General features: G+C 36.4%; 1 protein-coding gene across 1 annotated transcript; it reads right to left on the bottom strand.

Annotated features, from left to right (window-relative positions):
• Positions 1 to 43,384: 43,384 nt before the first annotated feature.
• VEGFC (vascular endothelial growth factor C) lies at positions 43,385 to 110,505 on the bottom strand. The gene is given in 10 exon segments (XM_072335759.1): positions 43,385 to 43,906; positions 45,565 to 45,895; positions 46,149 to 46,258; positions 49,838 to 49,989; positions 59,291 to 59,481; positions 60,567 to 60,780; positions 109,862 to 110,105; positions 110,107 to 110,218; positions 110,221 to 110,422; positions 110,425 to 110,505. Coding segments are annotated over 10 exon segments (1,752 nt in total). The 3' UTR covers positions 43,385 to 43,791.
• Between the last annotated feature and the right edge of the window lie 33,674 nt (positions 110,506 to 144,179).

Raw genomic sequence — 144,179 nt, 5'->3', positions numbered from 1 at the left:
ACTGGCATTCTGCTGCTGACCTGGGTGGATTCTCTGTCCCATTTCCTGTGGGCTGCACTGTGTGATAGGAAGCAACCTGAAGCCATTTATCAGGAAGATCTTGAATCTTAACGTTTTTGATACCTGTCATTTACATGAGCAGATTGTAGTAACTTGAGGACAATGGAAGGTTAAGAACAGTTAAAGCCTTTGTGTTGCACTGGGAAAAGAGTGCTTGCACCTCTGGCTTGGAGTTCTAATAGTTACAGCCCTGTATTGTTAGGAGCCTGAAGGGAAATCTTTGTAAACTTGTACCAATGTATGCTTCAGTAGTGAACTTTGCTGCTTAGGGTAAAATGTTAAAGCAGGTTTGTTGGATTGCCTGTAATTTTTCTTTCAAGATTATTTTTCTTCTCATGTCAATCAACTGGCCTCTAAAAGAGCTGGCAACTTTTTGAGGCCTGCATTGTGTTGTACTGCTTTTCAGATTTGTTGTTTTCTTTAACAGCTTTAAGCACATCCATTTTAACTAATTCAAAACCTTCTCATGGAGAACTACGGCAGGTAGGCAATCAGTAACAGCTATTTGTAATGCAGAGGACATGAGCAGCTGCAACCAATTTACTTTCAATAAGTTTTCTGTAAATGGGAGTTATATGGATAAATTAATTTTACATTTTCTTTAAGAAAATCTAGATTTCTCCTTTACTGATTGTGACGCAGCTATGCTATTCTTGCTTTTGCAAAGTCAAACTGTTTGCCCCCAAAATGTTTTTAACTCTAAGTGAATAGCAGTTCAGATCTTAATATAACGCCACCCCAGCATCAGGATTGTGGCTGGCTTCAGCTGGCTCAAGGGCCTGGAAACTTTAGCTCTATGCTGTGTTTCTGCCACAGGTGTTTGTTGCTTTCATTCTACATTTGGGAGCTGCTTTGGAGTGAAGGGGCACGAATAATAAATCGCCTCTGACATCTGCAGAATGCAGTAGCTGTAACTCATGGTAGAGGTCACTGATGGGACAGGAGGTTTGCATTGTCTCCCCTTTTCCTGCTGCCAGTCATTTACTTTTTATAGGCATTGACTATTAAAATAAAAATAATTGTATATTATAAGCACTTTCTTTGATGAAATATACAAATGCCATTTAAAACAAAGTGAACTAATTCTGTGACTGATTTAGACTCATTTGCATCTCAGCTGTGGCTGCTGCTCTGGCTGATTTATTATTTTAAGTTTTTATTTTCTACTAATAAAACTCAAATGATAGTGCCCAGACTAGCTAGTAGGAGAGTTCTGAGTTGATCTCATAGAGCTTGTTAGAGTTTGAAGGACTTTATTTCTTATCTGGCTATCAATAGAACCTGGTGTTGTAGGTATATCAATAGAGAGATGCTTCTTGATGGGAGTTGTGGCTTAACTTTGAACACTGTTGAGTCAAATACTGTCAATCTGTTTTCTAAGTTTGGATTTTGTTATTTTTTTCTTACAGTTAAAATACGTTTCACTCACACATTTGTCATGGGTGTGGTGAGATGGAGTCAATTTTCTTCTTAGCAGACTGTATGGTTCTCTGTTTAAGGTTTTTTACAAGAAAAGTGTTCATTAAGCCATTTTTTAGCTCTGGCTAAACACTGCTAGTACAGCCTGAAGGCCTCCCCTCCCAGGAATCCTGGGGTGGGCAAGGAGCTGGGAGAGGACACAGCTGAGACAGCTGGCCCTAGCTGACCAAAGGGTAGCCCATGCTATGTAGAGTCATGCCTGGCAATAAATGTTGTGGAAGTGGGCTTTTCAGAGGTAGCTGTTGCTTGGAGGTTGGCTGGGCATCGGTCTGCTAGTAGGAGGTGGTGAGTGATTGCCTCTGCATCACCTGTGTTTTGCTTTGTGTGGTGTTTGTGTTTGTTTTTGGTTATTTTTTTAAATGTTTTTCTTTCACTTCACTAATTAAACTGTCTTTGTATCGACTCATGAGTTAGTCTTACTTTCCTCCTGGGAAGGAGCAAGCTGGGAGCTTAGCTGCTGGCCAGGTCAGTCCTTTTTTAAGGTCACTTTAATTTTGATACTGCAACTTAACACTTAAATTTATGAGCTTTGTACAGATGGTGAGACAGCCCAAATATAGAAACTAATGCAAACCCTCTTTTCTTGTGCCAAATCTGAAATCTGTTGATATGAGAATTCTTTTAAAATGCATAGACAGAAATAGTGTCAAAAGCAATGAAGCTTTTCAACAAATTGGGGACCTCTCCCAGGAAACCTCTATAATTTTAGTGGAAAGCTGTTGCTTGTGATCTGAAATTCCCATAGGATATACTTTATTTCTTCATTAATGAATATACATGCATTCACCTAAGTCAAGATTAATGCCACTAGTCAGTTGGTTTGGATTTAGTGTAAAACAAAAATGGGCACAGAAACTACTCACAGAACCTGTGCTTTCAAACTGTATTAAGTCAGCCAAATATTTTCATACTTTAGATCAAAGTAATCATACATGAGAGGGGTTTGAAATACTAATCCAAATTAATTCTTTGTTCCTGATCTCTCTGCTTCAGAGCTTGGAGGAAAATGAAGCTTAATAGGAAAAAAGAACTGTTGTAGATGTTAGCAAAAATAGGAACTTTGGGGAATACTCCAGGGAATTAATGTTAGAGCAAAACCTTCTAAGTTGCAGCATGGGTATCCCTAGCTGAATGTAATCATCTTGAAGCAGGGTAGGGCAAGGCACAGAGCTGAGGGTGTTAACTTCTCATGTTGGAAGCTGTTGCAACTGTAGCTCTTGCTGCTAATACTGGATGAGTTTTGCCAACTCTTTGCTTGAAAAATGAATCTACAAAATGCCTTATGTAGAAGTTGCTTGACAAATTAAATGGCAGATTGGCCTGGGAGAATGAGAAGTTTTTCATTTGTTTTCAATACAAGAGCTGTCTTCAAAACCCAAAACTAGCACACGTGGCTTGGGCTACAGTTCCATAAATTACAGGGGCTCTTATAGAAAGAGAAGCTTGTAACAACGAAAGAAGAAGAATATCTGTGTAAACGTAATGTCCTAAAAAGCAGAGGCATAGGAGACTTTTTCCCAACCTTCTGCTGTGTACCAGGGGGAAGGTGTAATCTATGGAATAATTTAATCTGTGACAAATTTGCATTGGCTTCTCTTAGGCTTTTCAGATCCCCTTATTGGAGGTCCTTTGAGCAACACTTCATTATTGTGCAAACTCTGCAGGCAATCTCAGTTCAACTGAGATCAGATACCTGAATTACCCAATGAATAAGCTGTAAATTGACTTCTAGTTTTAGTGACTAGGAGGAGGATGTTTCCGGTTAATTATTTTCTCATTACCTTGAAATCTATAATGCTCTCTTAAAGCCTAAAGAGCTACAGGGCTTCTACTATATGTCACATATATTGGCTTATCTTCTTCTCTAACTCAATCTCAGGCTATGGAACTGAACTCCTTATGTGTTAGACATAGGGCTCTGTAGTTTGGAAAAATGTTAAGCATGGGGTTACAAAGTTTTGAGTTTCACTGTCTTAGTAAATATGTACATAGACTGCTTCTGTTCCTATACTTTCTGATTCTGATAATTTTTATGCTAATCTGAGCAGCATCAAGTTGTTTGAGGCTGTGTCTTGGCTTCTATTTCTTTCCAAAATTGTTTTGATCACTTGGTTAAAAAAGAAAAAAATATATATATTTACTTTTTATATTTTCTTACTAAGTATAATAAATATGAAAGAAAAATATTTGACTTCAAATGCTTATACCTTCCCCCAGAAGTGAATTTTCATGCATATTATGTTGCTTTTTTTTGTTTGTTTGTTTTTGTTTTTGTGACAACACAATGTTTGTAGTCCAAGCACTTAATAGATCTTTTCTCCTGTCTCAGTTTATGCTTCTTTCTCCATCCTGTACTGCTTACTTGTAGGTCTTTTAAACTAGATCAGTTAATGATTACATGTTAGAAAGCTGTTATTTAGTTTATGTGTGTGTGTGTATATATATATATTCAGTTTAGACAATGCATATAGCAGAATCAGGATGTGTTTTTTTGTCTTTGCATTTAGCAGATTAGAGACCTTTAGTCACAGTGAATTTAAGTTATCTAGGAAAAAAAAAATCTTTTTTGGTTTTCAGCAGAAAGAAAACTAAGTAACATAGGAGTGATACTCCTATATTTAAGTAATTCTTAAAGAACAAAAGAAAACTAAAATCTGAGTACAAACTAATCTGTTTGTTTGTACTCTTGCTTTGTATGATGATTTATTTTCTTGTTGATAGTTTTGTTCCTTTCATTGCATGCGAATTGTTTTTTTAACTGGATGTTGACTTGGCTTCTAGATATGATAGCTGATTTTTGTTTTTCCACTTACAGTTGGGGATTTTTATTTGCTTGTCTTTTCCCATGAAATCTGCTTATATGAAAGGCTAGAAATGAGCAAAAATCTCTACTGAGCAGAGGCAGAGACCCTAGGATGGTCCCTGTAAAGAGGTGTTGTACAGGGGGGCCATCCTGTACATGTGAGAGGGGGGGAGGGGGCTTTCTTGCATTTCACAGAATTAGCCAAGGGGAGGAAAACTTACTCCAAAGGTGGAGATTGAGGAGTGGTTTACTAGGAATGGGCAGGATTTTGGGAGGAGCCTGCTAGAAAAAAGCAAGGCTGTTGCTTATTTATGGCACACTGCGAGGTGGGAGATTCCTTGAATTCCAGATCTGAAGCTTTCAGATAAGAAACCGGACCTACCACTACAAAGGAAGTCATATTGAAAAGACCTACCTATAGACAGCGCATGTCCCAGGAGGAGGGGAGAGCAAGAAGACATTTGCAGAATTAGTTATTATAGGACAACCCATTGTTTAGAATGAGTTAGCATTTCTCACTTTGTGGCATTATGATTGTATGTTTTGTGTGATATAAATATATCGGCTTAAGAGCCACTAGTTGTGCAATTGGGGTGGTGCAAGCCCCCTGACACCTTAAAATTAATATACCTAACTTACATTCTGACTCTCTGGAGTCTGAGTGGTGTTCCACAGGTCAGTACCATGAAGGATATTTACAAGTGGCATGATACAAATTATTTCTACAAATTTAAGTACAAGGTTCTGTAGTAGTCTGTCTTTGTTATGGGTGATTTAGTGTCATGCAAAGCAGACACCAAGTAGAATAAGATTTATTCTAAGTAATCAAAAAGCTGACCATATAAAATTTGATTATGGTATGCCTGTGCATCTGCCTGTGTGTGATATAAACATTAATTCCCAAATTTCAGAAACATTCCTGTTTAACTGAATATATGGGAAGTGTAATGGGAAATTATCTGGTCCTAACCTGAAGGTTTCATTGTGATGTGGTGAAGATAGTAGGGCTTCAGTTTCTTTTGTGTTGTCACATTGACTGAATAGCCATCAAGCCAACCCTTGTCATGGGTTATGTGTGGAGTGATGTCTTTTGTATTGGATTCTAAAGAAAACAACAGGCTTTCAAATCAGTGAAGGTCTTAAGGGGGTTCGTTTTAGTTGTTAGAAATAATAGATGAATGACAAAGTCAGGCACATGGAAATGTACATGCTGCTGTTTTCATTGTAGTTTATATATTGGGTGGAATGTGCTTAATGTGATCTTTTGACTTCCATTAGAAAAACATTCTCTGAAGACATTAAAATTTCTACTGAAAATAAATCAATAGCACAACTGTGTTCTTCGTAGGTACTTGAGGTAGATCTGGAAGCTTATCTCTTTTTTTAGTGTTTTATTTTGTTTGATATTCAAGGAGGTAATGTTGCCTTCACAGCTTGTGTCAACAGTATGGGGACTATAATTTACATTTCCTCTAATGACAATTGCATTAAAGCATTGAGATAAATATTTTGAACTTGAATTCTTTATTTTGGTCACCATGAACTTGTCCCTGTTCTTGGGGGAAAATAAATAAATATATATATATAAACACAAATAAAGAGCTGGATAAAATGGCAGTATTGCTGGACTGTGGGAATGCTAAGGTTGCTAAGGTGTGAGTAGTGGGGAAAGGTCTAGTCTCACATGAATCCACAAAGTTCCTGGTTTCAGTGTATAACTGTTTCTGATAGTCAAGCAAGCTCACTTAAAGAAAATCTGTTTATTTATCTTACATGGAAACGTACTGTAATTTGTATGTTTAGGGGCAACTACCTAAATCAGTAGTCAGATTCTTCCAATTAAATAAAGTAAACAGGGCAAAACATTACAAAAAGTTGAAAATGAGAACTATTATGCCTAATGGTCTGGATGTTTTTGTAAATGTACATTTTATTTTTTTTTACTGTTGGTACCTCTCAAAATTTTAACAGCATTCTGTGGAAAAAACTATTTCCTTTAGTTTGTTTAAAAACAAGTTGAAGCTGCTGCCATTTGTAAATTAAACCAATATTATTTGGCAAGTTGCTTTCAGGAAATTAAATACTCTGACCTGGTTTTCGTAACACAGACTACAGAACAAGTTAGTGTAAGGAACATCTAAATATTAAGTACATTGTTTTTAAAAAAGACATATTTTCTGAGTGAACTTTTAAGACTGTTGACAGTTTATTGAGTTTATTCAAAAGTTAATATAAAATATTTTTGAATTATTGGATATTTTAATGTTCTCTGTCAGGAAGCTGTGTTCATTTAAAAAAAAAAATGTATTCGGATAAATCAGACCTTTTAATTCAGTGCTACGATTAACTTTCAGCATTAATCTGTCTCTCATAATTGAACTACATACAAAAATGGGATACTGTAGACAATTTAAGAAAGGAACTTGCTTGAAATATTTGATGGATGTGAACATGGTCCGATTTGGCAATCATAACTAAATATAGAAACAGCCTTGCAACTTTGTTCCCCCTTCTTCTCCACTAAACCTGACTAAGGAGGAGTGTTTTCTTCCTCACAATAAGAGGAAATTTCATTTGTTACATGGCAACTTCTTATGTTATCTCTGTATGCACTGCTTAAAGACAAATTACAATACCAAACAGATATAATGCAAAAAACATGTATTGAACACGGGGAAAAAATGTATAGTTTGTTCCTATGAAAATCACTGATTTTTATTTTTATTTTCTATGTAACATATTCTATACCAAAAAGAAAGAAAATGAGGAAACTGTTCTATCAGTCTAGTATCCCTAGGTTTTCAACAGACATTCCATGTTTTAACTTGTAAGCAGTAATCTAAAGCTGTTTGTGTTGCTGTAAGGACCAAAGAGAGTGACTAAAGAGAGGGGCTCCTCTCAGGAAATTGGATTGCTCTTTGAAGTTTCTGTGTTAGAAATGATGCACATAGGGACATGATATATGTAACTAGAAGAACAGCCTGTGAAATAGAAGAGTGAAGCCAAGAAACCATTACAGCAGCAGAATTCATTCATTCCTCTGGTTAACTGTATGCCTTATGTCTTTCTCTCTCTTGCAACTGAGTCAGAAGCACTTTTTATTATTTTGTTTTAGGAAAGTTATTCTGAATCAGAAATCATAGAAAGCTGTAGAAATTAAGTCTTCAGAGGAAGGGAAGAAGTTGTGAAGATTATTCTCTTGCTCCCAAAGGAGTAATGTTTGTATGTTTTTAGCTTCTAAAAAGCATTTATCTGTGCATTTATCTTTTGGATGATATCTTTTAAAAGCCTTGGCTGCGTTACTAAGAATTTGTTTTCCAAAGAAGGAAATGGTCAAAATTCATAGTTTGGATTGAACGCTAGTAATAAGGTACCTTTACTACAACAGATAGGTATATGAGAAGGTGTTCTGTGTGTCCTTCACAATAAGACTTCCTTTAACTTCATTTTGCACCTGTTCCATCAGGAAAGTTTTAGAAAACTATGCAGCTCGAATAGTTGTTTGGTGTGTTTCTTTTGGATCGCACCAAACATGATCTAAGTGTCACTGTAGTCTTCAGCACCTTGGCCTTAAAACAACATTTAGTTGATTAGCTCACCAAGATTATATCTAAACTAAACGTTTTTGTTCTGAAATAGGTTGTTTTTTTTATGGGCTTTTTTTATTCCCATAGTGCTAATTGGTTAACTGTGTTACAGTGTGGTAAAATGCAGTTGTTCTGTAACAATTTTTATTCTCTAAAATCAGTCTGAGGTACAGTTCTTTTTTTTTTTTTTTTTTTTTTTTTTTTAATAATAAAAATCCCAATGTGCTCAGAATTGGAGGTTTACGGAAGCTGATTTCTATAGTAATTGTATTTTCATTAGTGATTCAATGATTGAGGAGAAAATTCAAAAGGGAGAAAAAGAATTTTTGTGAATTTTCTATAAAGCACAAAATTACTGGCTAGATTTAATGAGTGATAATGATGGCATACTCTGTGCAGTAGTTACAACCCGCAACCCATTTTATCAAATTACATCAGTGTCTTTTGTTGAATGCTACCCCAGAACAAAGTTAAAGCAGATGTCTATTCCTCTTCACATTTATTTCATCTGAAACATAGGCAGCAAATTGTTTAAGTGAAGCCAGAAAGAAAATGAAGACCTTAAACAGCTACATTCCTCTATTGGAAAGGAGCTTAATTTCTCTGGTGAATTTATTTTAATCTTTGTAAATGTTTTATTCACCCTGTACAAGTGATTAGGCTGCAGTAGCAGTATTACATGCTTTGGCAGTGTTTTGATTAAATGAAAACTTAAAAACCAATAAAGATCAAAACACAGGAAATCTCTAATCAAGGTTTGATTGTTTCAAACCACAGAATTGCAGTGGTTGGGAGGGACCTCTGGAGATAGAGTCCACCCCTCCTGCTAAAGCAGGTTCCCTACAGTATGTCGCATAGATAAACCTCCAGGCAGGTGTTGTTCATCTCCAGAGATGAACTCTTCCACCTCCTTGGGCAACCTGTTTTGGTGCTTTGTCACCCTGACTGTAAAGAAATTCCTCCTCACTTTAGTACAGAACTTCCTGTGTTCTACTTTCTGTCCATTGTTCTACTGATGTTTGCCACTGATAAGAGTCTGCCCCCATGGACTTGATTCCCACACTTGAGATATTTATACATTGTCATGAGATTCTTCTCAGCCTTTTCTTGTCCAGGACACCTGATAATTTAAGAGGTTTTTTTGTTTGTTTGTTTTCATTTTGTTTTGGTTTGTTTTTTTTTTTTTTTTATAATGAACTTTGTCTCTTTGTCACACACTTCCATGCATGTGCTTTTAGTTGTGTCTGTTAGATAAGATGTCACTTGTGGATATTGCTGCACAGTTTATACAGAGCATTATTCTATATCTTTAAAACACTACTTAAATATCCAACAGTATTCTGACTACTGTAACGTTTTAGATCCTTGACACATTTTTCTAATGTCAAAATTTAAGTTGTTTTCCTTATAGTTTTTAAGGAAAAAAACAAAAACAAAACAAAGAAAAAAAATTTAAATGCCCAAAAATGTTTACTTGGTTTTTGAAAGGAAATAAGAAAACTAGTTACGGAGAGTAAATCATACAACGCTTTATTTGTTTAGATAGGCAGTGAAAGTTATGTGATAGGGTGAGGCAGGATTTCCTAGTCATCAAAGATTTTTCCCATATAATAATGAGCCCCTATCAGTATTTTGTGTGCACTTTTCTTTTCCCATGAGCAAACACCTGGCAAAGTTGATAGTACTCTTTCTGCAGTCTAAAATCCTGTAGTGGTTACTGCTAAATATGTGACCTTTGTATTTACTGCAAAGGAATAGTCTTGTGCCTGTATTTAGAAACACAATTGAGGATTGATCAGAGCAGAACAGAAAACTCCTCATGTGCAAAGATGGGCTAAGCCAGATAGAGGAGTTCTGGAAATGATAAACTTTTGGGAGGACAAAAGGGTAGCAGTTTGAAAACCTGTCCTCCGGTATAGAAGGAGCAGAGGGAAAATTAATTCTGGTGATGGTAGAATGAGTCAGTGCTAGTAATATAATTTGCCTACTTAGTCTCATGGCCTTTCAAAGCAAAAACACAAATTAGCTAATTAATTAAATTAGCTCTGCTAAATTCAGGGGAAGACTGAATAAGCCTCCAAATACTTATGGAGATAATTGGTCATTTATCTGATTCACAAATTCATTTCATTTCTGTTGAACAAATAAATAAGTTTGGTACATTTTGTTGTGTTTTGAAGCCTAACTTTCCTTAGTATTTTTTTATCCTGTAGGTTTTTGTAGGCTAGACAGTATGTAATAAATAGAAGTTAAGCACAGCAAGATAAACTCAATTCAGTTTCACTAGATGTTTTCTGTATTTCATTAGGATTTTTTTTATGTGAATTGCTTCAATATGCCAAAGTAGTTGATGATAAGGTTTGGTTTCCACAGTTACTTTAATTTTGCAAGTATAGAAAACAAGATGAATTTTCTATCAAAAACATCAAAATTCAGTGGATATATGTAGCTTAATTAACCACACATTTTCTATGCACATTACACAGTGTCTAATATATGTAATGTCATATTTAAGATTTCTGTACATTTTTTGTTCATTCTCAAATATAAACTTTACACTGCTCTTATGTTATTTTGTCTTATGTTCAGTATTCTTCTCATAATTGAAAAAAGACAGTATTTTAATAATCAGTATTGTTGTAGAATATTTTTGTATCATTGGAACCTGGCATATTTCACTGGCATGTGGCCTTTTCTCAGTTTAACTGAGTTTAACTGCTGTGCAAATCTATCTTTAACAGGTGTGCAGTGTCTTTCTTTTGCCTTTCTAGGATATCATATATAATTTATTGAAGGATAAAGATTTTTTTCTGGGTATTTTTTTGCAATCTTTGTCCCTCTGTATAATATTAAAGTTACTCTTCTCACTTTATGGCACTTGGAAGTGTTAAGATAGTATGGGATATATGGATTTTTTACTTTATTTATTTTAAGGCTTTATTTCTTAATGAGGCAGTTCACAATAATACTACACTGGTTAACTAAGATTACTGAACATAATCGCTAGGAAAAATAAGTTTTGACAACAAAATGGGCTGAGATCTGATTTCATTTCCCTTGTATTCAGGTAGACCTTTACCCTCTGGAGCTGAGCTGTGGGTTTTTACTTCTGAGAGCAGAAGGAAACAGGATGTTGTCTACACTTGTCCATTAGTGCTTGACGAGAGTTCATCTGCAAATTGTTCAGTCTAAAATTTTGAGTCCTATTGCAAGACATTTGAAGATGGAAAAAATGTTGTATAGAGCTAGTCTTCCTTTCATTGCTTCCGGAGTGCCTTCATTAGCAACCCTGTAAAATCCTGTGCTTTATCAGATTTCATTTATCACCATTAAGGATGACCCCATCATGTTTGCCCATTGTCCACTCACTCATATATTATCTCATAGCTGTCAAACAAGTAATAGGTGGAGGTCCATTGGGCTGGTACTTCCTGTTCATTTTCAGATGTACTGATAAAAGCGTTACTTGGATATCCCTCAGGGTGTGCAGGACTGTCAAGCTAGAGCTGAAGGGTTGGGCTTTCTCCCTCTCAGTATTTTAAACACACATACATGCATCCCAACATCAGCTGTGTGAAAGCAAAACTCCCAAATCTAGAAATAAAAGCTTGCGTTAATGTGTGGTTTCATTGTGAGTTTCTTGCTCATTGAATCTTAACAATAGAAAAGACTAGTGATTTCGTGTATTATGAAAAGATGCAATACAACAAAAGCAAGAAAAGCTGCTGACTTACTATATCTTATTTAAATTTTTCTACTTTTCTTATGCACACCCTCATGAGTGGGTAAGAAATGTAAATTGAGCACTACTTATTTAATATTACCAGATTTCTCCGTGATAATAATAGGAAAAATAAATTTACTTAATTCATCAACTTAAAAGCTTAATATTCAGAAAATTCGCTGCTGATTTTGATGTCAAAATTGGGTCTAGTTAGTAGTATACCTCTCCATTTAACTAGCTTGAACTGTAGTAGAAAATCATTTCAAAATGATGTTGGCTCTGGGATATTTTACTGAAACTTGGCAGCTCTCTCTGGCTATTGTGATGCTTGAATTGAGCAGCTCAGTCTCCACTAGGGTGTTAACTAACTTAATGCATAAATAAATTGAGAATTATAGGTAATAGTAAATGCTCACTCTTGGCTCTGTGTATCTGTAGAGCTTGTACATTGTTTGAAAGTCTTATTCCACTAATTAGAGGGTGGAGTGTTTAGTGTTTCAGTAAAAAAAATAAGAAAGGGAAAAGGGTGTATTTTCTTGCTTGATCAATTTCATGGCCTATTTGGTTAGCTGAGAGTTTTATGCACTTATTCAAATGGACCTTTATCATGGATCAACTGGCTGATTGTAGTAGGAGGAAATGCTAAATACTTAATGCTTATCTGGAAAATTTCCCCAAAGATATTGATCTTCCAAGGTGTAATCTGCCTCCCCCTCAAAAAGATGTCCACTGGTAGTAAGAACAACCAACACATTTGGAAGAGTCCCTGATAAATTCTATATGCAGCAATAAAAGAAAGAGGTGAACTGCAGTTAGCCTTTTTGATGTACACCTACAACTGGATATTTATGTTTTGGAAAAGTGAACAATCAAGAAACTTAAGTACTGCTTGGCGGACAGTGATACTTTCTATTTATGCTTAGAACAAGTCTGTACTAGAATGCCAAAGCTTTTGAGATCCGTATGTGAAGCAGACAGACTCAGATCGTTTTGCTGTTGAGACTGTCACTGAAAGTCATTTTGTGAGTAGACAGAAAGCAAATGACACAGGAGATAAATGAAGAAGGGTGGGGAAGGACAAGACAGATTGTTAGGATTATAATAGAAATACGATTACAATCTAATATGAGAAAAGCCGTCATGGTAAACAGTAGCAGAAGAAACGGGAAATGATGAACTAGATTAGAAAGAAATATAAGCTCATGTTTACTGAAAGAAATTAAAATTGGCACAAAATGCCAACAGGAAAAGTTACAGAGCCTGGTAATTCATGAGATGGTCATGAAAAAGCTTATGGCTTGTGATAGGGGATAAGTCTGTATTAGCAAGTTTAGTTCTAGCTCTTCATGTGCCAACAGGTGATTATGATTAGAAACTTATGGGGTCTTTCAATTTTTCACCAAGAGGATCCTAGCTCAAGAAGGTTGTATTATGAAGGCTGTACTTTAACTTTTTGAAAAGATAAAAATGATTATTTTCCTTTTTACATTATTATCTTTGTTATTTTAAATAATTATTTCCAGTGGTTACTGGTCAAATGTGTGAAGCTTGCATGTAAGTTCTAGCATACAGGCAGATCACTGAATATCATTCTTAAAGATGAGATGAGGACAGTATTTCTCATGTATATCCATAGCTCATTGGAGACCAGTTCTGTAGGCTTTTGGCATCCAAATACAACAAATAATTTCATAGCCATAAGGGAAATCACTAAAGACTGCTGTTATGTTATTAAAATGAATCAAACTTGTCAAAGTAATTCTGTGATGATATGGCCTATGTATATATTGAAAAAAATTTTAAACTTTGACCTTCTTAATTGGTTAAAGTTTGTTTAACTTCAGTAAATAATATTTTAGCTCATTAAGTGTAAAGATTTTGGCCTGTGGTTCAAAATAAATATCAAATGGATCTCATAATGAGATTATTTTCTTAGTAAACAAGATTTTGAAATTATCTATCTGATGGTGAGTGCTAAGGTAAATCTTTTCATATTCTTTTCTTATCCTGTGAAGACAAAAACCTCATTTATTTTTATTTTTTTTTTTAGTTTTGTTTCAAGTTATTTTAAAAATGTATATTGACTTATGAAAGTTTGTCTGAGGTTAACAGCCTGCCGTGCTGTTCACATTTGTTCTTCATTCTAGTTGAAGTGTCAGAAATACAGGTGACTGCAAGTCTGAGCTTGCAGAGTAGTAGCAGTCAGTAAAATGAAATTTTTGGACAATAACTGGTTCATTGATTTGTATGGGATTAGAAGTTATGAAAAGTGATCTATAAGAGTTTCAGAAGTATCTTTCCTACTTTTTCAGCAATGAGAGTTTGCAGCAAAAGCTCTTTTCTTCTTTTTCTTTTTTAGTAAGTAGTATGTCTTAGTCTACTTGACAGATAAGCATGTGGGTTTCTGAAAATAGAGTACAAGGAAACAGTTGAAAACCTCTTTAGATGTTGAACATTTGAGATGCTCTTTGTAAAAATTAGAAATTAGCCCCAACCCCTTTGTGTCTGATAACAAATGATGAAAAAATATCTGCTAGGCCTGCATTCCATCAAGGTATATATTGTTTTTTGAGGGAAGACTGAAAAGCAAAGCTCCTTTAAAGATATCTTCTGAATTGCTGATAACTATCAGATATTAGTGAATAACAGTACTTCATGAGAACTGTAATGGGGGAAAAAAAAAAAACAAACAACCAGATTTAGAACAGTCTTAAATGAATTAAAATCCATAATGGTATTTTCTTTTCAATGGCCAGGTTCATGTATTCTTATGGCATTTTCCAAAGTTATTACTCTTTTTCTTTGTCTCAACGATTTGCTTTTCATGATTATTATTTTTTTTCACTTAAAAATAAACATGTAAATGTTCAATTTGTTATTTGCATAAACTCTAATTCTCATTTTGAAATACTATTTCCACTTTAGATATCAGTGTAAATTAAAGGAGAGTTAAGCCAAATATTTCAGTCAGATTAAAACAAACCTTTTCTCCTTGCCCCTTATAAACACCATTTTGAAAACGGAAGCATGTTATTCACTGAATTTCAACCTTAGCTGGCAGGAGCTATTGTTGATTTTGAGTGTTTTGATACAGAAGGAAAGATTATGACGTAGTTCCATTCATTCTTATTTGAGGCATCACAGGACATGGTACAGAGGCAAATTTTCCGCCTAAAGTCACAGCCTCAGAAATACTCTGAACAACAGTTGTAGCGTCTTTTTTATTTTTCATTTACTACAGCAGATCTATGGGTGGATGTATGTCACCATTACCATGGGCTGTCATTAGTATTTCTGAAGTTTTGTTTTGTTTTATTTCCTTTTCAGCTAGAGCAGTTGCCTTCCTTTGCATTTGGCTGATTACAAACCCTGGACTAAGGCCATCTGGCTTGGTTGCAATCTAGATAAGGTTGGCAAGGAAGAATCTTCTGAGCAAATGTCAAAATCTGTAGCTGCTCCCTCAGTCAATAATGCCTGCCTGCAAGCTGTCAGACTGGCTTAAAATGTTTTAACATTTTTGCTATCACCGTGTTCCTCTTACTTGAGATTTTTCTTTTTAATACAGGTAGGGACTTTTCCCTCTCCATTAATATGTTGTTGAAAGGGAGATTTAAACCTTAGGTCAGTTCTCTGATGGCTTTCTGTGGGTAATATACCTCTAGAAAGAGACTAAACTGATCTTGCTTTTAGCAGAGTGAGGTGATACTGGAGAGAAACAGTAGTTGTCTTATTCATCAGCATAAAGACAATGACAGAGTTTGTGCTGGTTTATGAAGCTATTTTTTGCATAGAAGAGTTGCTGATAGAATCTTCAGAGCGTAAGATGCAAGTTCAGAATAGGTCAAAAGTGATTTTCTGGGGGAACTACGAGGTACCCAAATTAGTAGTGTGAAATACAATTGGAATCTTCAGTTGGTTTTACCTGTGGGAATAGAGCACTATAGCTATCCTGGACTTCAACATTCAGTGCAATAACTATGCATTTACTTCAAGGGCAGAAACATTTACTTTCCATTTATGTATGTGACACCAGCTTCTGCTTATCTAAGACAGCATGTTTGATCGCAGGTTTTCTGAAAGGGCTTGACACATTCTTGCTTGGAGTGGGAAGTGATGGATTAGCTCGATTTGGATGTAACGTTCTAACCTAATCTTGACTTTAAAAAGTGAAAAATTAGGGTAAAATCCCCATTCTTCTCACCTTTACTCACAGGTAGGATTACAGTATTCTCTATCGTCGGTGGCAAGGCTGTGAATGAGTTACAGCATGACTGTCCTCATGTTGACTGCACTGCTATATTAATCTGATGTTAATGTCTATTCTATTATTCAGTAATAATTGTCTCAAAGCTGGCTTCACTAACACATCCCTGTGGCAAGAAGTTAACTATAGACAAGATATTCACATGCTGCTGGTACAAATGCAAAACCCTGCAAAAGCTTCATCTCTTCTCTTCATTGCTCAATCTCAATTTGAGTGCCTAAGGATGAATTTCACTAATCAATTTTCTATTCCTTTTTGCATTTATACAAGTAAATTTTTCTCTACATCACAATGATGAGTTTTTTCTGTTGGTAAATCTTTATGAAAGGAATAGCTAGAAGGGACCTTCAAAAATCATCTTGTCTAACAAGATGACACCCTGACACCTTCAGGACTAGCCAAAAATTAAAGCATATTATTAAGATCATTATCCAAAGGCTTCTTGAACAAAAGATATCAGAACCTCATTACAAAACCTGTTCCAGTGTTTGACCATACTCATAATGAAGAAATTTTTTTCCTAATGTCCAGCCTGAGCATTTCCTGGTGCAACTCTTGAATTCTTTTACAATCTGAGAATATATTGACTTTACCAGAACCTTAACAGACCACAAGAGAGAACTCAGGGTGTTATAAAGGATAAATGAGTCATTCACTTAATAGCATCCTTTAGGGAATTAATTCAAGGGCTTGGGAAGAAGGTTGTGTCTGATGTACTTCTTAGGAATCAACCCAGTTTTCATTCATTTGCTGTAGCAGTGTTTTCCATTGATGGATTTTGTTGCTTCAGTTGGTGATGGTGCTCCTTCTTGGTTAATTTTAGACTTAGTATGCTTGATTTAATTGTTATCTATGTAGTATGTGACTGTCATATTGCTTCTTATATTGGATTTTATTTATTTTATTTTTTTTTAAATCTTGTTTTTCTATGAAACTCTGATCAGCCCTAGGGAAACTTTTAATAACAGAATGTCAAATACACATTTCACTGATACATTTTGTTTTGTTCCCAAATGCATACTTAGCTTCTCTACATGATAATGATCATGATGAGAGTGTGAAAACATCTTTAAACAATACTTAACAAGAGATGATCCAGGCTTTAGCAATGCAGCCAACCTGTTTAACAAATCAATCTTCAGAGGAAAAAAAACGTCATATTGTAAGGGCAGAGAAGCAATAACATCTTTGATTGCCAGTGTGTGTTTATACTTAGTGAGCTTTTGGCACAGAAAGTTCTGAACTCTTTTATTTTTCCTGTAATTTCCCTGTAGCAATTTATATTTTAGTTGATGGTGCAGCTTACCTGTCTCTAAGGCAACTAGGCTCAATATTTAACTTCTAAGAAGGAAAATCCTAAGACATGCATTTCAATATGCTAGAACAAGAGACATCTGTAAGGAATTTAGATACTACCCACATGTTTTTCATTCCTGTCCTACTGTCTTGTTCTCCTTGTTTGTACATAGGTACAGTCTTGTCTAGTTGATCTCACACAGATGAATATACATGTGAGTGAAAACTCAAATTTTATTAAATGTAGGCATCAGCAAGATCCTGGTTATAAAAAGGAAAAAGCTTAGGATTAAAAAACAAAGAAACAAAAAAACAAACAAAAAAAAAAATCCACGTGTGAAGTGTCATTTTAAGGCCTCTAGATGGAATGGTCAATTTGTTATTGTAAGGTAATGTATTACTATTATAAATTTACATCTACCTTTTACTTGTAGTTTTTCTTTTCTGGCTTTGCTTCATCTCACACATGAAAAGAAAATATGGCCTGGATCATTTATGATAGGTATTTACATCAGGCAACTTCCTCAGCATTTTGTGTTATGAGTGAGTTTTTTATTTATATCATCCTCAAAAAGTTTTCCTATCACCTCAGATAAGTTGAGGGCTAGTGAGCTTATAGGTGCATTTGTCTTGATGGAATTTTTGTGTAGAAGGAAAATATGTATGTTATTGCATCTATTAATTTTTTTCTGGGAGATTCATATGCTTAATTTCTTATAGGAAATGAGAAAATTATATTAATAAATAAAAGTAATGAACAGAAATTATTACTTTGTCCAGTAATTATTATGTTAAATAATTTATTATGTTAAATAATTACTGGACAAAGTAGTCTTTGAGTGAAAATTTCTGCAATGTGATAATTGTATTGTGGTGCAGAATAGCCTTATTCTCTTTTCACTTTAGAAGATGACCCTCAAAATTGTGAGGAACTGAAAAACATTTAAGGCAGAAAAGTTCATCTGTATTCACTTTTATTCAAATATATGCAATAATATACAAGAAAAGACAGTTCTTCTTTATTTGTTTTTCTTGGAATGTTAGGTTGAAATTCAAAGACCAGACGCATCTTTCAACAAAAGGAGGCTCACAAAAAGTTTTTACACTTCATGGTTAATTTGTCATTACTGAATACAACTGAAGAAAAATTGGGGCTTTAGCTGTTCTTAAAATATGCCACTGTAATATACTACCATTGAATATTGCCAAGTTTCTGAGCTGTCAGGCAGGCTTTGTACTCATGGATTCATGGGAAAAAAAAATAAATTGATTTCATGCCACATGAAGACATATAAATAGGAAGGTCTGTTTCCTTGGAGGGTATAATTTTATTTTATCTGGAGAGGATATTTCATCCTCACGATATCGCAGATTGCTCTAAATGTTATCTTGCACTTCATGTCTGTTTGCTTTTGTCTTGTGTCTTTTTGTTGATGGTTATGTTCTTCAGAGGTTATTGTGTGTGTGTATATCTCATTTACGCAAGATAAAAAATACTGCTAGTTTTAAATCTGATTGTAAAGCTTTTTTGCCTTTACTTTGGTTTCCTTTGGCTTATTCATTTCTCTGCTTAACTTGTTGCCTTGTCACAAGTCAGATGTTTCTGTAATCAGTATTAAAATTGTGCTAGTGTATGATATGGATAAGGTCTTGTTCCACTCCTTTATACCAGCACACGGTCTAAAGATACATTAATTGAAGATTTATGAGTTTAACTGTATTTTTTTCTTGTCCATTCACTCTCCCTACACCTCAACAACTTTTGCTTTACCTAATCCAAGAAAAGATATCTGTTGATTTCTAAGTTACTGACCATCAGCTTCTGAGCCTTCTTTAACTTTAGTATTCACATCAGACAATTCCTTGCTCTAAACCCTCAATCTAATTAGAATGCAGATAGAAATGGAAATGACATAAAATTTATGTTTTTATATTCTTAATAGTACTGATGTCTCTGGAGGTATTTTTTGAAAAGGCATTGCTGTATTTTATAACAACACAGGTATTTTGAACCCTTATATTTGTTAGTTTAAGGGTAAATTCTGGCCTTCCCCTGCCACCCCAATTTTATTTATTTATTTACTTAAGAAACAGTACGCTTTGGAAGTGCATTCTCTCATATTTAAACATATAAGTTCAAAATGATTTTGGAGACTAATATTCAATACAAACAGACTGTGATTGTTAATTGATTTCTTCACTTCTTCACTGAACACTTTAAAATCTGAATTATTTGAACTATTATAGAATAATGTAAAGCTTTGTGTTGAAAGACCATCCAGGTTCAACATTTCTCCCTCCCCCCCACAAGATGCCTCCTACTATATCAGGTTGCACAAACCCCCATTTAGCTTGACCTTAAGCACTTCCAGGAATGAGGTTCTCTTTCTGTATTCCTTTTGTTAAGAACATTCTGGTTTGTTCGATGTTGTTCGCATAGGTTTGCCAATGTATTAAAAAAAAAAAAGTGAAAAAAAGAGCTGGTGGAATAATCGTGCTGAACGACTTTAATGAAAAATTAAACATAAAGTTTGGTCATGAAAAATTGAAGAAAATGAACAAGCAGTGCAGATAAAGGTATTAGTAAGGTAGAACAAATTGTGATGAATGTAATTACAGTCAGGTCTGCAATTTTGCTCTTACATATTTGGACTATCCTTGGGTTTTATTTGTTTAAGGTTTAGTAAATGATGCATTTGTTCTTGAGAAAACTGTAGAACTTCAGCTTTGAAATTTTGTGATGAGGAAAATTCCAGTAGACAGAGGAAATGGAATCTTTGTTTCCTTCATAGGTTATCCCTGGAGAAATTTGTTTAGAGGTATTGAAGATAAGCACAGTAAACTGAAAGAAGACTGCATAGCTTCCCATGGGAAATGTCCACTTTGTTAGGCTACTCAATCAGGTTGTCTCACATGAGTTAAATATTTGAATCCTTTTATCATAGGGAACCATTTACCACTGAGGGAAAGCAGACTAGTCAATTACAGCCCACTCATAGCTTATCAGTTAGGAAAGATTGTTAATTCCTGGACTGGTTGATTGTGCTAAAATTGTAGAAAGGTAGGTAGCTGCTACCACTGCTAATTATTTTTGCCTTTCTCCATGGCTGAAATCATAATTGAGAAACCTGACTATTTTTATCTTCAGCATGGAGTTTGAACAACATACAGTAAAGCTATATCTAAAGAACATAAGAAGTAATTATTTCTGAGCAGAATTTATGTTCAGCAGTAAGTTTGCTGTATGAGAAAGGAATGCAATGAAAAGAAAATCATGTGCAATCATGTAAACTCCCCTTTTGCAGTGACAAGGCTTAGGCAATTTGAAACTAGAATTTACAAACTAGATTTCAATTGTTACAACTTGTACATTGTTAAATACATTTAAATAGTGCATCTATAAATATGTTGTGAAATGCTTTATAAGATTACAGTTTTCCAGCCCTTCTGATCATTCTTTCTTATGGAAAACAAAAAACACATGCCAGTGCATCCATTTCAGATCTCTAAATAGCTGACACAACTGAACTGTGACTTTACAAGTATAAACTCAGACTTGCTTAATTCATTTTTTCTTCTTCCTCTTAAATTTTAGTTCTGTTCTTCCTTATTGATTAGTAAATAAATAACCCAACTTACGTATTGGAACTAACCACTGTCCCCTCTTGTACATGCATTGCTATCAGAGGAAGAGATATAAAAGGGAATATATCAGATATCATTATCAAACTGTGCCTAGGATTATCTGGGATAAAACAAATACACACAAAAACAAAACAAACAAAACATATACCACATTGCTCCCATTGGGTAAGTCCTCTCTTAGCATCTCAGCACACAACAGCATAAAAATATATGCAACACTTCCTCTGGTGACATTCTTACATAGTCAAAACCCATGAAAATAATGAAATTCAAACTGTAATTGTGCAATACGAATCAAAAGAATTGTGGATAAAAGAAAAAAGAAATCCAAAAAAACTGGATTTCAATTCCTAAGGGGAAACACAAGTGAAAAAATATTCCTGTAGGAGCAGTACCAGAACACACTAGGTGGTGCTGTAATCCTAATAGCAATAGTTGAACATGCAGTTGTTGTCCTTTCCTACTGTTAAGTTAGAACTGGTTGCAGTTAGCTTTTTATAAGTTCAGAAATACTTCTGAAATTTTACATATTTCCTGAGCATTTTGAGATGCTGTTACTGATCTTTTATTTGTTAGGAACGTGCTTGTTTTCATTTGTTAAGTTTTAATTTTTTGGTCAAGTGAAATCAGGGTCAATAAATTTTGGTTCTCATTGTACTTGGGATCCAGATTTTGGATATGAGTTTGCCTTCTATGTTGCATTATGGATGTATATATTTCAATAATTGGTACTAATATCATGACATGACTCTATGCAGTGTGTACATCTTTCACCCTGCAATAAAATGTGAAGTAGAAGAACAGGGGCAGGAAATAGCAGTGGTAGTCTTAAAAATTATACCAGAGGCCCCAGTCCTATAAAGTGTTGCCCTGGTCACAACAGAAGTGGAAGCTGGGCAAGACCACTGTTAGGGATTGCAAAGAGAGCAACAGAGAGGTATCTGATATGTGAAAACATGCTATTTATATATAATAAATTGGTTGTAACATGGAGTTGTATACCAGTGATGAAATCACTCTTAGAAAGTCCATCAAAATGGTACAAAGATCTTAAAAAGGAGAAAGAGAACTTCACTATTATTCTTCTTCTCCTGGAGAAGATAACAAGCAGCAAACTGATTGTGAGCATAGGCTGTAATGTGGCTGTAACATCTCCAGAACTCAATCAGCTCTAAATAACGCTTCTCCCTCTTGGGGATCATTGCATGAGGAAGGGAAAGGGGACAAAACATTTGAAGGGGTAGAATGTGTAGGACTTCATAGGTACCATATGTGTTTTAAAATATAATGTTTAATAATACTTTCATAGTGCTTTCTTGCTGCTCTGTAAGTATGTCTGCCTGCCTGCAGAGAAAAAATTGTGATGCATAAGCTTTTCTTAATAGTGACTCAGACCAAGGGGCATCAAAAGCTGTAGTCCATTGGATAACCCTCTCAAGAATTATATTTTAGATATGGAAATTGTACAATTGTACACAATCCATGACATTTATTTTCCTTTTATTTTTTTGTAAAGTGGAATTTATTTAGAGTTTCATAATTAAAGAAGAAAAAAAGGATTTCTTGCTGTTTTCAGTATCAGGAATGGAAATGCCTTTCTTACTGTTAGGATTCTGAACAAAATACTATACAGTTCTCAGTAGTACTTAGTAACTATGAAGTTGACTTTTTTTTTTTTTTTTTTTAAATAAAAAGCCTCACATCTTCAGGCTAACGTCAGTAGATGAGAAAAATTGGATAACCTGTAGTAATTTGGATGAGCTCTATTGTTACATCCTGTAATATGACATGTCAGGGTAAGAAAATGCCATTTCCCTCAAGGAAATTGAAACAATGAACACTTATTTTGAGATGAGAAAGATGCTATCAATTTTAGACAAAAGACCATCATATCTTATACTTATTGTGTAATCATAAAATTATAATTAAAGCTGGAAAAGAATCTTGTAGAAAATAACTTACCACTAGTACACTGCTAGCAGCTTAAGTAATGTTCTAAGGAATCTTTGTAAGTGATTTTGTAAAGTTCATATTGCATCCTTCCTTGTTCCATAACAGTTCAATGCATATAATGATTTGTGTGACAAATGTGTCAGTTTGCTATCCTCTGTGTATTTTCCTTCTCAACTGATCTAAGACAAAAGCTCTTTCTGTTCCCTTACAGTAAGATTTGTCCATACTTATGTTGCTGGTAACTGCAAGATCAAAAGAGCATATTTGGCTTAAATTTAGAAATTAATTCTGTTGAGTCCTCAGAATTCTCCCCTTCCAGTGCATCTCTTGTTGATATCTCTCATGATACTAATAACCTATTGGAAAATTTTAGCTGTTAACAGTGGTGAGGGTTGGGAATATTTAACATTTACAGGAAATTGACAAAAATTACCAAACTCTTCCTGCCAAAGATGATGTTCAGTAGTTGCCAATCCACAGTAAAAGCTGATAAATGTGCTTCTTGATTAATTCCTTGGCATATACAGAGAACATCCTGCCAACTATGCAAATATATGAAAACCTAGAGAAAGCAGGTGTAGCCTGTTTTCTACCTGTCCTGTTGGCTTACCATCATGTCTTCTGCATCAAACTAGTACTAATAAGAACAAAAATTACTTCTGTGGTTTTTAGATATAAAATGTTTTGTAAATATTCGTGTATGTTTAGATTAGTTGTAACGTTTTTCTAATGTTGTTTTGTTATAGTAAGCATAAACCAAATGACCTTAGTTTTTTTTAATTCATAGATTAAAAAAATCAGTCATTAGCTGGACCAGTAGTAATCTAGATATCCATTTTATTGCTGTTTAAGAATAGTCAACAATGACCTTATCTATGAGTTTTTCCTATGTGATATCACATCCTTTGAATTTGCAGTCAATGTAAGATAATGTTAAGATAAAAATGAATTATAGGTTGAACTCGGAGAAATAAATCTGTAGTTCTGTAAAAATCTTTTGAATTTAGGTTTGTAGAACTGTTTTTAGTATTCATGCCATAACAAAATTCCTAACATTTTTTGCATGTTAATCACAGATATCAAGGTGCCCTAAATAGGTTAACCAGTCTTACCCTCATGCTCAGAGGTATTTGAAGGTTCTTGCCTCCTCCTTTTAGCTTCACACTTCACTGAAGTTTCTAAGAAATTTGCACTAGTAGTAGGATTGTGTTATGCTTAAGCTTTTCTGTTTAGACCTCTTCAATTTTCTTTAGCAGTCTTCAGCTTTTGGAAGACAATCCATTTTTCATTCTTTAAAAAAGGAGAGTTAGGAGGACTATTCTAAGCTTAGTGTTGTCTTAGGTTATGTACACTACAAATAATAGTCACGATTACTATAAAATAAAAATGGTGAAATAGGCTGTGGGATATCTTCTGTAAAACCTGAAAATGATTGTTCCAAACCCTATAGTGTAGAAATCCTACAGTGTCATCTTTGGTTTATATTAGCAAAACAGAGAACAGATACTAGTTAATTCATCTCTGCCAGGGATTGGGGGTGCGGGAGAAAATGAATGTACAGAAAACACATATAAATGTATTCATTCTGTCGACAATTTTCATTTTTGTATTGCTGTTCAACCAGAAAGTTCTCAGGAGATGGAAAAGCTACACCAAGCAATTTGCAAGAGCAGTCTGAAACTTAATTGTGTCCAATTCGCTAAACGTTTATTTTTGTAGTGCTGAGTGTTTTACAGTAATATAGTTTACATTCAAGGTACAGTTGCAAAGGCAAGATTAAAAGACTGAGCTGGTTAAACAGAATTCCTGTGTGTGTGATATGATGCATTCACTGTGTAATAAATTAATAGATAAAATTTTAAAAAGTTAGAAGCCCCAACAAAATAAGAATTACTTTGGATAAAATAAGTACTATTGCTTTGAGTAAATATGAGTTATAAATCTTTCAAGCTCTTGGAGGTCAGGGAAGTCATTCCTGTGATTAGTTTAATTCCTTCTTGAAGTATGTTAATGGAGGGTAAGTGTAGAGCAGAAAGAAGCAAACAAGCAAGGCATTTGCACTGAAGTCTGTCCCACTTGAGTAAACTCAAGGTGAATTAATTTTTTTCTATTTATTTGTGAGGGCTGATGATGAACTGGGTATAAGTCTACCTCTCATATTTTAGAAGGAGAATAGCTGAGTTTCCCTCTGATTTATTCTGTCCCATCAGTCTCTCACCGTCACCAGATTAGAACAGGCTGTGGCTGATCTTTTGGAAGTGTTTTTCTGTTTGTGCAATCAAATTGCAACGTTAATACCTGTGACTACTCGCTGGCTTAAAAGGTAACTCTGTTAAATATCAACCAAAACCTTCTGCAGAAGACTGCTGTCCTCTGCTTGTGCGTGACTCAGCTGTTTACAGAAAACTGGCTGCATGTTTCTAGCTGTTTACAAATTGGCTCCAAAGGTTTATTTAGTAGTAATCTGCTTTCAGTGAGATTGTGGGCAGTATTTCCAACTGATTTCTTGGACTCCCATGAAAAGGAGGAATAGTGTGAGTTTGTGGGCCCAAGCTTCACTTGTGACCTGAATACAGGGCTTATTTCAGAAGAAAGATTGAGACATCTGTGAGATCTGCTGCTTGAGGAGTTCTTTTCTGTATAGACAGGCTTAGTACATTCCTAATTTTTCAATCCCAAGGATGACTGAAGAGTGAGCCACTTCTCTTGAGCACTTTTTGCCCATCATAAGAACCCACTAGAGTAGATTCTGTCTTAAACCGGTCAGATGTATGATCATAACTATCTGATAATACACATTTTTTTTTCCCCACAAAATCTGTTCTATCATTTAATAGTACATTTTCTTTTTTCAGGAATTGAGTGTGGGTGATTCGCATCTTGACCTCTTAGAATGTACTGTAGGTTATCTTGAGGACACGCAGAGAAACTCTCTATTATTACCTCTTTTTCTTTTGTCCTGCTGTGTTTTCAGTCTATGCAATACATAGTCTACCATACAGTGTTTTGGAAGTGCTGACTGCCAGTTTAAATAGAGTGGGTTCCATATATATAGGGGGGGGGGGGGGGGGGAAATCAAGACTTAAGTATAAACAAGAAAACAAAACCAACAAAACAAAAGGAACGAGAAAATGTATCATATGGAAGTGTTGAAGAGAACTGATAGATGTGTGTTGAATGTGGTGGAGACTTTATGAAGAACAGATTGTTAAATAAACAATTGCTGTTAAGAGAGAATACACTGTCATCTTAAGAAAAGACAATTTGTGACAAACAGAGGTATCCTTAAGTTACTGATCAAGCTACACATCTAGAATATGATAGTATACATGTCTTAAGGTGACGCTTGTAGGTGGAGAAGTACTGTGAATAATGTAACTGAAATAATTGCATAATCAGATATGAAGCTAGTGTTCTCTAGGACAAAGCAGCAGAAAAACTGGGTATTGAAAGAAGCAATAAATAACTACTCTTGAGATTTCTGCAGAAAATAGCTGAATTTCTTTCCTAGGGATGTAAGACAGTTATAAACTAGCAGGTGTATGTTCCCTGGAACAGAAAGAAAAGCGTATAGGCAAAGAGAAGAAAATCTCTATAACATCTGAGAAATGAGAAACATACAAGCTGTGGACAGATTTTCAAATTGTTTGGGCTAGTGTGCATTGTGAGAGTTTTGTGTGTTTATTTGATGCCTAGTAATTAAGAAAATTATTTCATTCCAAGTCACAGAGAAGTATTCCAGCTGTGTATGTATTGCCTGAGATATTTTGATTATATTAATAGTGGTGTATTTAACTCCCTGCTTACACTAACTGTGTGATAAGAGAAACCAAATTAAAACTAAGCTTGCAATCCCCAGAAGCCCAAGTAGCCTACTGTGTAATTTTTAAAGTAATACTTCCATTACTGTGAATAACTTGATATCCTTCTTGAAATTTCTAATACAAACATGATCCTCAAATACATGCTTTAGAATTGAAATGGAGTTTAATAGTTAGAAAGCATGAAAGCATATGTAAAGATCCTAGTCTAGGTAAACAGATAGGAGATATTTGTTGTGAAAAATGCATGTGCATGGAACTGGGAGAAATGAAGTAAATTTGCTAAAATACTGTACAACGTTGCTGATCCTTGGAAACGGGTAGTGTGTTCTTCAAGATGGATTTATGTTTATTTTTCTTTGCCTTGTAGTGCTCCACAGAAACAATTTTGAGGAAATTTAAAAGCTGAAATTCCAGTTTTGAAAACTATATATTTTAACATTTTGGAGCCTAAGTATCATTGAAAATGGAAGGTAGCACTCAATCTTGGGTGCGTTGAAAAATTATGCTGTCAGTTTAGGCCCTGGTGAAAAATGAACAGTTGATAAAGCTTTCCAAAGACAATACCAGGAAATTCCTTTAAGGGTGCTGTTAAAGGAAAGCCTTTTAAAATAGCCACCAAGTCATTTTTGACTCTGTCTTCAGTCCTGCAACACGATGACAGTATCTCAGGATATGACTTTCACGGTGGTGTTAAGAGTGTTTATAAGTGAATGTTCTGTAAAGTAATACTGTTGTGCAAACTTAGCTAAAAGATCTGAATTAAGAACAATGGTATTTTGCAGGGTAGCATGCAGAATTATTTCTTTATGAAATCTTAAAAGCGAGGAGGGCAGTTATAGTCCATTCTCCTATAAGTAATATAAAGGTAGGGATAAAATCAAATATTTTCCTTGAGGTTTCATTTCAGTTGAAGTCAGCTGTGGTGTGAGAAATATGCCTGGACAGGGCAAGAGGGACAATGGGTGTCTGGTTCTGTTAAATCAGTTTTGCAGTTGGCACAGGGCTGTGTAACCTGTATAAAAGGTACAACCTGTATAATTTCTCCATATTGCTGTTTAATAGTACTGTCTTGATGTCATGGCAGTTTTCTTGTGAATCTACAAATAAATACGGAGTTGTCCTTTTTGGCAAATTTAGTGAGAGCAGTGGGATTTTTGAAGGGGAAGCTAGATAAATTCCTAGAGAGTCTCAGTACTGAATGTTTGTGGAATGTCTAATGTTATATTGTAAGCACAATGCCAGTATAGCCAACTAAACAATAAATAAGATTTGTCATATAATAAACAGAAAAAAAGTAATTGTTGGTGGTTGTCAGGTGAGGAGACAGTGGTTTTGCTGACTTCTAAGAGACCGGAAAAAGGAGTCTCAGTAGTGAGAAGTTTCCACGTGCATTTCAGGTAGACACTGGTTATAACCAGTATAATCAGAATTATTGAAAGATTTGGCATGGGTTTTGAATAGCTTCATGGTATGAAAATTGGAGGGGAAGGTATGTCTCTAATGGTATGTGCAAGATCTTCTGATTCTGTGAAACTTCATTCCAGGCTTGCTTCTGGATATTCATTTGAAAAATTCATTTACATGAAAGCAATGAATATCAGGTACTCATACTTTGATTATGATGGCAGTTTGGATGCTTAATTTCATTAGCCTCACTTTAGATCCTTTTCACTACTTGTTGCTTAATCTGAAAAGATGGTTTCTCCAGATGGATGCATGTCTTCCTAATTCCTATTCCTTCCTTTTAAAATAAATTTCAGCTTAAATATAAATTAAATTCTAAGACTAAGATGTTTCTTCATAGGAGGTCTGTTTAAAGTTATGTTAGGGATTTAATGCTGTAGTTGACTTCAGAAAACTTTCAGTGAAGCAAGTGTTCATTAGCTTATTCCTATAGTTTAGGAGATGGCAGAATACATAATTTTAAGGGTCAGTGCTTAGGTAGCCATCTTCTAAATACTGAGGCTGGAGCAGCAGGAGAACAAAGATCACAGCTTTGGGCAGTTTGCCTTGCCTTGAATGGAAAGAAAAACTCAAACTGATTGCATTGCTTTCATCATGTTTTAAAAAGCTTGTGTAAAACTTTCCGCCATTATGAGGAGAAGAAGGATTTGTCTCCTAATGATGACCTTCTTAGAGTAGTTAAAATGTAAGAAAATGAGTTTAGCAGATGTTAAAATTAGTGCAACTCTAGGGACTAATAAAAACTGTACTGTTGACACATGAAATAACATCCTTGGGATGTGGGACAACACCTAATGTGCGTTTTGTCTGACCTACTACATACGTGTGTGGCAGCCCTTGAGTAAACTAATTAACTTGGAAAGAGACATTCTGCTTGGGCTTCAAATTATGTATAGTACTTAAAAGTGAAAAAATGTTTGACTAAGCTTGGGGGATCAAAATATCATCTGAATTTGCAAAGAGCTGCATTTTAGTGTTAATATTTCCAGATACTAAAACAAACGATAAAAACACACATAGAAGGAATATATATATATATATATATATATATACACACACACATATGTATGTATGTGTGTGTGTATATATATATATATACATATATATGTATGTGTGTGTATATATATATATGTATGTATGTATATGTATATATCTTTTTTTCCCCAATGTGGAATTCAATGCCTTTTGAAGTCAGCATAAACAGATCCCTAGATGCCCTGCTAGGGAAGGTCTCCAGGCTTATCTGGATGACTGGTGATCTAAGAAAAATTTTCTTCCCTTTGCTGTCTCTTCTATGCCTAAACCTCCCCTCTGCAAGACAGCATGAAAGATAGGCATATCTTGTAGGTCAGATGAAGTAGGAAAGAGGTTAGAATTGACAGAAGGTGATCTGAAACAGATTTTGCATGGAAATTCAAACAAACAAAAAGATGATTCAGATAAATAAGGAAAGAATAGGATCTGTTTCCATTGGTCCCAAAACAGGAGAAGTATTGTGGTTTAGTTTTAAATGGTGGTGCAAAAAGCCTACAAACCTGATGCCAAGTCATTATAAACCTGCAGTAATACAAGTCACCTTCTTACTGATCAAAACAAAGCTCAGAATGTAAAGTGCTCCAAATGGATTGTTGGTGGAAGGGGGATAAGTGCTTTCAAGACTTGACATTTCAGATCTGGAAGGAAGTATTAAGAAAATAAGTAAGAATATTTATTTAACATCATTTTAACACTTAACTATTCTCATTTATTTAATAAAGAAAAAGTTGAAAGAGTAAGCTAAAAATTTAACATTATAAATGATATATCTTTCTGAGCTAGCTTAACCTTTAAGATAATTTCTAATTCTGATCATGTGTATACTTATTTTCTAATTTCCCGAACTAAATGTTGTTCAAGCTTTTGGCATACAACTTCTGTGTGTACTGCAGTCATTGTGTTTTTTTGTTTTGTATTAAATGTTCAACACTTGCTGTGGAGCAGTGGAATGTTTTATGGCTTGTTTTGTGCTGGCATGGAGTGTGAGAAGAATGCTCTCCAGATTCTCTCTGTCTGATCACTTGGATTTTGAGGGTTGATACCTTACACCTGCATGAAATTTCCCTCCAGAGAACTTTTCTTATGCTGGGCGCTAAATAAATTCTTGCCTTGTCATTATAAAGTGGTGACGTCAACTGGTCATAACCAAAACCCAGTGGTTCCTGAATGAGATTCTTAGGATACAGTGGTGCTGAGTGACAGAATAAGGGGCAATAGGTACAAACTGGTACATAAGAAATCGCATGCAGATGTGAGGAAAGCTTCTTTGCTGTGAGGGTGATAGGAAGAGGCTCTCCAGAGAGGCTGTAGATTCTTATTCTCTAGAGATATGCAAGACCTACCTGGATGCCTTCCTGTGTAACCTACTGTAGGGTATAGCAGAGGGCTGGACTGAAGATCTTCAGTGGTCCCTTCCAATCCTTACGATTCTGTGATTTTTGAGAAAACAGTAGTAAATGCCTGCTTACCTACTGTCACAAGCTGCCAATACATGCTGTTATTCACAAGGCAGGAAATAAATCTCCAGCCCTCAAAATATAGGATTGTGCAATTCTACTGGTTTTGAAGGAGGAATTAACTATAAGGTCTGGAAAAGGATTAAAGGCTACATTACGAATGCATTATAAAAACTGTTTATTAATGGAAATTAATGCCCTGACTACAGTGAGAAACTCTTGGTCTTCTGTGACCTTGGAGAAAATCTTCTTTCCAAACGCACAATTCACCTATTTCAAGTGGCACTGTGGAAAAAAGCCAAGAGCTTTGAACCACAATTTCTTTTTCACAAGCAACTGAAGGCAAATTTTATTAGATTTTTTTTTTTTAAATTTCTTTTTTTTCCCCCCCAAAGAGACAGTAGCTACTATTCACAGACTGTGTTCAGAAAAAAGACTGTAGAGGACTGGCCAACAAAATCTTTCTTAATGTCCAACTGGGACATTAAGGACTGGGATGCCTACCATTTACTTTTGTTTATTTATTTATTTATTTAACTTTTTTTCTTTGCCTTGCCTGGGGCAATTTATATTGGACACTGCCAGCTCTAAAAATCAATCCTTTGTCTATGCTACGAAGTACCTATGAATTTACTTGCTCTGAAGTATTAAATAGGATGAATTCAAATGCTTTCTTTGCTCATGTGTCTTTAAAGTGTGTTCAGAATGGTTGATTGGCTTTTTAGCTTTTCGCATGAAAGTCATCTTGATAACTAAAAGCAACCACTGGGTAATAATTTAGCATCTTTCCATTTTAAAAGGGATCTGTGTTGACACCATAATCATGCTAATTGTACTGATAGACATCAGATTATTCTTTGCAGATGTTATCTGAATTGTTTTCAATGTCACCTCTCTGAAAGTCATTATTTTAAAATCTCTTTTAAATCGAATTGCTTTTTGGAATTCAGACCTCCATACTGTCCGTTATTTTTATGTGGATTATTTAAAGAACACATAACAAATAAAATCACTGTCAGTGGGATGTGGTAACATTTTCCTTTAACATGTAGTGACAGAACATGAAACCAAGAAGCGACCAAAGAAAGTGGCAAATGAGTATAGACCAAAATGAAGTGTGAAGAGAACTTGCAACTCTGCTGGTGATATACTTGGGTAGGAAGTGGTTTACATAATTGCTGTTAAGTTTTCAGTAGAAGAGGTTGGGCTGGTTTCCAGTTAAAGCAAAAATAATAATTATAGTAAAATTAAAAAATAAAAAACGGAAGGAAAAAACAAAACATACTGTCTATAGCAAAAACTCTGGGATACAGGAGTTGGGTTATTCAATCTGTTCCAAAACCAAAGCAATTACTTTCTTGTCAATATGGATGCACAAGAGAGAGAAATGGAAATAAACTCCTGTATGCAATTCTCAGTCAACTTCTTCCCTAATATCAAGTTGTATCTGTTGCCATGGTAGGCACATTTATGTGCTTTATCCCCTCAAGTAATACATCCAGTATATATGTTCAGGTTTTTTAATGGATTGGTGCTCCCTATTGATGATGATTCATGTATGTCCCAGTCTTAAGAGCTTCTTTGTTGCCTACCGACTTCTTATCATGTCATTTCAGTAGCAGGAAGAGCTCTTAACTTCTTATACCTCTCTGCCCAGCTGCTTAATTCATCTTTTTCTAAATTCTGCAAAAGGCAGTTCTGAAGGCTGCTCTGTGGATGGCTGTGGATTCAGGAATATGCCTGTTGTGCCATTTCAGGTGTGACTCTACGGAGCCCTTCATCATTGTCTTTCATGACTTCAGTGGCTTCTTGTAGCATGCTCTTCCTCATTTCTTTTAAAGAAGAAACTAGTTCAGGAGAGCTCTGGCTAGACAAACAGCTATAACACTGATGGGTGGAGCAGGTGTTAGAACTGGTGAGTCCCTTCAGGCAGTTTCAACAAGGCTTTGAAAATCCATCCTGAATTACAGTGTCTTGAATTCTAGCTTGTATCTAGGTGTGTGTGGTAATTACTTGTTAGAAGAAAAGATTTTTAGTTTTTCTCTCTTAAGTGAAACTCTTCAAAATTTCCCCTGATTTCATTAAACCTGGTAAAAACGTAGCCTAAAGTTTGACATGCTCAAAAGTCTATGCTAGCACTGTGATTTCTGTATTCAGGGATGCATTTGGGGGAGAGTGGGGGGAAGAAAAAAGAAAATCCAGAACATTAAAAAATAAAATTATTACTGATATACAGAATATGCTCTATATTCATACACTCCTTATAGGTTTAGGGAAATTAAATTTCATTCGTGTTTGGCATGTCATGGTCTTGTTTTACACATCAGCACTGGGAATTGGGATTTCCCAAGACAACGTGGTCACAAAAAATGAATTAGCACTGACGCAGAGCTCATGACCTCCTTGGCGTCAAGGGGCTACATTTAGCCAATTTCCTGCAAGGCTATAGTTCAAGAAAAGCTTCTCACTGGTGCCTAATGTAATTCATCTGATCATATTTGCTTTTATTTCAACTTCTACAGGAGTGACTTAAAAAAATTTAAAAAAATCCATTTTTAAAACCTACATGAATATCATCTCCTGTCTGAAAATAAGATTTAATTCCATTGCCTTTGTATATGCCCCATTTGACAGTAAAGTCCAACTTTTTGTTATTTCAGCAGACTTCAAACGTGTAATAAATAAATTTCCACTGGGTTGGCACTTCCTTTTTACTTCCTGATGTAGGGATTGATTGTTCTTTGCATGTCTCTTGGGATTTTATGAGCTTTCTCAGAATGACTGACTTGACCACAGATTCAACCATCATAATTTTCAGAAATGGTTCACACAGAAAATGCAGTAGAGGCCATTTTTAGAACAATAGCAACGGCTTCATATTGTATGAGATCAAATGCCTTCTCAGGTGTAGCAGGAGATAGGAACAATGATGGAATTGACTCAAAATGTTCTTAGTTCATGAGGTGAGAGTGAGTCATGGTGGAGGCTGTAACTGCAAAGTTTTATGGAACACTGTAACTGAAATAAGAAATTCTTACAAGGAGAGTCCTAATGTATATGCATGAAAATACTAATGTTGCTTAGACTAGTTAGCAGAAGGTTAGCAGGTACTACAGAGACAAAGACAGTATTAAATTTGGATGCATTTTAGGTTAAAAAATAGTAAAATTTTATTCATAAAACTTAATTAGCTAAAAACCTAATTGAATAATTAAATATCTCAAACAGAAATAAGGAAAGAAACCTAAGCATTACAATGGTTAACTTGATATCTGCTGGCATTTTAGACATCCAAGAATATCATGGTCTTTCTAGGCCTTGCATTTATACCTGCTGGTCCTGACTGATGCATCGGATATACTTGGCATCTAAAATGGAAAGAAAGACATATCTGTATTCAATCACAGAAATAACTTTCTTATATCCTACTAATTATTAAATAGTATTAGTGTATACAGACATATGTGCTTAACTGGTTAGTAATGAAATATTGATTCTTATTTAATGAAACACAATGAATAAAATCAATTATTCTAGATAGCTCAAAAGAGTTGTTAACATCCAAATTTTCATATTTCCTTCTTTCTTGGGTTCTTCTGGCTACAGCTTGGTCTAATTTCCTTGCCATGCAAATATCTGAAAAAAATGTCAATTTCCAATGAAGAAACTTTGAAGGGAAAATATGTTTAAGCAGTGACCATTTAAATTCCTGAATCATATGGGATGAGAAAGAAATTCAGGATTATGCAATACAAGTATCAACCTGCCCTATCGTGTCGTCACTAAACCATGTTCCTTTGTTCTGTATCCCCAGGTCTCTTGAACACCTCCAAGGATGAGAAATTTCCTGTGCTCAAATGTGCTTAAAGTAATTGAAATTTCACTGCATTAAGTTATTGCTCATCAGTGTCCCTATTGACCAGATTGTTTATCCAAAATACTATTTTAAATTACATTATTTTCTAAATAGAGGGTAAAACTATTTAAAATATTAGATGCCATAAATGTTTTGTAATTGTGAATGGTGTGTATTTATAATTTCTAAACACACTATTAAAAATGCAATTGGAAAACATTTCAAATGGCCCCAAAGTTACCATCAAATGTGCATTTAAATTTTTGTAACATGAATAAAGCAAAAACTGCAGTGGTTTTTATGCACAATATTTAACACTGATTTTTAATCTTAAAAGGATTATTACTATTACTTAGTATACAAGTGGTCACTCTGCTTGTGGAGAATGCGTACTCTAATTTCTTTGCAAGGTGCTGTGACTTCTGTTAAAAGGAATAATGAAGTCTAATATCTGTTCAAATTCATGTAAGTATAAATTAAATTTTTAATTTATATTGGAATCAACTAGTGTTGAAATGGTACATATGTGTCTGTTGGTATCCTTGGGTTTTAGAGGAAACTCTCCTACCCTTGGTACAAGTGACTGGCACTAGCAGGAGGTGGTGGCATGGACTGATTGAAGCAGACTTGTTGTGTATTTGGACCTGCTGCCTGGAGGTACTCAAAGAGCAGTTTTCCCCTTTAGTGTTGTGTTTGAAAAATTCAGATACAGCTTTCCTTTGCTTAAATGTCAAAAAAAAAAAAAGGTTGTTGCTACAGTCATTCACTTGGGAATAGGTGGATACCTGACTACTGTGCAGATGTTGTGCTAATGAACTAACAAGCATAACATCGTATAATTTTCCTACCAGAGAAAAAAAAAAACGTCAACGGCTTTGATCCAAAGCAATCATGTTTCCTGTTTTCATTCACCAGTTTTACTACGCTGTGTAGAAAGACATAGCTAGAGTTATATATTCATTATAAGCAACTGCTGTACAAGTTTATACTTGGGAAGTAAATGAGCTCAGAAATATTTTTATAGGCTGCCATTTGCTGAGAAGCACTAAAGTAATTTAACTTGCTAATGCCACTGTTCCCTTTTTAATCAAGACAGTTCAATCATTTTCATGATAATTTTATGCCTGATGGCATAGCTTTGGCGGTAACTAAAATGTAACTAGTACTCTAGACTTAAAGTGGTATTAAAAGAAGTACATTCAGCAGAGCTTTTTTTTTTTTTATTTTCTCCTTCATCCTACATGAAATTAGAAATTCATTATTGAGAGAACAGAACTTAATTTGATCTCTTTAGTTCAATAATCAAAGTAGGAGATGATGTATGTACAATTGCATGAAGTTTGATTTTTCCATATCTTCTCAAAGAAGCTAGTTAACAGAGATGTTAAGTTTTGCAGTGTAAGTATCTACAATTCTGAATCAATGAGTAAAATCTCCTCTACTAGGAGAGAAACTATGCACAGTTCCAACCTAAGCCATTCTATGATACTTCCAATGTCAGCATATTACTAAGGAAGAAGTAATCAGGTTGTATGACACAACACTGGCTGTGGTGTGAGCAAATAATGATACAGTTAATGACTGAAAACCCAATAGTGGGACTTTAATCACTATTCAAGGATTGTCTATGAAATTAAGTGCAGCAGAAACACAAAGAAACTCAAAGAGAGTTTCTCTTTGAGAAACTCAAAGAGGCTTAACCTAATATTTGACATAGAATTACATTTCAGTGGTACTACATAATATGTGCTTTTTTAGAAAAACTAAACATATGCATATATCTCTTACAGATTATACAATAGTAGGCAAATAAACACACCTTGGAATTCTTCCATAATATGTACTTGGAGGAGATGGTACATTATGGGAAAAAGAAGACACTTGAAAATTCTTGAGAATTGTTGTGGTAATGGGTAATCTCAAAGTTCTAGTACAGGGCTTGCTTCTTTGCTCATCCGTAATCATAAATCGACTAAGGAAATAGGAAGCAGTTCAAAACAATATTTTTTTTGCCCATTTTCATTTTGTTCTGAAACTCACATCTCTGATATTTGTTGACCTTACTTATTTGTATACAAACATTGACACATACATGTATATATTTGCATTTTGTTTAAACATGTATGTGTATAAATACGCCATACTTTCATCTGTAAACATTGGGAACCTGCTGTAGTGGGGGCTTGAACTTGATGGTCTCCAGAGTTTCCCTCCAACCCCTACAATTCTGTGACACAATACATTCCTTATCTAAATGTATACCATCAGGAATTTACCAGGTACTGGCCAAAATAGTAGAAAACAGTTTTACTGCACACTTTAAAAGGAGTTTCCGCATTCCTTTTACTATATTTACCCAGTAAGTAAGAGCACGAAATACAGGAATTACTTTTTGGAGAGCACTCTTAACTTAAGTATCTGTTTGTTTGACTTGGATGTTGGTACCTAAATTCAGCATTTCCCATTAATCTGAGACCTACTTCTGTGTGAATGTTAATGGAATTCATTGATAGACACAAAAAGTAGAGGGAAAGTTTAAAGAAGATTTTAAAAAAGGCTTTCTGAGTTACTGGTTATCACACTCTTGTGGGAAGGGGAAAATATTTTCTTAATTACTATTCTGGGACTGTACTGCACTATTATTTTTCTCACTGTCTTCCCTGCTGCTTTTCAGATGCAACCATTCTCCCTTCGTCAAGAACTACGATGTGATTTTTTTTACTGGATGGGGATAGCTTCCTGCAGCCAACTGGGATTGTATCAGGAGTTAAGGTTAGGCACTGAAGGTAAACTTTGTAAAATTTTGTAGTAAATTATGGACTTGATGATTACATGTAGTTCTTCCCTCCTTGAACACTTAGTGCTGCTGGAACAACTTGTAAAGAATAGGAGTGCTTGATGACATTTACCAGGCCTTGCTACTGTGAAGACTGATCACAGTCATGCCATTAAAATGAATACCATTTAAATCAGAGGAAAGAATCAGTGATGTCAGTAGCAAGTTGTCTCCTGCATATGTAATGGTTTTGACTTGCTTTTGGCTAAACTCTACTTGATGATCTTCTCAGAGGTCAGAAGATTTCATTAATTTGTTTTAGTTTTTATTTTATTTTTTCCCCCTCTTTCCGTCTGATTTCAACATAGCATAGATCTCGAGTTTTTTGGGGGTATGTTCCTAAAAGTCACCTTACCTGCTTCTGAGCCCTGGCTTGTTTTCATGCAGCGTGTATGACAAGTGACCATCAACTCAGTTCTAAAGCTAAATGAAGTTTCAAGCTGCTGTGGTGGGCATCACTGAGGACTGCATGAGTGCAGTGCTAGATTGGAGACAGCTTACAGCAGAACTATAAATTTTATTTTTCTACAGGGTTATTGTAAGTTTATGATAAAAATTTCCTTTTCTGTATGTGTAGTTTTTATTTGCAAGCTTGCTTTAGGAAGGTCTCAACTATATAATCATTTTGATTATTATTTCCCTCTTAGATGGGGTTTACAGCCTTTGAAGGTGAAGCTTTAATTCATCCACTTTCAGATTTCTATTTAACACTACTTTCATGTATGTATAGCTAAAGTATCACTAGGCATTGAGAAACAGTTTAATCCCCTTGTTTGGATGATTATAAAAAAAAAAAAAAATCCCCAAAGAAGTCTTAATAGTAGTATATAGGAAAACAATTACGTTTTCAGTGGGAGATAAGATATAAAAGGCAATTTGGATGAGAGAGAGTTAACTGTGATAGGTCAATAATGGAACTTCCCTTTTAGCCTTTCTTATGGGGAGACTGAGATATGGTCCAGAAATCTAGGAGAAATAAGTTAAGTTGAGAAAGGGGGCAAAGGGGAAGAGTTCAATGACCACAATTGCCTGATACAAATGCAGAGAATGGATATAGTTTGCTGAAACAGGGATGAAAGGTCAATATCTGTAATGAACGGCTTCAGACCCCTTACCCAGGAAAAATGTCTGAAGCTATACAATGTGACTTTCATGACGGTGTTTTACTTAGTAGAATAGAGAATAAATGGTAATATACAATTACCATGCAAGCAGAGATTTCCAGACAAGTTTGCCAACAAATAGCAATGCTTATGTAAAACAGTGAAGCATTGTGTTGGAAGATTTTTTTTTTTCTGGTAATTTGATATTTTTGGTGATGTACCACATTCCTGAGTTTAAGGTTTCCTGATTCATAGCTGCAGACTACAGATAAAATGTACGTTTTTATAATGATAAGTTATTTAAATGTTAGAAACTATACTATTGTAAATTCAGTACTTGTTACTGTTCAGATAACATTACAATATGTATATGTGAAAATATAGATGAGCCCAGATATGCTACTGTATAATAATGTTTTCATCTATCTAGAGCTATTTAATAACTCTAGTGTAGTCTGGACTGATTAGCCTATAGTAAAGTGGCCTAATTTTCTTAGACCTTTGTTCAGATTTATTACATTTAAAAAGGGGTAATTAAATACCTAGTCTACTTCATCACTGAGTCAAAAGGTTGTCCCGTATTTTTTTTTCAATTTGTTTTCAAGTTTTATCTGAAAGCAGAAAAGAGGACAGGAATAATCTATGGAATACTTTATTAAGTATAATTTTCTCTTATTTCAGCTAGGTAGTAATCCTCTGCTATTTATAAATTATGACTATATTATATTGACTAAATTACAAAATTTGAAAATTATGATTTGACTGCCTTGAAACCATTTGAGCACAATGTTCTATACCCTGAAATAAGTTAAAATTTCTTTAAATGAATGTAGTCTATTACTCAGACCAATCTGATTGAGTTTACTTATGATTGCATACCTTATTCTCACCTCAAGTACCATGTTTAGTTTTGGGCCCTTCACTATAGGAAAGTCAGTGAAGCTCTGGGGCATGTCCATTGAAGGGCAATGAAGCTGTGAAGAGTTGTCTGGAACACATGTCTTATGAGGAGCAGCTGAGGTAACCAGGATTGGAGAAGAGGAGGCTCAGGGGAGACATTGCCCTCTACTGCTACCTGAAAGGAGGTTATGGTGAGTTGGGTGCTGGCCTCTTTTCATCAGGTAACAGAGATAGAATGTGAGGTAATAGCCTCAAGCATCGCCAGGGTAGGTTCAGGTTGGATATTAGGTAAAACATCTTCAAGAGAGTGGTAATGCATTGGAACAGGCTGCTCAGGGAGGAGGTGGAGTCACCACCCCTGGAGGCTTTTCAAGATATGTGTAGACGTTGCACTGAGGGATGTGGTTTAGTGGGTAATTTTGGTGGTGTCTGGATGGTTGGACTAGACAATCTTAGAGATCTTTCCCAACTCTAATGAGTCTATTGCTAGCTTTTGGCATAGATGTGATAGCTAGGTATCATGCCAGAAAACTACAGAGGATGATGTTAAAATTCATTAAAATTCAAGGGCAGCTGGAGTTATCTTCGGGATTTGAAGAATGAAAATATCAAAAGCAATCCTAATGCTAAGTTTTTCAAAATGATTCAGTGGGCATGCAGAAATTCACCCTGGTTTTGTAAATGGATCTAAGAGAACTGATTTAGTATCAGAAGGTTTAACATGAATTAAAAAAACATGGCAGCGCACTAACAATGCTCATGTTGTAAACTGTACATCCTTCTGTTAATAAAGGCAGAGGTGCTGCTTTGCATAATTTATGGTCTCTATATAGCATAATAATTGAAGGAATACAGGATCTGCTGTAAATTCCTGATGCAATGCAAGCATAAACCTGTTTACTATTAAGCATGATTGACTGCAGTCACATTTCTTCTTCCTGTATTTTTTCTTGATTGTAGATGGTTTTTACACAAATGGCAATATAATGTTTTTATTGCAGAGCTAGTGCAAAATAAATTGTATACATGATTATCACCCCTATTTTTAGGGCTTTTTAGGGTGCAACTTCTAATTTTTGCATATATTTTATAAGTAGGGAATTAAGAACTTAATTGAAGCTGAAAATGGCAAGAAGATTAAAATGAAATAATACCTCAATCTGAAAAGGCTGTAAATCTATCGGCTCCTCTCTGTGTTTGATGTAAGGAAGGAGAGCATGATTACCCAAAAATGCCATCAATTTCATGCATTATTCTACTTATCTGAATATCTTCAAGTATTCCTGACCAGTTTGCTGCCCAAACATAAATCTGATTTGTAATAAATTTCAGAAGTCAGGTCTTTGCTTTCTTTATATCTTAGTTTTTCTTAGTGATTTACATTATTTATGTTCAAAAGTCTCCTAAGTTATAATTTTTTAAAAAATGCATTCCAGAAAGTAACTTTCATTTTGAAGTGTAGCTTTGGAATATCTTCTTCAGTAGAAATCTAAATATTTGCTGAAATAGAATGATTTTTATTAGCTCTTTTGTTTTACTGAATGCATTTCAAGTTATTTAAAGTAAGCATTGCTCTGTTCAGTGGTTGATGTTGTTTTTTATAGTACTATAACATTCACTTTTTATAATCTACGTACTTGTAGGAATGCACTTTTGTTCTGTTGTTGTGTTCTCCTCCTTTTTAACCACAAATATGTTTTATTTAACCTGTTAGATTACTTAGCTTTTGTTCCTGGTTTCAGATTTGGATTCTTTCTTCTCTTCTATATCAGACATGAGTAGAAGTTAGGAAGTTACTTGGGAAACTTCACCTACAGTTTATTTTCTTAAAGCTTTATTAAAATTTGCTTTTGAATTGATTTCTTAAGGTATTCTTTTGCTTCTTTTAAGCTACTGAGATGTAGATGCCTTGATCTTTAGCAATGCTGGATGAAGCTTTGGCTACTGGCCTCTTGCTATTAGACTGTTGTTGCCAATTTAATTACTGTTGATTTGCATTACTAATAATCTAATCAAAGGGAAGTGGAGTCTGGCTTTACTATCATAAAGTTGTCAGCTGGAGTTCAACCTGCATTTAGTTGCTGAGGCAATACAGTAATAAAGATATGCCTCAGTATTTGTATGCCTAAACTTCATGCTGTTTGAATAATAAATAGCTGGTCTTTTACTTAGGACAGTTTAAAGTGCTGTGTAATCTAAGTGTGCAATTATCCAGAATCAGCACTTGAAAATAATGACATCTAAATATATGCTAGATCTTCCTACTACTAAAAAAAATCTTGCTTCGCTTTTTCAATTTCTACACACAATAATGTTTGTGTAATTTAACAAATCCCCTCCAATTTCTGAAACATTTTAATTTTGAATGTTTTAAATTTTTCCATATGCATTGATATTACCATGCAAGTTAAAAGTCTTACCTTTTTTCCAGAGTTGTAGATGCTTGATTTTTGCACTCGCTTTAACAAAGAGAAGTCCTGACAATTTTTTTTATGTAGGGAAGATGTTGATCCATACTGGACTGGTGGACGCCTTTCCATGTCCCCACTGGAATGTAAAATGTGCTGTTTTCCTTCAAAGTATTTTTGTACACACAGATTTTTTGACCAGAATATCTGACTGACTCTATGAAAGAATGAAACTGCACCAAAGCATTCTGAATTATTTTAGAAGTATACAGCCTGTAACATAAAAAGCATGATGGCATTTTAACTTTCATAGTAATAATCTGCAATAGATAATTATTTTATATTTATTTTATATTATTCTTTATTATTACTGGCACCATCTCAACTTGCTCCTATTAGCTTAAAAGAAAAAAAGAGGCTGACCTTATCCCTTTTGATACAACTTGCTAAGGGATTACCATTCTATCATATTCCAGATTTTAGTACTCAGAACACGCACCGGTTCATTTTTAAGTTAAGTTTGTCACTCTGCTCTTTACAGCTGTTTGTGTGTATAAAAAATTAGAATCACTTGGTGATGAAATATGAACTCATATCTGGTGCCTATATACAACGTGGTATGATTTTAACACTGGAAATTATGCCCCAGAGGGAGTTAATAGTTATTTTACAGAATGTGTGACTTTTATCCAAGCTTCCATGTTCTCTTTCAAATCCTATCCATGCTTTTGAAGTGTTTGATCAATAATCAAGTTGTAAAACCCGCTGAATCATTTCACATCATTTTACTCAATATTTGTATTTACAGTATCTGGAGAATGCCTTCCTCAAATTCAGAAAACACTGAGTGGCAGGGAGTGTAGAGAGACCTGGGAGAGACCTTAGAGAAATCTGCACCCCTGGTGTGTTGGAATTTCACTCCTGAACACCTACAGAACCTCAAAAGTTTAGGCAGCTTTAAGACAGCATGGTTGCAGCCTAAGCAAACCTAAGGAGGACCAAACTAGCTGGGATCTGGCTTATGTCTACCAAGCAATGTTCAGCACTATTACAGAGAGAGACAGAGTCCAAGTCGTTATAAGGAGATACTCACAGACAACCTCCTGGAAGGGAAGAGCGCTCTGCCCCATCACCCAGTATTGGAAATCACGTGAGTACTGGAAAATTGTAGTCTGTGAAGCGTAGTCTGTTTCCTCTCAGTGTGTCTTCCTCTCAGAAAACCAGAAGTCACATGAAAATAGTTGAGACTAACAGGAGCACAGGACCCAGGAATCATAGCTCCCCAGTACTGTGCTCCAGCTCCAAATGGCTTGCTGTATGATGTCATGATATGGGATACTGATACAACCAGGACAACAAGAAATTGAAGAATGTAAATTTTGGAACACAACTAGTTGCTGCATACCTTATAGTTGCACAAGGTACATGTAAATAATGAAAACACTGCAGATTTTACTAGCTGTACTTGCTATGCTGGTTTCATCCCAAAGACAGAAGTATCACTGGATTATGAAATATTAACTCTTTATATTTCAAATGCTGTATACAACAGCTCCAAGGAAACATTTGAAGTTTTCCTCTCATAAAAGTGCTTTCTCTTAACCTGTTTCTCTCCTTTTCTTTGGCTCTGGTAATGTATGTGACTTGTAGCTCCCTTCCGTAGGCAGATGGATCAAACATTCTCATCGTTATATAATACAATTTCCATTTTATTTTAAACGTACTTTGCATGATATAAAAATATTGATCACAGTGAGCTTTAACAATTGTTACTGCTATAAACAAATGCTGCACAATGGTTTTAGTGGAAATAAATTATATAGTCATTATCTCTTTAAAAAAATCACAAGAAGTAGAACCTAGGCTGTTTGGTCATTGGCAGAAAATAAGTCCTTACTGAGTTCTTTATAAAACATGAACCCCAGTTATTTTCTACATTTGCTTTCCACATCTTGAGAAAAGCACAACGTGTTTGTCTCTGAAAGCCCCACAGGGTCTCTGGTGAACATTTAATTCCAAGTATTTGAAAAGTTTCTGTTGTTGTTTTGTTCTAATGGAAAAAAATGTACACCGAAATAGCAAGTAGTGCTTTCTTCGCTAATTCATAAGTGGTCTTTTCCAATATGTGGGTACACAGCGGCACACTTCTTCACTAAAATAAAATCCAGCATCACAGCGTTTCGTTCGGACTGTACATGGTGGTCTGTAACAACTGAAAAAAATAAAGAGTGGGCATTAATACAACACGATATTTATATTAACCAGGAGTATAAATTCATATGCATGTACCTCCATGAATACACATCCTTCATATTCCTGCAACCACTTTTAATTGGCCTATTCTTCACAAAACACAATACTATATTATTGTAGATAAATAGATTTATTTCAAGAGATTCTCAAGAATATTTTTAAAGTACTGGCTGGTGGTAGCTCCATTCAAACCTTAATTTTTTCCCTCTAATTTTTAAGAAGATAGAGTAATATTTTTCTGCTCTTAAACTAGTTTGCTGTCAGCTTACCATACTCTATCCTGTCAAGTTTGAGGCGGCAATCCAGAATTGGTTGATAGTTAAGTCTGCCATTTTCCTACCCAGAACTGTTTTTTATGTTCTTTATTAATGCAGTGGGCCTGCATTACCCTGTTTATGGTATGTTCACCCTGTAACTCCAATCTTGAAAATGAGAACATAATTCCTTCAGGTAGTAAACTCCTTCAGCTATTCTCTGATTTCAGTAGTGCTACGTCTATACCTCATATTACATCTACGTGCATTTGGAAGTAAGATCAGTGACTACATGCTTAAGACAATCTTAAAAATATATATATATAAATAAATAAGCAGAAATAGCCTCTTTTAGATTAAAATAAGTTCAACAACAGAAACCATTAAAGCACACATACATAAAAAGGGGGATAACTTTTCCTTGACTGAAGAACAGAACTTATACAAAGATAATATCTGTGGTTGTCCCTGAACTCCTCTTCCTTTTCCTTTTCTATTTTTTGTATTCTATTAAAATGAGAACATGACCTACAGTAACCTTACAATAACAATGCTAAATACTTTCTAGTGTATAATGGAGACAAAGTACAAGTCTGGTTGTTGTTTTTTGTTTGTGTTGTTTTTTGTTGGTGGTGGGTTTGTTTTTTTTTCCAGACAATGGCAATGAGTCAAAAGAGAAAAGTATAAGCTTCAAATTTCAACACAGTTATACTTGAAACCTGTATTTAAATGGATGCCTGTTTGTGAAAAATATGTGATGATCTATTGCTAACTTCAGTTCAAAACCACTACAGTATACTCCATTGAAGGCCATTTCAGACTACTTTTTTCTCCAAGCAATTTTTTTTTTTTCAGGCTTGAGGCTAATCTTGTCATTGCTGCAGGTAAATTAATATTCTGCATGCTTGGTTTGGATATCAAGTTACCACTTTGCAATAATTTGTTTATGATAGGAGGTCTGGATTACATTTACGTTACTTCAGACTGGTTAGTTCAACCAATGAACTATGAAGAAAGCAATAAGGAATGAGGAAGGCTGCGAACATGGCATTTATTAACTAGTCACATCTTGTTCAGTGTTTTCAGCACTAATAATCCTGCATTATTTCACCAGTGTGCTCTTTGTAACTAAGAGAGTAACATTACTTTGTCCTACTTCACTCCATGTAAGTAAGGTACAGAAACCTGAGATCAGCTTAACAGCTTATTTTTGGGACAATAAAAGATATGGAAGATAAAAATGAACTAAAGAGAGTCTTACAAATTATTTATTGTTACAAATTGTTTTAGTAAAACAGCTAACAGCACAACCCTGAATTTTATACCTTAGATACAGTAAAAGGGCTAAAGACTGAATTTTTACCTGCACGTCTGGTGATGAAATCTTTTTCCTTTTAAGAAACATTTATTGGGGGATTCTATACATTCGCAGATGCATTTTGCAGGATTTAGTGGATGATGTTTGGGACAGGTCTTTTTACATACACACTGGCACTTTTCTTCATCAAATTCTTTGTTGGGCCCGCAGGAAGTGGGGAGCAGTTTGTTTTTGCACATGCACTGACATGATGCCCTGTCTAATTCTTTGTGAGGGCCACAGCTTGAGGGCCGCACACCTCCTTTGCAGACGCATTGACAGGTTTCTTCATCCAGCTCTTTGTTGGGCCCACAGATATGGAATCCTTCAGACGTGTCTGGAAATGCAGCAGAGTAGTTTCACAATTATCAGAATTTTGTCTTCTCCTACTCCTACATTTTTACATAAAAAAACAACATCCAGTTCATACTTCTTGAGGTATTTTAAGAATGAAAATAAATGAAAAGACAAGCAATGGTCTGTAATACTACAAATAAAGAAAAATAACCATTTAACTGACTCATAATTTCTTCTTTAGGCAAATCAAAATATGGAACTACACTTAATCCTCTAAGAAAAAAACTACTTACCAGAATCTCCAAGGTGAGAAGAGAAACCAAAATCGTGCTGTGCCAAGCATCTGCAAATCTGATTATTCCAGACATGATTTTTTGGACAGGTCTTGTTTGCCACATGACACCTATTGAATGAAATATACTGCTGGTTTATTGCCATAATAATAAAAAAATGATGTAAGTGCTGTTTCCATTTGTTTCCCTCTATTACAGAAACCTTTCATAATCTTAATTTCAACTCCTACCACATCAGTAACTAGTAAGGGTTCTCCCCCAGTACAGAAACATTAAACCATTTGCTGAAGATATCATCTCACCTTTCAAGTTTTAGCTCTGACTCCCAAAAAACCATGAGTGTCTTCAAACCTTTCAATGTAAACTTTACGTATCAATAAATCAGTAAAGAGATATTTGTTCATGAGATACCACATAGGTGGTAGCAGACAAAATTTTCTACGTTGCTTTTGGCAGTACAAGAATGTTCTCTTACATACAGACATACAACAAATGACTGTAATTTCTGAATCAATGTTGTAGACCAAACACAAATTTTCAAAATGTAATCCGATTATCAGCTTCCCTTCTTTATGAGAAAGTTGTGTCACTAACTGATTATTCCTTATCAGCCACTGAAATCTTGGACATCTTTCTTGACTCTGAAGATCTGGACTTCAGTAATAATGAAGTCACTTTAGACATGAGAGAAAATAAACTATTTAACATTTAGTTTTCTGTACTTGCTACAGAAGTTCACCACATAAGGAATATGTGAATAAGTATTATCTGATCTTCCTTGCTTATAATATCTTCATCACTACAGTTGCCATTAAAACTTCTAATGAGTCATGTCTAATTTCATGCATCCAAGCTGTGTAATCTATCCATTATTTCTGCAGTATTTCTAAAATTCTCATCCGTTAAACCAACACACATAATCCATTTTAGGCACTTTCTCCTTTCCATGAGAAAAGCAGCATTACTCACTCACTGAAAAATGTAGGTGCCAGGACATTCTTCCATGATTATCATTCAAGGATACCACGCCCCTTCACCACATTAAACAGCTTTTTTCCTGTAGTTTAACATCACCCTGCACCACCTCATGCTTTATCAAGCTGGCGTTTCCTGATTTCACTCCACTAATGAGATCATCCTTGCTCCCTCACTTGGCACACATGTCCTTTTGCCTGTCTCCCGTTTCACCTTGAGAAATGGCACAGACAATTCACAGACCTATAATGGTATTCTGTTTAAAAGCTGAATACACACAATTTGCACCTGGGGCAGCTTGACCATACCAAGCACATTTAAAACTTGCTAAAGAAAGCAACCAGAGTGACAGTGTGAGAAAACATTACGTGCACGTGAGAAAACACTACGTGCACATGAACTACAGTAAGACAATGTTGATATGAAAGCCAATAACTTGAACATCAGGATTGGAGATGACCAGCAAAAGGAACCAAACTGCTGGCTTACAAGTTCTCCTCTGGCTGCTATGAAATAAAGTTACTACAGAATACGGTTGAAAAGTTAAAGTAAAGTTCAGGGTGGCTTAAAAAGAATCAGACACAAAACTTTCAAAAAAAAAAAAAATTTCACTACTTCTTGATTCACATTTTCAACATAAAATAGCATGCTAAGTCATGACCTGACACATAAGAGAAAGAAACATATAGCATCTAAAACAAAATGTACATCTAAAATGCACATGTTAACTCTCTAAGCACCTAATTTACTTACACTATCATGGAAAAAAAGAGAACTGGATCTTTCTTTATGACATGTATTGAAGTCCAGGCACTGCTCTCTTGCTTCACGTCTAACCCCTACTCCCTGTAAAATCTCCAAATTTCTAAAACAGAGTCAATTTTCTGAGTTGCAAATCTTGATGAAATTCTACAGGCAGAGAAGGATACAGCTTAAGAAGCCATTAATCCAGAAAGTATTCTGAAACACCAGTTAGCATGAGCTGACATGCTTCAGCTGTACAAGTATGTAGAGGTAGCTACCACTTAACTTATTAAAAGGAAATAAATAGAACAAAGTAGAAGAACAGGTAAAGATATGGGTCTTAATTCACATGATCAAGTTGCACAGTAAACATATTTTGTTAAAAAAAAAAAAAAAGTCAACTAATTATATTTTGTCTTAGAAGTAATTTTTCTCTTCTTTCTAACGTGCATGATGACACAGTCCAGACTACTAAATCCTAAGTGTTATTTCCCTAAAAACAAAGTTTATATTTGTAGGTTTTTCTTTTCATTAAGTCATAACATCATTACCATATCTCAGTTAAAATGAGCACATGCAGATCTACCCCTGTGACACGAGTGGTATATGTGAGGCAAAGGCTTTCATCTCCACTAAAATACACAGTGGGATTCTGAAAAGCATTCGAACACCCATCAGCAACACAATAACTTGCTTTGTGTTTAAAAGCTACGACTTTTTTTAAGAAGAACATATTAAAAACAAACAAACAAAACCAGCTTAATTGTTTCAAGATTCTGGAAATGAAACCAAAAACAGTGCTTATGAATAAACAAGGCCTGTATATACAGTAATCTAGCATTGTAGGACAGTGAGCAGTCTGGCATCTCCATGCTTCTCTTTAACAACAGGTAGCCTTACCATGATAATTACAGCTGCTCTTACCATGGAAGATCTGAGAAGCTGCCAACAGTTAGCGTAATTTGACTTTATTATTGACTCTTAGGCTGTGAGTCTTTATAATCTGTTAAATTATCCAATTAATTAAACCACTACTAGATTTATTCCGTAATGCTCTTCTAATCCACTACTCACAGTTCACATTTTGATGAACCAATTCAACAATTTGAATTCAAACTGAGTATAATCTGTGCTTAGCTTGAACGCATCAGAGAACATCTAGACTTTAATGAAAACACAGGAAGATCTAGCTTGTTTCTATGGGTGTTTTGAACTGTTCATTCACCTTATTAAAAATGCATATTATTAATTCCAGATTAGCTTTTAGACATCGGTCTTCTACAAAGACTCATCAGACTGTTATCTAAATATCATCCACTTAATATTGATACATCATGAAATCAAACACTCAGTCCTCTAAAACTATGGCAATGAGCACTTCAAGTGCTGAAATACTCCTGTCAAAATCACCAAGCCTATTGACTAACCGAACAAATTTATCTGCCAGTTCTATGGACCACCCATTAACACTTTACTTCCTTTTCCCACTCTGTCCTGTTTTTGCTTCTGGCAGGATTTTTCTTTTAACTTTTTGGCTGCTTCTTTTTTATTTTAAAAGGAAAATACAATTCGAGGGAGAAATATTATCTACTCCTTATCTGTAAAAATAACTGGTTTTGTATAGTTTTCCTTTATTATTATTATTACAAGTGATTTTTGTTATTTACTTTAAAACCTTAATTTCATTTTAGCTGTTTCCATTGAAGAAAGCAAGGAAACCAACTCATTACTTTTCATTTTCTATTGACCTACCACCTTAGTTTGCACACTGGTTAGAAAGGTACTGAGCTAATTACTTTAGTAACAGTCTTTTGTTGTAAAGCAATATCAGATACTTTGCAAAATGTGTTTTACTACTACTGATACATACAAGTTTACCTATCCTAGCTGCGAAAGCTTCCAACAATATTTTATATTTAATTACGTAGGCTTTCTTATAATGTGAAAGGAAAGACAAGTCTCATACTTACTGAGTTTGTGTTGCTGGCAAGGATCGTCTTATGATAGAATGAACTTGTCTGTAAACATCCAACTTAGACATGCATCGGCAGGACGTGTGATTGGCAAAACTGACAGTTACGGGTTTGGGGCCATGAGAGAGAGGCACTGTAATCTCAAACAACTACAGAAGGGAAAGCAAAGAGAAGAAAAGAACTTGGTTATAGTCTAGTAACAGCACAACTGAAGATAACACAGTGATATGTATACAGACACAGCCACTGGGAATTTAATCTTTGGTTTTTCTTTTCCAGCATAATTCAGTGAGAAATAGTTAACTGAACTGCTAAATTGTTATTACATTACAAAAAAAGAATAAAAATTAATAAAAACTAATATTTTTTAATTTTAACTCCTATTGCATGCCTGCTTGCATAGTATTCCATTCAAACCAAAGTTACCAAAGTTGTTAAGAAAAATGTATGAAGAAATCATTCTTCTAGAGGAAATAACTTCAAATTGGCAGTCTTAATATTTAAAACATAGTATTTGGAATATGCTTTGGAAAGTTGGGAAACGAATCATTTTTAAAGAGGAAAAACTACAATATAATACATCGGTTGCAAAATTTACAGAACTTGTTTATAACAGCAGTACATTGGATTTAGATAAAACATTTTTGGATAAACAAATGTTGAGGGGCAACATGAGGTATATTTTTTCTTTCTGGTATTGATATAAATGAAAATTAGATGGTCATCTAATGGAATGTATATTGTATATTTTTCCGGGGCATTAAGAAATGATCAGTTTTTAAATATTCACATATGCTAATTAATAAACTCCCAACTTTATTGGGAAGTGTAGTTTAACAAGTGAAAGAAGATGACTTCAATGGTATCTTGTGGAAAAATTAAACATGAGTTCAGAGAAAAACTTTGAGACTCATTTCAGTATTTAATTGAAGAGATTTCACTTCAAGACTCAAATCTCAATACTCTACTGGGAAGTTAGGACACACTTTTGGGTAAGTCTTCTTCATAATCCATAACTTTTATAGTATGGCAGACAAGCTGCATGCTAAATAACTGGGGAAAAAAACAAAACCAAACAGCTATAATTTTAAATTATTCATAAAGGAAAGCACATCTACAGGAAATCTCAAACACAGAATCTTGCACAGAATTACACAAGTGAGCCTGGGTGCTGACAGGCATGCAGGTGTAGCAGTGTGGCGTGTACTCATCGAGTACCCGCAAGGTATAAGTGTGCTTGTACAGCTCGTATAAAGATCATATTATTGTCATACCTAAATTATGCAGCTTAAACCTAAACTTTGTAAAGCATTGTCTACTATGACAAATATCTATTTAACAAAGTGGATTTTGGCAGTATTTAGCAACTGAATATTTTATAAGTTTAAAATTGGGAGTGTCATCATAAAATAACTGAGTTGGTAGAATTATTTGTGTTATACTCTGTTACAGAGGATTACAATGCTATTAGCTTTACCACAAGAACTACTACATCCATTATATTAATATTTTTTTCCAATAACATCTCAAAATGAAAATTAATCTATCTTTAGTTCTGTAGAAGGGAAAAACAAACAAACAAAAAAATAGTTTTCCACTGTCTCATTGTGCCAATAGAGAAAAATATCTCTTCTATGCAGTTACCATGGAAAGAATTCCTCTTTTTAGAGAGTCATTTCAAAGAATATTAACATTTGGATTCCTGCTGCAATTGCAAAATACGCTTCTTAAAATGTTGGTTCTTGATCATTAATGAATAAAGTCATAAGTCCATTCATGTAGTTTAAAGTTTGGTACTAATAAAATGAATGGCAAATCAATTTTTCCCTCTGTGATAATGATATTTAAGTGCACAGACCTCCAGGGTTTTTATTAAGTTCAACAGAGAATTCTGTAAAAGAACTTTCTACTAACTTTTTGTTATTATTATACTCCTTTTTGGCTTACAAATATTGGATCCTTTACTTTTTGGGCTTGTTTAGCTTGGAAAAGAAGAGTGTCCAGGGAGATCTCACTGTGGCTTTCTAGTACTTCAAGTAGAGCTTACAAGCAGGAGAAGGACTGACTTTTCATACAGTCTGATAATGATAGAATGAGGGGGGATGGATTTAATATAAGAGAGGGAAGATAAAGGTTAGATGTTAGGAAGACATTTTTTACTCAGTTACCTGGAGAGTCTGTGGATAAATATCCCTGGAGGCACATTTCAGGCCAGGTTGGATGGGATCCTAGGTAGCCTGATATAGTGGGTGGCAACCCTGTTCATGGCAGGGATCTTTAAGATCCCCTCCAACCTAAGCCATTCTATCTTTCTATACTCTCATGTGCCATAAAAATTCTAAATTAATCACAAAAAGCATTCTTATCAATATTTGTCATCCAAAAAGAGCAATATTCATAACACGGAGCTAACATTTTAATATGAAAATAAATTGAAGTACCTATTCATTTATCTTAAAGATATCCACCTATTTGAGGGCCAACACAGGTTTGGCTATAATGTCCAAGTTGTCTAGGAAAATCAGAGAGAAGGGGTAGTTGCTGTTGTTCAAGAGATGGATAGGACCACGGTTACAGAAAACAGTTTTCACTTCTGCATACAGTACACCTCTGAGCAAGTAGACGCTGAGGTCTTTGGCTATCTCTGTTTTAAAATCTTGATCTTTAATCAGATGGCAAAAGCCACCTTTTCAAGAATTCCATCTTTTTTTCTTTTTCTTTTCCCCCCATTTCTTTCAAAATTGGTGTTTTGGGAAGGACAGTACAGCTGTTAAGTCCTCTTGACTATCTAAGAATCTACAGATGAAGAAGGCTTAATACTGTATTAAGTCTCTTGTAATAAACAGATTCTTCATATGAACCCAAGGACAGGACAATGAGCATGCAGCTCTCTCCGCTCTCATAACATTATGAATTTGCTACTCCAAAGAACTTCATATGAGAATTGCACCATAACATCTGTGAATGAAGCTGGTTTAGCCTGCCTTTTTTTTAGGTACTACTGCTAGCTGTCTTCTGTCCATGTGGGTACCTCCTCCTGGAGAGAAGTTCTCTAGTATTTTGGTCTGATGCCCCCATTCAGTAAAGGACTGATTTCACCTGTATGTTCAAAGGCCTAAATCTTCCCCTCCCTCCCAGCTTCAAATAAAAAATTGGACTAATTCATGCTACAGGCATGGTGAAAGACATTTCCATCAGGTCTGTTCTTAGGGAGTCATTAATAAAGACAGATGTTCAGGATGAAAGACTATAAAAAATGAGATTCTATTTCCAAAAGAACAAGAGATCTTATGGTAGTAGGCATTAGGTGAGGTTATTTCAAGGTGGACAGTTTCTATTGCTCTCAGTTTTGAGAAAAATAATAATTATAGAACATGAAGCAGCAGTTTAAAGTATATAAAATGATCCTAATAGACTCGACTTGCCCATGCTGTTCTGTACCTGTGTGCTACCAACACTGCATTAAGGTCAGAAAACAAATGGAAAACAACCACTGCAGTAACACATAGTGGTAACTAAAGATAAATGTATTTACAACTTCTTGAACCAAAAAACCCAGTGGCTCAGATTGAGGAATCTTGACATTTTAAAACAAAGAAGAATCTTTAATTTTTGACTACAAAAATGAGGTCAGCTAAATTCACTGGTGGTGACTAAAAGACATTTTCAAAATCATCACTACATGTTTAAATTTAGAGGAAAGTAAAATGCTTGTGTACTATATTTATGCTAATTTCTATTGCCTTTCTGACTTTTACAGCTATCATTTTCTACTAGTAAAAACATTGAATCTAAAGATCACTTTACAAGAGTAATTCTCTATCTTTTTTCTGAGCATAACAATAAATGAAGAAGAGGAACAGAAAGAGAAAATGAAAACCTCTATCATAAATAAGCATACACATCACAAATCTACAGATAATAGTTTGAATATTTATCCCACCATAAATATTTCAATCTAGCCAAAACTAAAATACTCATCTTCAGAAATGAAGAAAGGTTCATTTCTCTTCATATATTTGGACTACAGACTTTAGGGTCTATTGTTATAGTCCATAGGTATTTTTATAAAGCTCTGGGCATTTAATCACATTTATTCTCCACAGTACTGATTTAAAGCAAAAAAAAACCAAGTAGTTAATTCACTATCTAATATATTTCATAAGCCCTTCAATGTCAGCAAGAGATATCTATTCATCTTGAACTCACATTTTAATTTTAGAATATGTAGAGTATTAAAACATATACTGCTCGCAAGGCACAACATTGAAATACAAACACAATTTGTACTTTAAGAGGCTTGGAAAGTCTGATTTTGTTGTTTTCTTATTTTTTTTCTTTTTCTTTTTTTTTTTTTTTGCTGTTGTTTGGAGGAGTTGAGGAAACCTGTAATTTCTCTGCCTCAAACACAGCCTGTAATCAGGTGTATTTTTGGCTTAATTAATACTTAACCTCCATACTACCGCACCAGCCAAAACTAAAAGGCAACATATCCTACAGACCTGAATGTCAGCTTCTCTTGCTGGTATTTTCTGACTCTTGGTACAAAGAGGTATGCAATTACACAGCTTTTCAGACTAATACAGTGGGGTAGGAGAATAATTAGATCCCTTTTAGAAGCACAAATGCTATTAAAACCCATTTTTTTACCTGAAATTAAATTACTTTATATGTAAATTATTTTTAAAATCCTGAGAGATCAAGAAACATATGCTCTATGCTGTACTTCTTAGGTGAGAAACACAGCCAGAGGAGACAAGGCAAAGGTAGCTCTGACTTGTTCCATCCAAGCCATCTTGACCTTTGGCACTCCACAATCTGCAATTACTGTGATGCCAAGTGAAACAGTCACCCTCCTTGCCAGCCTGAAGGGTGCTCCTTCAGCTACCCTTGCAAGACCTTCCTTGCTAGAACTGCATCCCACATGTACTGCCATGCGGCTGGCTGCTACCAGCTCCCACATAGACAGAATTCTTCCTTCACTCATTTGCAGAGCTGGAGTTACAGAAATAAGGGTGGGGTAAACTAGAACTCAGAGTGATTTTAACTGTAAAAAAAAAATAAATCCAGCAGTGGAGAGGACTCTCCTAATCTTGATAAAAAATCTATAAGCATTCCAGTCAAAGAAAAATTCACATATAGTCATCCCCCTTAGGAAGGGATGTATTATGTATTAAGTATGCCATACTTTCCAGAAAAAAAAAAAAAAAAAAAAAAAAAAAAAAAAAAAAAAAAAAAAAAGGGAAAAAAAAACCATTGATTTCTATACAAAGCATATTTCATTCCTTCAGTAGCTAACTTGATTTATTCATCGTTATCATCATACAATTGCATACAACCATACAGTTGTATCATCACACATGAATTTATCAGTAATTTATGAAATATAAAATAATAAAAACTTATTTTCATATTAAGATATGTTTATCAGTCTAGATTACAGAATTGCAAGGGACCTTTAAGGCCACCCAGTCCCAACCCCCCTGCTGTGGACAAAGTTGCAACCCACCAGCTCAGCCCTGCCTAGGGCCCCATCCAACCTGGCCTTGAACACCTCCAAGGAAGGGGCACTCACAGCTTCTGTGGTGGCCCGTTCCTGTGCCTCACCACACACCGAGTAAAAAATTTCCTCCACATATAACCTAAATTTCCCCTTTTAGTTTAAAGCCATTCCCCTTGGTCCTATCACTGTCAGACCATATAAGTAATTCTCCCTTCTGTCTGTAAGCTCCCTTCAAGTACTGGAAAGCTTCAATGAAGTCTCCGCAGAGCCTTCTCTTCTCCAGGCTGAACACCCCCAGCCTTTCTTTGTAGGAGAGTTACTATTTTTTCCCAGGTTTACATTAACTACATTATGTTTTTCTGATGGGCTGTGGTTTGTTTTGGCAGAATTTCCTTAAATTGATTGACTCTTGGTTTCCATCACTTTTGATCTTTGCATTTCCTAAAGCATCAGTAAGGCCAGCCAAACATAGCCTGTCTAAGAAAGCGCAGTATGTCTAAAGAGATTTTCAAGCTAAGGATATAGGGCTGTTTAATTTAAAAACAGTAAACATTACTATACTGGAAAGAATGAAAATAAGTTATGAGAAAAAAACATGTATAATCATTATATATTTTACTATCTTTCTGAAAAAATTACCAACAACTGTATTTCAAGCATTATGTCTGATATCAGGCTGCTTATCTAAAATCACATATTTCATGTATGTTAATGTGCTATCACCCCTTATTCTATTTTATTCTAGTTGAATCACTTTAGATTTTTTTTTGAGAAATTTTAACAGAAAACACTGGAGATTTATATCAATTTATCTTCCACTATTAATAGTGGTTACTCTATCACTACGATCATTAGTCTAACATAGAAAAATGCATGGGAAAAGACATAAATGGTAAAGTTCATAACAACTGAAAATTCTTGTGTTACATACATCTCCAAGTTGTATAAAGGAACACTATGTACATTTCAAATATGGCAAACAATTTCAAGCTGCTAGCTTGTTTCCTGTGAGAAAAGCTCCTCTAAATCTCATTTCAAACTCTTTGGAAAGGCATTTTCCCTTGTGGAACTATTACTCTAACCATGAATAAAGAAGATTTAGGACCTTTACATGACATAACCTGAAAGAAGCCAAAAAACTTCCATTCTCCATTCCATTCAGAAGAACGGAATGAGATGGCTTTTTGACATCAGCTCATTGCTTCCCTTCACCCTACAAACAAGAACTTATAGGTGGGGCATAGTAAATGTATAGCTGAGGGACAGGCTACATTTGCACCAGGTAGTTCCAATCTTTGTAATCGCTGAATTACTCACTTGCCATAGAAAAAGAGAATGAATATTTGATCAATAACAATTTAGAAAGAAAAAAACAAAAACAAAACTGACTCATCCAGTCATCTTCCCCATGGACCTTTATTAGATAAGCCAAGACATACAACAAACCCGTGCTATTGCAGTATCATGGATAGAGAAGAAAAAAAGATCTACTTCATTTTACAAATTTGACTGGGGTGATCCTTATACGTTGTCATAGAGCTTGTACCACATCTCATTTAAGAAACTGTTTCAAAACCCAATCAAGATTGTATAAACTCTCCTTAGCAACTAAAAAACCCACAGATTTTGTTGGAAAAAAAAAAAAAAAAAACAGTATTAAAAACAAAGCTGAATATTTTTCTATTTTTTATTCTAGTAAAGCTAAGTAGCTAGAAAGGAGAAACATTAGAACTAGTGCCAGATCTACAGAACTGTTGACCTCTCTCTGGACCACCACAGTGTTTCACAAGCCAATCTGGGAACATCTGATCTAGACCATTATCCTGCCAATCAACCATTTGCTCCCCATAAAAGTATTTTCTGTACTGAGCTCTTTTCTTTATGACTAATTCTGATGAAAGCTGATATTAACTTTCTTTATATTTTAATGTCTGGAACCAACGCTATGGTTTGCCTTCACAGTAAGACCTCGAGCTGAAAAGTTTGTTTCACGTTAAATTATTTTTCAGCAGGGTAGACAGTGTGAGACTTGTTTTCAGGAATTTACACACCTAAAATAAGGGTACAAAAACTAATGACTTATGAATTAACAGAAGACGCCTGGCTACTAAGCATTTTTTCTTATTTCACTCAGGAAACAGAAAGAAATAGTAGTGAAAATAGGTGTGCAGGGCACTTTAATTCCACAGAAGAGTCTTGAATCCAGTACTTTTTTCTTCCTAAAGCTCATCTGACATAGTACTCAGTGTCTGTGTTCATATAACTTTAATAAATTTGAGATGATGACAGATGAAGAGATACAGCTATAGCTTTCTTCCTTTATAAGGTTGTTTTTTTTTTGTTTGTTTGTTTTTTTTTTTTTTTTTTTTTTTTTTTTTTTGAGTTCATTCTGTCAAGAACCAGCAAGAACCAGATAAAACTGGAAAACAGAAGATAGAAAACACAGACATTATTATTATTATTATTATTATTATTATTATTATTATTTCACAGAATAGGCAAGAAAGCAAAATAATACCAATGCCTCTTTCTCCCGATAAGTACTGTAACATTTTCCTTTACAGAGCCTTTCAGTTCTTTAATTACTCCTGTAGCACCATCAATGACATCAAGAACTTAAAAAAGAAACTCAGTACCAGTCTAAACATTTTACGCTAGGCAACAAAATGACTAATGACTTCACTCAAAAGATATGAAAAGAAAGATGAATAGAAAGGGATTATTTACTGAAAACTTACACTGTAATCCAGGACCAGAAAGCCTTTGCTAAATGCAACAACTTTCTATAGCTAGATCATTCTTTCTTGCAGTGAGCTAAACATTATATAAACTGAATAATAACAGAAGGTCATATTTGTTGGTTCGTAACGTGAAAAATTATATTTGCATCTTTCAAGCAACTAGAATTAGGACAGCATTTGGGGAAATAACTATGGAGCTGAAAGGTATCAGTGTAGTAACATCCCTCATTCAAGTTATTTCAGTTGCATTATGCCTGTGCTATGTGGCTCTGTAGCCCTAGCTCACACTTGGGATTAAAAGCTATTTTTTAAATGCTGAAATACAGCATTTCAGATTGATAGGTGTGGTGAGAAGTGAATACAGAAGATTTATTTAAAATGAATAATATATTTTTTTCTGTAATTTTTTTTAATCCCCTTTCAAGAAGGTTCAGAGCACTAAAAATTTTCATGATAGGGACATGACATTTCCAACGTAGTAGTTGTCTATGTAGTTGTATTTATGATTTAGGAATACATACTACAGTATTCAGCTTTAACTATCTGGTTGGAAAATGAAGCAAGAATTACAATAAATGAGCTTTCTTCAAGAAAATCAGAAAAAGCTCTCAACCACCACAAAAACCTACCCAATATTGTAACAAGAGCAAAATACCCTCACAAACACTGTGAAGTGACTATTTTTACAAAGCTTAAGATGACGTGTTTCCTTTAACAGAAATTCAGCACGTAATCCCCACATTCCTACCTGTTCACTAGCCCTGATCTAGTCCAAGGAGGTTACAATAATATCTCATAATAAAGCAAAGTTTGGCTCCAAAAAGGCTTTCTCTACAACATGAATCCTGTCTGCACATGTCCTGATACACTCCTCACTAACAAAACTACAGGCTGGTTTTCCAGACATTACGTGCCTCATACAGCAGGCAAACAGTAAATGCAAAACAAAAAAAGAAAGAAAAAGAATACAAACAAAAAGGACAGAGCTAACTTTCATGGATAATCTCATAAATGAGAACTGGACATCATAATTCTATTTATTTTTAAACAAAGCGTATCTGGGGAAAGAGAATGTTAGAGCTGTTTTTCCTAAGTATTCTGGCATTTATTTATTTACTTCCCCCATGGTGGCAAATAAGTAGGATGTAAAAATGCATGATCATAAATGGATTTGCAAGGCATACTTTGACTATAGTAAGAACTTACTGTCTTGCTGATGTAATTTGTGCTGATATTCATACACTGGAGTCCTTCACTATTGCAGCAACCTCCACATCTGTAGATGGATACACACGGGGGTTTAAAGAAGGTGTTTGTAGTTGCTCCAAACTCTTTCCCCACATCCACACACACTTCACGTGGCATGCACTGAGTTTTTCTCCATTCAGTATCAATACCTGCCAAGTTACAGGGAATTTTGTACGTTATAAAGCAGCTGTTTAAAAACAATACTCTTACTGAAAGTCAATAGGAGAATTCTTATGCTTAGAAACAGTCTATGTATTTCTAGAATCTCATCCTTTACTCGATGAAATGCATGTTGCTCAACGTTAACTTTAAGCTAATTTCTTCTTCACAGGAATGTGCCATGGAGCAGATGAGCAGATGCAAAGTTACAGTGATGCTCAGAGGGAACCTAACAAAGTTGGACAGATACACAAAACCCACAGCTGTAGCTGGTACTTTCCCTTTCTTTTTTGCTTGGGGTGTGGCCCACTTTGAACAAACTCTAGGGAAGTATTGCACATCTCTATAAATCAACACAAGTTAAGCTGAAAGGCAGTGTTTATGCCCAGATTATCAATGCAAATTGAGGCACACATTTCATTTAATGTCACACAGCCCTTGCCAAATATAACCTTGCGCTGAATAGCCAAAAGAATTGCAGATTTACAGTCCCTTTGGTCTTTCATGGAGCCAGTTGTTGGTAGGTAATTCACAGAAAATGGGCTCTGCAAAGGTCTGTGAATTCCAATATCAAGTCAAAAATGATTGCTATAAATTCTGTGTTCCTTTCTCCTCTCAATTGTGAGATCATTATATTTTGAATCGGGCCACGTGAAATATCAAGGGGCTATAGAAATATTTATTACAAGTGAATTATTTCATCTCCTACACTAACAATGTGTCAGAAAAGAAAATATTATCAGCCATGATTTTGCAGAAAGTAAGCTCTTTGCAGAAAGTGAGTAAAATCATTTCACTGAATTGAACTGTTAGAGCTCCCTTTGTTTTTTCCAAAAGCTTTACAGCCTTTACAAATTAGGGTTTCTAATATCTAAAGACGAAAGTGCTTATTGAGCTGATAAAGCAATCTATACCTTCCTGGGAATGAAATACTGTAAGTACTTCTATGGAGAAGTATTGTGTTTTAGGGTGGTTTATTGATGATAATTAGCTTTGGCATATTGTTGACATAACTGACACGGCTTTGGATTTTAATTTATCACATATTACAGCCTATTTTATATCTTGCACTTACTTTTCAGGATCTCTGCATTATAATGTGCTGCGGCAAATTTCAATGAATCATCTGATCTTGTGTCAGAGCTGGAGTGTTCCCTGTTGTGTTGCCAACCTCCTTTCCTCAACTGACATTTGAACATTTTCCAGTATTCTGGGTAAAGTACTGTCATGAGTTCATCCACACTGGACACAGATCGCAACTGCTCTTCCAGGTCTTTGCTTGCATGAGCCTGTCAAAGTAACATGCAAGATTAATTACTTTCTCCATTACACAAGGTTTGCTGGTAACTAGCCTGAAAAACAACTAATATATTGTAAAATAGTTTTGCTCAAAGGGGTCCTCATTACAACAACTACTTCAGTCTGTCGATCTTGACACAGCACTCTATCAGCAAATACTGAAACCTTATCATACCTGTAGTTCAAAACATCTGTGTGAGAAAGGAGCTGCGGAATTAAGCCTATAAAGGTACAGTTTTCAGATTAAAAACAAACAAAAAAGTTTTTGTTTTTTTTCTTGGAAATGAAAGTTTTCCTGATAAAATTTTGAATGCTTAAACTCATGCCATTTAATACTTAACATCAATTTTTTGACAATTTTCCAAAAGTCTTGAAAAATGGAAACACCCAGAAGTACAAAAAGGATGAAAGTAAAATCAGGGGAAAAAAGAAAAAAAAAATAGTTCATCCAATTTTGTGATTTCTCATTATACATACTAATATTTACATTATTATGAGTCAAGGCCTTTGGCACCTTTGTGATTCTGACCTGCACACTCCTGCACTGTTAAGAGTTTCAGCTGAAATTCTTCAGGAATAAGGACAAAGTACAATGGCTTTAAACTAAAAGAGTTTCAGGTTTAGGTTTAGGCTAGACATCAGGAAGAAACTCTTCACATTGAGAAGGGTGAGGCACTAGAACAGATTGCCTAGAAAAGCTGTGGATGCCCCATCCCTGGAGGCATTGAAAGTCAGCTGCACAGGGCTTTGAGCAACCTAATCTAAGATGTCCCTGCCCTTGGCAGAGTGGTTGGAACTAGATGGTCCTTAAGATCTCTCCTAACCCAAACCATTCTATGATTGTACAAGCATTATGCTTGTTAACGTTATTTGAAGAGGAGTCTCAAATCCTATAAATTTCACTTTCTTATTTACTCACTTTTCCACACACTCATTGCAATGACATTTTCCTAAAAGACTACAACTCAGATTTACATTCCAATTTTTCATTCACTTCAGATTCCAAGAAGATTCATCTGTGCACTCAGATGAAACAATACTTAGCACCAAGAGACTGCTGTGATGGCTGTGATTCCTTGCTCACTCTCTTGCCCACTAATTTTTGACTTCCCAAAGGGAAGAGTAGTATTCAGAAAGTGTTAAAAGAAACTTTAGTCACCTTCTCAGCCCTTGTGGCCCTTAGATGGCAGTATGAGACATGAAATATAGAGGTACACTCTATAAAAGACTAGCTAACTGACCTTATGTATATACCAGAAAACTATTGCTCTGTTGGTGCAAGAAGCATAGTATAAATAAAATGTACATGCAAGACCAGAATATGAAACTAGAGAATTTGAATTTAAAGATTCTTTATCAGACTCCACTATTTAGAAAATAAAAAAAGTATGTCAACTCAGTCTATCGGTTTTTCAGTGATAAAACACCCTATTAGCTTTCATAAGCTATCAAATAAATGCACCCAAGTAAAGTAATTACTACTGAACTAGCTCATCCAAACCAAAACTGCTTCTTTTCTTGCAAACATCAAGAAGAGTAAAAAATGGCTCAGGGTAGCACACGCTTCCTTTCCAGGTACCAAATCCAGGAGAAATGCCTTCGTAAGACAGACTCAGAGAACTCGTTCTTACAAGTGCAGACACAAGAGACAATGCAGATTCCAAACTCATTTTACACATCAAAGTATTGTGGGTTAGAAAAGAAGTTTTCACTCAAGCCTAGCAAACCACAGTGTCATGACAAACCACTTCATCCTTAGAGATTTTCAGGCAATCTCTCAGCATCAGAAACACATTCAGGACTCTACTCCTTTCCTTGTCTCCCTGGAAAGAGGCATCTCTGATCCAAGGCATACAGTAAAAGCAGGATCTTTTGAGCATTGTTTTCAACAAGTTGGCACCACAGAATATCTTGTTTTCCATCACTCCTGCTCTCCTTTCAGGATGCTACGTATGTTCTCAACAAGTGGGTCAGAGACAGACCTCCCCACTGAACAAACAACTACTTCAGCCACTGTCTGCCTGCTATCATCTCTCTCAAGATGTGAAAAGAGAATGGTGTGAGTAGCCTCATTCCTGTGAAGCTATTTCCTAAGAGCCCTTGAGTGGAAGTACACTGGTGAAACAATATAGGAAACGACAAGTGATGGGAATATGTGACACAGAAGGTCACAGCTAGGAGGCTCTTTGTATATCCAGTCACAACACTGGATGCCAGTCCATTACATAAAGGGTACAGAGAGGGAGACTGCTCATCCAGCAGCTATATCCAGCAGATCGAGGGCTGACATAGAATAGGAAAGAGAACTGGTATCTAACACCTTCTAATGATTTCCTAAAAATTGTGAAGCCATCTACAGACAAAATGTTGGCTATTGCTGTTTTAGGTATCTGAATTACAGGTCTAGATCTTCAGAAAAATAAGTACTGAAATTCAAAATGACTTGGTTGAAGACACTGTATAGAGCAGAAAAGAGACTATACTTGATTAGAATAATTTGTGTTTATGAAATCCCTCTCTGGTGAGGAAGTCAACTGCATATATATATATGTATGTATGTATACACACCCGTATGTGTACACACACATATATATAATATACGCACACACAAATATATATATTCATAAAAAAGAAATACATACACATGTATACACACACATATATACAGTATGTCAGCTCTATAATGCCTTTTTGGTATATTTAGTGTAAAACTCCAAAAGGCATGTATTTTCGAATAGAGGCAAATCAGCCTGTGTCAAACTGCTTAGAAGAACATAACTGTACGGAGTTTGTAGAATGACTTGATTTTTGTACTGCAGTTAAAATTTATTATTGCCATGAACACCAAAGTGTTCTTAATCTCAAATTCCGGTTGATTAGAAGTGTGAGTATTACACATAGTAAAAAACACTAGATCATTTAGAACTATTATAAAGAGTTTTTAAGAATTGAACGCAACTGCTTTTGTAAACACAACAGTTGTCTGGCAACGTTTCCTATTTTGTCCAAATTTTGTGTAATCTCACAAAACATGCTGACTCTGTCCCTACTTTGTCCCAAATTGCTTCCTCTTTCTTCGAACGTGAATTGGCTTTTAGTGTATAACACACTTAAAAAATATATATATATCAAACTTTGAAATGCAATGGAAATCCAGAATTCAACACTTACTTACAATCTATGACAAGATATAGAGAAAGCAAAAAGGTTTAAAAAAAAAAAAATGCACTCCAGAGGAGCTCTTTCTTTTTTTTGTAACCTCATTTGAGATCACGGTTACTGCCACTAAGTTGGTTATTCCCAAACATAATTTTAAATTTATTAAAAAAGAGTTCTAAATAATTCTCTGCTGTCTGAAAGTAACAAGTCTTTCACAAGTGCAATTCTATCACTTATTGGACCAATCGTGCTTTCAAGCTAGATGACAACAGCCCACTGATTTTCACGTGAATCAGTTCTAGTACACTCCACATTAAACCCTGGACCAATTGCTTAAGTGTTTTGCTGGAAAGACATTCTGTGTTCTACGTCCAACACTAAGAAGGAAGCTGGAAATCAGTGGCTCCTGAGGCTGGTGTTTTTTTCTCTGTCCCATGATTTTATTTTTTTTGCTCTTTGCAAGTCAGTTGAGAGGCTGTTAGTCTCCATTCCTTTCTCTTCTCCTTTCCCCTGTCCTTTTTCCATTCCTTTTCAAGTACAGCCATCGATGTCATAAGTGCCTATCACTGTCCTTTAGTTGATCTTTCCACTGTTTTTATTATTTTTTCTTTACATATGATCAATTTTTGTCCTGAGAGGTTGCTTAAAAATACCCAAAGCTAGGATTTAGCCAAACTTTGACTACACAGTCTCTACATGATGACAGAAAATACCGCGTAAAACAACAATTTAAAAATACAGTTCATGGAGAACACAGTAAAGACAAGTCTCGTTTCATTCCACTTCTTTCACATTATTTACTAAGGATCAGAGGAAATTGGGAAATATATGTATAAACGTAGTAAAGCTTGCTGATAAGATCTTCCATTATAAGTGATTTGAGAACATATTATTCAGACAAAGCATGCACTTCACAATGTGTGTTTTCACTTCATGGAATGTCCAGTTTTTCATAAAATCATAGCTTAGGAAGAGAAAGGAAGCAAAGTAAGCTCCACAACCATTAACAAAGTCACATCTCCAGTAGATTTTCCATGCATTACACTGACTGTCTCACACATACCCAGTGTCTGCCTCTATTACTAATAACAAAGGTCAGAACACTTAATATCTGGCAGAATGCATGACATGTAATTGATGGTGTTATGTGCTATAATGGTACTTTACACATCTGCTCTGATTATAGTTGTCAGCTCATCTATTTGCAAGGATTTTATTGACAAACTTCAACAAGAAAATTCTCTCTATAAACCCCTCCATTCTACTATGTATATATACTGCATTTATTGGCTGACTGAAATGCATTAAAAATCAGGCAGTTAAATTAGAATGTTCAAACAAACCTTGCAAACAAATGGAAATGTTGCAAAAGTATGTACAAACATTTTACTTGCATAATACTTTATTGCTATTTTCATGTATTCCAGTGTTATTTTTACAAGTTCTTATCAGTAGAAAGAGAAAACATATTAGAGAAAATATATTAGTCAGAGTTCAGAACTTTTTTTTTCTTTTCTCTCTCTACAACCATTGTATAATGGCTTACATTCGAGGCAACCTTAAAGTCCATACAGTTCCAGTTCCTACCCACTGCCATGGGCAGGGTTGCCACCCACTAGATCTGGCTGCTCAGATCCCAGCCCACCTGGCTTTGAATGCCTCCAGGGAAGAGGCATTCACAGCTCCACTGGGCAACCTGTTCCAGTGTCTCACCACCCTCACTGAGTTAAAAATAAAAATAATGAAAATAATTCTTAACATCTAAACTAAACCTACCCTCTTTCAGTTTAAAGCCATCCCCCCATCGTATCTCTATTAGATCATGTAAAAATAAAAAATAAAATAAAAATAAAATCAGTCTCCCTCCTGCTTCTTAAGCTTCCTCCAAATACTGGAAGGGAACAATGAGGTCTCCCTAGAGCCATCCCTTCTCCAAGCTAAACAAGCTCAACTCCCTAAACCTTTCTTCATAGCAGAGGTGCTCTGTTGACTTATGCTATCACTCCATCATAAAAGGCCAGCAGACTGATCAGGCTTGATCTGCCTTAATGAAGCCATGCTGGCTGTCTCAGATCAATTCCTCATCTCACATGTGCCTTAAAGCATTTTCCAATAGGTTCTGATCAGTGATTTTCCCAGACACAAGGCTCATCAGCCTGTACTTCCCTGAGTCTTCCTTTCTCCCCTTCTTGAATGCGGGAGTGATGATTCCCTTAAACAATGCCAGAATAGCCCTGATTTTGAACGACTGTCCATTCATAGAATCATAGAATCATAAGGTTGGAAAGGTCCTACAAGATCATCTAGTTCAACCGTCCTCCCTTTACCATACCTACAGCAAACCACTAAACCGTATCTCTTAGCTCCCTATCCAGATGCCTCTTGAACACTGCCAGGGATGGCGACTCCACCACATCCCTGGGCAGGCCATACCAATGCCTGACCACATTATTGCAAACCTCAACGCTTCCACCTCATAAAGTTATGAAACAGTGCTTTGCTGAAATCAAATGGTAACACTGACTACTTTTAAAAACAAACAAACAAACAAACAAAACAAACAAAAAAAAAAAACAACAAAAAAACTAGAATAAACAAGTAGTAAAACCAGTGAAGTCAATTTGAACTAAACCAGAGCACTGTAAGAACAGCAAAGAAATTAGAATCTATATCTGTTACAAAAGAGCTGACTAAACACATTAGACAAGCATAACAAATAAGAGATGAAAGCATTAAAAACAGCAGTAATCAGAAAACAGACAAAGTTGTCTGAATTAAAGTATACTTTAAGTGGCCTTTATTCACTGCCATTTTAAGTGTCAAGAACAACATGAGGCAAAGAAAATAAAGAAAATAAAAATGTGCAAAGGGGGTGGGAAAGGAAAAATATTTTGTGAAGAGACTTGAAAGATAGAAATATTAAGCTAAAAATATATTAAGCTAAAAATGTCCTGAAGCTATAAGAACAAATTTAGACTACAGAAGTTCACTTCTGGCCTATAAATCACACATTTTCTTTAGTCCTGAGCATTTTTGTGAGGATAAACTACTGGAGAATCATACCAATAATCTTTTGTTTGATATTACTTTTCTATTTAGTAGCATGATCTCTTAAGTTTTTTGTTTGCATTTCCCATAAATTGGAAATCAAATTTTTATGTGAATCAGCATTTATTTTATTTAGATAGTCTTAGAAATTGCCTAAAAGTAGTCCATGATTGTACATTCACAAAGGCATTTATGTGAGGTCCTTCAGTCAACATTTTGCTGTTACTGGAGCTCTGAAACACACTACTTTACCTGTGCTTATGCCTCAAGCACCTGCATTCCTGGACAGATCTGAACATTCCCTACTAAAATACCAGTACTGCCATGTAATGGGAATTTCTTATGAAAATGCCCTTTTTTGATCTAAGTCTAATTTCCTCAGGAAGCAGACAGAAGCCACCTCTCCCTTTGTAGATCAACTTCCTGCTCTGCTGGATGGTTTCTTCAGAAGCTTCTAAGGTGGCAGATGTCCCCAGGTTTTTGGGAGACTAAGACACTGCTGTAAGTGGCATGGTATCTGATACAATCAGAGATGATAATGTTACAGAGCCATGACAGAAACCCATCAGATCTAGAATTTATTTTTAACACACAAGCTTGTGCATGTAGAAATGAGTAAGGAAACAGTGTTAAAACACTACTCCTGACTTTGACAGAAAGTAACTTAGATGTTGGAAGCACCATAGCCAGACCCTGAATGTCTATGGCCTCTTTTGATGATTTTGATGACAACTAGATTATAGTAACAGGAAAGGTTACGTTCTTACACACTTCTTTCAGCCTGTTCTTTCAAATTTGACTTGTTCTGCAGCAGTCTTCAACTTTTAGTCAGCAAAACCCTGCAAGCCTGTTCCTAGGAATACAGCAAGTCGTAATTACAGAATAAATTACAAAAATAACACCTGTTATCAATAGATTCAAATCAGTATTCAGGAGCTTGCACTAGATGAGCATACAAACTAAAGGTCAAAAGCTGCACTGCAGTCATGGAATTTGAGGGATAACCATTTGTTCTGCAAGTGCAGCTGCTTCAAGATTCTTTTACTGATTGAAAGATTCATGCCAAAGCTTCAGCTGGCATTATGTGGCATTATGAATGAATTGAGAATCCATAAGGATTTGGATTATTGCTGTGGAAAGGTTTATATCAGATTAAGTCTTGGAGACGCTAGGTAGCACATTTGGTATGAAAAGAGATTTATGTGTTAATTTTCTTGGTCTTCCTTAGGTACAGTAAATGGTGACAAATGGCAAGGGTCACTGGTACTAGGTGTGTGATAGAAGAAAGGGGAGCACATAAGGAAAACACTGCGATGATTACCATGTTAGTAAGTTGGCTAACAGATGATGCAGTTCACCAGAAAGTAGACGACTAGCAGAAAGAGAATGCTTGTGTCCCCTGCATCATAACCATTGCCATCTATCAGTTTAAGTTACATAGATATAAATGTTCATTTGGAAGAATCAAGAAGATAATACTAAAAAAAGTTTTCGCTAAGGTGGAAAGCAAACCATTAAAATCTAAGGAGAAAACAATCACTCAGAATTGGACTCTGAATAAAAATTCTGTCCATAAGATCTTACTCTCTTGAAAAAAACATGGTAAAATGTCAGTTTAAATGATTTCATTATTATTATTATTATTTAAAGGTTTGAATATGGCTTTTTTTGTGTTTGGTTTTTTTTTTTAATATCCTGCAACCTTTTGTTTTCTTTCCAATGGTCAGGCATATCTCATTAAAATCAATACAGAAGAATAAACTACCATGACTTTATAAGAGATTGTTTATTTTCAGTCTTTTCTGAACATTCATTGGCATGATTTTTATTTTTTTTCTTTTTATTTCTTTTTCTTTTTCTAATCAACTGCCTTTAGGTTTGTCAGTAAAAGCAAACAAACACAGAAAAAGTTTTTGAAGAAAACTATTAGCACTGTGGCACTGCAATTATCTGTCATCACTTCAGCAGATGTTAACACTGGCAGTGGGAGTTAAAAAGCCTTGAAACACCAAGCAGAGATGGACTAGCTTGAAAGGTAAAGAACAATCCCTTTATTTTAACATGAGCTGTCCCATTTTGGCCATTCACTGAATGAAGATAGCCTAGACCCAAATAAGTTAGTGTGGGGTGAGAGTCTGGCCACGTGGCAAGCGTTGGGCTTCAAAAAGGCAATCGCTATAGATTGTTAAAAAATACTTTCTATTCCACAGATCAATTTGGCATAAAAAAGGTTTCACTAGCAGCTGGAATAAGACATTGTATGTTCTTAAGAATGTTTCCTGAACTATGCTGAACACATACGGCACATCCTCACCATGATGACAGTATTCAGTTTTAAATTTAATTCTACTGTTTATTCTTGAATTTTTAACAATGTGCCTGTTTATAGGACAGAAGGATTATATGAACACATCACCTCTTATCATCACTGCATAATTTTTCTGACTGCTATGTAACTTTCCCTTTCAGCAAGATTTTAAATCACTATTTAAAGCTCTGTGCAAACATAATTAATCCATGGTCTAAATATTTAGCTACAGGTCACAGAAATTTCTAGAATTAATTATTCTTTTAAAGCAGTTCCTAAAATAAATAATTTCACAGGCCATGAAACAAGATCAATTGGATTTCAAAGAAAAAGCTGAACTTTATTCCTAAACAAATGTCTTAATCTAACAGGACATGATTTCTGTGTTGTTAAACAAGCCTTGTACTGTTTACAGATCTGTAAAGAAATATTAATTAGAGGACCACCTACCTTGTCTCATTGCCTATTTCAACAAATATGCCTGCTCTAAACAGAATACACAACTCAAAACTCAACAAAAACGCTGACGAATAATGAGCACGTTACAATACAACAATTCCAGTTGCAAAACCTCTGTTGAAATTATTACAGATGGGCTTTGCAAAAACGAATAAGGAAACAAGGATCCTAATAATCCTGCACATTCTATTAAATTTTGAGTTTCTAAGCACATTCTTCTATGATTGCATTACTATCTGATCCTTTACTTAGCATGTACACAAGACTTTTTAAAAGTCTATTTAGTAACACAAATTAACATGCAAGACTGACAAATCGCAAAGCCAACTCTCCAGTAACTAAGTCATAAAATTTTCAGGTTTCATTCGTATAAAAAATGCCACAAGAACCTCTCGTTATTGTTGACAAAGTCTTACTCAAATATTTTATGTAAAGTTTCTTTGCTAAATAAAGGCAAAATGAAGAGGTCGCCTGCATTTCATTAGCCTGCCGTAGGCACTGAATAAAAAGGACTTGCTATCCACTGCACACTTGTGCCCATTCTGATAATCTGGTCTGAAATTTGTTCCATTCTAAATTCTGTGTGAAACATTACTTGGATTACCATTTGACATCTGTTACGGAGAAATTATACAGAAACAAAAGCACTTGTTTAGATACTGAGCCCTTAATATGTTTGGGGTGGTTTTTTTTTTATGCTTTGATAATACGGGGAAAAAATAGCTGGATAACAGAGAAAAGCACTATCCAATCTTAATCCAAAAATTCCAAAAGGATTAGAACAGTACAAAGAGGAGAAGATTTATTCTCAAGCTTTTAAGTACAACATTACATTGAAAGCAGTTTAAAAACCGAAGACACAAACAAAACCCTTTAGTTCACACAAGGCCATATTGTTCCATTAAGAGCAAACGTTTAAACGCGTGTAAATAGAGCACTTCAACACTTCAATATTTAAAAACTAGGGAATAGTATAGCATGGAAGACGACCATTTTATTCCTGTACCAGATTAATGCTTCACAGACTGCAATCAGCCCAAGCACGCCTTGCTACATAAGGGGAAAGATGGCAATGCACACCTTTGCTGTCTCTGACTGGCTAACTTCATTGCAAACTACATTATAAAAGACCAGTAGATCCGTGAAGCTGTCCCATCCTTCTGTATGAAGGGGAGATAAAATAATAATAATTAAAAAAAAATAAATAAATCAGGGGCTTTAGACTGCAAAAAGAGAAGCAAGTCTTGTGCATCACTCAAAGAGAAAGCTTACTGTACCATGTAAAACCTGACAGGTATTAAGAGATTTGTCAGTAAGACATGATAGACAGGGAAAGGCAAAAGAATCCTTGAGAAAGGCAAACCCAAGAACCAGCCTGAGACGTGGTCACAATTCCCTTTCAAGCAACTGAATCAAGACAAAGATGTGTTGCCCATTATTTTTGGCTTAAATTATTCTGAATAGTGTATTGTACTGAAATTTTACTAAAAAAAAAAAAAAGAAAGAGAGAAAAAAAAAAAAAAAAAGGCAGGGAACATCAGCACTATTAAAGAAGACTTTAATTTATACTGACAGGACACAGCATAATCCGATGCTGAACACAGAAGACTTTTCAAAGAAGCCTTGATTATAGAATGAAGTTTTTGCAAAAACTGATCTACAAAGCATGCCGTGAAAAAGCTGTTGGATTGCAAGAATATATGTTCTCTTTGATAAAAGTTATAACATGGCACCCTAGAATCCATGACAGTACCATTAGCTGAAACTCACCCTATGATATCTTGCTGAGTTGCCTGCATTCTTATCCAGGCCCAGAAACTAATGAAAAAGGGAACAGATTTATAGGGATTATATATATTAAAAGAAGGCATACAAAGAGCAGGAAAAAAAAAGGGGGGAATGCTGATGATAAACCTGCTTTGGATCACTGCATTTTTTAATCACTTGATCATAGTCTTGCACTGAAAAACTGGAAACGCATAAATCAGGTATCAAGGAAAATAGGGATACTGCTAGAACAGGATGAATTATGAAGGATATTACATGCTAACACTTCATCTCAGGCTCTGAGCATCCCAAGGTTTTGTCCAGAAGCAACAGTACCCATTCTGAAGGTATAAGATGCACTTGAAAGAACAGACGGCCTCTAATTACAGTTTTATATTCTAATACAGAAGAAATAAATTAAATCAAAGGGCTCTGAACTTTCTGAATAAAATAGATCTTATCACACTTCTCAGCTTTCTCAAAATATAAGTTTCCAGGTTTCTTTAATTTTAATTTTGATATTTTAGTAGAAGGAAGTGTCAAAACAGAAGAATTTATGCAGAAGATAAATTTCAAATTTTCTAGTATGATCATTAACCCTTAAGGACGAGCTAATTAAAACATATAATACCCCTTCCTGAAGTCAATTTGCAGATTATCTATAATGATTTGCATATAAAGACTATGACGGAGTTATGTGTGTACAAAACTAACATAGTAGGATTTGACTTTTTTCCTAGCAGTTTATTGCATGTACCATGATGCACACACAAGTCTTTGCAGGATCACATAAGCTGGAATTTTGGATACATACATACATGCTGACATCAAGAGCCCATTGTAGTTACCAAGGTTACCATCTACAAGATGAAATCATTAAACAATTTCTCTGTTCCTCTGCACATTTATAGTATTTCTTTTATTGGGAACTCCAATTTCCCCAGTGCTTTGAGAAAGCAGCTCTTTCCAAATAAGGTAGGTTCAGACAGAGGGAGCACAAGTCCAACTTAGAGTAACTGGCAGTGAGAACGATGTTCTAGTATGTTGAGTAAAAATTTGTTTCAAAACAAAGTGTTTCATTTTCAATTTTACTTTTTATTATAATGGCAAAAGAAAAAAAAAAACACAGATGAATGAACTATAAGTTTTGTTTTGTAATGAAATAGTTTAAGAACTATTTCATTAATAATGAGTACAATTATTAATATAGATTTATTAACATGCATGGCAGATACTGCTATATGCTTTTATTAATCTACTTGGAGATCATTTCTGACATGCAGTGCAATCTCCTTTGCTGTCTTCAGTGTCTGAAAAGGTACTTAACTATCATCCTATCTCATTAGGGACAAAACTAGAAGAGTACCTATAAAACTCCTGCTTTCTGAGCAGCAAATAGAGAAAGAATGTAGAATTTGGCTTTTTGACAAGACTCAGATTTCACAAATGTGGCCTTCACTTGTGTCTCTGTAATTATACAGATTTGTCATTTGGATTAATTAGAAACTTAACTGCAGCACTGTTGCATCTTTTGGGGACTGCATTAAAATTGACTATGTCTTTAAAGAAATGTGCCCAGATGCTGTGGGTACAGCTAATCACAGGCACAAAGGCCCAGTCAAGGTCAGGCTGCAAGTTTGTCTCTAATTGCCCAGTTACACATTCCTTGTTCACCCAAATCTTCTACTGACTTCAATGGGATTTTTGTTTAGTGAGGATTACAGGATTTGGCCTCCTAGCTTGTTTAAGCATTGCATCTATACATCACTATGTGTAGCATGTTTCAGTTCCTTTGGTCACAATAGCCAGTTTTACTAGCCCTAAATATCATATTGAGTTTTTAGAAGCATTTGCCTCTCCAAAAGCCTTGAAACTCAGTTTCTTTTTGTTAGATTGCCTTTCTTTTCCTATTCCACAGTCAACATTAGTGGATTTTTTATTATTATTTATTTTAAACTAGCTATCTGGCAGTTAATGTTTCTTTCTTTGCCGACATATTTTTCATTTCAAACGTGCTAATTGCTTTGAAAACCTATTGACACAACTATCAGTAGTCATCCAGTTAGAACACAAAGAATATTTTTCCTACACAAAAGTCTTTTTCTTAAAAAGTCCTGCTTACGCTTCAGCTCCATATTAAAGCAGTCTGCTGATTTTCAGATGAGCTGACCAATGCCCATAATAGCTTTTCTTGACTTCTCTAAACATTTTTGCCTGTCACAGCATGTTTGTATGATTAATTCCCAATTCCATTTTTTTTTTCTTTAGATGTTTACATGAGGTCTCCCACAGTCCTTCCTTAGTTTACCCCACAACATATGCTCATAAAGCATTTTTTCATCATTAAGCAAACACTACAATCTAGACAAAGTGCATGCTATCATTTTTTATCAGACCAGCTGTGCTACTCAAAGGCAAGGGTGTTTCTGTGTTGTCAGCTCAGGCTTGTTGGTCTCTTCCTCATCCAAACCAAATGCATGAGGAAACCCAGACACAGCTGATGGGACAGTTCACTCAAGGGCCTACTTCAAATAGCACAAACACAAAATGCCATGAACTGGGCTCCAGCGCATCCCATCTGCCTTGTCACTCACAGAGCACTCCCTGCACACGCCCTCCCAAAGCACATAATGGAACCTTGCAGCACCTTTCCAGTAGACTGATACATGCCTCAAAATGACCAAAAAATATTTCTTAAGTACCTCCTAAAGCAAGAAGAAAATTAATTACCCTTCAGAAATGTACACAAGGCCCAAGGGACTTGTAGAAACTGCTAGGCCAAGTGTATATGGTTAGCCTTCTCCAAGCAGAATTAAGTTCCAGCATTATCGACTAGAGCTGACCCACACCCAAGAAGTCTGGAAACCACTGCTGCTCTCAGATACAGTCCAAAGAGATTTCCTAGAAATACTGTACAAGAGAGATACATGTGAGGAGACTGTCTTATAAAGTTAGATTAATTCGGAATGCTCCACAAAATAGGGACTGGCACAAGGACTTCTGAAACAGTGGGAGCAGATCAAGAAAATTGAGTCAATGCATACAGGTTACAGCATGTTAACTCCTCATGCAGACTGCAGCTCCAGGGTGCTATAGCTGTATGACTTTACTGATCCATGTCAATATTCCAATGTATTTCTCAATGTACTTCCCAGATAAAATTCTAGGATACGGTGGATCCTTACACAGTATCCTCCTCCCTGAGGGAGAGTCTTAGTGAAAATGCATCCACCTCAAACTCCCTGAGCAGCCATATTTGAAAGTTTTCACTGGATTGAGCAGAAAATCATTAACGGTGGCAAACTTTACACATCAAAGATTCTGCTACTAAAAGCATTTCCAGCAAAACACCAAAGATAACACAGCCAATGTTGCCCAGGTAGAAAGCCAAGTACTTGCAGTAGGAAAACAGTTACCTGTCTTACACTCTCTGAATCACATCACATCCTCAGTCCTACCTCAGGTCCCTACTGTCTGTACCAAAATAATGTTCTCAGAGATATCTTCTGTTGTACCTGTATACTTTGATGTAAACACAGAGAAAGAAAATAAAATAATCAATATTAGGGTACTACATGGGCCCTTATAATGGATTTTCAAGAAATGCAACTTGCCACTAGTCTCCACTTGGACATTGAGCCATTGATTGCAAGTCTCTGGGTGTGACCATCCAGCCAGTTCTTTATCCAGCAAGAGGTCCATCCATCAAATCCATTTTTCTCTACATTCTTGTGTTTACACATGAAACTATAGTTATTTTTCATCCTCTAGTGTACATTTCAGTACAATTTTATTTGAACAAGAATTTTTAAGCAGTAGATGAAAGATGAATAACTGGATGAATGAGAACGAATGGCATTAACTAGTGACACGCTGGATAAAGTATATTCATTTAGTTATAAAGTCACCAGTTAGCTGCAAGCAACAGAAAACCAGAAAAAAAAAAATAAAAAAAAAAAATCACCGCTCAAGATTTCCTACTGATACCACTGTGTGAATGATCAGAATACAATTTAATTGGGTTGACTTGTGCATTAGGTTGCATTATGTTCCAGTGCAGAGTGAAAACGTTGATATTTGCACCTGTATTTTTCATGCTTGAAAAGCTCATGCTTATCAACAGATTTTATCAGTTATTTACTTTAAACACAAAAGAGCACTTAACGCCTATTGAAGAAGAAAGTCCGAGCAACAGAGCATGCCAACACCTTAACTGTTGAATTGAATATGAAAAACTCCTATGTTTTTAAAATTGGATTTTTAAAAAATCGTTGAATCTTTAAACAAGATTTAACAAGATTTGTTGAAATCCGTGGCAGGAATACATTTATCCCAATATGCATTTGTTTGAGAATATAACGCAAGTTACTAATTTTATGAAGTCATCTGCGTTTGAAGGACAGATGTTAAAAACAAACCAAGAGTGCTAACAGTCTAGACAATTCTACCCCAGGATGGACTTATTTTATCTTGATGAACTCAATCATTATAGTACTTTAAAATTATAATTAGTTAACAAATAATAATAATTAATAAAAAATAAAGAATAATAATAAAAAGAAAACACAGGAAAAAAGCAGCACTGAATTGCATTTCATTTTTAAAGAAATGATACAACCCAGACACGTTTCACATTCTGCCTCTTGTGCTATTTTTGAGTTTGTGTCATGGGACTCCTATAAAAAAAAAACCTTCCTTTCTGTGCCTCTCTGTTCTTCTGGATACTCAATTTTAAATTTCATTTCCTTGCGATTTCATCTTCTTTCATTCAGTACAGAGTCAAGAGCAGCCTTTCACCACCTGAACTCATACCCTTTAGATGTTATCAGGCAAAGCAGAACACCTAGATCCATACTGAAAGTATTAACATCAATAGAATACATTTCCTCATCAAGCCCACATTCAAAAAACATAGACTGGAGAACATTAACTCTGTTTTATAGCAGTATTCAAAGTGCTGACTTTTTAATTATTATTATTTTCTATATTTCTGACGTCTGCACATTCCCCACTGGGGGATTTTTATGTTTTTTATTATTATTATTTTATTTATGATTCTTTTCATATGTCCTACCCCTTCCACCATTACCAAATATTAGTTTTCATGGAACAATACTGTTAACAAAACATTTAAGCTGTAACAGTGTGGTGTATTCATATGCATAAACATACAGCATACTTCACTAAATGGTTATTTGAGCCTGGCAAAAATGTCTGAACTGAAGAATGTTTGGAAGTTATTGGTTGTTGTTTTTTCTCTCCAAGTTCTTGTTTCATTTGTTTTGTTGTTTGATGGTGACCAGCAATGTTACTGCGATCCCTCTTAGAATCATAGAATCATCCAAGGTAGAAGTCCAAGTCCTTTTCTGCAGAACTGCTCCACAGACAGCCCTGACACCTTCACTGCAGGGAGTTCTTCCTTCTCAGGTTAAAGACATCCGTCTTTACTGAATTTAATTGGATTCCGTTTAGTCCATTTCTCCAGTCTGCCTAAGCCTCTCTGAATGTCAGCTCTACCCTAAAAACTGTCAATTATGCCACCTTCTCCTCTACAATCTGGTGCCATTTACAAGCTTTTATATCTGTTATAAAGGTTTTGTACCTTTATCAGTAAAACCCAGGAGAGGCCCCTGACAAAAATACTTGCAAATGGACCGCAGAATATGTGAAACCCAGTGTTCCAACAAACTTTCTCACCTGGTTTTTCACCCATGGAGACCACAGCATCCTAACTGAACAGAAAAACACTGCAGGACACAGCATCAAAAGCCTTGCTGAAGACAAGGTAGATGATATCTACTACTCTCAACCACGGAGCAATTAATTTCACTATAGACGGTGATCAGATTAGTCAAGCATGATTTGCCCTTAGCTAAACCACAATACTTCGAAAGGATCCCATCCACACCTAAAGAAACCAAACTCTGCCTCCTCCTGTTTGACTTCTCAGCTGTGTGCATCTCTGTGCAAGCAATTATTCCCTAACAGTGTATAAGCCAGAAGATTTATGTTTTGTTTCAGAGTTTTTCCTCAGATTTGACCATCTGCTGACAGTACTTTTCTGTCTGTCATCCAAATTCTGGAATCTTTTCTCCCAACATTTTTTTTCCTCTCTCCAATCTGTTTCAATTGCTCACCATTCCAGTAAGAAAACATTAATTTAAGAAGTGTATAGACAAACTGACACAGTAGTAGCTTGCTTGGCAATTATCACACTTTCAAATCAGCATTACTCCTTTTGGGAACACCACAATTTGAGCAATAGAGCTCAAACTGAAATGATGAAAAAGCTATAAAAATCCACAAACACTAGAGTTTTCCATTAGTATAATACATGCAAGCAATAGAAGCAAAGTGTTCCAGACATAAGACCAAACATGGCTCAAGTCTGTTCTCACAATGATTTTAAAGACTATCATGGCAAGCTGGAAATAATATATTACATTGAGTGAACAGTTATGTAAATACAGCTGTCCTACACTGGTACTCCAGCTACCTCTTTTAGAAGTTACCCTAAATACTTCTCCAAACTGCAGAGCTGAGGTTGCTCAACTTCATTGTTTTCCATGGGGTGATCTCTGGACCAGGACATAAAGCATTCAGAAGTGACAAGAGCTATCCCTTTAAGCTGAAATGTTTGTTGAAAAGTCAGCCTAAAACCATGTTAACAAGGAGGATGTTCTCAGAGAAGGTGACTGTGTTGCACTGCCACAGAAAAGGGAGTATTATTGAACACTCTGAGAGGCATAAAATGGGTTGCAGCACTTGTGGTACCAAGTTTCATAGCTTAGATGTATAGAATACAAAGCAACAGAGCTCAAAAACATTGACAGTTTCAGGGACTGATGGGGAAAAAATGACTTTCATATATTTGTGCTGTTGCTCTTCCATCAAAATTAACTGATTAATGGTCATTTAATATTTGTGTAGTGAGTCAGAGGTCAATAACAAACAATCAGGATGTTACTGACCCCTGTAGTTACAGCTACGGAATCTCTGAGAGAAGGAACAGTGATACCAACTACTGACTGGTAAAATGTTTGTCTGATAGCTCCCAATGATGGCTGCTGCAATAATATTGGGAAAATTGCAGATTGCTTATTGCTACTTATAAACAAAATCTAAGTTTCCAGTGGTGAAACCAAACTTTACACTAAGCATATTTTTTTTCCAATTCAATCAAAGAGATAATCACCAAGATTAAAGGAAAGCATGACACATATTTGTAGGTCTACAATAGAGAATAGCTATTTTAAGAATTTACGTTTGAAACAAAGCTGTTGGGAAGCAGAAACAAACATTGATGGGTGACTGTTCCATACTTACATGCACTTAAACAAGACCATCTAAGTGCTAAGCATACTTTTCCCCATTACTAGAAGTGCTTGCAGACCAAGAAATCTAATCAAAATAGAGCTGAAGGCACAATACTGTCTTCACAGCTGTTGTGACTATAGCTACAGTGATTTTAGCGGAGTTTGACTACTTACAGCAGCTGAAGATCTGGCCTTCCAATTTAAATTCTGTCTTGACTTTGAGTAATTTTGTTGAGGTCACTAGAACAGGGTTACTCGGGACATAAATTTGTCCCAAGGGCTTTTGTTGCCTAAGCTATATTTATATTACATTAATGTATAAACAGAAAATGCCTAACAAGTTCCAGTAAAGCAATTCATTTAATTAGTTTGTAACTTGTACTTATGTCTCTCAAAGGTTACTGAGGGTCAAATTAGAGAAACATATTTCTGAAAAGCACAACTCCTGAAATAATAAGGGTTCAGATACAACTGTAAGCAGTAGCACCTCTGTCTCATGACTTCTAATGGACTTTTAAATGACTAAAAGGATTAAAATGAAAGAATAAAGTACATTAAGAGGAAACTAGTAGTTTTGTAAGCTTTGTAAGTTTTCATAAATAGAAAAAATCCTCTAGTTATTTTTTGTTTAAAAAACAGAACAAGACAAAACCACACATCAGAAAAAGTCAGACTTTTTTCATACATGCTAATAGAAAAAAAGAAACCACAATCCAGATTCAAACAAAAAGCAAACATAGTATATCTTGTTCTATCTGTAATCTATCCAGTCTGAAGTTGAAAATTCAGTAAAATTTGCATTATATAGAGCATATGTAAGCTAGCAGAATGTGAGTCTAGAAATGCCATTTGAACTGAGCAAGATGTTTTAAGTGAACTGGTGCCATTTCTCATACAGATGAACAGAGCAGCCCTGTGTTCTTTTGCAATCAGAACTGTGTTTTTTAACATGAAAAGACAAAAATTCATATCACCTGAAGGTCAAGCAGTAGTGCAAGACATGCATTACCTACAAAAATGTTAGCATACAGAATTTTTATTAACTAAACCTGTCTGAGAACTCTAAGTAGCCACTAAAAATAAAATTAAAATAAATTATCAAAGGTCACCATGCACCAGTTGTTCATTTGGATAACTATAAAAGCTGATACCAGCTGTTGATAGCTCTCGTTTATTGAATTTATTAACAAGCTGCAGGAATGTGCTTGTTGCATTACATGACTGTGCATACTGAACAAGTGCTTCAATGCATTTTCACTTGCTTTTACTTCACATACTACTCCTAAACCTTCCATGCAATGCAAATATGTGATTTTTTTTAATCTTTTTTTGAACCTATTAAATGCAATGTATGATGTATCAACACAACTATTAGCAACAGAAAAATTGAAAGAAATAGTATGCAAATGAAATCTCCTTAAGCCTAAAGAGAACAGATCAATCACGATTTTCACACAGCTACTTGCAGCATGTAGATCACTGGATTTATATGTTACTATGTCAAACATCTGGATTTTTTCACTCTAAATACGTAAATCACTTCTTTAACAGCTGCTGACAAAGCATGAACTTTGAAAGTGGAGATCAAAACGAGCAAGACAGTAGAATCTGCTTCATTCCGGTTAACAATACAAAGCACGATGCTTCCATACATAGCTAGGATACCAAGTGATGCGGGCAGCCACAATCAGATCAACTTTAATGGAGAATGACAGAAATACATATTTATGAAATATGGGCAAACATGGAAAAATGCCATTGACATAGTTCATGAAGCATAGCAATCCCTTCTAATACACAGAATTTTTGATGTTGCTTTCTGGTTTCACTATAATATTGTTTCTAGTCTGTTAGTGTATATAAAGCCTTAATTTGTAACTGTAAATAAGAAGTTCTTTGAATTCAAAAAGGAATTCAACCAAGTCACATAGTTCAAACCAAAATAAAAGGAAATATCATTGTTTCTGATTAATAGGGGAAGAACAGCTGGCACTTGTTATGTCTATGTACTACATCAATCACCAACAGCACAAACTGATAAATCTACCTTCTGTCCCTACAAATATAAAGCTTCATTTCCTAGACCAGATTGTTAGCTTATGTAAAGGGGTAACGCTCTAAATCCACCTCTCTTTCTTCTAAGCAGTTGAAATGATTTACGAGGCAGAAAAATTACCTAATTTTATTTTACAAAATTTACAGATATTTATTTTTTTATTTTTCTTCCCCACCGCAGAGATTGCATTCTGAACAGAATATTCTTACAGCACTGGTTAAAAAGACTATTAAGAAGTCTGACTGATTTTGATCAACATTGCACCTGTCCATATCTACAGAAGCACGTGCTGTTTATAAACAGAATACTGTAACTGAATGATGACAATAATGCAAAGAATAAACGTGGTGGTGCTCAGGATGTTACAGTAAGATGAGAATCATAGAATGGCCTGGGTTGAAAAGGGCCATAGAGATCATCTAGTTTCAAGCCCCCTGCCATGGTAGGGTTGCCAACCACCAGACCAGGCTGCCCAGAGCACATCCAGCCTGGCCTTGAATGCATGCAGGGATGGGTCATCCACAGCCTCCTTGGGCAAACTGTTCCAGTGGGAAGGACATATATTCTCAAGATCTGGTGGAAAAAATACATAGAACTATATTGGGAAACAAATTGACTGTGCTTTAATTTTTACATCTATTGAGGAAAGAATGAAACAGAACAGAAACTTGCTGGAAAATCTCTTATGTACTTACAACATCTTTTTGACAGGGAGAAAGCTTGTTTTGAGATTTGAGTCAAACTATATGGGAAAACTATTTTTGCAGCTAACATGATTAACACCTAAAGACCTTCATTCGGAACTGGGAAAGCACTAAGTGTTCACCAGTGTGTTAACCTTTAAAAATCAAATGCCTTTCTCTAGTTTTCCCTAATATACTTTCAAATTTGACTGAAACAACAGAGACAGAAAGGAACAGAGCTCCATTCGTGACAGGGAAGTGACTGACACTGATTAAAGAAGCATCAATAAGAATCACATCACTTAGAATAAAATCTCTGCATAGTAATAAGCAGCATTCCAGGATTTTTGCATGGGGAAAAGACACACTTCCTCCTTGCAACCAGTAATTCCAACTCATGGCTCCCAGTGTTCTTCTCCTAGTACTGCACCATGCAAATACTAACACAGCCACATTCAGATAGCTTTTGCTGCTAGACTTACTGTAGATACTTTGTAAATCCCATTCCCCTTAAAATAATGAAAGTCTGCAGCCAAAAACTGTGTTAGTCTCACACAAAACACTTGTATATGCTGCTGTGTTTTTCTGTTTGTTTTCTTCACAAACAAACCCTACGCATGATTTTGCAAGGTGCCAAGGCTACAGGAATCCACTAAAAGAGACCGATAAAGAAACAGGCCCTTTCTCCAATGTGTTGTACTGGTTAAGGATTACAAGAAACAGAAGCAGATGACATGGAGTTGCAATTCCCCCTACTATTTTTCTAATGAAAAATCAGTATCATTTTTTCTGCCAGCTCAGATGCCTAACCCTTGTTATCCCGGGAAGCCTGTGACCTCTGCGTGAATTACAGGCTTCATTTTGTCCACTCTATATTTTGACATTTGTAAGACTTTTTCCTTGATATTCTAAGATGCAAGAAATACAATCTAGAGGAAGTTACCACAAAGACAGAAGCAAAAGTGTTGTAAAACTGTACCCTATATCAGTGGTTTACTGTCAAATTGAGCATGATTGTGCTTACTGTGCTGTACTAAACATCTGCATAGATTTGTGTGGTGAAAGAGGGAGATACAAACTATGCAGTTAACTCCTTTGTGGTAGGCTGTACAAACTTTGAGAGAGAGGATCTGAACTCAAAGAGAAGTAGAGGAGAGAAATAGAGAAAAATAAAGATGATGAGATTTCATTAGAACTCTACGGAATTTATAAGCTCTGTCCTTCAAGAAGGAATACTGAAACGTACGATACAAGTTGAAGAAATTGTAGCAGCTCCCCAAAAAAGTAACTTATTAGTCCCAAGCTGAACATAATTTAACACTCACAAGGAACAAACTACAGGAACTAGCACTGTCTAGAGAAAAGAAATGTGAAGAGGAACAAAGAGCTAAATGCTAAGAAAATGGGGGTATTCAAGGAACGACTGGATGTTGTGTTGAGGGACATGATTTAGTGGGAGCTATTGGTAATAGGTGCATGGTTGGACTGGATGATCTTTTAGGTCTTTTCCAACATTGGTGATTCTATGAAAATAAGCCATTGTGCATGTCTGCGTTAGCCAGAACAAGTAGTAGAGGAGCAAGATCTTCAGTACTAAACATTCTCATTGTATGTTAAGGAAAAAAAAAAAAAAAAAAAAAAAAGCATCTAATTATTTCCTTTCCTAGAGGTCTGTACAGATAAGGCTATAAGCAAGGTTCCCTATTTGTCTGATAACAGTCTCTCCTTTACTGCCTCATACAAAGAGCCTACCACATCTTTTTTGCTTTTATTAAGCCAGTGTCTTGCTTTACTGCTGGTCCTGTGGTAAACCTTACCAACACAAACTGAATCAGACTAAGCAATCAAGAAAATTTTCTCTAATCGAAATATACCTACATATCTTATTAAAATGGTTACAAGCTAACATTTCAAGCATACATAACAAAAAAAGGGTGTGTTAATCCACAATTTCTTTCTTTCACAGGCCTCAGCCGGATTCACTGAACCAAATACTGCCTCAAAATTGATGTAGATATCTTTATATGAGTAGCTACAAGATACCAAAACCTAACATTGGAGTTTAACTCCATAAAAAAGTTCTTAAGTGTGTGAATTCATACATACAATATATACATAGGAAGAAAAGTAGAACTGCTTTCAAAATGCACATGGAATAATCCAATAGATTATCTCTTTCTGAAAATATATGAAGCCCTTCTAAACTATTATTTTGTATTACAGTTAAAAAATGACCTAAAAAATGTCATTTAAACATCTGTTCCAACATCAAGACTCCCTGTCTAACAGACTGCCACCTGGTACTTTAAGAGGCTGAGGGTAAGGAGTGGAAATAAAAGGTAAACAGATCTTCTTATGACTAATGAAACAATTTTAAATGCTTGCTTTAGAAGCAGTATCACTCTCACAGGGAATGTAAATACAATTCAAAATGTAAGAGTTCTATTTATTTTTGGTGTCCATAAAATTTATGATGCCTCTCAGACTACAAAATACTCTCCAACCCTGTAATACAGCATAGAGAGGTGTATATAAAAATGAATAGGAGAACAAGCAGAAACATATTTGGGGTTAAATTAAATAAATTACAAGAGAGTCACAGCAGCGAAATGAATCTTTCAGCCAGCAACATATGCTTATATCATTGCCTAGCTACTACTTCCATTCATGAATTCAAACATAAGCCACCCATTTCTGTGCTGGATCTATTCAAAAATTGGATTTCTGGCTTGCCACAAAATGACCCTCCATTCCAAACTGCATTACAGAGACACCAGTGTGCAACAAACATACACACGGCTGCTTGATTTACTGACTCACTACAAGAATCTGAAGTTCTTTGGAAGAAAAAGAAAAAAATGGTCTTAAATGATACATTCACAACAGACAGAAGTGTGGTGGAGGTGGTATATATAAGAGCTGGTGCATGTAACATTGAGGATCTTTCTGAAGTCAAGGTTTTGCATTTAGATTGAAAATTCCTTACTAAGCAGTTTTAGCTGGAATAAAAAAGTTATGACATCGTTTTCTAAAATCACATTGCCCTTTCATTTCATAAAATGCTTTGTGATAATACAGTAACCTTACACTGAAATAGTAAAAATAAGACATTTTGTTAGCTTAATGAAATACTAAGTTAACTAAGTAACACAGCATAATCAAAAGTAATAAAAAGTATGATCGCACTGTCAAGTAGCATAGGGCACAGCAAAACAAAGAGATCAAATCCCCCTTCTTTTAAAAACAAAACCAAGAAACTCCCACGGGATGCTAAACAGAGAAGTTTGCAACATGCTTGCACAAGTAAAGTTTCTAATTAAGATACAAGCTTTCAATGAAGAAGAGATTGCTACACAAATAAGCAATCTCAGTCCAAACCTCATTGCAGTCAACAGCAAAAATTTGTTCCAGTTCTGGTGGAAGATGAAGTAAACACAGAAAGGTTGCCTGAGTCTACACTTCAGCAATGGTAAGAACAATGGTAAGTACTGGCTTCATAACTTCAAAAACCTTCAGCATGTGGGTTACACAGAAAACAATCTCAAGTGGAAGACGTAAAGAAAAGGAAAGAACATGAAGGGCAGTACCTAGATTCATTCAGCTTCACTGCCACATTCATTCATACAAGCTAGCCCACACTTACTCATCTTCTCAAGGGAGTTCACAGGAGCACTTAGAGCAACCTTTGCCATAGACCTTCTTTGTTTAAATAAGCCCATAATGTAGTGATAATTGGTTAAGCTTACATGCTTGTCCAGTATTTATCTTTCCTACACATCATCACAGTGAGGAAAAAACCTAAGCAAAAACAAATGAGCCACGAGTAACATGATATAGATGAGGTTTTTCAAAAATGAATAAGTAAAACAAGACAGCTTTATTTCACTTACCAGATAATGTTTTAAAGTACTTCAATACTGAACTACAATACTGGTTTAAGTTGTAACACCAGAAGCAAATCAACTGCATTTCAAGAATTGAAAAGTGAGTCAGGAAGGAAACACTGCATTTAAATAAGGCACCTTTTAAGAGCCATGATTTTCTTAGCAGCAGAAGCATTCTGAAGTTCTAAAACATTAACGGCATTAAATTAAGCATCAAAACACACTCACTGTAGCATGGAGAACCACTACAATCAAATCAGCCTATTTGATTTGTATGACAACTTGAACTTACAACGGTTATTTTTCGTAACAATTACATAACACAAACCCACAGTATTTGATTTTCAGAAGGATTTCTTCCCTATAATTTATTATTTTTCCCTATGATTTATTATTATTAAAATTATTAGCCCACTTTTATTATAATTCAAGTTTATTTTAAAGCCCTTGCATAAAAATGCATAAAAGCAACAAAAAACTCCTTAACCACATGCATTTGAATGTTCTCTGAAACAGTTCCATACTGAATCCTAATGCTAACTAATTTTTAAGTAAACAGAAACTTACAGCTCCAAAGACTGATCCCATTTTCTGCAAGTAGAAATCTACAACAGTAAAAATCTTTAAGATATGCCAAGATAGCATTTACATATTGAAACTCTTTTCCTTTCACGATGCATACTGCAGTAGCAACCAACAGGTAATTCCTTTTCAATTCATTCATAAGAACATAAATTGCCAAAGTTTGAGTAAGCTCGAAGGAAAGTTTTGACAGTAAGAAAGCAAATCTGAGTCAACTAAAATGTGTGATCCATATCACCTGTTTGTGGACATTTGCTTGGCATACACACTCATTTTTAAACTCCTCCATAATATTACTGGTTTGATTTTGGAGTAGCCGAGCAAAACCAAATCCCACATCAAAAAACATCTGACAAAACATATTAACTAAAATAAGCCTCAAAAAACCCTAAGGTTAAAGAAGAGGCTGTATTAGATGTTGTATGATAAAGCTACATGGCTTTTGTGCATTCCAGCACACAGTTCTTAGGATGTCATCTAGATTCTTCCACTTGAATGTGACAGAATATTTGAAGGTGTGATAGCACAAACCACAGAGACAATCAGAATCAAAAAACCAAACATAATCAGTGCAGTGAGAAGGGTGAGAGCTAGAAAACAGCTTGACTGCCTATATTCATAAAGCAGTGAGGATTACATCTCCTTAATGTTGAGTCCGTTTTGCCTGTGACAGAGATGTTATGTCCCTATCCTTAACTCAGAAGACCTTCTTAAATGTATTTTACCCCCTTGTTCTGCTGAGGAGGGGGAGTGGAAGAGAAGCATGGAGGCGATGAACTGCCTGAAACAACCAGAGCAGAGAATTAGTCTGACTTGTTACGGTCTCTGAGTATCACAGTTCAGCTGAACTTGTGGAATGGGAAGGAGACTGACTGGCTACAAAGAGCACTTCCTTGAGCAAAAGTGTTTCATAGCAGGTGCTACCGGTTTTCTAAGCATAGCCCCTTAGTAAGGGAATGAAAGGAACATTAAAAATGCTCACAGCAGAACATCCATGTCACCGCTACCCTGGCCTGCACTTTCAAAGCAGCTTTAATTTAAATAGTGTGCTAAAATACATATATTTAAAAAAAAAAAAAAAAAAAAAAAAAAAAAAAAAAAAAAAAAGTAATAAATGTGAACAGTTTAACTAAGAAACAGGAATCCAGTATTCCAGGACTGGTCATTAGCAGCTTATTGGTGTTTTTCCCCATTCTCACTACTGTCCAGATCCTTGATCTTTTACTCAAAAGTATAAACAAGACTAAAGACTTCAGATTTGTACTAAGGATATTATCAGCAGATTTTGTTCCTCTCTACACATGGATCTGCATGTACATCTGTAGATTATGACAACACAGGGATCAAGTTATGCTTTCATATTTGTGCAGAGTACAGGCTTAACACAATTATTGGAGATATATCCCTAAGAAAATATAAGCCGAAAGACTCTTTTAGACTTTATTTTAGTTTATACCTATTAAACTCTTCAAGAAATTAGAACAATTTGCCTATTGTGATACATAAATTGTATCCCAGCTTGTTTAAGCATGCTTTCTTTCAGAAAAGCAGTGTGTTCATACTGAATTATGAAAAAAATTGTCTTTATTGTCTAAAAATGCCGTGGGAAAGCATAATTATTATTATTTTTTTCTTTTAGTAATATTACCATATTTTATTTTCATCTTCCAACACAACCTTTACTGCTTTACTTACAACTTCTGGATGCAAACAAAATTCAAGCTTAACCAGATACTCCTATCAAAAAACATAGCAATGACAAAAAGCTCTCAAAAATGTAATACTTCTTCCAAAATCAGTAAGGTCAGTTGGACTGCAGTGCCCAAATTACTGACTGGATTTCGCTCTCCGGAACATTTCCTTCTGCATGTAGCTAGAGCTTACTCCCTCTGTCCCCTTTTTCAAATACTTGTAGATACAATTATGAGCAAGATGGGGCTGCATTAATCACTCTCCCTTACAGACTGCTTATGTAAAGATCACACTTCTCTCTTTGCTCAACTAGAAGCAGGCATGTCATGATGATGGCTGCTCTAGTTTACTTATATACGATAGGCAAACATTCAATTGTACAAAAGAAGCATCGTTGCTTGTAAGAGGACATGTAGGGACAGGTAAGAGGCAGCATACAATCTCCAGTGTTGTGATGAAACATATCTACGTGATGAAATATATATCCCTTCCAATAGAGATGGACACCTGCACATTACTCATTGATGAGAGTCTCAGGAGAAAGGCATGCAAATAAAAGAGACTTCTGTCATCTGTTGATTTGACAGGAAATAAATACATTTTGGCCATGTACAATTATATCTCAAATAATTATCGTGTTGTCTCATATCATGTAAAAACTGAATCATCCTATCTTAAAATGCAAAGAAGACTCAAGAAGGCATAAAAAAGAAACAAAAACAAGAACAGCCTGTGATGCCAAACTTTTACTATGTTGAGAGCTGCAAAATATCAAACAGGAAAAATGAAATTATAAACACTACCTCTTACAAAATAGGAGCTGAGTGATATCTAAAGAAACTGCCAAACAGCACGTTGAATAGAAAAGTGAGTTCCTCCTCCATAGAAAGACTCAACTCCAATGTGCAACCGAAGATCACTGTGCTGGAGTGCCGCAGAGGCCAGGCTACAAAACAGGTGTAAGACAGGGATTTGGAAAACTTTGGGGGATGAGTGTATAAGTGGGTAACAAACATGACAGGCTATAGTCCCTCTGTTTAAGGCCTAAACTGTTGCCTGATGAAAGGAGGGGAGGGGGGAAATAAAAATAAATAAATAAATAATAATTTAAAAAAAAAAAAAAAAAAAAAGAGCATCTCTCCAAACATAGTCCATCAAGTTTGCAGTATTCACAATCAAGTTAAATGAAAAACTAACCCAGATTGACTTCTTATGCTTCTTTGTACTTGCAGTTTGGTATGGCTTGATACATGTGTCCGTGTACAAGGAAGTTATGCTCCTTGAAGAATCAGGTGTTGCAGAAATAGATCACCTGCTTCAAACTTGGATGCCATGGCCAATTCCATTAATACATCACAGCATGCAGAATCTAACATCTTGTAAACTTTAAACCAGTGACCTGAGAGCAAATGGACTTGACAAAATCAGAATTGATGCTAAGGTCAGCATTTCCCACATCAGTTTATTTCATCACTTAATCATTCTTCACAGCTCAAAAAACAAAACAAAACCACCAACTGTTACTGACTTCAGATTTTAATTTTCTGTTATGCACTTTGTCATAGCACATTTTCTATTTTCCAAAGATATCTGTATGTTTTTATCAGTCACCTTTTGATTTGATTTTCTGTAAGACTCTCACAAGAAGTTATATTCCTCTTTCCCCTTTTATTGTTACACTTATCTTTCCCTCATCCCAGTTTGTCAGTGTAGGCTCATCTGCAGACACCCATATAAGGAGAGGAGGGTACTTCCCTGCTGCTGCTTACTGCTTCCCTTTCTACATTAGGTTTGTATGACACTTTTCCAGCTGTAACACTCTAATGAGGATCACACAGAGATATACTTCCTGAGGCTCTTAAATCTTTCTTCTAGCATTACTTATCAAAACATTGTCTTCTATGTACCAAGTATACTCAACTCTGAAGCATGTGAAGGCAAAACCCACCCAACCTATATCATAGTTATGTTTGAAGTCCCTATTTTGCTTTGTCTGAGCCATGTGGTGCTGTGGTTTGTTTTGTTTTGCTTTGTTCTCCCCACATTTGGGACTGCCAGTAGTTTACTACAGCAGAATGAAAATAAAACAGTCTTAAACTAACACTCCATTCACCTTGGTCTTATACTAGAAATGGAACGGAAACTGTTTGTATAAGATGTAGCAGATAACTAACATAAGAAGTACTTTTGCAACAGATGTTTGCTTTCTGCTCCCCCTATCTTTATAGGTTGACATTTTATAGGCCATGTAAAATTCTATTGCAATTTATTACTAACTCCATCCAATCTACCATGGTACAGCAGTTGAGCTATTAAGATAAAGTTTTCAAGCTTTCAAAAAAGACATTTTATCATCTAATACTTTGTTTCTACAACTGCTAATTGCCAGTTATAACCAGGAGGCCTGACAGGGTCAGTGCTATCAAGTTATAAAATTAGGGCACTCCATTTGATTAAAGAACCAGTTTTAACTGATTCATTTCCAACTTCCTCTCTAGCAAAGTTGAACAGCCTCTTATCATTAAAGTAACAACAACAACAAAAATAAAGAAATAAATCACACCACAAGTGGGAAATACAGGGAGTTGTATTCCACATCTCTCACTGGTCATATTTTCTATAGAACAACCTCTTGGAGTCCTATGGTAGAGAACTATATTTCAAATATAAATCAACTATTTATTTACTTCCTTATTTGTGGCCTACTAAGATCTAAAGCAGGGTGACATATTTGTTACACTTCAGTTTGGAGAAAATATGAAAAACAAACAAGGTCACTGTGAATCACTTTTGACTTAGCTGAAATTACATAAATGAGTTATTGTGACAATGTCGACAAGTCTCATTTCTCCACTCAGAAAGATAACATTTATTAAGGAAGGATGAAGATGGGGTCAGATGAGTAGGAACAGGAGTGAAAGAGAAAACATCTCAAGTAGTAGAATGCAGGTATATATCCTGTATTTTTAAAATGTATGTAGGTATGATATTCTTCTTAAAATACTGTAACATTATTATCAACTCCTAAACAGCTTGTCCATCTGCTATTAGCCTCTCCCTCCACATTTACCAGAGCTGACAAGAAAATTATGGGCATTGTATAAAAATTGGCAGCTAGTTTTAACAATAGGTGCATATTTAAAAACAAAACAAAACATTAAATTATTTTTCCCTATGATTCTTCTAATTTTAACTGCCCTACTGGAAACCAAACTATAAAATTAGAAGAGATTTTCCCATGAGAAAAAGATAGAGTCATTTTACTTTGGGTATAGCAGAATTGTTAGCTGACAGTTTTAAGAACACATTAGATATGTTGAAAACAATAGATATTTAAAAGGGGTTGTGTGTACGTATATATATATGTATGTATGCATTCACATACTTATGCATATATACAGAGGCACGCTTTGTGTGTATGTGCATATATATGTGTGTCTATACATATAGGGTGGGAAAGGCATCGTTATATTCTACAGTTAGATCTAAATTAAGCAACAACATCCGGATACTGAACAATACATTAAAATTAAAGTACATGACCTCAGAAAATTCCATGCTAAAATTACCTCTCCCTTTAAATATCACCATATTAACACTGAACAGGAATAAAGACAACAGTTGGTGTTGGGTACCAGATGTATTGATCTCAGGCAAGATTTATTTAGTTGTTTTTAAATATAATTCAGATTCTCAGCACGGAATATCATATATAGTGTTCCTATTAACCTTACTTCTGTAATAAGTACATGGATTTTTCCCTTCTCCTTCCTCCTCTATACTCTGCTGCTGCTTCACCCTGTCATTCTCTCCCCTTCAGCCACTTGCTAGTTATAATTCAGCATCAACCAACATAATTTAAACAGCAAGCAAAATATCAACACAGCATCTAACCTCAACAATTTTAGCAAAGAAAAATGGAATGCAGCTGAACAGACTTGCTCTGGTTACAAGATACATGCACTCATGTGCATACCACTACTTAACACCTGCTAAATTAGTAAGCCCAATTTAAAGTGATGACTTCTGAAACTTGAAAATTAGAAGAAAAAAAGAACTTAAAACAGTGGCTGGTGAAGTAGTGTCTGTATTCCTCAATGTGCCTCTCTCTGTCTTGCTATGAAGGCAGCACAAATCAGTCACTTCTACACAGTTAAGTACGATAAATCCAGCCAACGATTCCAAGCTCCTTCCAAAAGGTTACTGCCTTATTCAAGATGCTTTGTGCTCTAGCACTATTTCTTTTGTTTCCTTTGCACACTGCAAAGTCTTAAAAAAAGAAAAATTAGGCCCCTACAGCAGAGCTAGCCGTACCGCCATGATATGAAGTTATTGTTCAACAAATGTCCATGGTAATGTCCTGTTCTACCTGCTTTCAGTTTCATGTTCTTGAATCCCAAGTCCTTAAAGTAAAGAGGTGAAGCAGGTTGTAAAAATGGTCCAACATACCTACACTGGCTCTCCAGAAAGGACAAACAAGTAGGTGGAAAACAAGAATGCTGCTTTGGCTAGCAGCACCAAAGAACCGCTTAAGCTGTTTAACTTCACCTGGAAGTGGTCCCACTTTTCCACTTCTAAGACCTTGTTTCTAGTTGTTTATTCAAAGATTCTGACAGACTTTAACCTGAAGCTTGACTTTTTTTTCCCCCACTGGGGAACCTTCCTAATGCCTGGTTTCATTCACATCAAGACCATACAGCCTGATCTCTGCAAGTCTGACACACCTTAAATTGACAGGGAAGCATGACCTGTAGTGATAGGGAAGAGAAAGAATAAAGCATCCTGGGGGCATACTTTATTAACTTAAGCAAAATTTGCCTAACAAATGTTTCCCAGCTTTTGCAACTCATGAGATTCCATGGGAGACTTTGGCAGATTGCTGTGATAAAAGAAGAAAGGCTGAACTAAGGATTAGTATGAACTCTGAAGCTACCAAAGAAATCTTTCTGTGTGGATGGAGCTCCAGCCTGTAACAAATTCCAAGGTGACAGCAGTAAGATTTTTCTCTCATGTATTCTTAGGGATTCCAAAGCAGGGAGTGAAACAGAAAGTACCTGAATGCAGACTGAGGTGGAGGGCAGAGAAAGGAGGCTGCCCTTGGAGGAAGATGGAAGCAAAGTGTCAAAGGTTACCCTAAAATCTACCGGCACCCATGACAGGGGTATAGACGGCCTGCAGGGCCGCTATCCCAAAAGGAAAAGAAAACAAGGAAAGAGAAAATAAATACAGCGGCAGCGATCTAAGGAGGCACACTATTTTACTAAATACTATATCGGAATACAGAATAACACAATATAATGCAATATAATTGGAATTAAGGCTAACGAATCAAGTGAAATAAGAGAGAGTGAGTCCCGAAACCGAGAGGCCTACTGTAACTCTAGGCGAAACGGCTGGAACGCTTCCACACACTCCCCCATGGCTGGCAGGATCCGAGAGAGCAAGTCCAGCACTGAAGTGAGATTATATAGTCCTGGTCATATGACTGACCGTGGTGCTCCCTGGAACATGTAGTCTTCTTTCTGTGAGCAGCAGATTCGTCAAAATTATCTATGCTTAACATGATGTTATGATGTGGAATACTGATAGCAAAATTACAAAATTGCAAAACCATGACATTCCACCCCTTATTCTACATCATTACATTATGCTTATTACACACACACTTATATATATAGTTGTGAGCAATCAGCAACCTTATTTTCTTAACAACTTATATCTATTTCATGCAAATCCTTAGGCTGAAAATAAAACTTCGTAACTTAACACACTATTATTTACTAACTCGAGAAAATGACAAAACTGCCGAAAAGAGGAACATGATAACGGTGGAGGGAAAAAAGAAAGGAGAAAGGCAGCACTAGCGGGGCGTCTCCCCACATCAAGGTGCACTCATCCTTTCCCTAAGCTACAGGGCCGCTGCACGGAGGACTTCTTGGGACTGTCCTCCTCTGTCTCCATCAATCTGGATATCAGGTCAGGAGCCCAGAGCATAAGCAGAGGGGAGAAGCAGACCAGCATCACTGCTGGTGGTATGGCCATCCTCCAAGTATCTGTTCCCTCCAGTGGGACAGAAGCATCAAGGAGAGGCTCATCAAGAAACTCCCCAGCAGGTGATCACAGTATCACAGTATTGTGCGAGTTGGAAGGGACCATAGAGATCATTGAGTCCAACTCCCGGGATTCGAGACTTCTGTGTAGCAGAGCGGCACTTCTACCACTTGCGCCACAGGGAATTTGAACCCGGGCCTCCGGTGTTGCAAGCGGCAGTTCTACCACTGCGCCACCGGGGCACACGATGGTGCCAGCAGCTTCACATCCTGGCCTGGAGAGTCCAGCTCCAAACCCTCGTAGGGGAACAGCGAACTCAGGCCTCGTGGCTGCAGGATGACCCCCCTCACTGCGGGGTGGCTCACTTGGCACATCCACACCATCCTCACCATGGGCTTCTGCTTCTTGCCCAGGTGACAGGGATAGGAGTGGAACTGCTGGGGCAATGTCTGGAGTACCATGCCTCCATAGAACTTGCTTCTCCAGCCCTAATATGGTATTTCGGGTGATAGCATGGGGTACTGGTACTGCGTATGTTTCAAGCCACCCAGTGGTTGCCTCCACCATAGTGAGCACATAACGCTTACCATTGCGAGATCATGGCAAGGTGATATAATCAACCTACCATGCCTCCCCATATTTATATTTTTGCCATCACCCTTCCCCCCAAAAAGTTTTCATCCTCTTGGCTTGTTTAATTATGGCGCATATTTCACAGTCATGAATGACCTGAGCAATAGCATCCATAGTTAAGTCCACCCCTTGGTCTCTGGACCACTTATATGTTGCATCTCTTGTTTGATGGCCCGAGGTCTCATGGGCCCATCGAGCTAGGAATAATTCAATCTTGTTCTACCAGTCTGAGTCTATTTGAGCCACCTCAATTTTGGCAGCTCGATCGACCTGATGGTTATTTTGATGTTCTTCAGTAGCCTTACTTTTAGGCACGTGAGCATCTACATGGTGCACCTTTACAACAATGTTTCTTATTTGGGCAGCAATGTTTTTCCACAGTTCAGCAGCCCAAATAGGTTTACCTCTTCGTTGTTGCCAGTTGTTTTGTTCCCACTGCTGCAACCACCCCCATAAGACATTTGCCACCGTCCATGAATCAGTATAAAGATGAAGCATTGGCCACCTCTCCCGTTCAGCCACATCTAAGGCCACCCCTCATGCTGGACAGCCGGGCCTCCAGTGGGCTGGATGGGGGCAGTGCAGTTCTCCTGCCCCATGGCCATAGCGGTGGGCGCCTGCTCAGCCTGGAAGCGCACCAACCCCTTCCAGATATGGAACAGACCCACCGGGAGAGCTGAGACCGGTGACGTCCGCTTGGGGTTGCGCTGCTCCGCTACAGGCTGCCTCGCCTGGGCTCGGGAAGGAGCCTTGCTCTGACCGGAGGTTGTTACACTCAGACTGGAGGGCGTCGCGCTCAGACTGGAGGGCGTTGCGCTTGGACTGGAGAGTGTCACGCTCGGACTGGAGAGTGTCACGCTCGGACTGGAGAGTGTCACGCTCGGACCGAAGGGCATCTCGCTCAGACCGAAGGGCATCTCGCTCAGACTGGGGTGTGTCTTGCCTGGACCAGAGGGCATCAAGTTCGGACCGGAGGGTGTCACGCTGATATAGGAGGTCATTTCTCTCAGCTCTGAGACTCTCCATCTCAGTTCTGAGACTCTCTATCTCAGCTTCAGAAACTTTTTCCCTCTCTGCCTTTTCAGCTCTGAGACTCTCTCTCTCAGCTTTGAAATTGAATAAGGCCCAATAGGCATTAGCCAGGCCCCAAATCATTTGTGCCTCCTGAGATCTGCCTGTGCCGCAACATTCCTGCCTCAAATATGCGATCAAGCTCTCAGGATTCTTCAAGTGTTCAGGAGTAAAGCTCCATGACGCTGAAGATGTCTGCCTTTTTAAAGTCTCCTCAAAGCCTCTCCACACTCCCTGCCACTCAGTATTCTCTGGTTCTGGGGAAGACTTCCTCAGAATGTTATAAATCCAGATACTGAGTGAGATTAATAAAATAACCAACAGTATGTTCAGGGAAATTAACAGTGTGGTCAAATGGGCATTAAAAAACTGCATAATGGATTCAGGGAAGGGACAAGGAGCATGCAGTCCCCTGAAAAGCAGTTTTACTAGCAGTTTTAACAGAGCACACATTTTTTTTTTCCTCTCTTCAATAACGAGATAGCAGAGCTAAAAGTTTACAAAATATTCTGGGGTATTGGCCGTCCGCCTGGACTTTCAAGGTCAAGCTCCCAGGTGCAGAAACGTAAACTTTAGATAGCTCCTTAACGAAAAAAAAACTCGTAGCTCTGTAAAAGATAAAGGAACAGCAGGGAAAACAGCAGCTTTTGCAGTTTTTCCCCACTTTTGCCCCTTTTTGCCCAAATTTCTTGGCAATCTGCCCGCATTCTCCACCAATTATGTCAAAGGTTACCCTAAAATCTACCGGCACCCATGACAGGGGTATAGACGGCCTGCAGGGCCGCTATCCCAAAAGGAAAAGAAAACAAGGAAAGAGAAAATAAATACAGCGGCAGCGATCTAAGGAGGCACACTATTTTACTAAATACTATATCGGAATACAGAATAACACAATATAATGCAATATAATTGGAATTAAGGCTAACGAATCAAGTGAAATAAGAGAGAGTGAGTCCCGAAACCGAGAGGCCTACTGTAACTCTAGGCGAAACGGCTGGAACGCTTCCACACACTCCCCCATGGCTGGCAGGATCCGAGAGAGCAAGTCCAGCACTGAAGTGAGATTATATAGTCCTGGTCATATGACTGACCGTGGTGCTCCCTGGAACATGTAGTCTTCTTTCTGTGAGCAGCAGATTCGTCAAAATTATCTATGCTTAACATGATGTTATGATGTGGAATACTGATAGCAAAATTACAAAATTGCAAAACCATGACACAAAGGAAGGGGAAGGAATGGAGCTCCAGTTTCCAACCAGATCTGAAAGAGCAAGAGAAGTAGTGGTTTGAGGCCAGAGGGAGATGAGGACACCAAACAGGGACCTGGGTTGGGCATATGTAATTCACAGGCAGAGCCAAAGAGAGCAGAGTCCCTCGGATGGCACTAATTTGTACAACAAAAGACGATTAGAGGTTAGAGGGATAGGTACAGGAAGGAAGGCAAGAGACCAGACTAAACCAACACCTGAAGAAGTGAAGGAGCATGCAATTGGAATTGTTCACATAGGAGATGCTCAGCAGTGGAGGTGAAATACAGAATCTTACAGCCTGCTGCTGTAGGGATTGTAAGTCTTCGCTGTAGCAAGAAAAAGGCTTCCAGACACTGAACTCACATCACTAACAGACAGGGTCCAAAGCAGAAGGTAAGCAATAGTTGCTTATATGCCCTTCCTTAGTTTAATACAGATCACATTCATTTCAGTTACAATACTTCCATCGAATTCATTTTGGTAACTGCTTCAATTCAGCATTAACACAAATAACAACTGATCAGGGGACTGCTGCACAAACCGTCAGCATAATTTTAGCTAGTCAGGAGCTGCATGAATACTGTTACAGTAATTAAGCTGCTTAAAAATGCTCTTAACCAGATCTCTCTCACACTACACAGAACACACTCTCAGCACTAACTGATCAGAGAAAAAAGCCAAGTTGGAGCTTAAGAGTTGATCCTGCACTACCTCCTGCAGCAAGCACAAATGGGTAGTTAAATTCACAGCGTGGTCTGATATCACCAGCTCTTCACTGGAATATCACTGAATTTCATATGTATATAAGAAAAAAAGTATAAAATAAGAGGTCAGTATTAGATAATGTGACACTAACCCAAGAACTACTTCTCTGGAATAAGAATTTGTTCCAGAATGGATGGTAGAAAATTCTGTTAAAATCAACACTGTGTAGAGCCAGATAGGCTGTGGGTTTGATTTGTTTGTTTTTCTTTCGATCTCTTCAAAGAATTTGAAATCAATATTCCAGTCCCAGGTAAAGCACTTTCATTTCTGAGTATCAAGACAATCATTGCCAAATAATTTTGATTTTATATAAGGATGTTAGCAAATAATTGGTAAGCACTGGATAAGAGTAGATTTGCATGAAATTCAGTTGCTTTAATGGTTACAAAGAACAGTGCTTATTAATTCCACTTTTCTTTTAAGATTGCTACTCAGCTATCAGTGCAATTTTTATGACAACAAATTAATTCCATGGCTTAGAAAAACTTTGCCTTTGCTTTAAATCTCTCAACACTGCATTTCAACCCATAAAACAAAAAAGTCTTTGACTGTATGACAAAAACGGTGACAAGGATTTTGAGGAATTCATTGTCCACATTATCTATGGACAGAAAAGAAAGAATTAAATCAAGGATATTGTTCTAAGACAGAAAGTAAATTTTATCTGTTAATTTCTAAAATAACTTTTGCATCAGTGTAACACACAAGATACTAAGGAACAAAAGAGTAGAGAACACTAACTGCAGAAATTGATATTTATTTCAAATTCAGCACATCATCGAAACCAGAAATTCTCATGATAGAGTCCTGGCATAAAATAACTCAGAATCTATGAATCATTTGTGGTGTCTTCAATATGTATCTAGACACATCTATGGATAGACAGACAGTAAAGGAAAGGAGCATGAAGGCATCCTCTAATACCCTCAGTTTGTCAACCAGGGATGTTCAGAGGGCATGAGACCAGCAGAGAGCAACCAAGTCCAGACATTCTCCCTAAATACCATATTCTTCCATGTATTCTTAAGCTTTAGGCTAGGCCTAGCATGCATCTAAAAATTTGCAAGTGTGAGAAGTTTCATGATAAATTTGCTTAGTCAGATGCACTGAGTTATCACACATACCCACACTCTCACAAATCTTGCACGACAGTAACGTCTTATTGTCAACAGGTGTAAAAAAACCAAAAAGATTGTTGCCACATTTCTGATTACTTTGAGAATAATCCACCTCATTTCTTTATTAAAAGAAGAAAACACGGCAGAAAAGAAAGTACTTAGGGATATTAAATATACAGACCATGGCTTATAACTCGTAAGATAGCTAGTATCACTAACTCACTGTGCATGCGTGGCAGGCAGAAAAACACTTTCAGAGAATAATGAATGCATAGATTAAATAATCATGCATCATCTTGAAACAGGCCTCTAAGAACAGCTTTCATGAGAACTCTGAGGAAGTAAATAACTATGAAATGCCTTCCTCACCCAATTCTCCAATATAAATACAGCAGTTCTTTTAAAGAGGCACTTTAATCATGCTTGTGTTGGACATGCTACAAAATACTCTCCAATCAAGAGACTTGTGAAGTAAGTGGAATTAATCTGGATGTGGTGTCCCACATCCGGAAAACTGTGAACACTCCTGGCTCTCCCTTCTCCTTGTTACACAGTCTTAAAGAGAACCTAAAAAGGTATGAAGTCAGATGACCAAAGGTGAGGAACAGCTTCATTAGCAGAAACAGATTATATATAAAAGAAGGACTGTTAACCTCAAAAAAAGCAACTGAGAAGGAAACTTGATAGAAATCACAGTTTGTATGAACAGAGTCATTCCCTACATTGGCCAGAGTAAGGATGAAGGAGGATTCATACATAACTACCAGGTGTCAAGTTCAAGGCAAATAAAAAGAACACTTTTTTCAGTTTTGTTATTGTTTATTTTAAATAAATATGCAAATAGAACACCTACATAAACCTTAGTAGAAAAAGCTTCCTTAATAGAAAAAAAACCTGTTCATGTCAAAAGCTTCCGTGGGTTCAGTAAGCACCGTGACAAATATACAAGAGAAAAGTCAACTGAAACATAAATTAAAATGAAACAAATAAACAAACAAAAACATCCCCTCCAACATCACTGAAGACAAGGAAGCCTACAAGCTGCCCTGCTGCCAACAGCCTGTAAACATGTAGTGACACTCACCATTTCTTATGCTCAGAAGGAGGTTGTCAAGTAGGTCCTGTAATTTGGCAGGGCCTTGGATGGTAAGGGCATAAATAAAAAGGAAAGAAAAAGTCCAGCCAAAAATCCCAACTAAGAGGTACTGGAAGAGCCAGAAGAGTGGCTGTAGCCAGGTGCACGTTGCCATGGTTGCCTTCTCACTAAAAACAACATGATGAAACCGGGACCATGCAAACATCTCCCCCACTTCCCCTGCCAGTGCCTGCTGACAGATTTTCCAGCTCCAGCTGACCACATAGCAGGAACACACACACACACACACTCAGCTCTTTGGGGATCTTCCTGAACTCACTCTGTGGTACACAAAGGAGGAGAAATAATCTAAGGGGGGCAATGAACCTTCTGATCTATTGCCATGGAATGATTTGTGGACAAATCAGCTGGGTGCTGTGCAACACAGGGGATCAGCAAAGCAAGAATGAAATCTTTGGAGATCAGAACTCACTGGATCTGTCTTCCTGCAAGAAGAGATATGCCTCTGGTTAAAGGATAGCCTTAACCTGGAACAGACAGGGGGGACAGACTGCTCCTTGTTACATGCTGTGGAAGAGGACTCCAACATCAACATCACTCTCCACATCATCCTGTCACATCAGTGGGCATCACTGTGTACATGTAGTATATGTACAGCAAGATGGACAAAGAGGTTGCTCACACTGAATACCACTGAAAAGGCCTGAAAAAAAAATATGCATTTTGTCTGACTGGGTTCAGCCACCATTTTTCTACTCTAATGTTACTTCAACACTCAGAATAAATACCATAAGCTGACTGTTCTTGGAGTAAAGCATCTACTTAAAAGTTCAAAAGAAAAATGCAGATCATCCATCTGTCATAAGAGATGAGGGTTTGAAAATTTCATTAATTTCCTGAAACTGCTGTGCTAAAATATTCAAAGAGTTTCATTACTACAAAGAGCTTTTTTATGCTGTTAATCCAGATTAACCATGACTGTTCAGTTTAGAGTTTGCCTAACTCTTTAGTTCTGCCTCATGAAATAAAGCTATTTCTCCTCTCCTTTGAAGAATGTGGTCCTGGCCTCTGAAAATTCTGCCCCTGTTTCCCAGCTTACTTCCTGCTACAAGATCACAGTTTAGTGTGCTTTTACTGTCTTATCAGTCTCTCCACAGCTATTTATGGAAAGAAGTACTCAGAACTCCTCTTCTTGCTCATTCTAGCCAACCAGAAACATGCCCAAATGGAAAGACAATCATTGTCCATCATCATCTTCCTTCCCAGAAAAAGCACTTCTCCATCTTCACTGAACCTACCGTGATTCAACAGTAAAGGCCTCCTGACTATTAGCAAGATTGTATCACTTCTTCCAAATCACAGAACGCTCCAATATTAAAGATACAGGGTATCAAAGAAACAACAACAGCAACAAAAAACAAAATAACCAACGTAAAAATCAACTCATCAGTACAAAGAAATGTTGAAATGTTAACAAGAGCGCCTTGACATACATGAATAAAATGAAACATGAAGTAAATGGTCACATTTGTACCACAGCAGCACTCTGCTGGTTATGCAAGATCTGCTGGGAGCGGGTGGGGTCAAGAGGAAGTCTCAGGGCTCTGCTCTAATTTGGAAACATCTGTCCCTAGGCAAAGGACAAACGTCATTAAGGCACTACCTCAATTTCACTGCTTAGTTTCCTTAGTTATTTATATTATCAACCTAACCCTAAGCAGGAATTCCATGAAGCGATACACACAGTCTCTATGAACAGTCTAGGCACTAGTACATTGAAAGGCAAGTTTCTATCAATTGTATCTTCTGCCAGAAACTAATATACATAACACAATCAGAATGATGGATGTTACATAATCTGCCTTTTCTAACAAGAAATAGTTGGAATTATGCTCTCTGACAGACAGAGAAACTGGAAGCTCACAGATTTCTGCCCTATTATACCAGATAACAGACTATCATTTTAGAGATACAAAATACAAATGCTTTGACTTCCTACTTGCAAGGTAACCCCCTTGTCGCTGAATTGCAGAAGCTATTACAGTCACAGTTTGCAATACCTAGGAGTTATCTGTCAAGAAAAGTGTCAAGGATTTTCTTGGAGACTTTGTGGAGCACCAAATGCAAGACATAGTGATTTTTACCAAGAAATAGTGATTTTTATTACTTATTTATTTTTAAACCATACCAAAAGGATAACCAAGCATTGAAAGCTAAGCTGTTAAAGCACATTCCCCTTTAAAGCCTGTTTTGGTTTAGGCTTTCCTTAGGTAATAAGCCATTGTGAACTTTTTCTTAACCCCATGTTCCTATAATGCATACACAGCACAACGTGAGACCACCTATACATGCCAGAGCCTGCAGCTCCATCACCGTTAGAGAACTTTTAAACACAGTTAAGTCTAATTTAAATTCACAGATCTAGATCTCAGTGCTTATGACTCCTTGGGCAAAAGAACAGTTTTGTAGTGTTGTCCACTTGGGCTCGCTTTGAGTTCCAGGAGGGGCCATAAAAGGAAGCTCATGCAAGCTGTCTTCAGCTGCTTCATCAGCAGGAATCCTGCAAAAACAGGACTCCAAGCAGGGAGCAGAAACACAGATCTCAACATCTGCTGACAGCATATCTCACACAACCCACATCGCTGTGTATCACACTTTGCAGTAATGAAGGTTAAGCCACCTATGTGGAAAGGAGGAAATGGCTCTTACCTCTATTAGAATGATATTACAGCTCTGGCAAATCAACATTTTACCTGCAAGTGATACCTCAACCTTTGTTTCTCTGTCATAAACATTTCTGCAGCAAACTACAGAGGTTACTACCAGCTGCTTCTCTCCTGAACAGTTACAAAAACAAAACAACACACCCATGGGAAATAAATAAATAAATAAATCACAAATTTAATATAGAGCAGCTAACAACGTGTGTAGTTCCACCTCACCAGTTTTTCTTTTAGATGTAAATGTTGGGATGCAACAAGCACACACTGGGCAGCTGTAGTAGCCTACCACAAATGCAAGAAGGTCTCTTGAATTCTGCAGTTAAGTAAAGATGAAGAATAGCTAGAGACTAATTTTGTTCCTTCTGAATGATTGCTAGCAAGACATCTGCTGTTTGTGACCGTCTTTTCAAGTGCTGGAAATTTTCTTGCACATGCATGTAGAGTGCTACAGATCTCATTTGGAAAATAACTGAGGAAGATATGAAGCACTACAGCTGTTAAAAGAAGTGATCTCTCTGGGAACTGAGCACAATTCTTGAATAAAGAAAACTAAAAAATATGAAACCATTTTACAGTGTAAAGCACTTTGCTCTGGATGATACAGACAATGACTGATTCTTGAAATTACGCATGTATTTCACAACACAGATGTAAGCAGGCAAGGTAACAGAGGGGCTGTAACCCCTACAAATCAAACACAAACACCCTGTGCCCTGCTCCCCAGTATAGCCTTCTGGCGTCTTCCAAGGCTTCTCCAAGTTCTTTGTCAGTATTTTCTCCAGAACAAAAAGCCCTGCTCTCCTCTATGCAGAACAGGATGCAAAAAACCTCCAATGGGATTCAGGGTGACAGCAGTAACAGATAACTCAGGTACTTTTGCAAACAATCATTTTTCCTTGAAGTTCCCCCCAGCCAGTGTACACACAAGTACATCCAGAAGAGATGTTGTGTCAGCACCCTTTTTTCCAGGAAGACAACACATTACATAGGAAGAAGACAAAAAGAGAAGTCATACACACATGGGGAGAATTACAGTCTAGCTGAAATCTGCTAACTACTATTATTATTAATTTTTTTTCCCTAGTTGCCATTAGATGTTTTTCCTGTGCTTTCCGTCTTCCTTTTTAATGAGCTTTATTACTCTTGGTTACTTTGCTTATTGGAGCATCTTACCAAAGCATTTACTCACGCCATTGGCAATTGCAGTCTAAATACTTCTTGGGAGTTACAGCCTTATTAGACAAACTAAGAAATTTCAGAATAAAAGGACAAATGACTCAGAAACCAGAGAGACTGACATCACCATTATTACAATACATGACTAGAACAGCAAATGACTTACAGTTCAGCTATTTCCTAACTGAAGTCTGAAAAGCAACAAAAGGGGGGGAAAAATACTATAACGCATTACTATGAGGGCTGATCTGAAAGTAATGCCCTTCTATTGACACCAGCTCACGATGTCAGAGTTGGATGCTGCTGTTGGTATGGCAGTAGAGGATGAGCCTTCCCACCAATAGCCCATTACACGTTATTGCCATGAGGCAGATGGCAGCAAAGGGGCAGTCTGACAGAACGTCATCTGACATGGAAGCCCATAAGAAGCAAAACTGTGGAACTATATTCTTCCACACAGAATAAAAAATGGCACCCACTGACATTCAATGAAACTTGCTGAATGTTTATGGAGGCCAAACAGTGCATGTGAGTACAGAGAGGCAGTGGGTAGTGCGTTTCAGCAGTGGTGACAGCAATGTGAAAGACAAACCACATTCCGGATGGCCATGCACAGCTGTCATGCTACAAAATGAAGAGCATCTTGATCAGCTGGTCCACACAAATCAGAGGATTATGATCAGGGAACTGTGTAAGGAGCTGAATATCAGCCTTAATGCATTGGAAACAATGGTGGCAATGTTGAGATACTGCAAAATTTGCACCAGGTGGGTCCCATGAATACTCACACAGGAACAAAAAGAACAGTGTATGCAAGTTAATCAGGATCTGTTGAACCAATACAGGCCTGAAGGTGACAGTTTCCTGGATCGCATCATTAACAGTGACAAAATCCAGTGTTAACACCACAACCTGGAGTCAAAACAACAGTCTATGAAGTAGGAACACACGAATTTCCCATCACAGAAAAAGTACAAGACAGCCTTCAGCGGATAAAGCGATGTGTACTGTCTTATGAGATAGGAAAAAGGTGATACTTCTGTATTCCCAGGAACCCAGACAACCCACCATCTCTGACTGCTGCATCGTGTTGCTGAGTAAGCTGAAAGCTGGGAACTTCCAGAGTCAGGCCTGAGAAGATGACAGCCTTTCTCTTGCAATTGTAAAACAGTGGGTCGCCTCGACTGATGCACATTTTTGCAAGAGTGGCATGCAGGCTCTAGTTCGCCTCTTCTGAAAATGGTTAATGGTGGTGACCATGTTACAAAAGAGCATTTTGATATGAAAGTTTGCTCTATCAAATAGTGCTCTATCTGTTGTAGCTTGCATGGGAATGACCTACATATTATGGCACCAGAAAAACTGTTGATGACAAACATAAACCCCTTCATATTAGGAAAACAAGCTGACAAATTCTTACATAATAAGAATTCAACAAACAACAGCCTAGGATCTCCCTAAGCTATCAATGTTTTAAATAAAAAGCCTGCTGCAATTTACACATGTGCACAAAAGACAGTTATTGCTGCATATATGCACGAAGGGGAATTTGGTACTGCATATCATTCAGATGAAAAAATCAAGGTGGAAACCCTTCCTCCCCCGCCCCATCAGCAGCAAATAACAGGTACTGAATGCTTTTAACAATGAAATCAATTACAACTATCCTAGTAATCAAAGAAAATTCAAGACCTTAAATTCTTATGCAACTTAGAAAGAGCCTGCATCTTTCAAATAACAACCTTACTTGGCATTTCTTGTAATTCATCCTACAAACAGCTGCAGCACATTTTTTATATTAAACAAGGATATTAAAGTTGATAGGATACCAGTCTGACTTCATATGGGTTTCTTTTGTTCTGAGCATTTTGTTTTAATGAATCACTAACCACATTCCAAAAAGCAGCAGCTGAGCATGAGGTTCTAGACAGACTTCCTACTCTGGATGCAGACTATCAATAGGAGATGATTGTTACCTCCACTCTAGCTACAACAGCAAAACCAGCTAGTCTGGGTTTATTTTTTTCTAAAATAAGTGAGCATACACACCCTGAAATAACATGTAAAAGCTTAACATACATTGAACCTAAATGAGCTTAAGAATAATATTTTTGAAGGGATGTTTCTCTAATCCTCCAAATACTACAGTTAGTTAAAATAATACCTAAAGCTTTTTAGAGCCTCCAAAAATGCACTTATTTGTCTGCATCAATCCTGTGAAAACCCTCACAGACACATAACCATGCTTACTCAAGACACCAAGGAATGTACATACTTATACCAAGAACTAGAAAAAGTGCCATGAGCTCTTAGAGCTTAGCACTGCACTCTTCTCACAGAAAAGGATAGGCAAAAGCTGAACAATTTCACTTGCAGAAGCTTTTCTCAGTCTTCACGGTAAGTTCTATTACATTACTTAATTTCACCTAGGTGATACAAACCATGTCTCTAAAAATACAGCATCTTTGCATGAACATCTGAAAAGAGAGTGGCCATGTTTCTAAAAAGGAAAGTTGCAAGAGACAAAATATTAACAGTGGGGAAAAAAAAGATAACATTCTCCCTGCCTCCTCATTTTAGCTCTGCTTGATCACTAAGCATGAGGTTTATGAAAAGTAATAGTGCTTCAGCAGGGCATAAAGCTTGCCTTCCTCTCTTAGCAGCACATAGAGCATCAAGGCACATGCTCCATAAACTCAGAGGTGGCCTTGGTACTGTGGGTTTGAGATTACACCACCAGGATGGAAAGAAAGGAAGAAATCTCAGAAACTATCACGTTGCTTTTCCTCCCGCTCCCACACCAACAGCATTTGAATTCCATTAGCCACCAACTAGAAGCATTTCATGATTTGATCAGGTTTACAGTACAAAGATGTCAGCATCCAAGGTAGATGGAGCTCACCAAGATAAACAGACCACATAAGCACACCTATTTTCATTGACGAAAAGCAAATCACAAAACCTGTTCTGGATTGCCATCTGAATAGAGAGGCCCCATCATAACTTTCAGGGATGAACCTTAGAACTCTCAAATATCATGAAATTTCCATTTGCTATTCCCATTGTAATGCAAAACTAAGAATTCTTCAGTATTTGCAAACTCATGTGGAACAGCTGATCAACACTGCCTTTGTCTGCTCACCTAATCCCAAAGGTTTGACTGCACAGAAAAAGAAGGTGTGACTGCAACAAGCCCTGCTAGCTATGTCACTATCTTCTTTCCCGCTATTGTTACCGCATTACAGTTACCACTATTGTTACCATAATAACCTATTCCTGCTATTGTTACCATAATCCCATTAATTCAGTCTAGGTACATGTCACTGTCAAGCTTCCATTTCAATAACCTGGGAATTTCAGTTCATACCCAGAATGCCCATGTAGCCCCTTCAGCTCTCTTTGAAGCTTACAACAAACAATAAGATATTATTATTAAGAATATATTGACTTCCTGGGTAGATAGTGAGTACCCATTGCACGTTCCCAGTTCCTAAAGCTTGCATGAGCATAAGGCACTGAGAACATGTCCATGTGCCAGGCAGTGGTGCCAGCTGTGCAGGCTTCTGTGTGCTGGGAGAAATCCCTCATGGTGCAGGAAATCCAAGAGAAATTATTTATGGTCATGATGTGCTCCCATCCTGCTGCTCAGACAGATTATCTGAGAAGTATTAATCTGGGCCCTGTCATCTCATCAAATAACAAACTTTACCCTTTGGCTAAGAGATGAAAAAGAAGGCGGGGGGGAAAGGGTGGAGGTAGTGCTGTACACACTTATCAGTGCCCAGATGCAGCACAGCATGCCCCTGCAAGAGCTATAAATAATAAGTTCTTCACATCTATCTGTAACACTTCCAGGCTGCACATCTCCAGGACAACATTAACATATAACATTTACACACCTGCATAAAAACACAATACTCAATTTTCCGCCTAGATGTTTCTGCCTCTTATGTTGGAGTACCCTCAGCATCATCTAAACTCTAGAAAAACATTCCTACAGCTGAACTTCTTAAAATAGGAGTAAAGAAGAATAAAGACGTTGTGCCAAGAGTTGACCCAAGATGCTGTATGACCCGCATTTAGGTACTAATTAACATGCAATTACAGGAATGGGTTGATGGTTGGATTGAATGACCTTGCTGGTCTTTCCAACCTTAATGATTCTGTGATTCTATTCAGCACTATAGATGGAAAAGTAAAAATAGGAACCACAGCAGCTTCAAACACAAGTGATCATGCATTTTTCATTCAAGTTCAGAAAGTTCAAGCTACTGACTTCTTACTGACAACATAATCACATTTTCCTTGAAACAATTACTTACAGTTTACTTATTTAATCCTATCTAATCACTTCAGACAGACGTCCTATGTTCCCTCATTGCAGAAACAAATATGCATAATACTCACTCACTCAAACAGTCCCAGCAAAGGCAACAAACCCACAGCTGAAGACTTCCAACATGACAAAGCCTTCTGGGATGCAGTGTCTCTAATTCTCCACTGCTCTCCATTAGTCAGGCTCAAAAACATCTTCCTGCTAACACAGTGGTTCAACACATGCTGTCACACTCCCTGCCCTGTCTCCTGACCTTTCCTTCTTCAGCTTGCTCACAGCTCCCTTCTTTACAGTGAACACTTGCACTTCTACACAGTTCCCTACAGCAGCAGCTCCAAAAGGCTCTGGACTTCCTTCAAGAAACACAATGACCATCTACAGCGCATACATAGATTGGAACACAGCATCACTCAGGAGAATTTCTCCACAATCAGCTGCTCTGCCTCTGCCCCGTAGATACACACCTTGGCCAGTTTTCATGCTTCCCACCTTTTTAGCACAAGCTCTTCTGGGGATTGGCAACTCAAACACAGGCTTCACTCACTAAATAACTGGCTTCTTATAGTCACGGACTGTAGAGAGTTGAAGTATTTTTACCTTTTTGTAAGTTTTGCCTTTCTTATAAAAAGTTTGAGTGATAAGAGTGAGCCGCTGGCTTGATTTTGTATTCCTATTTTTAAACACTTCACTTTGAAGAGTGCTGGATAAACATTGAAGCAATATGATTACTGATAGCACGCTAGCATTTAGAACATTACAATGTAAGCAGTCGACTCTAATTAAAACATTAGGAGAGAGACTCAGTAACCTTTTCCAATGCACAACAGTACTTAAGATGCACAAATTCTGAGAACAATGTATGGTCTGCGGCAGTCTAGATATCAGAAACACACGTACAGCTAACACACTATCAGAACTTCCCACATAGCTTCTGCACAATCTCCCTTATTTCTGTTCGGTAAAACAAATAGCACTGGTACAGTCAACTTATTTCTCCAACCAGACCAAAAATAGTACTGCTAACCTAGAAAAAAGCAATCAGAATATCAGCTTAGCTTTTAATCCACACACTCCACCTCCCAAGCGAATAATGAATGAGCTGGGTCATGATCGCCCTCAGAAAGCACGTCGAAAATCTCCAAAACAATGAGCCGAGGGTAAGGGCTGCTATGGAGCTCAGACATCAAAGGTGCACCTAACAATGTCACATGCTTATGCTCTACATGCTGGGCATCTTTTTTACGCGACATATATAACAGGAACAGCAAACCCACAGCTCTTGCTGAAAGGTACTCCAGTGCTAAGCCACAAAACTTTCTACCCAAATAGAAGTTAGCACAGACTTGTGGGCATCTGTGGCTGCTAAATGAGGGTTTGAGCAAAACCTTAACCATGTGCTTGGACAGAAATTTCAGCCCAAGGTGTCACGTTACACCTTTTGTAACTGTCACGCAGCAGTATGTCATCTAAAGTGGCAGTAACTCCCAGAGACTTTTCAACAAACGGCAAGGCTGGACTTCTGTTGTCATCGTCTCCCCCATTCCCCCCGCTACTTCACTCCCCGGCCCTTTCTCCGGCTCCTCGCACCTCACCGCACCCCCCAGGCCCATCTCTGCCTTACGTGGGGAGCGCCGGGCACGGCTCGGGGAAGGCACGGCTGCACCCCCGGCAGTGGGGCAGCAACGGAGCTGCCGGTCAGGTGTTCCGCGTTTCTCGAGAAATCCGAGGATTCTCTTTTATTTTCCAGCAACCCCGTAACACGAGATTTTTTTTATTTTTTCCATTTTATTTCTTTTTCCCCTTCAGTAAATCCCCACTCTTAAGGTCTCCTCTCCCAACAGTACTTCCCCAATAGAATTTCCAAGGCGGAGCGGAGCCGCACGCCCGGAGCAGCTTACCTTGGGCTCCCCGGCACCGGGCTCCTCCTCGTAGTAGCCGTGCCCGGACTCGTAGGCGGCGGCGACGGGCGGCTGCCGGGGTCCCAGGAGCACGGCGCCAGCAGCGAGGCAGCAGCCCAGGGAGAGCATCTCCAGCAAGTGCATTGTGCGGAGATGGCAGAGCGGAGCGGGGCCGCGGGGCAGCCGCAGGAATGCGGGCACAATTCCGAGGCTCCTTCTTTTCCTTTTCTCCCACCCACCCCCCCTTTCTTTCGCCGTCCTCACCCCCCTCCCTCCCCTCGCAATATCCAAGGCAGTAAAATCCGCGGGATGGAGAAGATGCGACGGCGGCAGCAGCTCCCAGACGCCTGCAGGGGAGCTCCCAGCCTCTTTGCAAATTCTCACCGAAGTTATCCGGAGTTTGCCAGGTAAAAAACCCACCAGGAAACCGGACATCCGAGGCTGCGCTCGCTCGGGAGCGGTGGAAAGCGCAGAGAGAAGGAGGAGGAGGGAGAGGAAGGAGGGAAGCAGGACCCAGCGGCCGCTCGCAGCCGGCGCCCTCCCGCGGGGCCCGGCCCGGCCCGGCGGCTGCGCGGCGCGGAGCGCTCGGCCGGGGGCTGCGCGGCGCCTGGGGCTGCGCGGCGGCGGGCACGGGGGCCGCGCATGGCGAAAGCGCCCTCTGCCTGCGGCTCCGAGAGGCGGGAGGGGCCGCCCTTCCTCCTCCTCCTCCTCCTCCTCCTCCTCCTCCTGCTCGTGCTGCTGCCGCCTGCCGCCGGCGGTTCGGAGCAGGACACCGGTGGTCAAGCAGAGCCCGGCTCGTTCAGGCCCAAGCGAAAAAGCGGGACCGGGACCTCAAGGGGAAATCAAAGATCTCGAAGGGCTGCAGTCAATCAGCTGGGAAATCTGCTGTGAAACGGCCAGATGAAGTTAGTTAAAATGCCCATATGAAATCGTGCGAGATTTCTTTAACCCTAATCAGCTCCTTGTCGAGCAGTGGTGGCCCCTCTGAGACAGTGAAACATTTTGTCACATTAAAACATAGTACCCCCAAAAGCACCCTCCTTCTAATCACTGACAGCTTGGAGCTGGCCCCGAGCAGACGTTCCACCCCGTTCAGAGCCCAAAATAAACAGCACAGATGCTGTGCTCCGCTGAGACCGTGATTGAAAGTAATGTTTACAAGAAGAAAAATAAAAAGTTAAACCACAACAAATCGCACATTGCTAATTAAGTAACACAGAACAGCCCGCTCAAATCTCAGCTATGCAAACGGAAGCATTCCTTGTACTATAGCAGTGATGTGACAGCATTAGTGAAACATGTAAACGTTAGAAAAGCTTTTGAAATCATTCTGCATCGCCTTTAAACATTGTTTAGTACCATGGCTATATGGGAACGCGCTGTGTGGGCAGAGCCCTGGCTGCTCGGGCTGGCTGCTGGCAGCCTGCTCACATTACACTGCTCCTGCTCCTCCGAGTCCCATTCTGTGATCGCTCAGGAGCAGCGCCCCAGGGGTTACACAACCAGAGGTGTGTAGGCGCCTTCTGTGCCGTCTGTGCTACTCCTTATCACTTTCAAGATGGCACTTCATCTTCCTGCTGCACACAGCTATTATTCTGACTCTAGGAAGAAGTAATCATTTCATTTGCAACGGGAATGTTTAAAGCTGCTTTCATAGTTACTCCAAAGTTATTGAAGCACTAACAGTTGTTTAAACATCTTCACAACACTGTGAAGCAACGAAGAGAAGACCAGGCTAGAAGTTAAGCAGAACAGCTATGATGTTGTAAAATAGCATAAATACATTTTGAAGCCTTTTGTTTTTCAATGGAACCTTGCAGCGCTGCGGATCAAAGCACAGGATTAAAGCCAAATTGCATAGTGCAGGATGCTAAGCCCCTCTACACAGAAATGTAGCATCACTGGCTTGAGTTCTAGCATTATAGACTGATGTAGAAAATGACAAAAACATGCAGTTTTATTTCAGCGACAGTCTGTCATGCAAGGAGCATCTCTTGGATGCTAAATCCCAAAACAAAACTGTACGTGCTGTACTATCACAGCATCAGCTGGCTTCACTGTCTATTTTCCACTTCAGTAACACTCTCTCCCTTTTTCCCTTGATTCACAGAAATCCTTAATAGCATCAAATACATCTACATGAGAGAGCATTTCCACCAGTTACACTGCAAATCAAGTTTAAAGCGTAATGATCAGACACTCATAGTCAGCCATCACAGTGCCTCAAGTCACAGCCTAACCATAAGGGTTTTAAAATAAGAAATAAGAAGCATCATAGATTTCAACCTCCTTCAGTTTACAAGTGACTGTTCCACTGCTTTTAAAGATTTCCATCAATTCAGACTGTATTTCTTTAAGTCCCATTAAAAACAGGAAACTTTAAAGGCTTTCTGATTTCGAATTCCCCTCCTTTCCCTTCCCCCTCCCCCCCCATCATCACCTTGTGATTAATATCCTTTCTCTTGTCTTCAAATTAAGCAGAAGCTACTGTACTATGGAGATAACAAATTCTAAGCAGCACTTCATGCTCTTGGCAGAGAATTCACCCTATAAACACAAATGACTACAGAGATATCCATAATGGTGTAAAAGTACAATTCTAGGCCTTGCCTGGCTATGTTTTAAATAGTAGCAATAATAGCTACTATTGGAAAAGAAATGAAGTTTTTGATATCAGATGTAAAATTTCTTCAGATGAATTCTCCAGGTCTTGTTTTAAAATTGCATTAAAGTATACACAGACTTCATTCTGAAGGTGAAGCTAATATAAAGTGCATCTGTGAAGCACATTCTTCTACAGCACCTGATAAATTCAGTGGATACACATCAGTACCTGCTTTCTTTTTATCTCCACTCCGTAGCAATGTAAGAAGTCAGAGAGGAACCACTAGAAGAAATGTGAGCTGAGCACTGGGAACAGGAAAGCATCAACAGCCGCAATAAAAATCAGTAGCATGCTGTTGTAATTTGGTTTATTTGTGTACTGTGGAGTTTGCTTATTTAAGATGTCTCAGGACTGAAAAATAAGCTGTTAAACGTTTTCCTTTCAGGATGCCATTTAAATATTTGTCTTTGATTCAAATCAATCTCTTGCACTCTCCTCTTAAACAGACAGAGTCCGAGAGTTAAAATGGCAGATAGCACGGTTTGCTTTTGTTTCGGTGCACAGATCTTTACTGGTGAATGTTGGTGGAAACTATTTTTAAAGTAAATATCAGAGACAGAATATTTTTTTTCCCAAATGCAGCATCTCAGAAGACTCAGGAATTGCAGTTCTATAGTCATTCCAGGAAATTAAGTACTGCTGTACACTTGGCCCTAAACTCCCTTATAGCATCGACTCTCCCTTTCTTACTCCAACACTTAAAAGCACTGAAGAAAAAAATGTTTATTGATCAATATCCTAAATATCAAAGTCCATTGTAAAAATACTGCTAATAAGCCTGATATATATAGAGAGAGAAAAATTTCAGGTTCAGTATCAAACTACCAGAACAGCTGACCACTAATGAACTTTTTGCCAATTGAACCTTTAAATCCCATATACTTTTCTTATCCATTTTGTATAACTAGCCTATGGAAGAGAGCACTTGGCTATTGAGAAAGTACAATGCAGTGGATTCTATGCTGTAGTCCACTTCTCTACTCAAAACCTCTTGTTTGTATAAAACATATAAGATTGACCAGAAACACTTAAAAGTTCTGCAGTTTCAACAGTCATCATCAAAATGGCTTTCCTCATTCCTTACTAGCAGATAGGAAGACAGCTTGTTTTTGTGCAAGCATTCAGTTGGTATTTCCTTATACAAACCTAGAAAAGGATTTAAAAGAAGAGGGGCCTGAAGATCACCAAAAGAAACTGGGGTCTTTTCCTTGACTTTGATCAGGCATTCTTACCATACAACATAAACCATAGGAAACAGTTCTTTACAAAACTTCTAGCTAGGAACTCTTCCATGTAGATTTAACCTAAAAAATACTGACAAGATGAATAGCTTTAAATCAATGAGAGATGTCACATCTGCAAAGCCATCTTCTGTGGCAGTTGGCCAAGTGTTTTTGTGTTTCTGGATTTTATTATTTCCAGAACTTTTTTATTATTATTATTTGGGAATTTCTCTCTTCCTTTTGACATACATGTTCATCCCTCTTGAAAATTAACTGACAAAGCAGAAATCCTTCATCTTCAGTCCTTTGACACTGGTTGATATCCAGGATTACAGGATTATTGGGATTTCTTTGTCCTCAGGGATCCACTTTCTAAACATTTAAAATCAATATGATTGGCATTTTACATTGGAATTCCTTTATGCTACCAAATAACTGCAATAGCATAAAACCCTGGAAAATTCTATTATAGGAAGAGGCTGATGTGATGCAAAGAAAACGGGCAGCTCAAGGCAGTATCTTAAAGGAAGTGCTTGAATTCCCTAAATCAAATTACGCATCTTTAAAGTTGGACTAAATTTAGAATAGAGAGAGCTTTCACACATTTTAATGTAAGACAGCTGAATGAAATGTTTCTCTTTACTATATTTTATCTCCTCTTGTGCGAGTCCTTATACACATGAACAGGCATGCAGAGAACGTTAGCTTCCTGTAAACTAGTTAATCTCTCCACATAGTGGTGATGTTCCAAATTATAATCTCTGGCTGTAGCAGTAAAATGACTGGATGTAACCTCTTCACTGATAGCTTTGCATAAACTACTTTGTGTATAATTGAAATAACATCACTATATAAACAAATTTAGAGTCAGCGACACATATCAACACAACTGCTACACATCTACAAACCTAATGGAGATCAGGATTAAAAAAATGGTAGAAAGTGTGTACTAATGTGTACTAAGTAAATGAATAAATAAAATAAAATGGTAGAAGTAGAGGAGTAAATTGTTGCAGCCCTAATTCAATGGATGCAGATGTTGGAAGAATATGAGGGAAGTGGGCAGCAGAAACAGAGAGTCTTGTATGCTCTCCCTAAAAATTTCCAATTGCAACTGCAGGAGACAAAACCAGATAGATGGTGCAGACAGATAGTTTGTCTGAGCCAACAGGACATGGCATTTCTTATATTTTGAGGGAAACTGAATCAGTTCCTCATTGACTGAGGTACAAACCACAAAGTGAATTTGTTCTTGTCTTTCAGTCTCACATTCAGACCATGTACACTTAGTCATAACTCCTTCTCTGGAGATATTCAAGACCCGCCTGGATGCCTACCTGTGCAACCTGGTGTAGGGAACCTGCTTTGGCAGGGGGGCTGGGCTCAATGATATCTGGAGATCCCTTCTAACCCCTATGATTCTGTGATAACAAAAACACTTATTTTTACACATCAGTATTGCAGCAGAATTTAGTCCAACAGAGAGAGTTGGAAACAAGTACAAAAGAAATCCCATCTATAAAATACTTCTTATCACCTACAGTAAAATGAATAAGGAGCGCTACTATCATTACAATTGAAACTAGATTTTTTTCATTCTGTCTTAAGAAAAAATACACACAGGCATCATTTTTTTGATGAGGAAGTTACTATTACTCATAGTTGGAACTGGCACCATACGTAAATCAGTTTCTATGGAGGTTTTGTTCTCTGCTGAACAATTGCTTAATAAAAAACATAATATGTTTCTTTCAATAAGCTGTGCTTTCTGCTGAAGAAAGAGTGTTATTGTTGCTAGCAAACCTAAGGATATATTCTGGGCACAAAATCAGAAGGATGAAGAGCTGCCATCTGTGAGAATCCAAAATTCAATTGCTAACCATTTAATTTTCCAAAATCCACTAATCTAAATGAAGAAATAAGTACACCAAGCATGCAATGACAAGAAATTATAAACCAAAGGTGTACTGAGGTGTATAGACTGCATCAGAGGCCACAAGCAATTCCTTCTGTCACTGTCTAGCCAAGAAATTTCTTCCATGTGACACAGGGAAAGCTGTGCTAAATTCCCCCCTTATCTTTAATGAATTTGGATATTGAGATCAGTTCTTAACAGTTTTTTCCTTTCAGCATGACCTGCTCATATCTTTCCCTTAGCCAGTCTCCTGTTGATATTGAGTACTTCAGGCTAGATTAGGCAGCTGATGCATGCAGCACGGACCCAGCTCACCCTGAGAAAAGCAGCCTCCAGTACAGCATATCCCTCATCCTTCTGCTTGCTTAACTCTTTGTAACTTGAATTTAAGCAGCTATTACTGATCTAAAAAGCAGGTAGCATGCTGGGCCTAATCTATTTCAAAAATTCCTATCCCATCACAATCCTACAGTTACACTCCACAGGGAGACTTCAACTAATCTATCCCAGGGTAAAACTCTTGAGTGCAAGGGGTAGAGCAACAGACCACTTGCAGTAGCAGTGTCCAGCTGTGGAAATCAACCTAATCTTCTTTACGTATGAATATAAGCTTAGAACTATTCAAAAATAAAACCAGCCCTGGCTTTTTAGTAAGATACCATGCAGCGATGGCATCTTCCCAGGGCAGACAGGCAACTCAGAAGAGATAAAAAGAAAAAGGTACATTTACTAACAAAACAAAAATCTAAGATGTCCAGATATTTTGCATACAAAGGCAGGTTCAAAGACACTAACTACTATGTTACCTAATGTATTTATTTTAATTTTGAGTGGTCAAAAAGGCCAGCTTTGTCATCATTTGTTTTGGAAGCCAGAATTTGCTTTTCCTGCCCAGTAACACCACCAGCAGGTTAGTCATCGGTGTATTCTCACCCATCTGCATAACTTTGAGAGTCACTAATAGTTACATCACCTAAGCAGGACAGAGAAAAGTGTTGTTCACACATCCACATATTTCAGCTTCCCTTTGGACAGTACTGCTGCAGCAGGAGATGCTGCTGGTGGGTTCTGGGCTGCCTCAGCTATAGGGGTATGAATAAAGTGAAGCTATTGGGGAGCTCCAGCCCTCCCTACATGCTGCTGCTGGCTACTATGGGGGCAGCTGATAGAAGATTCAGGCTACATTATAATTTTAAACATGTTTTTATGCTGACGAGTGATTGCACAGTGGGCCATACCACATACATCTTGCTCTTGGGTTACCCCTAGAAAATCTCTCACATCTTGTAATTAAAGTGAATGTGTTCTGTCAGATCTTTGGCACCCTATTATTTCAGATGGTAACATTATATAGAAGCCAAAATAGTTCAAACGCGCTCTTGTTTCCACAGTTCTGAAATGAGTGTTGTCCACCTGATAGTCTAATGCCTATAGCTCACAGTTTTTACACTAAAATCTTCAAAACAAGACAGTGGGTATTAGGAGTAATTCTTAACTGTAATTATACCCTTGTGAATTGTAATAGTCTTCTTTCAAATCACATCTAATTTTTAAAACTGATTGTTCCTTTTCTTGCTTTAATCCAAGTATTGCTTATAAGAAAAAAGACAAAATTCAAATGGAAACAAAACTCAAATGGGAAAGAGATGTATTCATACAAGTGATATTAACAGCAAAACTATTCATATTCTTGGAAGGGCTTGAAAAAATTATTTGATCTTTAAAAACACAGAGGGAAAGCATACCTTCCCCCAACCCCAGTCAGAACAACACATTACAGTTCAACAGCTTAGGGTGGTTTACTTTAGGTGGTAGTTGTTGGGTTGGTTTTTTTCAGCATATTTACCATGTGAAATATTGCTCAGTTTAACCGTGTAGTTGATGCCTCATTAACTAATAATTCTGAGTGACAACGGGAAAGAAAAGTTTTCTCAAGTTCATTCTATTCTCAGACTAGTTCAATAAAAGTTATGATGTAGCTCACTGAGTTCTCAAAAGCTTACTGTAAGTATACAGTATTGAAGTTTATAATTAAGACTCATTTCAATCAGCTTCATGTTTGCACAGCAGTGGGAGTAACACTACTCATTCTTTCAGGTTGGCCTGAACACTTGACCTTATAAGCAAACTCTTTCCTCAGCCTCCCCCTCACCCACAATGAAAAGCTAAATGATTTGGTTTTGACAAAACAAACGTCAAATAGACATTTCACATTAAACTGCTTTCCTTCAATAAAAAATAGTTAAAAAGTAGCAATTGCAGACTATTTTTAACATATCTGCAAAGTAAAAAAAAAGTTTGGCTTGCTTGAACTTTTCTTCAGTTCTATAGTTGAACTGTACAGTACAAAGAAATACCAAAACTCATGCAAATGCCAGAATGCCTTCAGGGCACCATGGCCTTATTCCATATTCCTCTTACACCATGCCAGCATTCACAAACTCACGTGGGTCCAAAGAATATAAAATCCAAAAGGAGAATTACAATTGTTTTCAGCAGTAGTCACATGTGGGCATATATTCAACAAAACTAACCATACCAGGAAAAATAAAGCACAGGGAGCAGGATCCTACCTCATTGCTGTGATCTCAGAATTAAGAGTCTAGTATACAGACAAATGTTTGGTGTCCTACAGCACCTCATGAAGAACCATAAGCCCTTGCCAAAGGGGAAAGGAGAACACTTTCTCCATTTCTTTGACACTAGTCTCAGGACGTGCAATAGAATACATTAGTTAGTGATAGCAGGTGTTTGCATGTAATTTAGAATACATACCTAACTCTGAGATACCTAACATTTAAGAAAAGTCTCACACTGAGAATCTGTATCCTGTCCTTGAGAGCCCCCATGATGTAAGGAGATGTCCAAGAAAGGAAGGAAGAAAGCTGTGCAAGAATGTAAGTCATATGGATTTAATTATGAAATTAGTCTATAAATAGGTAATTCAACTACCAAGATGCAGAAAAATTGTATGTTGACCAAATATGAATGCTTCTCAACTGAATTCATGCTTTCATTTTAGATTTATTTCTTGTTTCTCCTTATTTTCTTTTAGCCAAGCCCATACCACATAAGAATGAAAGGCCTGATAGATCTCATTTTCAGAAAGATTTGAAGGAAAGTTCTTACTACAAACAGTACATTTACTTGTAAATGAAATAAATTCAACATTTTTCCATGCTGTTTCTTGTGCAGTAAATGCAAACTACACATCTGAATTAATAGCAGAACAGAAAGAGAGCTAACTGAGATACAACTTTCATGTGAGAGATTTAGTCATCCAAGACTTCACTATACTTTATAGCCTATGTTTTGGCAATTTTGTTACAAAATTATGAACAGATAATAATCCTGTTGAAGATATTTTGGTCTCGTGAATTTAGTTGGTCTGACACAATAAATTCTACTTTACATTATACCATGTATGTGGTCGCAATCATTACACAATTAAGTAATAAAAAGTACATAACCTGCATTTTACATCCACTACAGAGGCTTATTTATGCTTAATATTTATTAGAGGAAGGAATTATTGTTAGTTTTCTTTTTTTTTTTTTTTTTTGCTATATATAAGAGATAATTATTCTAGGACGTCATGGACTATAACGACATCATGGTATTCATTATGAATTCTTCAAAGAAGCAAGAAGTTGCATGAAGTAACATATCCATAATCACAGAGATACGAGTCCACCTAATCTTTCTGTATGACTGGCTAGAGAGCTATTGCAGTGTCACATACTATTAGTGAGGCCCTTAACTTCTCAGTGCACGCAGCAGTTCTTGCATGGAAAATGACTCCAGAGAGCTAGGAGACAACAAAAGGGCAGCAGGGCCTGTGGCCTCCGCTCTCCAATTCGGTAAAATGGAGAAAATGTGATTTCACCAGGAGCTGTCAACTCTGAAACATCTCAGTTCAATGTGATTTCACTGTAGATCAAATGGAAAAGGCTAATCTTGTTTTCTAGACACTTAAATCTCATTTTCCCAGGCAGATTTACCCCTGGCTTGTCCAAATACATCTTAAACAGAATATCTTATTCTAAAGTGTTTTTTGTTGTGGTTTTTTTGTTTTGATTGTTTTTTTCAGGGATCTCGTGCCCCTTATATTAAAAGAAAAACAAAACAACTGAATACCTCAGTATCCCAGTTATCATTTTCAAACATTAGAGAGATGTCCACAAAGCATGTATGGAAATTGAGAAGCACATCACTAATACACTTACAGTATACTTATATTTTATGAAATTAATTGCTTGCATATCAGAATTTTTAAGCTTGTTATTTTCACAGATTTATCATCATCCTGCAACACCAATAAATAACATGAGCCTTTACTATATCTGTTAGGGACTACAAGTTTTCCAGCTTATGTCTAACACTGGCATAAATAGGTTCATTGCTTTTTGGAAAGTATTTTGAACATGAAAGATATTCAGCTGCTCAGTCATTCATATGCTACCAGAACACATAACATCAAATAAATTAAATATGTACACCTATGTTTCAGTACCTGACAGTTATTAAAACATTCAAGATGGGTTACCTAAAAGGTAGGAGACAAAAAAAGAAATATTTCCCCCTTAATATCTGATATTTAACTAGAAAAGTGATTTTCACTGCTTAAAAATTTTTCCAATATTAAAGCTATTAAAATTTAATTTACCTAATAGTTGATAATAATAACAATTAACAGATCTCTATTAGCCTTGCTGAGATAACATCATTCCTAGTGTTATCTGTTTAAGTAGAATGCTACATAAAGAAACCTACAGATTTTCAAATGCCTTGTACTTGGTAAAGCAAAACTGATAGCAACATAGCTCCTTCTGTTGCAAAAATAACCCCTGATTTTCCATCAAGCTCAGTCCTGTATTGAAATGTAGGGAAGTGTTCTTTTTCCATCCTGACATGCTTAGAAACAATTCTATTTTTTTCATTCTATTGGAATGTAAATGGAATTCAGGGACAAGATTAGGCCTTTTCATTACAACAGTACTTTCTTTCTTGTTAAAAATAATAATAATAATAAAAACCACTACTATTTATATTGAGTAGAACAAAGAAAGAAAATAATCTAGGCAGGTAACGCCATTCTGACAAATAGTTCTCTCAAAAGATATTACTTTTTTCACTGTAACAATGAACAGATGCATGCATTCAGAAAGTGAGGACAGCACTAAACTCATTGATTTCCTCCAACATAAAAAGGACCCTCATTCTCAGCCCTCACCCTGTTGTGACTGAGGGAGTAGGGAAAACAATGTCATACACAGCTCAGTGCCTCTGGAAATATTTGTACTTTTTCACTGAAGAGAAAAGCAATGAAATTCCTCCTCCCCCAAAAAAACATGTAGCTTAGAGCTTTATCTTATCTTGCAACACTAAAGAGGGAATAGCAATAAACAGATATATATGAAAGTGGTTCTAAAACCATATTTTTTCTTCCAGATAAGCAGAACTTACTACATTATGATTTGCTTTATTTTTATTTTTTTTAATTTTCAAAGGAATTATTAAATTTCTTTAAACCTCAAATGATCTTAGATGCATGAAGGTGATATAGCAACCTCTGCAAAAGCTTAAGCAGTACAGTTACAGATGACTACCAGGAACCTGCAGCAAGCCACCACATAACTGGAACTTAAGACAAAACCATGTACTATCGAGTTTCTTCTCTGTGGTATCACATAAAGAGCAATATTTACCTAAAACGCAAGCTGTTACATAATCCAGTCCTGTTTTTCAATCTCATGCAAAAACCATCTCTTATTTCTATCACATAAGCCAGGGTTGGAAAGGATCGTAACAATCACTTATTGTCAACCCCCCTGCAATGTGCAGGATCTCCAGCCACTTGACTAGGCTGTCCAGAGCCTAATCCAGCCTGGGCTTGAATACCTCCAGGGATGGGGCATCCACAGCCTCTCTGGGCAAGAGAAGGTAAATATTCATACATGAAAGAGACACTAAAGGAGGAAGATCAGATTTATTTTCAGGTGCAATGGACAGTCCACAAACTTAAGGTTCAGAAGTTTTTAAAGATAGTGAGCAATATTACAACAAAGTGAACTATATCATTTAAATGAAATAGATTTGATTGGAAAGAAACATCAAGTGCATGGTATTGTCAAGAAGATGTAATCCCGCTACTGAGAAACATTTTATGCCAATTCTTAAAATAACTCTCTGAAATGAATTTGTGTTTGCTACAACATATGTAATGGATGCTACTAGAACTGTTTTTCATTTAAAGATAATAAAATATATTGTTACTAGACAGAATAATTATGAATTCTATCTAAACAGCTCATGAAGAATCCAGTATCTCAGAGAATTCAAGAACTTTTGTTTTTAAAGGCAAAAGTACATTTGATGCAATATATCAGTCCTTGAGAAACTAGCTGAACAAATCAACATATGACTGCCTTCATTAATGATAGAGCCTTTGGAATTCCAGTGAAAAATACTTAAATGTCCTTGTATCACTCATACCACTCAACAGTAGCTGAATTCCTATTCCTACCTTTACCAGTTCAACCTAATGGCCACCAGCATACACAACATTTTGCAGTACTCCCTGTCCACCACTTATCCCCATTCCCCAAACAAGATAAAACAATGTTTGTACCAGAAAGGACGGAGAAGCAAGAAACACTTAACACTTTTTATTCAAGAAAACTGTGACCTCAAAGTAATGCATCATTTTCAGAAAAACTTCCAGAGGTAAATTCTGACACAGTAAGTATACCAAGTTTTTTTACCACTTCATATTTTCCAGCTGGGCACCTCCAAATATCTCTGAAAGAAATGCAATTTGTACACAGCAAAATAAAATTAGAACTAATTAGAGTGGGGAAATTCCGTCCAGCCTGCTGTCTTGGCTCCTAGAGTGACTAACAGCCCCCAAGTTCCTCTGGGAAGATGGAGTCAATCATGTAACCATAATTCTCTGTAATACTTGTCTAGACTGCAGCAAGATGCAGCTCAAAGACTAAGCAGAACTGAAGAAATACATCTTAGTAGAAAAGAAGTTTCTTCTTTTGTTCCAGGAATTTTAACTGCCAAATTTTGAGATCACGCCAAACTTCTTTTATCTATAACAGTGTGCGGCAGCTTAATGATGTGTAAACTATCTTCTGTGTTTTTTTCTGGATACCAGTATTTTCATTTCATACCTCTCATTTATATGGTGGAAGGGTCATCAAAATTAATCCCTGTTCACCTTCTCCTTTATAAATTGAATTCATAAAATCTTTCACATACCCAGCTGGCTTAGAGTTCTGAGACTCCTCAGCCAGGAACCCTGTAGATCTCCAAACTTTATTTAAAGACGAGTCTCTTAGCTTCACATGTAGTGAAAGATGCTTATCACTTCATGCATATCACACGGGTGCAAAATCAACAGAGACCTGCTTTAAGACCAAGGAACATCTACCACAAAGTGGTATTAATATTTATAAGTGCTTTAAAAATCTCCATTAAAGCATATCTAAGAAAATTAAACTTTAAATTAAGCAGACTTGATTCACATAGTATTTTGTCTAAGTCACAGATGATTCTGTTTGTACATTACATGCTGTCTCTTCTTATGTTCAAAATTCTTATAGAACAACATATTCCTAAAGTTCCGTTTAATAAACAGGACTAAACAGCATCTCTGCCATTTCTTTCATTGCAGGATTTTTTGGAAGAAACGGTATCTTTCAAGTTCCTGTTCCCAGAGAAAAGTTTCTCTTTAGCGACCACTAAACAATGTCTCTTTTTTAAGGGTCACTGGTGAAGAGAGAGTCCACAGCCGTGAAAGACATTATACTCAACTATTGGTAGCACAGGGCAGGAACAAATTTTACATGAGAGTACAGACTGGCTGTGATAATTATTCAGCAATTCTTCTAGCCTGTCATCCTTTGTGAAAACTAATGTGTAGCAACAAAAACCTATGCAGAACTAAGATCACATGCAAACATGTACTGTTGGACAAGGAAATTTTCTCTATATGATAAATCTTGATAGCATGCAGAGATTCAAGTAAAACTGAAGCGACTGTTTGGTGTTAATTTGCTTTTTGTTCAACCCTCTCCCCTCCCCCCCCCCCCCTCCTTACAACCACAGACATTTCAAAGTTGAACAAAGAGAAAAATTACAAATCTTCAATTAAAATGTGCGATCTTGAAATGCTTTGCAGAAAACAATAAAAAGTAATAAATAAAACTAATTCTCTTTTACAAAGAAAAGAAAACTAAGGAGTATTGGGAATTTTACATGCTGATACTGTCTAGGGTTCAAGAACAAGCAACAAATACTGAATTAATTGATTTAGCATACATGAGAATGTTTATTTCATTTTCAATTAATTATTATTTTTAGGGTCAAATCTCTTTTCAGAAAGGTACATTTCCATATGCTGTTGACATCACTAGAATTTTAAACAGTGATCCCTGTTCATTGAAGTACTTTGTTAAAGAAGGTGATAAAACACTTTTTATTACAACACACATTAATTAATTCACTTGTGAGAACACAGAAAACACCATAAGAACTGTTTAATTGGGAGTACCGAAGAGTTCGGTTGTTTCTACTTCTCTTTGTACATTTTTAAAGACCCACAGCAGAAACTGATGAATGCGAACAAAATTAGGCTAATGTTACCTGGACATGAGAAGCTAAAACATGCAACTTATCCTACAAAGGATAGGAAAATATCTACTGTTTTTCCTAAGAACAGATGATAATGTTGTGAATTTCAGATCCAAGTACGCTTTTTTTTTTTTCTCCTCCTTAAAGAAGAGTGAAAATTGCCTTTATTTCTTTTGTAGCTGTATTGCTGATTATTTCATTATGACTATATCATACTCTGCCTGCTTTAAGTTTATATGTCACTAAAAGGTTACAGATGCTATATTTCATTTTCTAGAATTTAAACTAATTTTCAGCTAATCTTTTAAGAAGTGCCTAATGGAAAAAAAAAAAAAATAGCAACAAACAATAAATATTTCCTATATTGCAAAACTTGCCCTACCTGGGGGGTAGTTTTAATATTGTCAGTATAGCAGTCTCATAGTGCAACAACTCATTTTTCCTGAAATCTTTATTACTTAAGAAGCTCGCTATATGTAAAATATGTTATATTAATTTAGAATCTGTTGATAAGAAAAAGATGTGGAGGGGACAATCAAAACACTAGCTGGTCAATTTGGAACAGGAGTTCCCAATCTCTTTTTTCCTCAAGTTACCTCACTGGACAAACAGCCTTTTGCTAAGTAATGACAGCAACTTACAGTAAATGCCTGCAAGACCCAAGGCCAGAACTTTAATTTGCACTAGCACATTCATTTTCTTGCAAGGTTGAAGGTAACGTACTAATCAGAATATACACTGAAGCCTTGCCTGACCAGCAACTGACAGTGACATCTGTCAAAGTCGTTCAACTGGCAGTCATTTCCGGAAGATTGTATTCATAGACATCAGTATGTATTTGTAAGATAAAGTTTTCCGTTAAGTTTGTGGTAAGAAGTTGTTTGTGACTGTAAGCTCTCCAAAGATTTACAGTTTTTAGTATGAATTTATTATACCATAAGTGATCATCTTAAGACTCTTCTTTTGGTCTTTGAGAGCTGTTAAAGAGCAGGAAAATAATAAAAGACCATGTAAGGTGTAGAATATGTCTTCAGTCTTGCTGAAAACCCAGCATTTCCCTTATTTTAGGCATCGGCATTGGTGTGCTCAAAACAAACAAAAAAGCCACAAAACAATGGAAGTTCAGAAATAAGAACAGTTAATGTAGCATGAATATATCATTTACACCCTGAAAACCAAAGCAAGTACTACAGAACATAAGGCATTTAACTGAAAAGCATGACACCAAGACAAGCTATTACTACAGGTCTTCCAGCCTGGCAGAGTCACTTTTGAAGACAAGCTCTAGGTTACAAGACACAAGATAACTTCTTATATGAAGTTGTTGTGCTGATCAGATTCAGACCTGGGAGCACAAGATTTTTGCCCACCTCCCAGCTTCCTAAGAAAATATTAGTGCTATCTGTATTTTTAATCAGATAGCCTTGCACTCATAGCTGAGAAAATAACTTGAGAGAAGGACTTGAAAGGCATATTGTTCTCCTTCTAAAATCATAGGTATAAACATGCTAAATTTAATAGAACTCCTTTTTTGAGGAGTATTTTTGCATTAAGGGCTATAAAACAGTAAAAACACATTATTGTTTAAAGCCACAGTGCTTCAGCTTGTGAATAATACAGACTCAGTTAGGTATGCTTTTAATTATGTTTATCTTACAAGTTGTGCAAGCTTCAGATAAGAGCTCTAGCTATATTAATTACCACCAAACTGCCAGTTATAGTTTCCTGTGCTCGTTACTTTTCAGCTTCTCCTTTTCAGCTGCCCATTGGGAACATATAAGCAAACATAGATAAAATGACAGAAAAGTATCTGTATGTGCTATGGGTTGAATTATCAAATTAATTTGGTAGGTCCCATTTCTGACATGCCTTACTTTTGATTATTATTTGTTGTACCCTTGAGGCTCTACCTAACAAGAAAACTTTCTGAAGGAGAGAAATTGCAGAGGGTGTTTAACAGCTGACTAAGAGTCACAGTAAAAGTCCAGAATTTTTGAAGCTACAGCTTAAACTCTATGTGAGATGGCAACAGCTTCTGTGATGTTGGCTGAAATTCATGAAGCTTATTCCATTCACTGTAATATTTAACTTTTAACAGTAATCAACAGCTGCCATAGTTTTCAGACTGAAAAATCTTTGAGTAATAGGGCTCTTCAAAAATTAATCTCACAGTGAAATCCCTTGGCTGAGATTACTGCATATTGCACTGCATTCCACCCATACTTTTTCAGTTGTGCTTTTACAGAGGAACACAGGTGTCACAGAGACATGGTTGCTGATGAGCTTTTGATAATTAAATGAGTTTGCTAGAAAGTAGTGTATGTGGACTTTTTCCCTAGATTGTTTTTTTTGTTGTTGTTATTTTTGCAGAAAAGGCTAAAAATATTGGGTGAGAGGGACCAATATCTTGGTTGTTGAGTTTTGCCTTCATGCTGCATTAGCTCATGAACCAAACTGACAAGGGAGACTATTTTTTGCCCTAAATGCAGGCCTCAGAGGACTAACCCCTCTGAATCAAGCTGCAAAGAAGCAAAGTTCACAACCTGCAGAAGAGGGTAAGTGGATAACCGTACCAGGAAACACTGGGAACCCTTTTTTCACATTGCATGACAAACATGGAGAAAACAAGGAGAAAGTGATTTTAGCTCTTCTAGATGTGTAAGTCTTTCCCGGCTTTTGACTAAAATGACTTCCCCACATATGGGCCGCAAGCTAGTATTTTCTAAGTAAGACGCATAGCCTGGAAGCATTAGAGCACATGAAACAGTGGAGACATGGATAACAATGACTTTTCTCTCCCACATCTGAAAACATTAAGAAAGAAGCAGCGTATAAAGACTAGGGGTGACGGCTGGAGGTTTGTGCTCAGGAGACGAGTAAGTGCAGAGAAAAAAAAAAAAAAAAAAAAAAAAAAAGGAGGTACTTAGTCCTGATAAAATAAACATTGTCAGTTTATATTCAGAATATAATTTAACTACATAGAGCATTCTCTTTTCTGGATCAGGATAGGAAGTTACAGTACAGATGAAGCCCAGGACTAGCAAAATACTTTTCAACAACTCTAAAAGCAAAGCAAACATCATTCTTCACCTTATAAGTAAAAAGAATGCTTTTACTTAATAGTCACCTAGCTTGCATACAATCTGAACAGAACAAAACACCAAGAAAGCACTACAAGCATAGTTGAAGTCATCTGCAATAACTCCACATGCAGTAGCACAGGATTGGAATACTCCAGTCACTTCCCAGCAGGACTTTAAAGAACAAGACATTTCAGAAGTTTTAAAGTATTCATAAGAGGGAAATCCTAACATGTCACACTACAGATCCTCTCTTTTTGCTCATGAAGAAGATAATGAATAGGGGTCTGTTTCTCCTCATGGTCTGACAACATAGGTGGAAATGAAAGCGCAATGTGAAACACTTCATTTCACTGAGAGAACATTATGATATGGAGACAAGCTAGGATGGCTAGAAAGTTGCAGTATCTGTGCAAGAAGTGGTAAACGCAGTACAAATACACTTTAAGTGCTTGAGAAAACAATTGATGGAGAACAGACTCCTCTTCATAACCTTCCAGTTTTGTTTCCCAATTCTAAGACTAAAATAACAGAGTAGAAAATTAGAAGAAGCATTTTCAAATTACTATCATACACTGCACATAAATCATTAGGAGGTCTAAATAATAAAACATCAACAGTAGCAGCATTAAGGAACAGTCAGGAAAAACAACAAAATGCAGTACTATTAGCTCACAGGTTACCAAGCTTCGTTTTACTGGATGGAATCTCTAAGAGGCAAAAAAAGATTTTCTAGGCATCTGCTGCCTAACTCAAAGATTAGAATGGTTTATCTGTTATGTATATGATACATAAAAGAGTCTTCAGGACATTCAATTTAGGTTATATATTCTGGAATCCTGCATAGCAATTTTTTTTTTTTTTATAATTTCTAAAAACTCCAGATAATTTTGTAATATTAACAAAAACAGGTCCAAAATACAATCTTTCCAAGAGACCGCAGATTAAACAGTGAGCCAGAAACGAGTTACCCAGGGACTAGAAAGTATGACTTGTTGATACTACAGATGAACAGAGGACATTTCCAAGCAGCACCCACGCATTCTTTCATATATCACATGCTTAGTGCATCAAAAGGACCAAATGTTCAGTGATCTTTGTATCGTGAGCCAAAGTCAGTAGTAGGCTAGTAGAACTACTCCCAGGAAGAACAAGTTTTTGTTTGTTACATGAGCCTAAGAACTAAAGTCACTTATAGAGTCTTCAGATGACAAACAGCTTTACAATTAGGGGTGTTTTCCAAGGAGAAAAGCAGGCACAATCAGCAAGCTGTTCAGTTTTCACTGAAACATAACGGTATTTTAAGAGTGAACACTCTGACCTGAAAAGTGCCCATCCCTTCAAGAGAAATTAATAGTTGAATCTAATCTACAAAGGACTGAGGGACATGTATAAAGGAGATAAAATGTGGTCAACTGTAAGAATCGAAGTTGTGTCAATCAGTAAACACAGGCATGCCACATCTGTCCTAGAAATACAATTAAACTAGTTATCCTAAATGACTTAGTCTTTACGTTTTCCATGTAAGACTACAGTTGAATATATTACTAAAGCATGTTATAATACACCTATAAGCTGCAATTAGAAAAACACATTATATTTCAATTTATGACATTTTTCTGTATCAATGGCAAATTTGTTATATCACTGGAGCATGAGAAAATAATCATCAAAAGGCAACTGAGACATTTTAAAACTATGGATGTTCAATTCCACTGCTTTAAAGTACTGTTTAAATACATACAAGCTTGTTCAGTAACAGGACTTCAGTTAACACAAGGAAGCATTTAACTGAATGAAATTCATGAAAATACTTTCCTGAAGTGGAGCAAAATTAGGAATTGAAGCATCAATAAACTATATATAATGAAGTATAGCAATTACATAAAACTATTCATTTACATGACTACTGCCGATTATTTACAATAATACTCAACAGTGATTTTTTTTTTCCCCACTTCCCTCTTATCCCTTCTTAAATATTTTTTAAAAACTAATTAAGATTGATAGACACAATATGATCTTTTTTAGTCCTTGCTACCATAAAAACAAACAAACAAACAAACAAAAAACTGTTCAAAGAAATAAAAAAGGCACATTAATTGTCTAAGGAAGAAGATCAGAAAGAGACCTGGCCCTTAAATATATATATATATATATATATATATATATATATATAGTCAAATAATTTTATTGACTTGCACTCAAAAGTAGCTAAATAAATATGCAACTGGAGCAACATGGACACTTGATTATGGCAGAATGGCAATTGAACAAGTCTGGATGACTTCTGGAATTGGTGTGAGGTAACAGAAGTAAACTCTTAATCATACTTTACCATGACTGTATGTTATGCACATTGATGTCACAGTTGTACATGGAGGAAGAGATCAGAGCTGTGTAAGAGAAGCTCTTGAAGTAACATCACAAAGGGCTTTTCCTTATAAAGGAAGGTAAGTCTGTATTGTGAACTGTTGGACAAGGCTTTCATCTCCATAATAACTGACCATTTACTAGTTTCACAGTATTAACTGCTGTGGCATTCTTTCCCCCCCCCCCCCACACCCCCCCTTCCCTCAGGACCCTGTTCAGTAGGCATTAATCTACAAATTGGATGCTACATAGACTTCCTTGAACATCCTCAGAGCAACTTCACCTACTATGGATCTATGAGAGATAACTATAATATATACATTTTTTATTTCAAATAGGGATCTTAAAATAGTGACACTCTGACAACAAAAAAAGACAATTATGAGAACACAGAATATAAGAAAATAAATGTTTAAGTATCTATAGAAACCTCATTTTCAAGAATCTTGTGAGGCCATCATGTGATGGTCAGAATGAATTAAATAAGAATAGCTAAAAAGTTCAAATCGCACTCAAGACTGGATAGGAATACATACTAAAAAAAAAAATCCTTGTTTGTGTTCAGATTTTTGGCATATTTTTGGATTATTTTCCCCTGCTGCTTGATCCAACAGCTGCAGTGATAAATTCCAGATCTTTTGGCAAAATCTGTTCTTGAATCTAAGAGAGACATGAATTTAACCAAGCTCAGTTCTTTTCTCGGGTAATGTGTAATTTACTCACATATAGTAAATTAAGATGAGCTGAGATTTTATGGAATACAGGAAAAATAATAACACTCACCTAAAATTGCACTAGCCATTAAAACTGCAAATATAAACGTTCCCTCTGAAAGGACAGCTTAGGCTCATGCCTTTGGTAGCAACCTAATTATCAATTAACAACAAATTTTTAGGCAAGTTTATTATTCGCTTCTGAGAGCTTGATTGTGAACGTGCTTTTCATTCACATTCTGGGAGGCCAAACAGCCCCTGCAAGACACTATTTGCAATGGAATTTTTAAAACAATTAGCTTTGGGAGAATGTCCACGTCAAGCTGCAGGGGCACAGCACAGGCACATTCAAAAGGTTTTAAAGTGGCCAAGCTATATGTACACAAAAAGGCTAAACATTGCTTGTCTCTGGGTCACAGACTATCAAGACCTTTGACCTTCCAGCTATAGATCTCTTACGCAGGCAAATTACTTACACTGCAATACTTCATAAACAACAGAAGCCCCAAGTGTCCCACCAGGCAGTACAAATAGAGTGGGGTTACATTTGCGATAGATTTGATTTGGATGGAAATGAGCCTCCCCAGGAAGTCTACTTAAGCCTTTTAAATAACGTCTGAGCAATGTCATCATGATTTAGTTTTAGAAATGTAGATGGTGATGCTAAATTTTTAGTTTTAGTTACTTCAGTGTTGGGAGTGTCCACAAATTTTTGATTCAGATTTATTTTTAATTAGCAAAGTTATACATGAGAGGAAAAGGAAACCATCAACTCTCAGCCTTTAACTTAGTAGAGTGATTTTTGTTTTAGCTGAACTCCAAGGAAGCATAAAGCAGTAAAGTACTGTGTGGCCATTAAAAATTACAATCTTATACAAAATTGGGAGAATAAATGCAAATTAGAATAGCAGCTCTTGTAGGTGTGTCCAAATCATATTACCACTGTGTTCTGAAGAATCTTAGTCTTACATATTCAGTAGATAACTTACATATCAGGGAACAAAAGAAAGCTCCCACTGTCACCAGTAGAAAGGAACAGTCATTCCAATTATTTCCTTTTCCTTTATCTAATACCTAACTTTGCCATGTTTCCTTCTGCTATTTTCATGTTTAATGCACATTTTAGGCTTCTAGAAATCTAAAAGTAAGGAAGTATTAAAGTATACTCCAGCCACACTGAGCACATCAACAGATGCAGAGTTGTAGTAGTTTACCCCAAATGCAGAAGTCACAAGGTTAATTCTTCCTCATCAGGAAAATAACAGACACTGAGTTTAGAGTACACTTTGAACTGTCTTGCCATGGGTAAAAGCACTCCTGAAACAGTGGCATTTTTAAAGGATTATCAAGCTGAAAACATTAAGATGAGTGAATAGGGAACTCACTCGAATGAAAGGGAATGGAAGACTAATCATGTACTTTTTTTTTTTTTTTAAGGTTTAGGTAACAGTGACAATACTTACTCTGGGTAGGTAATACAAAGTCAGATCCTTGGGTTTTTACTCATTGTTACTTACTTCTCCAAAGTTTAGCACTGATATTTTGAAAAGAATGTCCTATTTTAGTATTTTAATAACATTAACAGATGTTTAGGAAACATATGTATTGAAGATGGTCTTCTTCCTGTCCTTAGCTTGAGAATAAATGTGTTTTTTCCCCTATGCTCTGCGTTAAAAATCAAGTCATCTATAACAGAAAAAGAGAAGAACTTATCCAAGAGACAGGCAATGGAATTCTAATAACAGTATGGTAAACCTTCCTTATGAAAGTTTTCCTAAATCTAAATTATCACAGAAAAACATTAAATATTTTTTAGCTCTTTTCAATGCAGCAATACTGTTCTACTACCTAATTAATCTATTAAAATGTTTAAAATTTTACTGCTGTCTTCCCTTAGGAAATGGGAAAGGCAAAGGGGATCCAGATAGTTCATCAGATTTTGACTTTATGCTCTTTCCAATTTTGTTAGAAATACAGAAAGACTTCTATGTTTTGGCATTCAAATAGTTTTTTTGGAAAATAACCTTGCATTTAACCCCAGGCTTTTTGGTAGCTAAACATCCCATCTGAATTTACATGAAAACTTGGCATCTTTAAAATTTTACAGCCACTACTTAAAAATTGAGCAGTACATGCAAGCACGTCTTTATCTGTAAGTATGGAAACTAATAGCTGTTCAAATGGTATTATGTTTTTTAAACCCCCAAAAATGAATACTTTCAAAACAGTATGAGGTACCAACTGGAAAAAAACACGTGATCTTAATAGGAACCTAAGACAAAAATACCAACCTTGAGCAATATTTTAATCTTTATAGAGTTCTTTTTTGAATGCTAACTTAACTTGGTGATGTTCAAAACAAGTTCTCACACTGTTAGATTCCTTAGTGTTATCCAGTGATAACTGGTTACTGAGCATGTCTTCTCGCTGCATGCGTGAAACAGTAAGATGAACACTATTATAGTAGAAAAGTTAAATAGATGTAATAAGAAGTACCCCGACCCAAGGAGTATTCCTTTAGGCAAAGCTAGTCTAAATAACAACACATAAAATGTATTTCACAGTTTGTATTTAAAATCTAAATATCTTTAAAATCCTATTTTATAATCAAGGGAATATATTAATACACTTAAACGTGTAGACTAATTCTGAAACAGATTATTCCACTATAAACATGGTATTTCATAGCATTTCAAGTCTTGAAGAGGAAGTACTTCCCACCACCCCAAATTTTGTTTTACTGACCTACGTGGAAAAAAAAAAAAAAAAAATAGATTAAATCAGAACTGTTCAGCAAAAAGAGACTTAAGAGGAGGAGAACATTGCTAGGCAAACATGGGTTAGAAATGACAGGTGTAATGAGTTAGCACTCAGACTAACTACAGCTGTGAGAAACTGTAAGAAGTCTGAGGTTAATCAATATCACCATATTACCTGAAGTAACTAAAATACATAGAAATTTTCATAGATAAAATAAGGTTTAATTAAGAATGAATAAAGACTTAAAGCCTTAACCTTTTAAAATACCTGCTTTTAAAAATAACATGCCAAAATAAATTTCACCACAAGGATCATAAAAACAACAGAAAAAAAAATTAACAGAATATTTCAGAGTTATGGCAAAAGGAAAGTGTTCATTGAGAATTCTTTTAAATTAAATCACAAGGAAACTAAATGCCAACAGTTTTTGATTGCAAGCCATATTTCCAAGACTCATCTTGTTGTTTCTTGCTGCTTCCATTTTTAGGAGTGAGAAATCCAAACCCCCTCAGCGTTCAGTGATCCAAGAAATATTCTAGAAGAATCCTATCAAGTTCTAATGGGAATAACACATTTTTGTTGTTGTTGTTGCAGAGTTTATTTACTCTCTAGCATGTAGAATATAGATAGTATTATCCTATTCATCTCTTCCCAACTTTACTGTAGGCTATGATAATAAGTTTAATCATCCCTAAATTCCTTCAATCCACACTTGCTACCTGAGAAGAGGAAAGGGCATTTTTTCACAGGAAGATCTTATTTCATTTAATTTTTTCCTCTTCATTGACTCCATTAGTTTTCCTCCAGTTAGTAACTGTCAACTGAGATAGTGGTTTTTGTTTTTTGTTTTTGTTTTTGTTTTTTTCATTTGTGCATCCAAATTCTGTCACTTTCTTTTTAAGCAAAACAGAACACCAACTAGCTGTGCCACTCAAATTGCAGTAGAAAACATCTGATACATCTATTAAAAACTCTTACAGGAGATATTGTGAAAGTACTATGATTGCCTGAGTGTTGACCCCATCACTGAATCCCAAAGGATTAATGTGTCTTTTCAGAGCTCCTGAAATATCTGTTTCTCATTCTATTTACCACCTAAATCCAGAAATTCACTCACTAGTTAGGAAGCTGTTGAAAGGAAGGGTAAAAATTGCTTTGTGAGACCCCAGATAGCCCCTAATATATACTGCTTCCCATTTGTAAAACCATATTTTTTCTATGGAAAAAATCACCATGATTTAGTTGAGCAATGTTAAACATAAGAAAATATGAAGACATTCACTGAAGTGTAGTGCTTTCAGAAACAGCTGCCCTGCTGAAACATGATTATACAAAACAAGGTAACAAGCTTAACTACTTCAGTGGTGTAGCAAAGAAAAAAAAAAAAAAAAAGTAGAGCAATTTGTAAAGTGGTGTATTTGTCTTAATATCAACAGATCTGTATCAGCTTCACTTGCAAGCTTTCTGGACATACTTAATACTTTCACTCCTACTGATCTAGTTTCACATTACAGAAAAATTATCCCTCCAGACATGCTTCATTATGTTTCATTTTCCATATCAGCACTTTTACTGTTCATCATCTTATTTTTCCCTCTATACTACTTTATGCACTTCCCCCGCTTAAGGAAGCAAACACTTTGATTAGAACACAAAGGTCCATTAAACTCCCACATATCCTCAGACGCACTTCTTCTGACATAAGATTTTCACTTGTAATAAAATAAAATCAGATCTTATGTACTCAAACATGCATACTCTCCTTTAACAACCCACAGATTAACTCTTTTTAAACTGCTCCACACTCCTTTACAACACACAATAAAATTTCTGACATCAAAATAATGTCATCAAAATCTGTTTATCGCAGTAGTCAATATCACTTTCACAGTTAGGAGCTTTTGGGAAAGTCTAAAACAGATAAAGTAAGATTTACTCTTTGTGCATTGACTACATCAAGCTTTTTTCCTGGGCAGCCATTCCAGTACCTGACTATTCTCTGAGAGAAAAAGTTTTCCCTTATATCTAATAAAAACCTCCTCTCATACAACTTGCAGCCCTTTCTAGCCCTGCAATTTAAATGAACATTATCAATTCTTATGCAGATTTAAACGTTAAGAAATGGAAACATTCTGTCACTTACCTATCCAAGCTTCTGCAGAAGAAACTGTTCTATTAGTTGACACAGAAACAAAAAATATAAGGGCCACCTGAAGAACTCATAAAAACACTGCCTGCAGCTGGGCAGAAGTAGTCCATCAGCACACAGAAATTAGAAGTGCCAACACCTGAATCTTTCTCTTCCAGCTGCTCAGGATCAGCTCTGATTGACTGGTACAGGAGATCAGATTGGGGTGGCTGGTTCTTTGAATCCTACTAGGGTAAAATAAGACTGATGATCATTGAAAACTGACTAGTAGTGATCACTATAGATATCTTCTTCAGGAGAACCAAGGTGCTGTTCTTACAGATATCGAGAAGTAGAAAGACATTTTATGTTGTTTAGTGAAACCAGAGAAATAACTGTATAGTGGAAATAACTAAACACAGTGAGGGAAAGGAGGATAAAGGTATTATAACCCCCTACATTTGACATGGTTTATAACTTTTGTAGTTTTTTCTTGTTTGTTTCATAATAAATGTTGACATGTTTATGTTACCTATCTCAAGCACCTGAAGGATGTTACAGCTCTGATATGGGCCCATTAATAAAACAAGGAAAGAAAATCAGGTAGAATATTTACATATGTGTAGAGGCAGTCATTTTCACTAGAGCTGCCTCTTGAACTGGTGTGAGAGTCAAAGAGGTCAGTCCATTTGTTTACTGAAACTGCATGGCATTGTGTTTCTGTGAAGATTAAACACCTCACATGAATGTTTCTGTGGTTTCTCTGGGGCCTTTTTTTCATATTGCAGAAGTAGTTTTGTAAGGCATTTAAAACAAACAAACAAACAAAAAAAAAACAACTAAATACATGGAATATTACTTACAATCTTCATATCCATAGCAACTGAATAAAGTGTTTCCTTTGCTGAGCTGAACTAATTTTCAGTTGTCAATTTCATTTTTAGTAGCAAGTTCTTTAGCAGCACTGCACTTGGTGAACTTAGTAAAAATTACTATCTGCATATTGTATGCTTCTCAAGCTGTTAATGGCAACTGTAGCTCTCAGCCAACATTACTGTGTTCAGTTTTACTCCGGAAGTCATCTAAGCGTATACATAAGTTTATCGAGTTCCTAGTTTTATTTGCTTTACTGGGTACGTTCTCAAGCTTAGAATTGCACTCATACCAAGGAGCTTTGCTGGCCTGGATTTAGCTATTGCTGAATACAACTGTCCCACAATGACACTTCATTGTTCCATTTCAGTCATGCTTTTGCACGTTTGACTGTCACCTTTTTAAGATGAACTAAAACCAAAGTATTTTGCAATGTTTCTACATTGCGTTATTCTCCCATTTCCAGTTGTGTGCTGTTGAATAATAGACAGCTCACTGCATGTAATTTGCCATGTATGTGGTAAAACAAAGCATTTCTGCATTTCTCTTCATTAGGTAAAGCATCTTACAAGGAAGAGGAGAGCCACAGTGACAACAACTTAGATTATTATTTTTCACTGGTTTGAGATTTTTACATTAAAAATACCTTGAAGGTGAAAGAAGAGGAAACCTAATATGCAATGTACTAGCAAGTGGGGACAAAGATAAATTGTTTGCAGACAAGGAGTAAGGAGCTCCATTTGTGCAAATCTTGAATTTATATGTAGGAAGTAATTGCTCAGGGTTACTGATCACCTATGGCTTCTTATACTTGTGTTATTGTATGTGTTTCTGTACTGATAGCGTGGACTTACATAAGTCAGTCAGACGGACTTAAGTGTAGACACTCAGAGTAGGTATAACATGAGAAAAATTCGAGACCGTGTTTTCAACTTTTAAACTCATTCTGATCAACTTATTTTATGGAAAAATTACAACTTCCATGCCCATTAATGAGAAATAAATTATTTTGCTTTTTGGGGGATGAAGGAGAAGATCCCAAAAGGGAGAAATTGTAGTAGTACTTCTTAATAGAGGGTATTTCTTTCTTCCAGCAATACCTAGTTACTATGATTTCAACTTCTCTTCATCTCATATACAACGTGATGTTTAGTAAGCATGTTTGGACTGATATTTGTCTTTTTAGAAAAATAATGCAAACTAATCTACATTTTAAAGCAGAACAAGTCATTTGATCATCTAGTTAAATCACTTAAAAGAGTACTGCAGCTCTGTATTTCATCAGTCTTGTGGTAAGATCCATAGCTCTTGTTTAAAGTAAGTGAATCATTCAGAGGGCATTGAAATTTAATTTGAAAACATCAGAAGATAAAGAATGCATAGCCGTAGAATGAATAGCCTTTTCAACCTTTTTTTTTTTTTCCTTAAAAACAGTTATAAATTGAAATCTCTTCACTTTCTGATATATCTGATAAATCTTACCTTCCACATTTGCCATACTCACCGTCTTTCTTTTGATAGCAAAGAAGCTCCAAAATGTTTTTCATGCTGGAAAGAAAAACAATAACAAACAGTCCTCTCAGATATTCAGAAAAAGATTCTAGTGGCAAAAAGACAAAATTACTTCTTACATTTATCTTATGCATCTGTGGAGCTTTCAAGAAGGGACTGTCAAATTCAGTTCAAATCATACTTTATAGCTTTTACCCAAAGAGAAAAAGAGAATGGAGAAAATTCAATTTGCCAGTGATCTCTGACATATTATTTATGGTGAGTTTCCTTTGGAGACACTTGTGTCTGAAGGTATGCAGATGTGGTAAGTGTATGCGTGCACTTATAAAGATGCTGCGTTCTTCACTGTCTTAAAGTTTTATGAAGATTTATGTATTTAAATATCCAATTATAGGCATCAGTCAACTGTCCAAAATAAATCAGAATGACACCCATAAATGAGGTCTGCTCTACCTTCACCTCTCATATACAAATCACGGATGGCAATGCTTTTTAATTACATCGCCATATGTCTTGAAGTGTGACTAAGTCAAGAGAGACGGATGCATCAAACATCCAAGCAACTGGAGCCAGCTGTTTACACATGTGAGAAACCTGAGCAAGCTGACCAAGATTTATACCAAGAAACAACAATTCTAGGGGCCAAATACTTTTTCAGAACTTTAATTATCATTGCCTATTTGGTGCTATAATTGGCATAGGAAATTACATTGTCTGATGACTTTAAATGTGTTAATCTGGAAAGTAATCAGTCAAGTTATTATATGCATATGACTGTACCAATATTCTTAGACATCTGTAGAAATATGGGAAGTATTTAACTATAAAAACTCAGAACTGTAGCCTCAAATTCTTTCCATTTTTCAAGACTGTGATTTCTTTCAACAATGGTATTCGGATATCTCTGCATAACAAGCATCTCAAGCTATCACTTTGAGCACCAAAAAAATCAATTTCTCTATAGAAATTTTCTGCTGAAATATTTCTTTCTCTATCCCTATTCTTTGTTTGTTAGCATTATAGAAATAGCATAGACCTTTCACTGATTTATATAACACAGCATTCTGTATGCAGCAGGAGTCTATCTGATATCTTGGAAACATGACTAGCAAAGAAAAACTGCAAAAACTGTGATTGTTTAGGATGAAGAAGATAAAAGCAATACTCAGAGACAGTTCTCGCTAACTAAATATTTCTGAATATGCTATACATTCCCTAAAAGTTTCAGCTTTGTATTCTTCCTTTGTTCCATGCAGATAATTTTCTTTAAGATTGGTTCCCTCTTGCACAATAAATTCTGAATCACTTCAAAAAAAGTCTTATGTCTAGCACTTCTAGGTACTTACTCACTGATATAATGTCTCATGAGGTCCTATGTAATGGCTTACAAAAAGTTTATACTAGATCTTGCACAAATGATAGCTCTAAAGAATGCTACACTTCAAAACAAGTGTGAACAGCAGATAGGGATCACTTATAAGTGCAAAGTAATTAGAGTAACAGTGCACCTTTGCCTACATTACAGGTAGTATGTGATACTTAATCTGTCAGGGAAAAAAAGAAAGATTGGTGAAAAGTTCACTGTGAAAGATCCAGTGAAAACTGCTACTCAGTGAACACCAGCTATCAAAACTGAACTACTAACATGGTAAATTCTTATCCTACCTTTTTTTATGTTCTCCGAGATAGACAAGTGTCATACACCCAGTATGACAAAAAACTTTGGACTGAACTAACCACATAACTGAAGGATCATCTGCAAGCATTTCTCATGCAGTGTCTATAGGAAGATTGCTTTTCATTCTGTTCCAATAAGCCAACCACAACAAACAGCTGTTATTTGCAGCAAAGTATTCATACCTTTTCTTGTATAGTAAGAGTGTAAAAGAAGATCTGTTGCTAGGTTGAGACAGAATGACTGTCTGGCATTAGAATCAATAAAATTGAACCATACATAATCAGCCACATCCCAGGAGACTGATGAGAATGACTAGGATCACAAAGAAATATTTGTACCAGAAATGACCAAAATAAAACATGACAGACTGCAGAAGACATGATCGAAAAATTCGTGGCATGACAGATTTTTTTCTTCCAAGTCTCTATATGAAATACAATATTAACATGCTATGGAGTTGTAAAGTACTTAAACATTCAAGTTAATGAAAGGGAGTAATGTCTTTAAAAGATAGAGAAATAATAAACAGAAATGTAAGTAATGTATGACTTCAGGTTTCAATAAGTGAAAAACACATTTGGAAAAGCTGATGAGAAAAAAGTTCTGTTATTGCATATTAACACTACATTTTTATTAGGAGTACTTTCTCTTGTTAAAGTAAGGATGAAAGATTACACCAGGATCCCCCATGTTTATTTTAGTGTGCCTCAGGCACTTCTTGAACTTTCCAGATGCATTCATAAGTTTTATAATATTATGCACATCATTAACTAAGCATATTTATAACAATGTTATTAAGAATCATGGACTCAGGGGCTAATGATATTTTTTAATGTTGCCAAAAATGCAGGCAACATTAATCATCATTTTTTATTTTCCCTATGGAAGTAGAAAAAAAAAATAAATAAATAAAATAAAAAAACATGCTGAGGACTCACAAGAGCCAGTTGGGAAAGCTCCCTTCTTGTTCTCTTCTCAAGAGAAAATCTTATCTTATTGTGAAGATGGATATTTACTAGAATCCCTGTAGACCCTTATGGATCATAAAATCAGTTTTAATCATATGATTTAAAGGACATAAGTTTTTTGTTGCAATGAGCCTGTCTTTGCCTAGAAATTCTAATTCAGGGGTTGATGTGGACATTTTTCTTCATTCTATTGCCAATTACAATTAGGTTTATCCTAAACTAATTTTTGAATTTGTAACAGAAGTAGCTGAATAATTTGGATATTAAAAAAGCATTTTGACATGGGAGGATACTCCTTGGGCTATTTTATCAAGGACATTAGCCCCCATAAGAATCCTCTCTTCCTAGACAGTGCTTTGGCTGTAAGAGTTAAAAGACAGAATGTACTATGGGGATTCTTCTGAATTTCTTTTGTTGACATTCAGTGAATTTCAGAAAATAACGATGGAAGCTGTAACAATATGTCCCAAGTTGATGTCTCTAGAATAGGTTTTAGAGCTGTAAATTACTGGTTTGGTTTAGGAAACTCCACACCTAGTTTGCCTCTAGCACCTTGTTCTCTTTCTTGCTTTTTTCACCTTTCACTGAAACCACATTGATGGACTTAGAGATTTAGTCATGCTGTAATCTGGATCACAGAAAAAGATCACAGAAAGCAATAATGAAAATAAAAAGGTTTTTAAAAAGGGGGGGGGGGGGGGGGAATAATTTACTGTATGTATATTTAAAATGATTCTACTCTCACTGAAGAAAAAATAAAAATAAAATAAACATTGTAAGCAAGCAAATTTCCTGTGATAGACATGTCTTTTGATCCAGACTTTAGTACTGGAATTATAATGATGCAACATATTTCTCCTCCAGGTTTCTGATACAGAGTATCAGAGGGATTTTTCAGTATTTATGTTAGGAAGTATTTAGAGTTCTTCTCTTCTCTTCTCTTCTCTTCTCTTCTCTTCTCTTCTCTTCTCTTCTCTTCTCTTCTCTTCTCTTCTCTTCTCCTTTCCTTTCCTTTCCTTTCCTTTCCTTTCCTTTCCTTTCCTTTCCTTTCCTTTCCTTTCCTTTCCTTTCCTTTCCTTTCCTTTCCTTTCCTTTCCTTTCCTTTTCCACACAGATAAGCAGAAATCAGGTAGAATTGTGATTCAGAATTAGCTGTTGTATGACTCATGAAGCCAGAAAAATCTGTGGCAGAAAAACCAGTAGCAGCCAAGCGTGCTGAGTTACAGTCCTCCTCAGCATGAAGATCCTTAAAGAAAGAGTTGCTGCAACATATGAAGAAAAGCACATTTGTTGTTTTTTTATTTTTATTTTTATTCTTCAACTGTTTCACAGTCCTCAGTAGTGTTGCAGATTTAGTTTTAGTCCTCCACAGTACAGTGATCTTTATTAATAAAGGCTTGATTAACTGAGGAGCTTGACTCTGCTTTCCTTTGGGACTGCGTAGCTTGGAAGGTCATGGGTGCTTTGTGCTTGGCTAAATCTTAAATTGCTAACGTCAGTGAGGATGAAGGGAATATCTGCAGCTGGTATGCCTTCCTTGTATACATTTTCAGACAGGATCCCCCTATACATTCCATAAATTCTTTCAAAATTGGTTCCCATTAAACAAACCAGCATGTGCTTAGGGATTTCAGTAGCCGGCTAAAAGCAATTTTCTTCCAATCAAGTCAGTTTTAAAGGGGTATGAGTTTCCACTGTTATAACCATGCTGTTATGCTTTGGAAGACAAAGCCTTAGTTCTACTCTCCCCATCCCTCCCTCCTTTTCTTGAGTATACCCCCTGCTCTGGAATGTCAGACGTTTTATTCATGTCGCCTTTCATTCCAGAGTTTTCAAAGTCATGCCATATTGGTGGGAACAGTGAAACCAGGCAGCGCATCATAACTTTCACTTAACAACCAGCACTCAAAGGAGATGAAGATGCAGACTGCACTGTTGTTTTTCTTGGGAGCAAGAGTGTTGGAAAACAAAGACCTTCTCCCCTCTTGTTGTATATTGTAAAATATAAGAGCATTACTTCACAGAATGATTAATACAATAAAAACAACTATTATTTTATCTATTAACTCTCTAGTTGATTTTTATTTTGATGTACACAATGCACATACTAGATGATCTCCAGAGATCCCTTCCAAGCCCTACAATTATGTGATTCTGTGATAAGATAAATAAAATATAAAATGGGAAATGTAAACTGCTCCAACAAAGGTTCTAATTTATTGTCCTCTGCTTATGTATCCACCAAACACCAATAAACTTGACAAAAACTACCTAAAATTTTTATCATAAGTATTTAACAAAGTCTGCAACTCTCTCTAGGGATGTGTTTTAAGAGCTCTTTCTGACCAGTGCAACGCGAATTGTAAGTGGTAAGTCAGCTTTTGGGAAGTTCAGGAAACAAGCAGGGTACTGAAAACCGTCTTTCAGGACAGGAGCTGAAGTGTAAGGATCACACTGTTGCTTTTTAATCTTTTTGAAGAGAAGTGATACTACTCACTGTACATTAATACTTTGCATTAGGTATAATGCATATATATATATATTATATATAATGTATATATAATGTATAAACTTTAGGTAAAGAATGGCAATTCTGCAGCATATCTGTATTAGTGCTTCCTTGGATAAACCAAAGAGGAAGATGGACGTAAGCAACAAACCTTCAGCAGCTGCTCTGTTATGTTAGTTGCACGTACCGTCACTGCTTTTTGAACCAAATGGTAAAGTAATTCCTTTCTTTCAACTTCATGAATTTGGATGGTTGTTTGTTTTTTTCCAGAAGAGGACTGAGTAAAGACTCTAGGAACTGGGAAACTCTGAGTTATTGCAGCCACAGAGTAAGAAAGGAAATCCAGGAAGATTGAACTTTGTTTTTTCTTTTTCTGATGACCTGATTCTTATTTTCCACAGGCTTGTGATTCAAATGAGAGCCAGAAGAGTCCCTGAACATGTATCTGATTTGGACTGTAGTGTAGGCCATCGTGCATCCCAGCAGGAATATGTAAACACTGCTGTGGAGACTGTGAGAAGAATTGAGAAGAGGATATGAAGTAACGTTTATTTGTGTTCCAAATCACAGTAGCTTGAATACTCCTCCTCTCACTAGAATTAGTGTGGTTAACTCCAAGCACCTGATGCCAATGCATTACTTGAGAATTTCAGGATAGAGTATAATGCATTCAGAAACTAGTCTTTATTTCCCTTTAAATGGCTGGTAAGCAGACTCTTAAGAGTAGAGATCTTTCATGCATGTGTGCTTTGCCTGAGATTAAATTTCAGTTTAAAAAGGAACTTACTTTTATTTCAGATCAAATGTCCATGTGCATGTTACATTATAATTGAAAAACCTATACCCCATTCCAACTTCATATATGTTGTCAAGAAAGACTTTCATTTTAACTCCAGATTCATTGTTATGGTACAATTTTAGCAACATAATTTTTAAACTACCATTTTTTAAAATCTTTGAGGCTGATAATTTTTATTTATAAGGTTATTTTTATTTTGTATAAGGAAAAAAAAAAAAATTTAGCTAAGCAATTTCAATGACAGGACCTTATTAAAAGACATGTATTATCAAGTATGACTAACATTCATACATGTTCAAGCTTATTTTAGGAAAAAGGTCTTCTTTTCCATTCCACATATTCCCTACACAACTCCTAACAGAGCTGTTGAAACCGATGTAGTTATGAAATAATAACATTTACTTGCTCTTTCTACCACATAGTGTCAATTGGCAAAGGATTTTTTACATCCTGTTCTAAACCACTTTTCTGCAATTAAGCTC

Source organism: Excalfactoria chinensis, chromosome 4 (genome assembly GCF_039878825.1).
Source record: "Excalfactoria chinensis isolate bCotChi1 chromosome 4, bCotChi1.hap2, whole genome shotgun sequence".
Lineage (NCBI taxonomy): Eukaryota > Metazoa > Chordata > Aves > Galliformes > Phasianidae > Excalfactoria > Excalfactoria chinensis.
Note: the sequence above shows the minus strand (reverse complement) of the source record. Positions and strands in the feature narration are given on the sequence as shown.